Here is a 144,179-nt window from a genome sequence, read left to right as displayed (position 1 = left end):
GCCCCTGAAACATGCAGGCTCTCCCCTATACCTTTCATTACTTTGATCTACTATATACAACGCAAAATTAATATGCAATTACTTTTAGACATAGCATCAAAGACATCAAAATCATATTTAGGTGACGGTAGAAGTAGTACATATCAAAGTTATAATATAGTAAAGTTTAATTACAGAATACTGCCAACAAAAAAACAAAAGAACTTAAAAGTGATGATAGAAATGAAGCTAAGCACTTTCGAGTGACTGTAGAGAGACAACTACGAAGTAATTGAACATAAAATTATGCTCTTAGAAATTGACATTCTCCACGCTCTCCACTATATTCAGAGCACATCCAGTGACCAAAGAATCTTGAGTCTTCTATTTTAGACTGAAACTTTACAAAGTGACTAATTTACAGTATTACGAATTTTCATAGGGTTGAATGCTAATTCTTAATCGAATCCACCATCTCAAAATTATGGGTCAAAAGGACTGCAAAAGTGTAGTATTGAACGATGAAAGATAAGGTATACGGGCATATCTTATCTTTAAGGGCCCCAGATTTAAAAATATGTAGGCCCTTATCCATATGTATAGGGCCTAGGAATATTTTATCCTTGATTACAACTCAACAGCAAAGTTATGTTCAGCAAAGCTATTGCAAAATTAGATGATTCTTTAATTTCTTTATAAATAATATATTAAAAAAATATATAGGGTAAGGGATCATAATTTTGGACAGTCGGCTTATAAGCATCGATCTTCCAAGTTTGAAGTGCGATATTTGCAATACTATTTCACTTTTTTTGTTACTCTCTTTTCAGAAGGGTTGTTTAGAAACTTGGCAAGGGTTTAATGTCTTTGTTTTTACTAAAATTAGTCTTAATACGTTTAAAAATGAATTGAAATGTAGAGGAGAATTTGACTCGAATTTTGGAAAACTTGGTTATTAATTTGGACAACATAGCTGTAAATTTGGACAGCTAATCCGCCTCAACAGGATGCCAATTGTTCTTCATTTCGTGAACCAATCTTACCAAGTCCTCTTCCTGTTCATGTAAGGGAAACGTAGAATGTCACAAGCAGCCCGGAAAGTTTCCTTAATATTCATTAAAGTGAGTCATTAAAGTGCTCATTCCCTGGCCTTTCCGAGAGCCTTTCAAGGCTTTTCTCACTACATCTCGTTCGTAGAGATGATGCTCCCTTATTTCTCCGGACATTTATACAACCTAGTCATCACAAAAGCTAAAACTTCACGAAATTTCGAGAGGAAAACACCTGTCCAAAATAAGGAGTATCACCTCATTGGTGAATCTCTTAGAAAATTGCCCATTTTTTACACGAAAAATCTAATTCACAAGGCAAATCTCACTACAGGTCAAATGTACAAATCACCACTAACGTGAATCAACACAATATTCAATGAATATTCAATAATATCACTCAAAAAAAGCGAAGAAGCATTATTAGTACTTCACCACAGCTAAATAAGACTGAAGTAAACACAAAGTTTTGTCATATTTCTCGTAAGCAATTGCTCACACTGCATTTTTAACAAAGCAATTTCAACTCAAATCATATTCAAAATTTAACGTTTTTAGTGTTAAAATCTTCCAAAAAGAACAAATATTTATATATCTTTCATTATTCATCAAATATTGAAATAAAAATCCATAATTTTAATCAATTTGTTTTTAGTGTCCAATTTTATACTCAAAGTGTCCAAAATAAGAAACTGGAGAAAAATTATGAGCCCTTACCTTATAGATTAAAAAATTTTAAATAACATTAAAAAAAATCAATAAAATAAATCAGGCGCTAAGTATGCTGATTCAAGTTGGATTAAAACGTACACTAAGCAGTAATAATTCTGCAGCTGAATTCAATGTTTTCTGATTATGGTTTTTCGTAATTCAAATAATGAGGCAAGAGAATGCAAATTTTGCTGTAAGAATTTAGCAAATGGTAAGAGAGAAGATACAATGCTCAGGAGTTGTAAAATATTCGAGTCATGTGTTGTTGGATATAATTTTTTCTGACAGAGATTTAGCATTCTTACTTACACAGCAATACGTGATAATATGCAACTGCAGGTTAGACCTCGGTGCTATGTTCATATTCCGTTTATATCTATCTCATGCCCTTTCATTTTCACATTAGGAATAGCACACATTAGAATTTATTTTGCCACTATGATTCGTGAGTATATTACATTCTGCATTTTGCGATGGGTTCTATTTTAGAGTATATAGAGGATTCTAGTAGGATATGGAAAATATTTTGCACAAATGTACGTTAGGGGTTTGTATGGTAAAATTTTGTGTAATTAAATTGGAGCTCGGATTTTCCATAAACACTCACGTGCCACCTCATGAATTATTACCACATGATATTTACTCTTCTACTCCATGCTCATTTTAGCATATTACACTAAAACCAAACCAAAGTCCAGTTTCACCATTTTTTTTTACTTATCCAACAATGCACCTTTCACATTGTACCACACTTGGATAACAATAGTAATTATCACCTTTATTCACTAAGCATCTCTTCGAGAGTGCTTGTTGATGGTTCATCAAATGGGATTTCCGGGTAAATGGATACATTGAATGACATCCTCCAGGATATTTTACTCATGTTACAACAAACCCTCGGCAATTTCATTCTTTTTTTTTAATTGGAAACCCACAACTTATTAGAGTGTACTCATATCATCTCCACACAAATCCACTACTGTCCAAGTACTTAAGTTCTCTCTGTCAGTGGACAAAACACCTCAATTCGTGATAATGTATCACAGGATGGGCACGTGAACGAGAAGTTCACTCGCCGGAGACACGCGTTAAACTGTTCGGTTGATTGTCAAGTGGACCACGTTTGGGAGATTGTTTGATGGAATTTCAGGGCTTAGCTCTAGCGGGAGCTTTTCCCACTTCTCACGACCGCGCAAGCTCCCTACCAGGTCCTTCCCCTTTGTTGTGGAATCTCTCCCCTTAATCTTCCACATATTCATTCTGGTGGAACGAAAGAAAAAAAAAGTATTCCCAACCCTCTAAATTGCCTCATCTATCCACCACAGCATCCACATGGTCCATGCAGTGCATTTAGAAGGCGGAAAAGAATCACCACCCGCACCCCCAACATTTACATCATCATCACATCCATCCACCCACTCCCTCGATGAACTTTCACACAACACGACACGACCCACCCAGATACACTTGTGAACTCTATCAAGTGAAAAGTTGAGATTGTATGAAATAACAATCACTCGGGGAACGGGTGGTGTTTACTATATACATTATTAGGCAGCATGGATAGGGACTAGGAGATGAATTGTTTAAATCACATGGGGGATTGTAAATTTTCTATTGAGCACTTTCCCATGAATTAGGATCACCAATAAGCTACATATCTTAACGATATTTCCATCTACATTCTCAACTCCTTTGGGTTTCTAAAAATACGTTAAGTGATCTTGATATTTCGAAAAAGATATATACAGTGGGACCTCGATAGAGTCAACTAATAGGGGGAACTGGGGCAGTAGTAAACAGGGGTAGTTGTAAACACTGTGATTTTTTTCAATGATTTTAAGACTCCAGAGGATAAAACCCATAAGCATTCATAGATACCATGGGGATGTATGTCCACAGATGAATTGGTCAATATAATCCCAATACTTTAAAAATAAAAATCATTTTTCCTGAAAATGTTGATATTTTGATTATTTTGGTCATTTGGATTTCCACCTGGAAATTAAAAACTGTGTAGAATAATCGAAATGTAGCAATATCAGTTCTTTCCTACATCTTTTAGGATTATATTAATGCATTTACTAGAAAAATTGATATTCTCATTTTTTTTTAAAGAATTAATAATTGGTCAGAAAACAGCATTTGGGGTAGATGTAAACAGGCAATTTCAATTTCACAAAATGAGTAGGTAAAAGAGCGGGAAATTGACCTTCATGCGAAATGTCTAATTCATTGACTACGAAAAAATTGGTGGCGCTGTGTTTAATGGCTCTGTTCAGTAATAACCTTTCGAAGAGACAAAGCCACTCCAAAGCAAGCCAAACCCATTCGAAAATCTACCGGAAGCCTAAAGTGCAAGTTCACGTACTCGCCGCTTTAGCGCTGATTGTTCTGCCATTTCGAATTTCGATATTCTTGACACTTCAATCGTCAACATTGTCAACAACAGTGTGCAAAAATTGCTGCAAAAAGTAAATTTTTCTGTAGTTTTGTGGAATTTCAGGATGGAAGAACGTCTTAATTGCACTTTCATTCAAAGAGATGTCCTTTTCAGGAACTTGCTCATTTTTGTTTAACTCGTCGGTTTAAACGTTCGAACTTCCAACGGTTTTTTAGGTAAGTTCTCTCTGATATACCTTCGAATCGGTAAAGGAAAAACCTCTACCGGAGAGAGCTCTCAAATCGGGACGGTTATTACTGAACGAGAGGAATAAGAAGTCACATGATGTCAAAATATGGGCAAAACCCATTGAAAAATATCTTTAATTTGCATGCTTTTAGTTTTTTTCCTATTTTAATATTCCTTGTAAAAATTGTAGTGATTTTTTGAAAAACAAACAGTCTTTATATATATCTTAGTAATTAAAATAATTGAAAGTGGCGCAAAGTTAATTTCAAGGCTGGAAAAAAGGGTGGTTAAATCCTCCCCAGAAAGTGTTTACTTCTACCCCAGGTATTTTGTGAAAAGAGAAAAATGCACAGTGACACAAATTTTATTTTTATGGAAAACTCAATTGTTTTCCAGCGTCCGCATTACCCGCAATGAATTGCCTTTACCCAAGGGTAAAACATTAGCTAAGAAAGATTTTCCAAAAAGTCACGGTGTCCTTGGAAAATCACCTCAAATTCGCATCTATTGAAAATGGTTACATGTGCCCCAGTCTCCCCTAATTTCCAGTAGTGTTGATTCTATTGGAGTCCGAAAAAAATCAATTAAAATGTAAAATTTTGATAGAAAGGGGTATTAGGGGAAACTGGGGCACCACCAAACACGGGGTAGCGCCAAACACTAATTTTTATTTCTTAACTACTTGGACTATCTCAACCATTTCTTCAGTAGACACGCATACCTATAGTACCTTTAAATTCCTATAGGTCTTGTCCTTAGAAGTCGAATATCTGATTAAAAACTCGCAGTGTTTGGTGCTACCCCGTGTTTGGTGGTGCACCAGTTTCCCCTATTTTATGTTTGTACTAGATCATTGATAAATTTTAAACGATAGTTGAATATTATTTAATTATCCCATAAATCCTACACCCTCTGATCCAAAAAAAGTCGTATTTTTAGGCATAGTTGGAGATTAAAAATGATTTTACAGAATATTTTTATTACTAGTAAATATCTTAATTATAAATTACTCTCCATGTTGTAATATTGAGGTCCACTTACAATGTTAAGGTAAGGAAATGGTGTCTTAAAGACTTCTATTTTCACTTTCTTTTTTGAAGAGCTCCGGGAGAGGAGACTGGGGCAAAACTTGTCAGAACGCATATTTAATTCTTTCACGAGCTTTGGGAAAACTTAAACGTTTTATAATGAGCATATTCTTATAGGAAATTTACTGCTCTACAACATTGCAGAAGACTATTTTCCTCTATCTCGAAAGAAATGTGATTTTCGAATCATTTTCTAAAAGTCGATTCCGTGGAGATTCTCAAAATTGCTGGGGCAAATTTTGTCATTCTTCGGATAATTTGTGACGTTTTACTCTCGCAAACGTTAAAAATATCAAATAGGGGGAGGCTTTGAACTTTCGCACACAAAAATGATGTTCAAGTTCAGTGATTTTTTCTGACTACCATGCAAACCGTATCGATTCTCCAACTATGCCAAAAAGGTCTCTTACTTATAGGGTTCATAATCGCATCTTAGATAATTCCAGGAAATCCTCAGATTTTCCTCTAAAGGAAAATGAAAATTTAATGGCGATTTGTGCGAAAGTTCAATCAGGTTTCCATCTTCGCACATGATTCACATCATCATTGAACACCACATTTTTACCTTCAATTTTGCACCGGACACTAAAAATTGCACATCATTGTTTGAAGGGAACTTTAATCTACTTGATTAAACCGTTAGGAAACCGTTAGGAATAAAACGCTTTAATATCACTTTTCTGGAACTTTTTTAAGAGATGTTTTCATGACACTAAAAACCACTTTTTTGCTTGATTCCATGGGAATTTCATTCTGGAAACGCTAAATCTGGTGAATGCTTTCTTAAAAAGTCCAAATATCACGAAATTCACACTAATCAATAAGTTTTTTAAGCTAACGTTTGAATGCGCATCATTGAAGATTTCTCTGTCCCTACAGCTACAGAAATCGGGATTTAGCACAGAGATTGAGCTTTTGAGGATCAACAGGCCAAAATTCTCGCAAAACAGTCTCTCACGGACAAATTCTTTTCTTTGACGTGAAAAACAACACAAAAGTGAGGTTATGTCAAGGATTCTCAAAAACCAGTTGTAAACTGTGTGAGCTTATTGTAGATGTGATTCAGTTTGTGCAAGCTTGAAAAATATTTTTAAAATTGCTTAAAAATTACTCAACTGCGGTCTATTTGAGGCAAATCACTTCTTGTGTACCAACTTTAAGATTTTTAAGTTTTACTTTTTAGTGGTGGATCAAATCGGTAGATTACAATAGATGTGAATATGAGGGATCGCATCTAAAATGAAGTTTCCTGGAAAATGTGCGAAGAAGCCATGTCTTCGATGTGCGATTGTGATATATAGCCATAGGTAAGATTTATAAATGAATACGGAGGAAATACGAAGTGTTTAAAGGTAGCGTATGTGCGAACGATCAAAGCTTTCCCCTAGACATATTTTTATAGGAAATTTGTTCCTCTACAACTTTGTCGAAGATAATTTTTCTGTGTCTTAACGAGAAATGTGGTTAAATTGAGCTAATCTGTATTGATATTTTCTGTAAGCCAAATATTCCAAAAATAGGGCTCAAAATTTCATTATTTTTTATTTTACATAATCCTTCCTCGAATCCCTTGAAACTTTGTAAGTTTAGGAAGGTTCATCAAGGCTATCTAATAATAAAAATTTCAAGCCTCAGTCTCTTTTATTTTAGAAAATAGTGAAGATTGAAATTTTCGTAAAATCGTGAAATTATGCTTTAAACTTCACAAAAAGAACAATAAAACCAATTTTTCTCATTTTCTTCATGTTCTGTAATATTGGCGCTCAATGGTTAGACATATTGATTTGGAGTCTTCTGCTGACCCCCTAATAAATTAACCTGAGAATTATTAATATGACCGTGATTTCTACCCTCCCTACCCCTCCCTTTCACCGCCAAAATCGCTTTTTCTTGTGATTAGGAAAACACGGGTATACGGTTTTTCTTAGAAGATAATGGGGAATAGTGGTGAATAGTAAATAGGAAAGTGGGATGAAGGTTGTATTAATAATCCTTAAGTTGACTTATGGGGGATGATCCGTAGACTCCAAGTCAATATTTTTAACCATTCAGCAATAAAATCTTAAATATAAAAAAGAAGGAAGTTTTACCCGTTTTTGCTGACCAATTTTAATTATCTGTTGCATATTTGTTTTCGATCCAAATTTTCTTTTAAAATACTAATCCTTTTAATTAAAAATGTTACTTAAAATAAATTTACACGTTTTATTTAGAAGGGCAATTTTTAAGATCGTTTATCATGCACATTTTTTTTTAAACAAGTAAGAGGAAAGTAGCCTGCTTTTGAATGCGGTAGTTTTTGAATATTTCAATGTTTCTCTTATTTTCCAAAGCAAAAATTATTCTATAAACTATAGTCAATACAACAAACTATTTTCTATTAATTACGATTAGCAAAATAGAATTTTTGCTTTGTGAAATAAGAGAAAAAATAATAATAAAATATCTCAAAAAATCTAGCATCCTGTAAGTTTTTCTTTTTGTAATTTGAGTTCATATTGTTTTAGTTTGTGCCATAATATTATTCACTTCCAAATTAATTATGGCTCAAAATTCCTTACATTGGAATCATAGGATTAATCAAAAAAATCTTAAGGTAAGTGAGAAAAGACAAGAGAACTTTTAATCGGTCAAAACGCTTAAAATCATGAAAAGAAAATTATTTTGTTGAAAAATGATTACACGGTTAATATACAAATTTTATCATAATATTACCATATACTTACATAAATTCTTGTGTTAAAAACGTTACATTGACACACCAAAACACTAGCCGTACTCACTATGGCGCTGTTATCTTGTAATATCGTTATCTCGTTATCTCGTTATGTTCTCGTAATGTATTTTATAAATTAAAAATTATAACAAGATAACAGATTACGGAGATTACGAGATAACAACGCCATAGTGAGTACGGCTACTGATTTTAATTTCGAAAAAATCATAATAAGATCATATTAAGTACTAAAAAATGATTAAAATTTGGCTAAATTCAGTGAAAAAATAAAATTCAATAAATTTTCAAATAAATTCCTATGTGGTTAAACCTTGGTTTTTAGCAGCATGCACGTGAGAACAGAAATTCTTTAATGGATCAAAACATAACACAAATATCTTTCATTTTTATCCATCAATACTTTATTAAATATCCTCATACTCTGCACTGTCAAAATTGTCTAACAAATCATCAATATTATCTCTTTTGGTCTGAAAATAAGAATGTGGCTTTCGTCTAAAGACATCAAAGAAATAAAACTACAAATTGTACTCATGTACATTAAGTTTTCAGTCTCTATTTATTTCAAAGTTAAATGTAAATCATTTTGCAAAGTTTTCAATATTAGTTCTAACTTTATGAAAGATTCCATATACTAAAATTCAAATAGAGAGAATGTGTAATGTACACTGAAAAGTTTCACAACTCTCATAGTCTGGTATGTTAAGACAAAAAAGTACCACATCAAATGTTTGTTATACAGTAAATTGCAATTATTTCACTGCCAAAATGTGCAAAATTTTTGGCACGAGAGGTTAATAAGTTTTCAAAATTATACTTACCTTCGTGTTTCAAGCACCTCCGAGGCCATCTCTAAAGAATTTCACCTTTCATATAAGCTTATCTGGACTTTTTTCAGTTCCCACCAGGACGTGTCTCTATTTCTGGTATTTTTAGATATATACCGGCAGGATCAACTCTTATCACATCCTCATCAAAATTTATCTGTGTTCAAGAATTTCTTCATCCCTTTTCCATATTGTCGACTGAAATGTTAGAGACCCATAAAGTTCTCAACATGAAAAGTTGTGTTTTCATAGTATTTTCATGAGCAAGTACAATTGCGAAAATGATAGCTTTTACCGACAGTTGAGGGTTGAATACAGATTGAATTACGATAAATCAGAAGGTCGTTCTCTTAATTAAATTATTATTATTACTAAATAACACAATGCACTTAAAGTATGAATCCACATCTAAGATTAAGGGCCTTGACAGACATAAGGATTAGCCGAGAGACGTCTTAGCGTAATTATATTAGAAATAATGGTTAAACTACATTTCTATCATTTTCCACTAAGTCGTCTCTCGGCTTAGGTCGTAAGTTGTGTCTAGGGCATAAGTTAAGGTTCAGTTTAAGAATTAACTTTAGTTTTATATTAATAAAACCAAACAAAAAGAAGTGACACAGTGTTCCGAGTTTTCAAATTGTGAAAGTGTTCAAAGTGGTTTATTAGCCTAATGAGGTCGAACTCAGAAGAAAACTTACACATTTAGGCATTTCAAAAAAAGGACATTCCATTTTCACATTCAATTAAAAAATTCCGAAAATAGCGTAAAGAAAATTCAACTGATTTACGAGCATTATTATTACCTTAAATTATTACCTTAAACAAATTACTGATTGAAGCAATTCAGACCTATCAGGGATTCTAAGATTTTAATAACATACAGTAGACTTTCCCAAATTCGGGCATTTGGGACCGAAATGTCAACTGAATTAGAGAGAAATTCGGGCAGCAAATTGTTTGAAATGCAACGATTTTTTATTTAACTGCATTCTGATATTGTGTTTACATGCTCATTGCTGTTATAAATTTCATAAAAACCTCTTAATAATGCAAAATCACATCAAAGCTAGGACAAATCATTACAAATTTGAGCATATTTGCTTCATTTGATAATCATAACCGAACTTGAAAAATGTCAACAAACTTTTTCGAATTTAACTGCCGCCCGAAATATAAAGTAGCCCGATCTTAAAAGAGCCGAATTAGCGAGAGTCTACTTTATAATTTTTTTATGACCACGTCACATATAAGATTAATATTAAGATTAATACTTTCTGAACTGCGAGAATAACAAACAAGGATAGCAAGTGTTTTACCTTGCCTTTCTCTCACATTTCTTCACTGCGTGTAAAGTTGGCAGCCATTAAATCGCTCGAAAACTGACCGAATCACAGTTGGCACGCATGAAAAATTGCTCGAATTGCCTGTAATCCCTGTAATACGATTCAGAAAACAATTAATACGAACAGTAATATTTTACTGTTCGTATTACTCCACTAGAGTGCACTCTTTCTAACACATATGATTTTCCATTCGACATTTTGCATATTATACACCTTTCTTTCCATCTTTTCTTATTCATAGCTCTCTCCGATATCTGGCACTTCGATATCCGGATGACAGCTGCCAAACACTCACGGTTGATGAATTTAAAAAAGCAGCTTATCCAGCATGAATTAAAATTCTTACCCAAATGTCATTTTGTCCCCCCGTCAGCCGGCTATTGGAGAGAGTTGTGTATTAATCTCATATGTGACACCCCGGTCATTCTTATTCTCTTCAGCTTAATGTATAAAGCCCAAAATAGACTCAGGGATCAGCTTAGGGATCAGCCCGAAAAATGAGGATTGGTGTCGATACACTCACGGATCAGCCCGTAATTTGGAGGATTAGGCTGATCTTCTAAATTCATTAGATCTAGTGAAATTACGGGAATAGGGCAACATCAGCGCCAATGCTGAAAATAAAAAGCTTCACTTTGGGTTTTTGGGTGCTTTTCGAAATGTCAATTGAGTGAAAAAAAAACATGGAGAGTAATGGTACGCAATATCGCAAAATCTTAAAATGCATTAAAATTGGAGTAAAGAAAAGATTAGAGTGCTCTTTTCTGTACGAAAATCTATTTAAAAGCCTTTCAGCAATCAAATTGTGCACATTCAATAGAAATTTACGCTGAAAACTCTAATCTTTGATCCTAAATCCTCAATGTATGATAGTTTGGGCTGATCCTTTTCCGCCAAATTTTACGAGCTGAGTATTCTCCAGGATCAGCCTGTGTCTATTTTCGGCATAAAGGGCAGACCCTAAAAGATTTGATTTAAAATAAATTAATAACTGATATTAATAAAATATTAATATCAAGACATAAAAGACGAAAATTTCGAGGATTCCAAAAATAAACAGATTTTTTTATTATATTATATATTATATATTACTTTCTCAGTAGATTTCGAGCAATAAAATGGAAAAACGGGTTTGAATCCAAATATGTCATTTTTCTCAGTTCTTTGGGTATCTTTGTCTCTCAATGTAAATGATGTCAAAAATTTGGTATGAATATAACACTAAATCTCCTTGAGTATGGAGGCTAATCCCGTTTAGACACTCATAAAACGCATAAAACGGTAGAGTTGAACCCTTTTCACTTTTTTTTCTGCATACATACTTGTTTGATAGAGGAAAAAGCAGAAAGGTGTTGGAGCCAACTAAAGGATAAAGGGATTTTCCATATTACATTTTATGGAAAACACAATAAATTTCTTCTGAACTCCTCTAAACTATTGGTCCAGACAAAAAAATTGCTCACAATTTTCATTTTGCCATAAAGTGTCTTTTATTTGGACGAGGGTGCTGGGTAGGGAAGCTTTCTGCTGAAAAAAAAAGTGTCTTCAGATGTTACCTTATGAGAAATACTATCGAATCATTAACAATAAAAAACAGAATCTTACTACACAAATAAAATGAGAAAATTGTTGGACAATTTCTCTGAGATTTCTAACCATGATAAAACAAATTAAGAACACTATATGTTGGTTGCACTTGATACTTCAAATAAATTTAAAGTTTTGTGAAGAAACTTCTACTCGCTGGTTGTAAAGTGTAATGCATAAAAAATTAAATCAATAAAGAAAATAAAATATGTTGATATCATAAATCTTGCTGGATTAAGGCCTAAATATGAATCGATGTTATCCTAAGCATGTTCATACTTTATAAGACCATTAACAGAAATCCTCATTAACTCTACTTAATACATAATTATTCTTTAATTATTCACGCAAGTTATTTCAGTACACTGAGAAGAAAATGTAAGAAAATTTACCAATCCTTATACAAAATTTTACTAGTGGTATTGTATAAAAGTAACTGGACAAATGGGATTTTAGATCAGGCAGATAACAATTGTAAAATATAACAGCTCGATTTTATAATTTACTATCATATGGATAAGAAATTTCACTAAACGGATAGTAACTTTTAATATCCGGTTAAGAAATTAATTCTCTTTTATATGTGTTAATTTTGATCATGGGTCGATGGATTGTGTCCTTTTGTGACTGGTATAATTTGGGAAGACATAAATGAACAGTAAAAAGTCAAAAGTGGTAAGCAAAACATTAAATTTGATCAGCAAATAATTCGAAATTATCAGTAAAAGTATTCAATTTTGTCAGTAAATAGTAAAATCTTGTCAGTAAAAAGTAAAATTTGATCAGTAAAAACTTCGAATCGATCAGTAGAAATATTCGAGTTGATCAGTAAAATATTAAAAAGTGATCAGCAATAAATTAAAAATGGTTTCTATTTTTTTTTACTGACCACATTTTATTTTTACTACTTATTATTATTTTCTTATTGAACAATTTTTATTTTTTACTGACACTTTTAATTTTTTACGAACCACTTTTTATATTTTACTGCTCATTTCTAATCTTTTGCTCACCAATTTTTATTTTTTACTGACCAATTTTTATATTTTACTGCTCGCTTTTAATTTTTTGCTGATCACTTTTTATTTTTTACTGACTATTTTTTTACTTTTTACTGCTCATTTTTAATTTTTTGCAGATCACTCTTTAATTTTTTACTGATCATTTCGAATATTTCTACTGATCAGTTTTAATTATTATAAACACTTTTAATTATTATAGTTATATTTTTACCTACCAATTTTTATTTTTTACTGCTGATTTTTAATATTTTGTGCTGGCCACTTTTTATTTTTTACTGTTCATTTTTAATTTTTTTTACTGCTCATTTTTAATTTTTACTGACCACTTTTTATTTTTACTGATCATCTTTTACTTTGTTTGTACTATGTTTCACTTTGAAAATTGTTTTTACTGGAAAGATATTACTTAATCAGAATGAATAAGTAAAGTGTGTATACGATAAATTTTGGCCATCGAAAAAATGGCTCTCACATATTAACCGCAGTACCGTCGTTGCGGATGACTTTACACTCTGCTGTCCGTAAGACTTTCAATAATTCTAGCACTTTTGATAGCCTTCGCCGATCCGGTCTATTATGTCAAAGTATATAGGGATATCTTATGAACCAAGTAACGTACGAGGATCTTCAAAAGGATACTTGTAGTTTCAGTAATAGTCAATGTAATGCAAATATAGGTATTTTGTCAAAAAACAGCTCCGTAAAAAAATTATCTAAATGTGCAATTCCAAAATCGATTTCAGAGTAATAAATTGCCCAAATCTATTCTAAATTTATCTTAAGATAAACTTAACTGAACTTAAGATAAAATGACCGAAATCTACAAGATGGTATGGTCGCCATATTTATTTGACGTTTTCGTCCGCCATTTTGAATAACTGTCAAAACAAAAATCTCATACGATTGAGCTGAAATTTTAGTATGTTCTAGCTGATGTCAAGGCCTTTTCAGAACATATATATATATAATTCGATCTAGGTCACGGGATTGTCTGGATACTGGGGCACCAAGTTTAAAATTTTTACACTTTCGTGAATACAGAACTATGGGGAGCTTGAGCTTCTTTTATCGAATCCATCACAAGCAGCGTTATCGTTAGGCGATGAGATCTTACAAACACTAATCTAATAAAAGAAAAGTAATGTTTTTGTTTATTAGAGCATATTATTTGAGTATATATCTGAAAAACTGTTTTTGCAAAGATGAAAAAATAAAAAACTTAATAAATTCATCACCGTCAAAATCGAAATTCATTGACAGGTCATGGACGCCCGCATGACCATGGCGACAACACGTGATATGCTGTCAAGTGGACGTGACGAAATCTATAAATATAAAGTCCTTTTAAAGTGTTTTCGTCAACTGTTTCCCTCAACTTCCACCTTTTAGTGCGGGTGAAAAGTTTCTGCATATTAAAACGATTTTTAAAAACATAAATTTTTTTTGTGTCACCATAAAGATTTTTACTTTTTATTGCATGCAAAAGTTGTGTCAACTCCAATGAGGTCGATAGGCAAAAAAAAAAACAGAACAAGATGACTTCTTAGAGCATGCTATATAGCATACTATATGTTTTTAAAGATACACCACTTTTAGAGCTGATATATGAGAATTGGAGAAAAAGTTTTTTGCCAAACTCTTGTATTTTGTTCTTGTAGATGAGCGGTCTCCTAGAAAAATGAGCTTTTTAAAGTGACAGTGCTTTAATCTATATACTTTCATGATTTGAATTTGGAAAATGTGATGCTTAGAAAGTGAACCAGGTGTATATCATAAGAGGGTGAATTGAGACATTGAGTTTCAATGTCTGTCTTAAATTTCCTACAACATCTGCTTAGAATGCTTCTTAAGACCAATTGTGAGATCATATGAATCCTCTACAACTGTATTGATTTCATAGCACTTCATTCTGCTCTTACTGGGAGAATTATGCACTTTATACAAATGCTACAAGTGGATAAATTTAGTATTATGTTTAGTACTGGTGACTTTAGAGATTCATATTTTATTGGATTGATTTGTGTAGGAGTTTGAAGCGATGGACTGCAAACGATCTATTTGAACCCCTTACGTCCACGTAACAAACCTTACTACAAATTCAAGTATGTCGCAAAACAAATTTTGTTATGCAGTATCCAGATTTAGGAATAATCGCTAGACGTTGTCGAACAACAACCTGAAACTAACACCAGATTCGCTGTAGCCCCAAATTTGCTAAATGGTCAGTGATGCAATTCTGACGCCGTCACATTGCTATCCCGCCAAAATTTTCCCGATTTTGCGAAATAGAAATATACATCATACACAGAGTCTTCACTCTGTATGAGTGGGCACGGATAAAGAGTGTGGCGCTTTCAGAGGGATGGCATGTGTAGTAGTGCACAAAAAGCGGAATAATTGCTGTTATTTTGAATATCCCGCGAATTTTATCTCGCGAGCTCCTGGAGGTCGTGAGATGGCAAAATAGATGCATTTTAAGTGAAAATTTCACAATTTAGTGCTCAAAATTTTTTGTTAAAATTGGTTCTATTAATTTTATGTAATATATAATTACATAAATTTAATGTCCACGAGGAAAAATTGAAATAATTATCGATGAATACTTTGGGGTTTCTTGGTGTCTCCAGAACCGACAAAGATACTTATGGTCCATCACTTCAACATTCTAAAATATCTTAATGTGAAAATTCTCAAGAAATGGGTAAAAGTATTTGATTAAATGCATGTTATTTCAATAACGAGTAGGATGGTGTTGTCCAGAAACTATTTGTCAAAAAAAATTCAAAGAAGTTTTTCCTAGAACTACATTTTTAAACTAATTAATTTTTTCTATAATTTTCTTCATTTTCTTCATAAATCCCTGAATATCCGTCGAATCTCCGAAAAGGATTGCGCAAGACTACTTGTCTTTTTCACGAAAATATTCTCGAAAAAAGAGCTAAGTTCTCTGAAGATCATAAACACGGAGAACTTAAGGGTAAGGGACCGGTGTAACAATTTATTAACAACAATAATCTGATGGTCGTTGAATGGAACATTTCAGCCCAGAATAAAAAAAAAACATTTCTTCTCAGAGCTTTTTCGGTTCCCTGCGGACCTTCTTCACGGGTCGAAAATGTCAGGTTTCTGGGATTTTGTCTTTTTTGGGGGCCAAAGGGATGTCTTCATTGGGTACATGGGTTCTGAGTCACACACTTCACGAACAATTTTACAGCGATATTTTACTTTTTACAAATAAGATTATTAGTTACTACCCAAGTTAAACAAAATGAAATAAAAATCTTTCTTGGCTACTAATTAAGTTTTGCTTAACTCATTTAGTAACTTATTTGTAAAAAGTAAAATATCGCCGTAAAATTGTTCGTGGAGTGTGTGATTCAGGACCCATGTACCGCATGTACCCAATGAAGACATCCCTTTGGCCCCAAGAAAGCCAAATCCCCAGAAACCTGACATTTTCGACCAATGAAGAAGGTGCGCTGCGCAGAGCACCGAAATCTCTAGGAAGAGAAGATTTATAATCCAAAGACCTAATATTCATATTTTAATAGATTATTTTGTTCATGTTTTACGATGATGTTAACATTACCTCTTCCTTCCCATCCTATGATATTCAGTGGCCCCAGCTCTTTCTTCAAGGAAATATTTTCGCGAAGGACACAAGTTGTCCTATACAGCCTTATTTATAAGCTTGAAGAATACTCAAGGATTTATGAGAAAAATCGAGAAAATTACAAGAAAAATTAAATGAATGAAAATTAGTTTGTTCTAGGGAATTTTTCCTTGAATTCTCCTACAAAAATCATTTCTGGATTCTGGACACCAACGTTCTGTAATGTACAATTATTGAGATAAATACGAGTTTAAACAAGCAAGTTTATTAATTTCTTGAGAATTTTTACCTAAAGATATCTCAGAAATTTGACGTGATATTCCTCCATAAATGTCTTGGGAGAACATGTTCATGAAACACCAAAAGGAAAACAAAAGTACTCATCCACTTGCATCCCCCACAAGAAAGGATTTCATTTTATTGCACTGTGCTTTAGAAAAAAACTTTAGGTAATAACGAAGTTGTTTATTAAATGCCCAAGGCATTAATAAATTCATATGGAAAAATCATTTAAAAAAATTATTTTGTTGCCTTGGACCACACTTGTAACAAAGAAATTAAAATTTGAGTGATTTGATGAAGCCGGCTATGTAACGGAAATGATTTCGAAAATATCCCGCAATTAAAGAGTGAACGAGAGAGTGCGAGCGAGAGCAATGGCATGATTGAGGAATGACAGCCTCATTGAACAAAGCGTTGAATTTCACGGATTTTTCTCCAGTTTTTCGCGAATTTAATGTTTTAGTAAATCAAATTACAATAATTTTCATCTCATAAAGGGTGTTTCTGTGTTTAAATGTGAATAATTTGCTCAAAAGTGCACAAAATATGAGCTGAGGCGGCCTCACACACACAACCACCATTCCGAAAAATCTGGATAAATTTCGTGACGGTCATCGGAATTGGGGGGCAGATGACATTACAAATCGCAATTTTGCAGTTACTATCAATGAAGACATCTCGAAAACAAAACATTTTAATTCTGATTTTTCTAATGTCCTGAAACAGATGAGGGTGCTAAAGATGCTGAAAGGAGTTAGCGAAAAGTTGCCAAGACTGGAGGAGGGTTCCGCGAACGGCCTAATAAAAATGCTACCATCTATGTAAGTAATTCTCAGAATATACCCAAGGGGCATTTGATATCCAAATAATGTATCACTCAAATGCAACCAACCTATTTTCAACCTAATCGAGCTATTTCTTAAAAATATAATGTATGAACGCAATGGATGTATATTATCTGAAAACAATGGGCGTTGAATGCCAGTATGATAACTTGACTAAAAAATGTACAGAAAATATCAGTTATTTTCTATTAATACATATAATACATTTCGTTTGATAAATTCCAGTTAAAATAATGTTATTTTCCCTTAAAATTACGACCAAACATTTTTAGATCTATAAACAAGTCATAATATAATCTATATTTGAGTGAAAATGTATAAAATTAATGTCAAAAATTTCCAAAGTATATTTATCTTACATATTCATGCTGTTATGTTCACATAATTTCGTGAAATTGTATGAACGTCATGTTCCGATATATTTTAGTTACATTTGCTCCGTAAAAGACACAAGTTATATACAACTTGTCTTCTTTTTGTATGACGCTGCCGGATTGTAAAATTCTACTTTGTTTACTAAGAAGAGGTTCATTTCTGAATGAAAAATTGTGATAAAAAATGATGTTTATTATGAATTAAAGTCTTCAAGTGTACCAGCGTGTTCAGTAAAGTCGAGCAAACACATCGAAGAGATCAAATTCGACAAACTAAGAACAATTGATAGAAAATTAGTGAATTAATACTGTATTCGTAAGAGCTAACATTTTCCTGATCTCTGTCGTGAAATTAAATTGCAGAAAGAGTGTCCAGAGTGCAGAAAAGTCCATCAAATGCATAAAATTTCAGTGTTTTGACATTGTTTATTGTGAAGTGATATTATTGATATAAAGAGTCTGTAATGTAAACATATTGTACGACATAATGTAAATATATAATCACAAAAATATGTAAAAACGTGTTTTCTTCTATATTTTTTTATTTATTCAGGTTATAATATCTTGATTTTATTTTATCGGAATAAAATGAAAATTATGGCGTGGAAAATTATAGAAAATTGGCGACACTAAACCCAATTTAATTGAGAAATTGTGCAAAAAATATTTGTGTGTGCCAATATTTGTCCACAATTGTGTTCAAAGTGATGTTCTATCAATACACGCAGTAAAAATCTGACATCCATAAGTTTTTCAGTGATACGATGGAAAAAGCAATAAATTTATTCAATTTTAAATTCTTCAATTTCCTAGCTTTCCCTTTCAGGTCGGGAAGGAAATTTTGTTCATTAATATTGTGTCCCCTAACGCAAAACAATCGTTGCATTAAATCTTCATACGCAATAAAAGTGCACGAGTCACAAGAAATCTGATTGAATCGTTGAGGATAAATAATTATTCATTGGAGGAAAATGTTTAAGCCGTTTAAGCATGGTTTAATGAAAATGGAAAAGAAATGACAATTCTACGATCAGTAGTTCTAAAATTGATATTGTATAGTGATTATATTTTATTTAGTCATAATCGATACATTTTACTGTGCAAGATGACGTGATTATATCTAAAATAAATAATTGTTATATTTTGGATGTAAAAATTCCCCATTCACTCAAATATGGACTTCTTTTATGCGGTTATATAGAAGAAATATGTAAAGTCTTCTCCATCGTTTTCCTATAGATGTCATTAGTGATTCCAAGAACGGTTAACCGGTTTCGAAAAACCGGTTAACCGCCCTATTTTGGAGACGGTTTTAAAACCGGTTTAAAACCGTCTCCTTCCAAAAATTAAAAAAAAAATTCTCTTAAGCTTTAGTTTATTTCTTGAAAATCAAGATATACTGCATAATATTTTCTTGACTTTAGGAGGGAACCTAAAGTGTAATATGAAGGATATGAATAATATGAAGGATAGTAGTAATGGGTTTCCTGTACGTTTCTTCCCTTGAAAACAATTATTTGCTTAAAGGTTATCGGAAATTATTTTACGACTTCTTCACTAGAAAATATATTATCTTTTAAACCTTAGTTAAATATTTACAAAACTAAAAAATCAATTGCATACTGAGAAAAAAATTGTAAACTATTTAGTACAATCTTGTAAAATAATGTTTTATGTGGAAAAGTAACAAGATGTTTACCTCTACCTGCCTTTATAAAGATTTTTATTGAATCTTACTATATTTTAATTTAAATACATATCTTATTAGACCCAATTTATTATAAGAAAAATAAATTGTATGAAAAAATGGTTATTTTTACGGAAATCTACACTGCATTAGCTTTTGCACCGTGCAATATTATTGGAAAAACTTTCAATAATTATCCTGCACTTTGAAATTTTCTGAACTATTTTAAATACAAAATAAAGCAGTAAGATAAATAAGTCCTAAACTCACTGAGAAAAAGAATATATTTATGTGTTAAATATTACATTAAAGTTCAAGTTCTGAAAAATTGCTCAAAATTCCATATTGTGATCCTAAATTTGAAACCGGTTTAAAACCGAGTTACCGGTTTCAGAGCCATTCAAAACCGGTTAACTGTCTATCCTAAAAACCCAGTTATTTGGAATCGCTAGATGTCAGACATTTCTACTCATTTATAGCGATAAATGCTCATTGGGTATCCTGAATTTGCCCCTGCCTGCAGACAAGTTCAACCGTTAGAAAGTAACGATTATTAATCATAGATGATTTACACAAATTTTCAGCCCAATTTGAACCGATCCCACTTTTCCGTGATTGACTATCATTCTATTTATGTTTCGTATGCCTGAATCCTATGGATTTTCAGCAAAGTTATTTTTAAAGTTTATCTAAGGATACATTCAATTTAACATGTATTGAGAATATTCAAATTGTAAGAGACTCTTAACGGTCTCGAAAACATCAACAGAATTCTTCAGAGAGGGATTTCCCTAAAAAGAAAACTCGTAAGAGAAACGACAGAGTTTAAAAGGACATTGTTCCTTACCCAGTCTCTAAATTTTCAGATATCTGGGGGTGGAAAACATCTGCTAGAGAGTAGATAAAGGATGAACTTCTCATAGTCCATCCACATGGGATTTCACGGTTTTTCAAACTAAAGCCATGAGAGGGATGATGATAGCCGAATGGCAAATGGCATAGAAAGAAGCGTGCCTGTTTGTCCAATGCAAGGGATACTTTAGGGGGCACGAGAAATGAATAGAATGGGAAATATACGATTTTCCCCAATAATACGAATTCAATTCAACGTGAATTTGGTATGGGGAGCTCCTATGTAGGATTGAAAGTGAGGAACGACGATAGATGGAGAATTTGTGAAGAGTTGTGCGCCTGATTGGTACACCATGTGAGGCAAATGTGGATGAGGAGATGGATGCGACGAATTTTCCAGGGGGAGAATTGTGGATGATTGTGTGGAAAAGTGAACAGCACGTAGTGGAGCTTCCCTTTTCCCATTGAAATACCCCAGTGAAGAATGCACCAAAAGAGGGGTTGGTTGGGGGAAATAGAAATGTATTCATCAAATCGCTTTTCACGGAAAAGTATTGTATGGAATGCTCTATTCTCTGCTATCAAAATAGTAAAATGGATGATATACTGATGAAAAACTCTTGAGCAAAAACAGAGGCTTGTCACTTTTTGACTTTTAGAATACATTTTTAGAATAATGCAAATACGAAAATGATATACCATAAACTTCGATTTTTATCGTATATCGTAAAATTCAAAATGAATTAAAGAAATCGGATTTTATCTGAAAACACAAAACTTGGATTGTATAAAATCTTAGAGAAAATTTATATCATTCATAAAATTTAATTATTCTACTTAATAATTCATTTTAACTACCGTAGAGACGGGTGACTTTGCACCACCGCTTATCGTGAGCTTTTCTTCAATTCTTGGACATACATACGAATGATCTTTAAACCAACCTCAAGTGCTCTTATGGTCGATGGACACCATTCTTTATGTCCTAAAATTAAAGGGAAGGTTGTGAAAAGCAGCGATGCAAAGTCACCCGCATCTAACGGTAATTATCTTTTTCTATTTTACTTCGTGTTTTTAATTTGCTTAATTGAACAATTCCAAACTTTTTCTGAGGGTTTTGTTTAGAAATGCATTAAAAAATAGGTAAAGCATTTACCTTCTGATTCCTAAATCGCTTTTGACGAAAATTAGGAAAAATGAATAAAATTATTAGAATGTCAATACGTTCGTGAAGCACGAGATATCTAAATATGGCAAACTACAACCAAACTACGATAAAGTTAACAGTAGGTGAGATAAGGACAAGAATTCATGGTGATTCAACCCTTTACATATCAGAGTCAGACCAATAACCCAAAATGTAATTTATTCTGGTTATTTAAAATCGGAAGCTGTCAAAATCCCGAACGCCAAAGTCCGGAACGCCAAAATCTCGAAAGCCAAAATCCCAAAAACCAAAGTCCCGAACGTCAAAATCCCGAAAACCAAAATCCTGAACGCCAAAATCCCGAACGCCAAAATCCCGAACGCCAAAATTCCGAAAGCCAAAATCTCGAAAGCCAAAATCCCAAAAACCAGAGTCCCGAACGTCAAAATCCCGAAAACCAAAATCCCGAATGTCAAAAGCCCGAAAACCAAAATCCCGAACGCCAAAATTCCGAAAGTGCCAAAATCTCGAATATTCAAAATCCTTAAAGGGATGAAATTATATGGAGGATAATGTCTAGAATAATTTTCCAAGACACAGAAAATTTCTCTTTGCCTCCAGCAAGCGCGGGTGCAATCGTGGGAGTAATTATGACATTTTTAAAAACTCAGAATTTTGGCTTTCCGAATTTTGCCCAATTCGGGATTTTGGCTTTCGAGATTTTGACCCATTTAAAATATAATAGGAGAAAGGCTCATAATTTTGTCCAACTTCTTATTTTGGACACTTTGAGGATAAAATTGGACACTAAAAATAAATTGATTAAAATTACGAATTTTTAATCCAATATTTGATGAATAATGAATTTTGTCTAAATGTTTGTTTTTTTTTTGGAAGATTTTAACACTAAATACGTTAAATTTTGAGTATGATTTGAGTTAAAATTGCTTTGTTGAAAATTCAGTGTGAGCAATTGCTTACGAGAAATATGACACAACTTTGAGTTTACTTCAATCTTATTTAGCTGTAGTGCAGTACTAACAATGTTTCTTCGCGTTTTTTGAGTGATTTTATTGAATACTCATTGAATATTGTGTTGATTCACATTAGTGGTGATTTGTACATTTGACTTGAAGTGAGATTTGCCTTGTGAAGTAGATTTTTCGTGTGAAAAATAGGAATTTTTTTAAGAAATTCACCAGTGAGGTGATACTCCTTATTTTGGACAGGTTTTTTCTCACGAAATTTCGTGAAGTTTTAGCTTTTGTGATGACTACACAGAGAATAAAAAGAGGTCGAAAATTGTCAAAAAGAGACAAAAGTTGGTTAACCCACGGAGTTCAATTTATAGTCAACCAATTTGATTACCATTGGTGTGCGATATTGTCTCGTTTTTGTCGACTGGAGACAAAAGAAAACTATTAATTGTCAAAGAGAGACAAACTGAGGTCGGAAATTGTCAAATGGAGACAAAAATTGGTCGTCTTGGGTAGTCCAATCCGCAGTCAATCAACTTGTTGACCATTGGAGTGCGATTTTGTCTCCTTTTGTCAAAAAATTATATCTGTCTCTTTCTGTCAATTGACAAGAGCATTTTCATTTTAGAGAGCGTGAGCGAAAGAAACGTGGGTGTTGTGAATAAACGTTTGTACATTTAAGTTAAAGTGGAAAAATGAGTGTTGCTGGTGAGGAAGATGTGGAGGATGCTGAACTCCAGGAATTGTGTAGAAATTTTGGGGTAGAAGAAGTCTACGAAGGCTTGTTAGGTAATATGTCAAATATAACCTCAAAGTCGCAGGAGCCTTATTGAAAATTTTTATTTTTTTTTCTAATTGAAGCGAAAAAAGTCACTATGGAAATCTTAAAGAATGCAGATTTGATGGATATAGAGGCATTCTTACCCTCTGACGCAACAAGAGTGATTTTCAAATCACATTGGAGGAAGTGGAAGGCAGCCCTTCCGGATTCTCTAAATCCGGAAGAGTGTATGAGGGAGTGCCTTGTACATTGCTAGAATGTGTCCAATCCGGTACAAGTACAAGGTAAATCGAAAACAACATGGTTTTCGATCCATCTGGAGGACATTCTGATGTCTATACCAGGGAGCAATAATATTAAAGAATATTATACTCGGCATGGAAAGTTTGACAAATATAGGAGAGACGAATTGGTTGGTATGATTCTGGACTACATCGACGCACATAATATCCAATATCATTTGAAATAAAAAAAAAATAAAACAGAAACAAAAAGAGAAGCTTTTAATGAAAAAGGTGGCAAAAGGAGAGAAAATCAGCATACTTTTGACAAAAAGTTAGTTAATGTGGGTATTAACCAATTTGTTGACCATTATGGTCTCCATTGATCCAAAAAGGGGCTTGACGCCAAGATTAACCACTTAATTGGCAAAATAGGTAAACCTTTGACAATATGTTGGTTGACTCAGGCACTAACCAACTTGTTGACTATTAATGGTCTCTTTTGGTCAAAAAGGGGCTAGGCGCCAAGGCTATCCAACTTTTTGGCGCATTTCCACTGGGAGTTGTCTCCTTTGGACCACCAAATTACCTCTTTTTATTCTCTGTGTAGGTTGGACAAATGCCTGGAGAAACAAAAGAGCATCATCTCTACGAAAGAGATGTAGTGAGAAAAGCCTTGAAAGGCTCCCGGAAAGGTCAAGAAATACGCTAATCCGCGCGTACTTGAAGTACTGAAGTCAACTCTCTGGAATGAATGATATGGAAAGCTTCCGGGCTTCTTGTAACATTTCACGGTTCCCTTAGATAAACAAGAAGAGGACTTTGTAAGATTGGTTCATGAAATGAAGAACAATGGGCATCCTCTTGAGGCGGATTAGCTGTCCAAATTTACAGCTATGTTGTCCAAATTAATAACCAAGTTGTCCAAAATTCGAGTCAAATTCACCTCTACATATCAATTCATTTTTAAACGTATTGAGACTAATTTTAGTAAAAACAAAGTAAATAAACCCTTTTCAAGTTTCTAAACAATCCTTCTGAAAAGAGAGTAACAAAAAAGTCAAATAGTATTGAAAATATCGCACTTCAAACTTGGAACATCGATGCTTATATGCAGACTGGACAAAATTATGAGCCCTTACCCTATGAGTTACTCAGAGCAATAAAATGGTCTTTAGACAAGGGGTTTAGCTCAAGTCTTGAAGAGATGGATTTTCTTTATGAAAAATTACAGCAAATAAAACATATAGGGGAAAGTACGCTCCCTTCGAACGTTCATGCCTTAATATAATGTGAATTTCTTTGATTTTTCCTAAGAGTTTTCCACGTGATTGTCACATAATTATCAATAATTGATAATAAGCTAACTAATATTTTATAGAAATGTTTAAGTTTCTTAGGAATACTTAAAGAAATTCACATTATTCTAAGGTATGAACATACGAAGGGAGAGTACTTTCCCCTATGGCTAAACTTTAAGTCTGAACCCCGTATAAAAGTCCATCGCCTCGTGTAACTTACTACAAGTTAAAAAAAAATGACTTGTTTTTGGGTCGTCGGTGACCCACTGGTCCTTGAGGGGTTAAAGGGTTAAAGGAAATTCAAATGAAAGTCACCGACTCATTCAATTGCAAATACGTGGAGTAAAAAAGCGCCAGAAGTGGTGGATGAATGAACATCCCTCCCAGTGATAATAACATTGAAGAATTAATGGTGCAAGAAGTGCACAATTGCCGGAACACGTACCATCGGAAAGTGCAGTGTCGTGGTCAAAGCCAGTGTCAGACCGGAATCCCTGATCAAATGGCACTTTTCTCACCCAATCCAACTCTACATTGGATTGTGGCCAAAAAGTGATGACACAGAATTTTACCCTGCAGCTGCTTTTGGCCAAATTTCACTCCATCGCAACATTTATAGCTGAACTTTTTGGTTTGGGGAGAAATTCTGCGGAATTCACCAAAATGATTTAAATCATTTAACAATCGAACTTTTAACCCAAACCTTCTTCCTAAAATAATTCGTCATTCTACTGATCCTTTTGCAAAAGAAGCTAAGCAACTAACAAATAAAATAGCCAAGTGCAAGAGTTTCGTGGAATACTCGAAATTATAAGTTTTTTTTTGCGAAATATACTGAAAAATGTTTACATCACACTTAGCCAAAATATGCACCGGATATGGATGACCAAAATACAGTAGACTCTCTCTCAATTGGGCATTTGGGGCGAAATGTCATCCGGTTTATCGATAGATTTGGGCGTCAAAGCCTTTGTAAATTCTACAAAAAACTAAGAATCACGATAAAATAAGAAGAACTAACTACATCGAATTTGAGCGAATTAGCTTCATAATTAAACGTGAAAATTGTCAACAAAATTTTTCTTCCGACTGAAAAAAAGCCGATTGAGTGAGAGTCTATTGTACCTTTCTATATGCCTTGTTCGGCCTTTCAATTTTAATAACTATAAAACTATAAAATTTCTTTTTCTCTTTTTTTAATGAAACTATAATAGGAACTATAACTCAAATCCTTGCTCAAATTCTATATGGATCAGCATAAAATTTTAGTTTATATCTATCAAACTAAACCCTTAAACTTAACCTTCTGAGACCTTCCTCAAGCTTTAAGTGGTTAAAAAATGTCTAAAACATTTTTAGTAAGTAAAAAAATCAATTTTGGTAAGTAAAATGTTGGAATGGTAAGTAAAATTGTAAGTTTGATAAGTAAAAAGTCAAAATTGGTAAGTAAAAAAGAGAAATTTGGTAAGTAAAAAAATCAAAAATGGTAAGTAAAACACCAAAATTGGTAAGTACAAAAAAACAGAAATTGGCACGTAAAAAAATCAAAAATAACAAGTAAAAAATAAAACTGGTAAGTATAGATATCAAAAATGGTCAGTAAAAAAATCAAAATTAGTAAGTAAAAAAAAACAAAAATGAAACAAATGGTACAAGTAATATTTTATAACTTTCCAAAAAAAATCCCTTTGCCCGGGAAATTTACTTTTGCCCCACAGGGTGAGACTGATAATTTCCCAAAACATAGAAAATTTCCCTTTTCCACAAAGAGCAGAACTTCACACAGAAAATTTCCCTTTGTCCCTAAGGAGAGATTTGGCCCAAAGGACATTGTCCTAACAGTGAAACATTTTAACATTTTTGATTTTTTACTTACCAATTTCGTTTTGTTTTACTTACCATTTTAATTTTTTTTACTTACCATTTTAGATATTTTTAAATACCATTTTAGTTTTTTCTACTTACCAGTTTTGATTTTCTTCCAACCATTTTCAATTTTTTTGCATATCAAATTTGATTTATTTACTTACCATTTTTGATTATTTTACTTACCAACTTTTAATTTTTACTTAAAAAGTTTTTATGTATTACTTACAATCTTAAGTTTTGTTTACCAATTTTGGTGTTTTACTTACCAATTTTGATGTTTTACTTACCAATTTTGATTTTTTATTTACTTACCATTTTGTCAAAATACTGCAGCCTTAAAAATTGGACAACTTGTATCTCCCGTTCTAATTAACATCTTGACTCAAACTTTTATTTGATTTAAGTGTCTTAAGTGTTCTTAGACAACAATGAAAAAAACTGTCACAGGTGGCGCTATAATAACTTAAAAAAATCATTTTTTTTTCAAAATCGTTATTGTGCAATTTAAATATATTTTAAGTTGTAGTCTAAGCTAGGGTGTTTCCAAAGTGATATGAGTTCCCTGTACACTCACAGTCCCGGCATTATGCACTTCGGGATTATCCACCTGACGAGATTATGCACATACAATTATGCAAGTTTGCCTAGAATTGGGAGTCACTTTGTGAAATCATTTTCGAAATACGCCTTAATGTATACTATTGTGTGACATGGAAAATTTGATGATACTGTGCTTATTTTTCAGAATAAAACTTTAATTTATTTTATTAATGTATTCTTTTTTTAATATACTATCAATTTATTGAAGAACTGGGGCTGAAACGGGCTCTTCGCTAATGCATTTCTTTTAAACAGTTGATTCTTTTTGTTCTGACTAGTTTTACTCCGCGCGAAATTTGTTCTACGGCAGATTTATTCGAAAGAAATCTCCTGTAGGTATGCAAATTTTCTCGATGCATGTTTTCGGTCTCGGAAATGTGCATAATCCTGGAACTGAGTGTAGTTTCAATGAACTCGTAGATATGAGGAATCAAAAGTTTCATCAAGCCCTATAGGAGAAAGTATAGTATAGTATAGTAGTATAGTATATTTATTTAATCACAAAATAGGGTTCGTCCCTCTTACAATTGTGATAAAGTGCCCATGCCCATTGTCATAAAGTGCCCATGCTTAATACCATTGGAAGCTTCGTAATGACTAAATTTTCTATGTTTTACAGTGTATATATGTGACTCATCGCAACCATATTTTTATAACTATGGGAAAGTGGCCAAATTTAAAATATATTGCAGAGTCACGTTTATTGAGAAACATAGGAAAAATTTAGTCATTACGAAGCTTTCAATGGTATCAAGCATGGGCACTTTCCCCTAACCTTTAAGAACATTTAAACTTTTTAAAATAGACATCTTTCTAACAAAATAAAAAAATGATTTCCAACACACATAATCTCCTTATCAGAACATCATATTCATATCTAAATTATTTATTCTCCAAATGTGGTTTATTGGACAATATCCATGACAAATAATAGAATTCGAGCAATGATAAAAACTTGAAGAGTAACATGAAATTCTAGAACATATGGAGCAAACACTGAAGTCATCCCATAGCCAAATTGCCTGCAATCCAATCAAGTGAGGAGGGCATTATTTCGTGCAGTACACATTTAGAATGTTGGACACGTATGTTTGTATTCTCTGACAAGGCAGTTATGTAGACTCCCGTCTACCAAGGTATCTCTAGATTCTCCCTTCTGTTAAGCGCATTTAGCAACAAAAAGGACTCGATGTGCGCGGGAAAATACGAAAATTTTGTTTCAAAACATTATGGGGTGCATGTTTGCAATCAGCCGGCGGCAAGTTTCTTGGAAAATCATCCCTTACAACTTCCGAAAAGCGAAAAGTATGTGTGACAGAGCAATTTCAAATGCTCTCGGCCAAATTGGCAATGAGGTAATAGGTACAATACGTTGATTTATGCAGAGATGAATCTCTAGCGGATGTTTTTCCTGAGAATCGAAAACCTTGTCCCTGTTCGAATCTCTGTAGTACTGTATTTATTATTTTCCCACTCACACAATCAATCCCATGTCGATAAAACCAGCTAAACCATCACAGCACTACAATAGAAAATCTAACAAAGAGAAAGCACATTTGAATGCATTTCCCGAAGTGAATTTTCATTTGATGAGGATTGAAATGGTAGAACCTCAGAAAAATAAATAAAAATTATTGAAATAAACTTTATCTCATTAAAACAACTACTATCATAGGGGAAATTTTTTGTTTAAACTATTTTTCCCCGTTTTAGTCATTTATCCGTTTAAATATAAATTTTAAATTATTTAGAAATTTTGAATTCAAAAATTTTCATTTATAAAAAATATAAAGTGAATTAAGGTAGAAAAATTCCCGCACTATTAGTGTAAAGTTAGTTTACAAATATTTTACTTTAGTTACTTTTTTATGAAGTTGAAACGCCTTGCTATAATTTTTTTTAAACATAAGTTTTTTATACGTAATTTATCAAGAAATCGCATTATATATTTCGTCTTTTATATTTTTCGCTTTTAGGATTGCGTCTTTAGAAGCTTTGCCTCTGGATAAACTTACTTGGGTGGCGTTACGTTTGTGATGAAAACCTTGTTTTTCATAAAATCATGGCATTTTTGGAAGACAAAAACAAGAGACTTATACCAACTAAACCTCCGCAATCTACCAGAAATTTGGATTTTTCCCACACAAGTTATCTCGAAGGCCTAAAATTTTGCCCATGGCTTAGTATTATACATATCGCACGATGAGGATTAAAAGGACGTTATTAGGTTGTTGATATTTTGAGATAGAAACCCTAAAACATTAAAATATAATTTTTCGCTTAATATTCTGAAATAATTTCTTTTTAAACAATTTTTAGTTTGAATACTAAAAAAAATTATATAACTTTCGCTTTTAAAATATTTATATATAATATATTGAGATATTGAAATGTCAGTTTTCAAACATATTTTTCAACTTGCACCGCGTTGTTTTCAAATTCTATTATAGTAAAATATTTAACTCTATACGACTTTATAAATCAGACCGTAGAAGAATTTGCATAGAATACTGATAGGAAACTTTAAGATTTTGAGAAAAATCATGTCCTCAATGAGCAATACACCAATATTTATTCTTAGAAAACGTCACCTGTGGTACTAATCAAATAAAGGGGATCTCAGTGGCGCAATAGGCAAAACCGTTGGCTCTTGTACGGGCGAGATCTCGGACTCGACTTTCAAAGTTGTGAGTTCGAGTCCCGCCTGGTGCAAACAACTGAATATCAGAAAAGTACATTTTCACTGCGATAAAACGTAATATAATGCACCGCCTCTGCTTACAAAAAACTCTGGGAGCATGGAAGAAGCATTCACAGCACGGGGAAGGCGCTCTTGGGCGGTCTACACATGGACTTAGCGGATTCTTCCAACACGGGATAGAATAGCAGCAATATTACATGATTACATTGTAACAAGTATTCCGACACGATTAATAAAACTTTGCAACAATTTTAAACTTTTTTTTGTCCCTGGGTTCTCAAGCTATTTTTTCTATTGCTAGGATGAAATAATTTACGAAAATACTTATCATTTTGATTTCATTTGGATTTTGCGCCTGGTATATAGGAAAAAACGTTTTTGCCGTTTTTTGATACTTGGGTGCCTATATCTCCGATTCTGCTGAATTTATTTCTCACTATGGAACTATTTGTTATCCTTTACATGCCCGATAAATCCTCTGAACAGATGAAGTTTGTACAACTGACACAAGGGGCGCTGTAGTCTCATAAATGTCAGAAAACATGGGAAAATCGAACTTTTTAGCAACTTTGATCAAAAATATCTCGGAAACTAGGACTGTCCCTAACAATCTGTTTTATGGGTTTGATAGACAATTTAATCAGCTACATTTTCGTCCATGTACAACTTTTCTCTCAGATTGTTTTTTAACCTAGAAATTGAGGTTCAAAAGAAAATCGAGCACTTAGCCAACTAGAGAAAACCTTCACAATTTCGGGTGTTAATATTTTTTCCTACCGATTAGGCAACATAAGTTCTTATTATAATGTTTAGTGCTTAAATGTCGATAATATGGTGATTTCTATATGTTATCTTGATTACTTAGATGTTGTTTTATTACTTGGAAATTTGTAAAAAAGCTTTAACTTATGTGATATACAAAGTAACACTTACAAGTTCACAAACTAGTAGGGGGAAGCTTTGATGTTTCGCATATACGCTACCATCAAACACTTCGTATTTCTTCCGTATTCCTTTATGAATCTCACATATGGCTATATATTTTAATAGCTACTCTTAAATCCCACCTCTCCTGAAAAAATTGGGTGTCTAATTCTTTTTTCCTAGTTTCAGGAAACAAAAATTAAAAACAGGTGCAAAACTGTAATTTTAATGTGTAATATTTTCTACAATTTTGCACAATTTTTATCACTTTTTTTGGAAAACTACTATCACAGGATGTAGAGGGGTTATTAGGGCTTAAATTTGTATAAAAACCTCTTGGAATGAAGAAGGCCGTTTTTGTGGGTGGAAAAAAATTCGCAAACTTGACCCATATTCATCGATCGGATATTAAGAATTATTATGTATCGCATAGTGAATCTGGCAACACTATAATTTTAATGTTCTAACATAACCTCACTTGTGTGTTGCGGACGTCAAGATGCAACATAACCTTCAAATTTCCACACACATTTTGGGGTTGCCAAAGTGACATTTTCATGGAATTTGAAAATCAAAGAAAGAAAATGGATTCCTCAGTGTATAAAATTATGCCTTTTACAAATCTTCATAAAAGTAATATTAAAAGATATTATTCCTCACATAAACTATTTAATCAGATAGACTAGAGTTCCGTCTAAACAATGATGTGTAACTTTTAATGTCGGGTGCAAAATTTACGGTGAAAATGGGACGTTTTTGAGTGATGTAAATTATATGCGAAAATAGAAACTTGATTGAACTATCGGACAAATCGCCATTAAATTTTCATTTTCTTCTAGAGAAAAATGTGAGGATTTCCCAGGATTTTGTGAGATAGGATTTTGAACCTAGTAAGTAAGAGGTTTTTTTGGCATAGTTGGTGAATTGATACGGTTCGTGTTGTAGTCAGAAAAAATTACTTAACTTGGACATCATTTTTGTATGCGAAACATCAAAGCCTCCCCCTAGTTTTGTTTTTCTTTTAGATTTATTTAAGACTAGTTTTAGATTTATTTCTGAGAAAATTACGTAATTTTGAGGTTAAAGCCGATAATTGTAGGAAAAACTCCCAAAGAATAATAAAAAATTGAATTTTATAAAAGGCTTTAATGCAGAGTTTTCCATGAATAACTAGTATGTAAAAGGCAAAATAGATGCTTATTGATTATAAAACATATTACATCATATCCGTACCTAAGAAAAATTGCTCAAAAGTTGAAAATCAGTGAAAACAAATTCCTGAAAGAACCTTCCCAATTGATAATCTGAAAGTGATGATATTGTTCAATCCCACACAAAATAACGATCCTCATAAAGTACAAAAAACATAGTTTAGTCGACCACTGAAGAAGGTCCACATCCAGGACCGAAAGCTCTGGGAAAGATTGAAGAAGTGTTTTACTTTGTGAAGTGACTTCAAATCCACTGGCCACCACCGGAAAGTCCCATATCAATACACATCACGCCAGTTCTTCATCCAATTATAAAACATATATTTAATTAGAAATATTTAAAATTATGCAATATGCAATTAATATGCCTTTTTTGTAATAAAGTTTTTTAGTAAGACTGAAATCTATAGTTATTAAAGATATATTTTAAGTTATTAATTTGTATTATGTCTAAATCCGCTTTATAACACAGTAAAAATGATTAAACTTCTACATTTGTTAAAAAAGGTTGAAGAAATACTCTGGGTAATCTAAATTTAAAAAGAAAAAGTTAAAATGCGTGAAATAGTAAATATTTTTCTCTAATTGGCTAAGTGCTCGATTTTTGTTTGAACCCCAATTTCGAGGATAAAAAACAATCTGAGAGAGAAGTTGTATATTGACGAAAATGATGCTAATAAAATTCTCTATCAAACCCATAAAACAGATTGTTAAATTGTTAAACAGAATTTTTATTTCTCAACCTTAAGTTTGTTCTCGGGCTAGAGGTCAAACGGTAAGAGTTATCGACTTCCGGTCTTTTTTTATCCCCCCTCCCTCCCATAAGTGGACATGATCTTGGATGATTTTTTTCCTATTTCCCCTTTTCCAGTCTATTCATGTTTTTTAGGTTTATCTCAAAATTGGCCCAATTTTTTTCAATGATTCTCTGATATGTTTGTAGAGGTAGTCCAGGCGAACATTTCGCCCAAACATACCTATGACCGGAAAATTCGCCATTTTGAATTATTGAAGGTCAAACGCCAACCACTTTAGAAGGCCCATTTTTCAACCTATTTGATTAAATTTGGATTTTTTGGAAAGGTATTGAAATTTCAAACCCGGCTGCATCGGTCTTCATCGGTAAATAAATCAGTTTAGTACCTATTTTTTCCAAATGCTTTTGTGATTTATGAATCAATTTGATCTATGCCGTAGACCAGTATGCACCAAAAGATCATGCGAAAAATTAATTCACTAAGAGTTCTATCTGGTGAGTTCTAGCCTTCCGCTAAGCTGGGATGCTTTGCCATCTCTTTCTTTTTCATTTTTCATTGGAATAGCACTATTATGCACTTAAAATTTATTGGGATTTAAATCAGATCCTTCATAAAAGCGAAGCTTTTCGTGTTTTATCGTATTTTTTTCGTATTATTCCAGAATTTTTTTAAAATAAATTATTAGGGGGGAGTGGGAGTAAACTTCTTGAAGTAAACACAGATTCAGAGAGTACATAAAATTCTCTATCTAAATTTATAATTTGTATTATCAATAGATTCTCAATGACACTGAAATCCTAAATGTGCGATATATGCTGTGTGAGTGAATCTCGTCAAAATTGTGAAATTTAGCACATATGAGAGGGATATGAGGGTGGAAATGATATCTTCAATCCATTTATGAGGTGTCAGTGTTCACTTTATGTGGCAGCTTGACTGTATTTTCATTAAGAGATAGACAATCACCAGAGTGGGAAGAAATTGGTGGTAAGTTTAGGTGGAAAACGCCAAAACATGATATCTGAGGCTATTTCTCGAAATAGTGTTCATATCCACCCCAACTTCTCCAATATTATATTGGCCTGATTGCCAGGATAGTTAAGGTTGAAGATTCCTGGGTGTGAGTTGTGTTTGTGATGTATGGCTCTCGGTGGAATTTTCCGAAAGGGGTGGTGAGGGTGTGAAAAGTTTTCCTATAAATTTCCCTCTGCAAAGTTTTTCATAACAAAGAGACGCGAAAGCAAGTTGAATGGTATAGAGCATTGCTTTTTTTTTCTACACAGAATTTAGTCTGAAGGACAATGGATATATGCTTTTTTTATGGTATTTTTTCATTGTGACTCATATCTTGTAAATTTTATGTATTCTCATATATTCTTCAACGATGTATTTTTATCCTATATAAGATTCAAGGTGTACCAATATAGATATGCTCAGAAAATCATTTCCTGAAGCCTCCTACATTGATTGTTTTGTATTCCTCTTCAATGGAAAAATGTGTGATAAATAGCACTGAATATTGCAAAACAAATCCTGTACTTCAGGAATGATAAGATGTATCAAATTAAATTATGGAAATTTATCTGGTGAGTGAAACAAAAGTGATTTATTTAAATTAATCATTTTGAATTTTTCAAACAACATTCCGCTCTTTTTTTTTTGCTCGAACACAATGAGAGAGGAATAGTATAATCCATTTGTTTTTCAACTTGTTGAGATAAAGGTGAAACGGTAAGAGATACCAACTTTCTGTCTCAGATGGACACTCTCTTCTCCGCATAAACGAAGATTTTATAGAACGGTTTTCTTTTCTTTTCCTCATATTTTAAGTGGGATCATTCAGAATCTCAACTTTCTCAGGGGAAAATTTGAATAAATTATTACTCCCCTTTTAACACTTTAAGGACGAGACACTTTTTACGGACCGAAAATCAACAATAAAAATGAAACTGGTAAAAAATAATCAATGATAAGTCTTACATCTAACCTTGGAAAGTCCAACAGAGTCTGATTCGGTGTATTTTTTGCCTCTATGAACGATAGGGACAAAAATAGCCCAAAAATTTAAGTAATTTTTCTGACAATACGAATGAATAATAATTTTCGCTCTTATGAAAAATATTACGTAGGACTGCTGTAGTTTTTATTCACAAAACGGTTTTGCTTGAAAAAATTGGAAGTATAAAAATAAATAAATTCAATGGATTTGAGAATTTAAAAAATCGTCATTTTTAAGCCTAAATATTTACTACATAGCAAGTACCTAGAGACTTCCAAAAAACATTCTATATTCCTTCAAACTTCTACTTTACAAAAATGTAAAAACATTAGAAAAAAATAACTTTAGGTAGTTAGGAAAAATTATTTTCTTTATGGGACACCGGTGTTCCAATCGTCCATAAAGGGTTAATTTTCCAAATTTAAGAACCAATTGTGCAATAATAAAAAGTTTTTAAAATGATCACACATTTTGATCATCAAATCAGTTTGATCAACATGAAAATTCAGTTCAGAATTGAATTTAGACAAATTCCCAATTGTAAGCACTCCTAGGTTGTCTAAAAAGAATCTTAGCTACCATAAGCTTATCAGGGATTATGATGACTGGTTTTGTACTTCCTCTCTTTAACTCGCAATTTTTCTCCTCTACTTTTAAACTTTTCTCAAAATCTTAGGGTTTATCTCTATTTTCCTTTTTTTCCCCTGCGTTGAAGATGAAGCTGGGAAAACGTGCGACAGCTTTTTCACTCAATATGAGTCACAGGGAAAAACGGAAAAGGAATGTTGCTAGGGGAAGGGGCAGAATAAAAATGCTTTACGGCTTGACTCCTTACTCTGAGAAATGTCGCATTTAATCAGAAAAATAATAATCCAAATTGGATGAAATATTTCTCAAGATGATGAAGACATCACTTGAGACACGCATTGTAGACAACAATCCCAAGGGTGAAATTTTATCAGAGAACACCCTGCTTGTTTTGCTTGGTTTAAAACAAACCAAGCAAAAAAAATAAGCTCCTTCAGCCATTAATTCGTGAAACATTCTGACATACACTCCACTTAATAATAGTCGAATTTTAATTCTTATACACCTTATACATATTAATTTTTTTATACTTATACTGGACCCAGATTGTCAAGTCGGATATTTGATTATTAATAATAAATGTTAAGAAAGAAGAATATTAATTAAAAGTGCTATATAATATTGTTATGAATGGGATTTTTTACGACCTTCTGAAAGGGAGGAAGAGACTATAGGCACTGGATCAGCATAGGTGACGAGGCTTAGGTTTCAATGCGAACTAAAGCATGCAAACTTCTCGGGCAGCATCCATTTTCTTTCAGAGCGCAAAGATTTTTCGTGGGGCTAGGGCGGCAGGCTAGGGCTATCTTTCTGCAAGATATCAGGTCACCTACAACCACAAAGATTATAACGATAGGACCACGTCCAGTGCTAACAGAGGTCGCACTAGGATGGAACGTTTTATGGTCACGTATAGAAGGATAAATGTCGAGTAAATCCGATTGCAGTCCTCGACGAACAACTTAGAGAATTTCCTGCTAAGCCTTGATTGTCAGAGACTAAACGAAGCCTAGCATGGGCGTACCCAGCTAGGGGCAGGGGGGGGGGGGGCTAGAAAAACAAAAAAGACCCAAAAATAGAAAAGACAAAAATAAATGAGAAGTAAAAAATTAAATTTGGTCAGCAAAAAATTAAGTTTGCTCAGTAAAAAAAAATACTAATCTTGCCAAAAATTAGCTTAATTTTTCTATTTATCGCGAGTAAAGAATCGCGTCGAGTACATTGTTTTTGTCGGTCAAAATGAATGAAATTGGCTCGACGCGATTATTTACCCCCAAAATTAAAATCACAATCGAATTTTCACGCATTCCGAGTTGCAAGCACCCCGAGTTACACGCATTTCGAGGTCCACAGTAAAGAATTTCAGCTACCATAAGCTTATCTGGGCTTATCACTGGTCATTTTCTATTTTAAATAGTGTGAAGGCAGAAAACCAATGGAAGGAAAAAAGTTCATTGAAATCGTTTAATAAACATTAGAGATAGAGTCTGGTGCATATAGATATAGTAAGGGTCGGGGTATAGTGGATTGGGATAGAGACGGATGGGACCCATCGCTAGAAATATCTTGATCTCAGATATAATATACCTATACTAAAATTTTGTCAAAATCGCTTCAGAAACACCAAAAATGCAGTCCGGTCATGACATTTTTGGTTATAGCTCAGGTAAAGGAACATCGAGGGAGGAGTGCGAACTACCGTTGGAAAAGTCTTGACCTCAGCTACGACACACTAAAATTTAAAGAAAAAGCATCATCTGGTTTTCGAAATATTAGAGATCGATTAATCGAAAATCGATTTTTCGATTAACCGGACCTTCGATTTAAACGGACGAAATTGGGGTGTCACAAGGGTTGTAGTACTCAACGAGAGCTTTCCAAACCACCAAAAGTTTTCGAATTCTATAACTTATCTTTATTTTACGGAACTTTAATTTACAAAAATTTAATAAGGAAAAAGGTCATTTATTCAGTCTGAACCTGAACATTAGAAAAAGAAAATTCTGAGCAAGTACTAGCCAAATTTAATCTTTAAGTGAATTTAATTTATGAATCTCTCGTGGGATGGGGACTTGAACAAGGTGTTGTACATACAATAGAGCCGAGTCTTTCCGTAAGAAAGGCAAATCCCTGCAGTCTCCTCTCGTGTGCAGTAAACCGTTGCTCCCCGGAAGTGATCCCCAAAGGGGCAGGACACCTCCCACGGTGGCGAAGAAATGTCCCGCGACGGGTGAATGCGTTGGGGCCCGTGGACTTGAAGACAAATCCGCAGCTCTGGTAGTCTCTCCGAAGTTGAAGGTTTAACGAGATAAGTGGGAAAGGCCTTTGGATAATATGGCCTTATCTTCACAGCAAGACGGCTTCCGGTACACACACACACACACACATAAATGCATCAATTGCCACCGTCCCCATAAAAATCGATGTCCCAAAGATCTATATTTTATGGAACGTTTATTTTAAAAAACGACCGTTACAATTCCGATAATTATAACCGGACATATCGTCATTCGAAAATTCAATGTTAGAGCCCTTCTAGCTCGGGTCAGGGGGGTCGGGGGACCTTAAGTTCGGTATTGATCGAAATGTCTTACGACAACTATAACATACTCAAATTTGAGATCGATTAATGCTATAGGGACTGAGTTATTAAAAACAAACAAAATTTAGTAGGATATTTTAAAATAGCGGAAGGAAGGGTGGAGGGTGGATCTGACATCACTTCTAACCACCCATAGACATTTAACCTTTGCCGAAAACCGCTTGTCGATATCTCTTTCCGTTCTCTCTCCAGAAGTGGTTGTACTACGGATGGGACGGACGGACGGACGGGACGGACGGGACGTCCACGAAAATCGATTTTTAGCACACATGATTTTCGTTATCTATGAGTGTCAAAACGTGTAAATCCAAAATTTGGGCTCGGTCTGACGAGGTTGGATTTCACCTGTACCACAAAAGCTGAGATTGTAAAGAATCTCAGCTAAAAAGTAGCAAATAATTTTTAAAAATAAATTTTATTTTCAAGCAAAAATATGGGAGACAACGCATTGGTTCGAGAAAAACTGACGATCGTTCCTTACTCATACCTACAAATTGGACATAGGCTAATCTCTGGTGAAAAGGAGGACCAGCTTTTATTTATAGATACTTTTTGTCCCATTTTATTTATTTTTCGTTTTTTTTTTCTTCAAAAGAAAAATTATGTAACCCCCCCTCCCCACACACCAACAAAATTTTAAACAACAAAATTTTAACTGAAATCCTGGGTAGAGGGAAGTCGAGCACCTTTGAAAGTGTGAAGCTTCTGAAATTGGGATTTTTCACCTATTTTAAAATAAAATTGAGCCTTATCGTGATATAATTTAGCTGCACAAACAGATTGAGAAGCTAAATCACATCATGATATGGTTTAGTTCCACAGGAGAAAAATCTCAATTTCAAAGGTGCCCCACTTTCCCCTACGCCCCTGAAGTCCTAGAATTAATTAAATAGAAAGCGCAAACTTGTCGTTACGTTACACGTTCATACGGGAATGAAACTAATGGGTGTTGGCCAGAAAGAACCTGGGAGCTTTTGGTAATGCTACAATACCAATTTCTGTGTGATGAGAATCCACTCACCAAGTTCCAGCGCAATCCAAGAGCTTTACTGATTGTAATAGTTGGGCACATACGGCTTTGAAGATGCAAGATTAATGGAAAACCCGGACTTCCCATTCAGGGTTCAGTGTGGTTCGCAATCTATTAAAAACAATTTTCAAAATTATTCAAATTCTATCCAAAATCCAGTCATAAACCTAAATAAATTTAAGGTAGGGTAAAGTGGTACAAGTTGGACAATGGTATAAATTGGACAATAGTACAAGTTGTACAGGGCTTTTTTTCTTGATAAATTTAATACTTCATTTTTATTTGTATATTTTTAATGCTTTCGTTTTAAACTTTGGTTCCTTGTGCTTAAAAAAATGTAGTACTGTATTTATCAAGGAAAAAGACATGCCCAATTTGTACCTGCGAATTGTCCAACTTGTAACACTATGTCCAACTTGTACCACTTTACTCTAAATTGAGATTGTTTATGAGAGACCTCGAAATGCTAAGTAAATCGGAGTCCAAAGTCGAAATTGAGTAAAACAAGTGATAAGCCCAGATGCTTATGAGGTAGCTGAAATTTTTTGTAGAGGAGCTTTTATTGCCTATAACTACAAAATTGTTCAAAATTTTCTTTGTCAAAATCTAAGTCTTGTCTAAGTCTTGTGTAAGTCTTTCCAAAGTCTTGTAGAAGACTTTGGTGCACACCCCTATAAGGTAGAGCCCTTCCCAATAACTCACCTATGATTAATTTTATGAGCAATTTCTCATATTTTCAATGGGTTCAATAAAAATATGGGTTGAATATTGATGTATTGGAAGTGCAATTTTTTTTTTGAATTTTTCCCAGAATGAAAGTATCCCGAGGATTTTCTCAACATTGAAAGAACCTTTACTATTACCCAACGTGATATTATTTGCTGAAAGGGCCAATGGTTTGGAGTTTTTATGTTGAATGAAATATATCACGTTACAATATATACGTAGTGTTTATTTCGCATGTGTTTAGCATAAAAAACACATTTCTATGCTCTACCACTTCTAACCCATACTATAATTAGTGTGCTGAAAGTGTATTGGATATTTTTAGACTCTGTGCACCTGAGTTTTTCCAGCTCCTTCATCCACATGAAAATTGTGTGAGGGCGTTTTGGTGCAGATCTCATTGGCTAAGGCGATGCAGATTGAATAAATTTTTGCTAAATTTTCTCACTTTACAGAGAACAACCCAGAAAATTAATTTTCTGCTGCAGAACGTCAGATTTTCGAGGCACAAAGGTAGAGACAGAGGGAAAATCTCTGGTGGTCTTTTAACTGGCAAAAATCTTTTATACTAGCTGCGGTGAGAAAAATTAATATTGTACGAATAATACCTGTAAGGTGTATGGGTCGTGTGTATACCTTGGACAGAAGCCAGTAATAGAGAGAGAAAGAAAGAAGGAAATAGGAGCAGAAAGAATCCAAAGGAAAATTGGATGTATGTGAAAGAATTTAAAAATCGCATGAAAAGATTTTCCGGTAATAATTTATCCTCCCCTGTGAAAAGAAGCCCACCTTAATGCTATGATTCTTCCTCGTGATACTTTATTGTTTTAATTTTTAATTGAACCAAGTGCTGAAATTACCATGAAAAGCCACAAGTGCCGTAAGGTAGGATTCCCGAAAGCTTCTTGTTTAGATCTTCTCACACGATGAGAAAAAAAAGATGCTTTACCAAATATAAAAATTCACTATTTTGGGAGCATCTAAACGGGGGGATTTTATTTCGAAATCGCCATTTTGACACAAAAGTCCCCCACTGAGCTTTAGATCGGTGCATTTTTGCCTATCTTTCGGCGCCTAAAATCTCCCTCTTTGAAAGTTCAATTATGTTCGAATATTTTGACATTTCAAGCGATTTCAAATCTTTTTTTTTGTTTTTCAAGAGATATTTTTCTCGTGAACTATTTTCAAAGTTATCAAGAGTCGAAAAGCAGGCGAAATAGGGACACGATATTGATCACTCTTCTGAATGTATCGTTTAATCTTTATTAGAATATGGTCGAGTTGTTAAATAGACAACACATCCTTAAATAGAAATAAAGAAATAGTCGAAATAGTTAAATAGAATAAAGTTGATTTATTGAAAAATAAAAACTTAGGATACTTTCTTAATTTAGCAACAATATTGGCATAAAAACCTTGTGGTAGGACGGTTTTGATATAGTGGATGGGTGCCCCATCTCCTCTTCCTTATAAAGTGTTCGTCACTAGGAATAATTATTAACTTTATCACTCTTTACCAAATTCTTTGATTGTAAATCACTATGTGATTGACGTTCGAAACGTTTTGGAATAAAATAGAAAGTCTTCCAGACTATCTATTTTAGTTAAAGCACACTTGGAGAATTTATAACAGAGGGTGGAGAAAATTTATCTCAGGCATGAACCACTAGGGGAGATTTCCCGAGACTCACCGGTGCATAGCACAGTGAGGTGCATTTCGAAATCCCCCCGTATAGAAGACGCCTTTGTGTGCAATAGAGTTACAAAAAGTCATTGATGTTCGAAGAATTCAAATTCAATTTCGAATTTTCATACTAAATTTTCGAACAAGCTCGCAAAAGAGTTACCTAGTGAATACGGAATGATTAAATAATGGGACGGAAACAATAAACGTCTTCGCTTTGGGTTTACCCTCACAATAAAGTGAAAATCAACATATTTTGACACTTGAGTACTTCCAAATTCGAACAGGATGTACTTCAGCCACCTTGCAAAAGTGTCAAGAAGTAAGAATGTCTCTTTTTTGGCTTTTCAAATAGAACTTCGAATTTCGAACTTCTAATTTCGAACTTCGAATTTTTCAAGATCTACTTGTGAATGATAAGATTGTGATGAAATTATAAAAAATACATTACTGGCAAGCCTATAATATAATAATAATAATAATATTTTATTCACAATAATAGGATAGGGAGAAGATTTTAAGGGTGATTTAATAGGGGAAGGTTTTCAGGCTTCGCACATACTCTGGCTTCGAACACTTCATATGTTTTCCATATTTCTTTAATGAATCTTACCTAATTTTTCAGGAACTGTGTGATTTAAGACTATTAAAATATATTGCTTAGGTCAAGCGCATTAAAATAATATGGGAAGAATATGAAATATTCGATGTTAGAGAGTGTGCGAAACCTGAAAGTCTTCCCCTACTAATGGAGTAAATTACCTTAAAAGTCGAAAATCCAATTTCTAGTTTAACTATTTCACTAGGTTTATCTATGAAAAGAATAATAATTGAATTTAATTGAATTGAATAATCCTAAATAATGCTGACGTTACAATAATGTGAACAATTTAGAGCAAATTTCGTTCTCCATTAAACGATTATCAAAATTATCCTCAGACCAAATCCAATCTAGATGACTTTACTTTCGCAATATAACATCTTATTCAGAAGTTAGAGCATTTTGTAAAACTGGAACATTTTGCCACCACTGTTAATATATTTTGGTTTATTTAGTTCCCATCGATTATACTCCATTCAGTATTATAAACTCAAAACAAAATTGAAGGATTTTGAGATATTCGATTCGTGATTTGTAAGGGAAAAATTCATTCGAAGTAGACTATTACACTAAGGATTTTTGTCAGCAATTCATCTTACAATATAAAGTCAGCGCAAAAGATAGATAAATAATTTTCCGAATCAACCATGAGAATGAAGTACTTTACCGAGGGAGATATTAATAAATCTGCAAGCATCCCAAGTCAAGAAATGGTTGGAGATCACGGAGGAAATCCTTTGGTTGGGTAACAATTTTGGATTTGTGGCTGTGACAACACACACACACAAATATTTATGATCCCCAACCGCCGTCAATTGAAGCATCCCTTTTTCTGACAAGGCTTTATAGCTATACTACCCCCTTCAATCTTTAATTACAATGTGATTTAAATCCAAGACAATAGCTTGGCAAACATGTCAAACAGTCACAAGAGGTACCTTCCACTTCAGCTAGTTGCTATTTTGTGTCCTTTTGCACATACACACACCCCCCGGATAAGAGACTCTGGAAAAACTTTCCTTTTCCATCTATTGTATACCATTGTTCACCACAACAGGGACTTTTGCTGTGGCAAACAATATCCTGGCATTATGTGATACGTCGTGGTTTCTTTCTATATTTCCCATTTCTCAGCCCTTCTTGGGTACTTCGAAAAAGAGTATAAGAAAAAACAATCACAAAAAAAAGAAATCCCGGAAAATCTCTTCCAACGTGGAGGAAATGTGTGATTTTCCGGGAAACATTTATTCTCAGTGAAGTACTTCGGCTATATGTGCATCAACATAGTGTAAAACTTGTGGGTAATTTTCAATTGAATATCCTAGTAATTTTCTAAAATTTATATTTTGTACAAATTGGAGGAAAAAAAACATTTCTATTTAAAAAAAAAAGAAATGGCAAAGCGTGCGTCCCAGCTTTGCGGAATGCTCGATCTCACAAAAGAGAGCTCACCGTGAATTAGTTTTTCGCATAATCTTTTGGTGCGCATTCGTCTACTAAAGATCAAATGGATTCATAAACAACAAAAGCATTTGAAAATTTAAAAAAAATCGGTACTTTACTGACGAAGACTAATTCATCCGGGTACTAAATTATAATACTTTTTCAAAAAATCCAAATTTAACCAAATCGGTTGAAAAATGGGCCCTTCAAAGTGGTTGACGTTTGACCTTCAATAATTCAAAATGACGAATTTTTCGGTCGTAGGTATGTTTGGACGAAATGTTTGACTGGACTACCTCTAAAACATATCCGAAAATCATTGTAAAATCTTGGGCCAATTTTGAGAGGTATTTAGGTGATAGAGGGGATAGGGGAAAATGGGAAAAACGTCTAGACTCTAGAGATATTGTTTTTTTTTTTATTGGGGATCATCGAAGACTGGAAGTCGATATCTCTTACCGTTTAAGCTCCAGAACAGTGACAAATTGAAAAAAAGACGATTTTATAACTGCTCTCTCTGAGTTCGAGTCTGAGTAAAAGACATTGAAATTTTAATTTTGTGACTATTTTATATAATACAACAATAGACAATCTACACGGTAAAAACTTTTGGACACTGACCAAAATATTGGAACAAGTTTTCCTTGGAACAAATTTTTTTGGAATCAATTTGTACCTAGAGAAGATATTTGATTGTTCAAAAAAATTTCTTTACAGTTTTGTTACGAAATATAGTTACAATTTTGTTAGAGTTTTCTTTTGGAACCGTTTTGATACAGTGGAATGTCTACAAATTTGAGTTGATTTCGTTTTATACAAATTTGTTCCAGAAAATTGGAATAGAATTTGTTGCACTCGGCTGTTTTATAACCACTCTCAGGAACAAATTGGTAAATTTTTTTAGAACAATATTATTCCTACACGTGTAACATATTTGTTGCAAAAAATTTAGGTGTCCGTGGACGAGATAATTTTTGGAACGAAATTGTTACTCATATGCGGAATCTTTTTGTTCCCATTGTCGGGAACAAATTCGTGTAAGAGATTTCGTCTTACAGTTAAGGCTTATACTTCAGTCGAGATGGATTTCGGTGGCAAGAGTTCATAAGGAACATCAAATAAGAATCAATTTAAGAGTGTTATATACAGATGCGTGCATGACGAAATCATATGCGAGTACTAGCAGCAGGACAGGAAGGGAATCTCGAATTAAAAAATTGAAACCATGTAGCACGAGAATTGCCATAGATTTGGCGTCCTCCTCGCTTCATTGGTGACGGGTGACTGAGTGTGAGAGGAGGTATACGATTTTCTACTAGAGAAGATATTTTTTGGAACAAATTCGTTACTAATATTAGGTATCTTTTTGTTCCTCCTAGAAGGTACAAATTTGTTCCAAAAATTTTCGGTGTCGGTGGACGAACTACATTTTGGATCAAATTCGTTGCTAATATAGGGTATCTTTTTGAGTCTAATAAAATGAACAAGATTGTGCCAAAAATTACAGTGTCCGTGGACGAGCTAATTCTTGGAACAAATATGTGCCGAATTTTTTTTTACACATGTAATCATGGGGCACATGTAATCATTTTCGATACATGCGAATTTGAGGTGATTTTCCAAGGACACCGTGATTTTTTGGAAAATATTTCTTAGCTCATGTTTTACCCTTGGGTATAGGCAATTCGTCGAGGGTAATGCGGATGCTGGAAAACAATTGAGTTTTCCATAAAAATAAAATTTGTGTCCCTGTGCATTTTTCTCTTTTCACAAAATACCTGGGGTAGAAGTAACCACTTTCTGGGGAGGAAGTAAACACCTTTTTTCCCACCCTTGAAATTAACTTTGCACCACTTTCGATTATTTTAATTAGGGTAGAGTCAGTACTTTTTCGCCAGTAAGCACTTTTTCGCCACCTACAAATAAAATCACTTTTTCGGGGAATTATGAGCTCATGGAACTACGAAATGACTATTACTTCGTAACCTCTAGTCCAACGGATCAGAAAACCATAACTGGTGCTCCACCGACTAGATTATTTGCAAGTTAATTGAAGAAATTGTCGACAAGGTGAACAGTCACCAAAAAAATATGGAGTTCTTAATAAACTTGTCAACGCTCAGACAAATTGTCTTGCAATATTTTATGTTTTTGCAGTACAGTATTTGATATTTTTTCACTGAAAGTCACTTTGTTATTAACTAAGCTTCGCTCTAATATCATTATTTAATAATGTTTTCCAAAAAATAAAGAAATACGGATGTGGTGGAATAGGGCTTACTTTTTTCGATTGTGTAAGTACTTTTCGCCACTCATTTTTCCAAGCATTTTACAAGTGGCGCACCTCGCGGAATTTAGTTGAAACAGACGTAATTGTCAATTGATTTTTGTCGCAAACAAAAAATGTGCAAAAAATCATTCGAAATACTCTAATAATGGTCTAATATAGGTGTTAAATAAGAAAAGTACTGTGCAATGTACTTTTGCGGGTTTTCGAAAGCTGCTATTTCTTAAAAATCAATTAAAAACAAGTGGCGAAAAAGTGCTTACACAGTGGCGGAAAAGTGTTTACAAAGTGGCGAAAAGTACTGAAACATGCATTGTTGCAGGAAATGTATTTTTTCAACTAGATGCCCAAAAATTCCCGGAAAGTCTCCTGGTTCATTAGAGAGACAATGCTTCAAAGCACTTGTACAGAAAATTTCTTTTTATTTCGACAAAAATTGTAAGAATTACAAGGGTACAAAACCTTAAGGTGGCGAAAAGGGCTTACTCTACCCTACTTAAGAGATATATAAAGACTGTATATTTTTCAAAAAATCACGACACTTTTTACAAAGAATAATTAAAATAGCAAAAAAACTGAAAGCATGCATATCAAAGACATTTTTCAATGGATTTTCCCCATATTTTGACATCATGTGACTTTTTATTGAACACAGCGCCACCAATTTTTTTCGTAATCTATGAATTATAGATATTTCGCATGAAGGTCAATTTCCCGCTCTTTTACCTACTCATTTTGTGAAATTGAAATTGCCTGATTACATCTACCCCAAATGCTGTTTTCTGACCAATTATTAATTCTTTTGAAATAATGAGAATCTCAATTTCTCTAGTAAATGCATAAATATAATCCTAAAAGATGTAGGAAAGAACTGGTATTGCTACATTTCGATTATTTTACACAATTTTTAATTTCCAGGTGGAAATCCAAATGATCAAAATAATCGAAATATCAACATTTTCAGGAAAATGATTTTTATTTTTAAAGTATATTAGGATTTTATTGACCAATTTATCTGTGGACATACATCCCCATGGTATCTGTGAATGCTTATGGGTTTTATCCTCTGGAGTCTTAAAATTAATGAAAAAAAATCACAGTGTTTACAACTACCCCAGATTACTACTGCCCCAGTTCCCCCTACGGCGACTTTCCTGGATAGAGGTATTGGTCACGGGCTATTCTTCGACCTCTGTTCTTTTCTCTATTCATCAATGACCTACCATCAGTACTTCTTAACTGTTCCTTCATCACGTTCGTTCCAGTTGCTGAACACTAATCTCTCTAAAATTGAGAATTGGGCTTCATTGAATGGTTTGGTTCTCTACCCTACTAAGTCTCAAGCCCTCATTATTTCCAAGAGAGCTTCAAACTTCTAGCAAAAAATATGGCCGTTATTTTCAACTCAGTTAGTCTTAATCATATCATGCCACCTTTATTTGTCACAAGATCAACTTTTCTCTGTATACCGTACGACGCTACCGGGACCTCAAACCCTTTGACACTAGACTTCTCTTAGCTATGTCACTTCTTTTGCCTTTTTTTCTCTTACTGTGCAGAGCTTTTCTTTTCGGCGTATTGTGACACAATCCTTTCGGTTAGTAATAACCTTTCCGATTTGAGAGCTTTCTCAAATCGGATCGGTATATCAGAGAGAACTTACCTAAAAAACCGTTGGAAGTTCAAACATTTAAACCGACGAGTTACACAAAAACGACCTGTCATCCTGAATTTTCACAAAACTCCATTAAAAAATCACTTTTTCCAGCAAACGTTGGAAAAACAATTAGTGCTAAAGCGGCGAGTACGTGAACTTGCACTTTTGGCTTCTGGTAGATTTTCGAACAGGTTTAGCTTGGGTTTAGAGCGGCTTTGTCTCTTCGAAATGTTATTAGTGTTATTACTAAACGGAACCAATCTGATCTGAACCAATCTGAAAGTGATCATATTTCTTTACACCAGGAATGTGTTTATGGGATGCGATCTCCCATTCTTTCTTAAAATGCAAGCTGCGCTATTCCTGTTGGACCTTGTGGAGTCCGGATGTCCTGCCTACCTGGCGCAATTTTTGACAACGAGGGGCTGGTCCAGGGTTCGGGGCCAAATCGTACCGAGAGCGCATTCTGACATTTTTATCGCAAGTACGCTCTTTGTGGAAGAAGTGAGTATCTTCAACTCACTTTCTCGAGAAGTCCGTGTTTCTCGATTAATTTTGAGAAGGCATTTCCAGACTGTTCAGTATTTAAAGCATGCAGTTTCAAATTCTCTTCACCTTTTTTTAAAATTTTATTTTTTCAGAGAAATCTGTTCCGAATTGCAAGCAAAGCGTTCTGAATTACAAAAAAGGTATTCAAAATAAGCATTTAAATTAATTTATATATTCAAAAGAAAATTGATAGAGCCTGTCCCAAATTATGTGAAGATCCCTGATGAATCTAGAATCCAAACATTTTGAGATTAAGTTCAAGTCTTTGCAATCGCCCTCTAACAATTAAAAGTGCCACATGACTTTAGTTTGGTCAATCAAAAGCAATACCAGTAATAATGTTAGTGTATCCTAAAACTATTATGTGAGAAAATAGAACAAATATAGAGAATTGTTCCTCATCAAAGAGACACAAAGTTGTGAAGAGAAGTTGCAGCATATCACTAATAAGAGAGTGTATGGTATAGAGTCCAAAAGTTGAGCGATGAAACTTACTCTCATACCCTTTAACGTTTCAACTTTCGGACTAAAGGGGGTTTCTATTCACATGGCAAAGGCACGAACTCATGTGATACTGCGCTGTGGTGGTTTCTACTTCTGGTACTTTTGTCAATTTTCTTCATTGCCGGGATGAAGTGTTGATTAGCCACCCTAAACTCAAAGTGCACATATCACTTCCATAACGACTCAATTATGGAAGTCTTGAGAACTTACCTCCTGTGCTATAGCAGGACCCATATTAGTGGTCAGAGATCGATGAATAATTTATAAAATAATACCAATTCCATTTTTTTTCTCTACAAGAAGAACGTGAAAAGGAGTCTTGTAATTAATTTTCCGTTCATTTTGATGAGAAAATGCCAATGGGATAATTTATTTAAAAAAAAAATCTCTTCCTCTTAATGTTTCTCAATCACTTGTCGAATTATAAGAAAATTTAATAGAGGCTGCACTTTTCAAATTGACTGAGACACAGTTTTCACTCTTCCACTTGCATCCTATTCAACGTTAATTAATGTTCTCCTACAGGAAAAGCTTTTTTCTATACTCTTTCGCACAAACAATACCCACACTCTTAATTCCAACAATTTACACCCCCGCCGGCCGCCTGGAAAACTGTGTTCCAAAGAGGCTATTATAGCTGAGTTTATTGAGTTACTTTATGAAGCACAAGAGTTTGGGAAAAAAGTGCATACTTATGCCCATAATGGATTTCTGCTAATTCCAATTTAAGTCCAAAACCTTTTATAAATTATTTACAATAGTTATCACAAAAAAAATATGATTGGTTCATTTTGAGGATATAGAAAATCAATTAAATTGTTTTGCCACTGACTGAGATAGCATTACTGAATGGAACTGAATAAATAAATTTATTTATCGAATGTGCTGATTCCCCATGGAATATTGACCAAAGAAGCGCCTGAAAGTCAATGAAGTGAACTGAATTTATGTACAGGCCTCCGCAATCAACAATCAAATCAGCAATGTTTATCGCATTCCTCCAAGGCATCATATAATAGCACCATGCAATGGCTAAAAGGGGCGATTATTCTATCTTCACCAACACTTCATACTTTGAATGTAAATAGGGGATTATAGGGCAGTTTCATATGAAGTCCCGTACCATAGCATTTTTTTTATCATATCACTGAAGAAGATAACCTAAAACTTCGAAGATGCTAAAGTAATATGGTACATCTAATATTTGATTTATCCATCAGGTGACCTGTAAGAGACCTGAGGATTAGTCGAGAGATGGTTTGGGGGAAGTAATATGGAAGTATAGGGGACGTAATGCTGTTTGAGCCAAATTTGTAAATTAATGCAAATTTTCGATATTACTCGTACGGGTGTAGTCAGCCAGTACAGGCTCAAAGAGTATGACAAGTTCCCGAAGAAATATGTGGTTTGGATGGCAATCTGCTCTTGTGGACGTCGCAGCGAAGAATTTTTCATGACAGGGACGATGAACGCGGATATCTACATTAAAGAGTGCCTCCAAAAACGACTTTTGCCACTGTATCAAAGCCACGACATCCCTCCTCTATTTTGGCCTGATTTGGCATCATGTCATTACGTGAAAGCCACCCTGGAATGGTTTGCCAACAACAGTGTCAAATATGTAGATAAGAAGGTCAACCTGCCCTGCACTCCAGAAGTCCGCCCCATTGAGAAATACCGGGGAATTTTGATAGGAGACTTGAAGAAGAAGGCTAATCCAGCCAAAGATTTGCAGAACTTCGCACGAAGGTGGAAGAAAGTCGTCAGAGATTATGGGGACGACCTTGTCCAGAGCCTTATGAGGGGAGTAAAGAAGATGGTGCGAAGATTTCGCGGAGAAATCGCTTGAGTAAAAACCCATAAAGTGGATTTGAATTACAATGAAATATCCTTTCAAGAAATATAAATAGTATTTTTATATGTACTATAGTTTTTAATGAGAGTCATTTGTCTTCTTAGAATTTAAATCCGGGATACGCTTTAATCTGATGCCTCCAGAGCGTAAAACAGAGACTTGGTCTGTGCACCGGGCATGAATGCCTCAGGGAGAAAATATCTTTAATTCCTCAATCCTTCAATTCCTCCCTACTCTTTCTGCGATAAGAAATATCAACTATCTATCTCTTCTTTGATAAGAGCAAATTCCAGTGTAGCGTGGAAAAAAACGTTCTTGAAAAAAAAAGTGTCTTGAGACGTTGTCTTCCTTTTCTCCTAACTTTTAAGATTTGATTTGTCCATGGGACAGTTTAAACCTTTATCTCCGGCCGGCCGGCCGGGAACGTAAAATAGCCACATATATATTCGTGATCAGGAAGTGCTGAAACACATTTTGGCCAAGTTTGAGGTCGATCGGACGACATGAAATTTTGTTAGGATTATAGTAGGTGAGATTGTTAAGAATCTCACCTAATAAATCAATAAGTATTACCACGAAAACCTGTAATAAATATATCAATTTAAATGGGAGGATAAAAATTCTATTTTCTAAAATATAAATTACTGCCTTTTACACCATTCTTGCTGACTGGCAAGACTAAATGTTTCCTGAGTTGTGTGAAAAAGTGTGTCTCAGAAAAACTTTAAGATTGTAACAAAGCGAACACTAATCGTTTCCTCATCGATTGATGACGCTAACAGAATTGCATCACAGACTAAGAACTAGAGTAATGGGTTCTCCAATATTGCAAATCCTTCGGATTTGCCTTTAAATTATGTGAAAGATGGAAAAGTCAGCTAATGATAGTCTAGTTGGGGAGATTCAGTGTCTTCTATGAGATGAAAAGAATCCTAGAGAAGAGATTATGCGCAATGACTGGACGAATCTCCTCTCTACTTCATGCAGGAAGGATGAAAAGGAGATTTTTGCTGGGAATGCTAAAAGAATTGTTAAGAATGTCCAAAGGGATCGTGGCCTAATTTGATGATGGGTGGATGTGGAAGTCCTTGTGGAGACAGATAATTTGCATCTCGATGCCAGATGATAATTAAGGCGAGAAGTGGAGGCGACTGCAATTAGCATAAACGTGAATGGAATTGAAGAAAATCCACACCCAAGTGAATTAAGAACTTTTCTCAAAATTCAATTCGAACCTTTCCCTCATCACAACACCCTAAAGAGATATTCAAAGATATTTTTCTTTACATTTCTTTTGAAATATCTTAAAACCTCTACTATAAATGGTTGGTGCATTAAAATTGCAGCTTTTGAAAAAACATTTGGATTGACAGATAAAATGGCAGTAAAGATAAATTACGGGAAAATTGCACCATTGATATTTGGTAGTCAATGGTATTCCATTTTCCATAAGAATTATCAAATACCGTCCGAGGCTTTGCGAGCTGCTCGAACTCCCGAGAAAGAGCTCTGCCTTATATTACTTTTCGCAATTTTTTCTGGTGCATAAAAAATTATTGTCGAATTAAGTTTGTCTATAAATCACCACAAAACCATCTTGAAGTTGAAAATTGTTCAAGAAGACGGTTGCAAAAATCATGAACATTTTAATAAATTAATTGACCAAATCTGGTGAAAATTAGGCCTTTCACCTTTAATAATTCAAAATGGCGATTTTTCCGGTGAAAGGTGTCTAAGCACGAAATGTTCAGTTGGACGTCATGAGGTTGGATCCCATTTTTGACGTATTTTAGGGGGTTAGGGAACACATGAAGAGGGAGAGGGAAAAATAAAGAGATTAAGTTCGAGATAATTTGAGAGGGACTTTCCGGTATTCGCAAGTGGAAAAGGTCGCCCTGAAATGAAAACACTTTTTTCGTCTTGCCCAGAGCTTTCGATCCCGATGTGGACCTTCTTCAGTGGTCGACTAAATAATGTTCTCGTAATTACTCTTAGGGATCGTGAAGTTCAAGGGGTAGGGTAAGGGCTCATAATTTTGCCCAGTCTGCTTATAAGCATCCATGTTACAAGTTTGAAGTGCGATATTTTCGATACTAATTGACTTTTTTTGTTACTCTCTTTTTGGTTGTTTAGAAACTTGGCAAGCTATTTATCATCTCATTTTTACTAAAATTAGTTTTAATACGTTTAAAAATGAATTAATATGTAGAGGTGAATTTGACTCTTATTTTGAATAACTTGGTTATTAATTTGGACAACTTGGCTGTAAATTTGGACAGCGGATTATCCGCTCTCAACAGGATGCCCATTGTTCTTCATTTCATAAACCAATCTTACCAAGTCCTCTTCCTGTTCATGTATACAAAAACCGTACAAATAGGGGTATACAAAAACCGTTTGATACCGACTAAACGTCAAAATAAGTTTATTCAGGTAGCGTTTTGACGATTGACGTACATATTTTATTTGACTTTCGTTCTTGAATACCTCTGCCCTAGACAGTACAAACTTGTAGGTAAGGAGGGTTATCCCAGAAAACCGAAAGTAGGGATGTCTTACCGTTTGGCATCTAGATTGAAAAAATATATACAACCAATAGATAACATTTTTTTTAAAAGAAGAGTCGGTGACAGATACTTTACCGATTCATTGCCAATTGAGTTCGGTATAGCTGCGTTGGGAATTTCAAGAACATTCCAAAAAGTCTAAATTTTAAGAAACTGGTTGAGTATTAGGACTTCTAACGGCGTTATCATATTAACGCCATCATATTAATATAATATCAAGCATAAATATTTTTCACATTAAAAAATTAAAGAGAAAATCGCATTAATTTTTCGCATTAATGCTATAAATCAATTTATATCAAATTTTGCGGGCCAAGTCTACCTTTTTATCAACAAATAGATAAAATTTTGAATATAAAATGATTCAAACACACAAATTACACATTTGGACTCTCACCAGCGACAATTAATGTGAATCATATTAAAATTTTAATGTGCAAGTGTGATAACACAGTAAAGTGGTTAAACTTTGTCCTTCAAAAATTCCTTTTTGAAAATTTGATAGGTCATATGGGTCATAGGTGTATATAGACGAAATGTTCGCATGCATTACCTCCAAAGTTCCAAATTGATAGGTTAAATTATTCAGGTATTTTGTGTTGGTTATTGCAATCAAATTTAAATTCTAATTTCTTAAAGTTGTGTTGTATTTCCTGAAACGTCCGAATAATCCAGGACAAATTCTATCTTGCCGTTCTGGCAATTCAAAGTTATTACAATTGCTGTTAGATGGACATAAAGCACATTCTGCTTTAGACAGCGATGGGATATACTGTAAATTATTGTATATCCCTTTAGAAAATCGATAATTTAATGCTGAAGTGCTATTCAATAGGTAATTATGAATGGAAGTGTTTTGTGGAGTAATAATTTTACATATAGAGATATTTCAATAGCCATCTCATTTGTACTCGTTTATTAGGATTAAGAATTTAATCAAATGTATTGCACATATCTTCCATCTAATGTTATGATAAGCATGTCTCAATGAACTCCATTTACAATGAAGGAATTCTCTCCTTATTTATATTTGCTTAATGCTCATTCTTCAGGACTTAAATCTTTGACGATAACTGGAAAATGTGTGTACACCATTTGATGGGATTTCCATCATTCCTGACGCCTATTTGCTGTTTTTCTTTTACAAAATTTCTACAGAGCGACAAGATGTGAGAAAATGTAGAAGTCTTTTTTTGGAGGATGATGAGAAAAAAATTCACTTTGGCAATCTTTTAAACCCACACCTAATGAAACGTGAGGGTTCCGATCTCTGAGACGTGATGGGAAAATCAATTTAACAGAACGCGCTGGCTTTGAGTGCGTGAATGATGAATCTATCACCAAATTTAATCTGGAGCTCGGAGATTCTAAGCAGTTGTGAGAAATTGTTGCTCTTCAGGAATTTTTCAGTTCATTATATAAATGTTTGTAACGCCCGACAGAAAAAAAAGACCACTGTCTCAAGGGACTCGTAAATCCACTGGATCCACTGAGAAAAATTCATTAGGAACATAAAACTTCACCGAAATTCACGCGAAAATCATTATCCATTCATTAGACTAATTAGACAAGTCATTATACAGCAATCTCGAATTTGAACAAAATTTTGCTGATAGTTTGTGAAGAAAAGTCTTAATTGCGCACTTTATCCTCTTCCTTATATAATATCACTCGTAATGCAATTTTTATTGCTTTTACTCTACAGAGAGGGCAATTATGGATAAATCGCTCGATTTTAAGTTAGATAATACCTATAATAGGTGAGATTCTTGAGAATCTCATCTACTACAATACGGTTTTTGGCTCGGCTCGGAAGTCTAACACGGTACGTTGTTAGATAGAGTCATCCACTGATTAAGAATCTATCAGCTTTTGTGGTCCTACTATGAAAAAAAAATGTTTTGTCAAATTAACAAGACAAGTTTGTAAAAGGATGTTCTTCCATACAGAATATGGAAAAGTTTTCTCAAATCGGCGGCTAACTGGATCTTTTTAAAAGTTTGTGAAAAGTGTGTTTTTCCATATAAAATGCAAGAAAAAGTTTTGTCAAATTGGTAAATAACATCCCTCTGACAAAATTTCAACAAAATCCATTTGTTCGATTAACAAAACATTTTTTTTTCAGAGTAGGTGAAATCCAACACAAATTTTGAATTCTTATATTCAAACTAATTTTTCTCAAACACTCCATTGTGCAAGTTATTCATATTTTAGAGGGTTATACCCAATAAGCAAAACTTGACCAGATCGACGAAATTAAATCGAAATCTCTGAGTCTGTCGAGCGTATTTCGACAATATTTTGTCAAATTTTCGAATTGGTCAGAAAATGCTCTTTGGTTAGGTTATGAAGTTTCCAAAAAGTGGCGTGGGTTCGCTGTGGTTACAATAGGACCGGAGATATGAGAGGTCAAAGTTCACGAAATTCAAAAAATCATATCTCCGATTCTATTTGACCGATTTTGATGAGTGAGAGTTTAAGCAAAAGATTTAGCAAAATTCTACAACTTTCTAGAATATTTGAACTTCGTGGGATCAACACCAGGGACGCCACAGTCAAAAAACCAATTTCAATATCACATAATCTTAATTATCTCGACACGTGCTTAACCGGTCTTGTTGATTATTTTGACATAATTGTAGAGGACATTTATATCTACATTTTGTCCATACATCATTTTTTGATCAGACAATGCCATCTGTCCGATTTTGTCGTTAATGTATAATAATAATAACGCTTTGAAACTACTCAGATACCAATTTGATTACTTCTACTCGACCAAGACACTTAAAATAGGCTTTTAAATGGAAAGTGTCACAAAATACAACAATTCTTTGATATAGTTGAAGTTCATCAAATGAACACTTGGGGCGCTCTGGTCGAAAAAACGAATTCAGAAACAAACAACCTCGATTATTTCGGCTTCTGATTAATCGATGAGATCAAGTTCTACAACAAAATTATAGAGAACATTCTGGTTTACATTTCACCCATATATCACTTTTCTGTCACTCCATCCAAATCTTTGGTATTTTGGTTTAAATACAAAATTTGTATAATTTAACGAATTTGATTCAAGATAACTGAATGGCGTCCCCCAACTTCAGCTCTAAATCGAATTTGTATGCATTCCGAGTTAGCTCACGTTAAGAATCTCACCTACATAAGCCGGTTAGGATTATCTGTCCCTTTAAGTTACGGCTTTATAAACGATGGAAGTTACGATACAATCTTACTATGTCTCTTCAGATGTATATCCTTATGTCTTAGCTTTTCAATCATTTTATAGAGATTTTCTTGAGTAAACTTATAGATTATTAGTGTCACTTTTATTATTTTGACTCAAAAGTATCACATTCGGGGCTCATTATCAAGAAAAATAAAGCTAAACTGAAAATTTCGTCTCCTGAAAAGTTGTGAAAAGGAAGTTATGACAAATGCTGATTTAACTGACAAATATATTCGGTTAAAGAGACTTCCATTCCTGACTCCATACCGAATTTCATCATAATCGGTTTAGCCGATATTGAGTAATTCGGTTTCAAAATAGTATTTTTTCGATAGGATAATGGCGTTTTTACAAGGACTCCGAGCGAATATCTTCCTGGGTTTCGGTAGTTTTTCATCCTACACCATTACGTATAAAATGAGCCTAGTCCCATCTGTGGTCGCCACATAGACAAACTCCCATACACTTTTGCCCAATGTCCTTTCATGAAATCAAAATTTCATTCTTTCTCAAAACATTTGCTTTAGTCTATCCCACTCTATCGGTCTCAAAATTGGACTGAACTAAATTTAATTTGATGTTAATAAGAAGAAGAAGAGTGAGAATGAGTAGGACAGACATATACAAAGGTTTTGAGAAAGAAACAGATGTGACGATGTGACTTTTGATTTTATGAAATTTTACCGATCTAAAAGGTACAGAAAAACCATTACAGTGTAAATTTTTAAAAGCATTAACACTTTTTGCTCTTTGAAATCTAATAACTCAAAAACTAATTTTGGTATTCTCGTTTACAATTATGATTTATAAATTGTGTTTTATGTCCATTTTCTAACAGTGTATGATGAAGAACTTAAGTTAAATCCTAAAACCCTTTTTTATTAAAAGTGTTCTATGGGTCAATTTAAATAAGAAAAAAAGAACGTCATAGAGATCCGAAATGCATACATGCATATTTAATGCCCATTGAGCTTTGGTTATAGAATGACTACGTACATACTCTTATGCAAACAATCTTTTAAGGATTTGCTTTTGCTTTGTCCTCCAGAATCCCTGATGTCCAGCTCGTATGAATTGTTATCGTGGGAAGTAGTTTTGAATTGGAAATCTCATGAGATCGATAAAATTGCAAATATATCTTTTCACGGGATGGGTGAATGAATTGCCCCGAACGAGGAATATTTCAATTTTCTTCCTTTAAGCACCAAAACTTGATCACTGGGGAGTTTTGTGGCTGATCAATAATAAAACACAAAAGATTTTTGCAGCACAAAAGCGCACTAGAGTGTATTCTTTTATTTTTTTTTCTTTGTGAGAATTTCGCAACTTTTAGTTCAATTTTATGTACATAAAATCGTTTATCAGAGCAAGTGACATACAAATCACTCAGTCTTCTCCGGAGTGGATATATTTCTGCCTCTACCCAGGCTCGAACTGAGAACCTTTATGTAAACGAGTACTCTACGGTAGAGTCTTTACCATAATTTTTCTTTTTACCTCCTTATTACCTAATTAGAAATTCAAGTTCTTTGAATGTAAAATTTCTCGCTGGCATCAAAACCCTCCATCCTATCAATAGTTCTTTGATCAATTCTGTAACAAAATGAAATGCGGAAAATTATTGATGGTTTAAGTGGAAACGTTGCTATTAACTACACTCTTATCAATGTTCTAACAGAATTTCGCATTCAATTGCATAATATGGATTTTCACTGTCTGAAACACATGTATGTGTATCGAATATGAAATCCCGAGAGGATTTTGCCAATCATTAAAACTACATTATCATCTACAAAAGTCACTTCTGACGAAACTCGGAATGCGGGGCATGTGGGTCAAAGGCATACATCGGAAATGCTTCAGCTAAAGTCTCTCAAATGCCAGTCAATACTCCATCGTTTTCCGTCTTATCGGGTGTCTTCTGAGCGGAAATTTGAGAACAGATGTGGGCTTTGAATCAATTGAGGAGAAATTCTAAGATTGTGTAAATGCCGTATACCACAAATGCCCATTCGGATGCGCACATATTGCATTTTCGGGAAAGAGATTAGTATTGGATATCGCATGAGATGGGGAAGGATAGTGGTATTTGGATGATTGTGGCTTGCGATTCTAATGCATCAGTGACAGATTTCAGTTTGAAATGACACTGACACCGTGAACTAATTCAGAAGACCCATTTATCTACCACTGCAATCGCACATTAATCACACCTTTATACAACTTAAATTGTCCAGAAAATACCACGTGTTGGCGAATCCTTGTCATTTTGCAACTTTACATATCCAAACAAATTTACTACTCAGAAATTTGTTAATTAGGGTAAGTGTGCCAAATTTCGGCATAGTTGCATGCAAGCGACAAAATTTCAAGTTTGAAATGTAATATTTTTTAATAAAAATTGAATATTTTTGTTACTTTTTTATAAGGAATGTTGCTTGGAACCTTGCAGACAATTTGTCCTCTTTATTTTCTCTAAAATCATTCTTAATACATTTTAAAATGAATAAAAATGTAGACATAGCATTGGTGGCCTATTTCGACCACCTTCATTCTCATAGTTCCTTGCCCTTCCAGAATTCTTTAAATATCTTTTTCAGATCATCTTGCTCATCGAAGCGACATTTTTTGTTACTTTTTGCATTGTACAATCTCAAGAGTATCCAAAAACTAAAAATTCAAGGAACAAAAAATATGGCCGAAATTGCAAGCTGGCCGGAATTTGGCACACTTACCCTATATTGCATTCTCACAGAGGACTTACAAAATGCTACTACACAGAAAATTTTTTTTCTAAAAATATTCGTAAATGTTTGTGAATTCCTATGGTGGAGTTACGAAATGCTCATGAATCGTATAACCCACAAACAAGTTCGTAAAAGTTTGTACCTTTTTTACAAACATTGTTCATAACGTGATCACTTGACGAGCACTTTTTGTACTTTTACAAACATTTGTTCGCAAATGTTCGTAAACACACAAATCATGTTCGTGAAATTTTGTCATTTGTTCGTAAATGTTTGTTTTCCTCTCGAACATTTTAGGAACATTTACGAACAAATGACAAAATTTTACGAACATTTTTTGTGTGTTTACGAACATTTACGAACAAATGTTTGTAAAAGTACAAAAAATGTTCGTTAAATGATCATGTTACAAACAATGTTTGTAAAAAAAGTACAAACTTTTACGAACTTATTTGTGGATTATACGATTCACGAGAATTTTGTAACTCCCCCATAAGAATTCACAAACATTTACAAACCTTTTTGCAAAATATTTTTTTGTGTAGTGTCTTTAATTAGTTGTCTTATTTAACGTGGCAAAAAGTGCAGGCAAGGTTTACTCTGCCCTATACATTTCCAAATCGCAAATTGATGAAATTTTGTACTTCCTCCGTTCTGAAAAAAACAGTCGTACGTCTGGGGAAAAACTAGGGATTAAAGAATGAATTAAGAGAATGTTTTTGTCATTGGTAAATATCCTATGTATGAACTGTTCTCCATGTTCAGAGATAATATGGGAATCCTGCCACGTTGGTAAGTTGAGGAATCGATGTGTTGAAGTTGTCCTTTTTACGTGTCTTTTTTTTTCAAATAGTTCCGGTAGATAGTTAATTAATAAAAATTGACCTGCAATTAACATTACAGGCTAGAAATTGTTCTAAATTTTTAGTATGACCAAGGAGAAATCAACAGTCATTCATTACCGATATGACATTTTTTATTTAGTTGCAGCTCTTCCGGTGTTCGCAAGAGAATTCGTTTCTTTTCAAAAAGAGAGACTTCGAATTTTTACCAAAGCTTTCGACCCTTGGTGTGGGTCTTCCTCAATGAGTCAATTAAAGTAATAAAGTCGTTTTGCAATTTGAAAATTCGTCTTGCGTCCGCTAACTATTACACTTCGCCACTTTAATATTTATTTAGGACTTTTCACTGAATTTAATAAAAATGTTTCAATATTGGCGTCCTCTACGTTGTACGGTCTTTGTTCAAGTTGAATTTTTTTATTAAATTCAGTGAAAAGTCCCAAATAAATGTTAAAGTGGCAAAGTGTAATAATTAACAGACGAAAGACGAATTTTCAAATTGTAAAACGACTTCAACTGACCAACTGAGGAGGAAGACCCACACCAAGGGTCGAAAGCTTTGGTAAAAATTCGAAATCTTTCTTTTTAAAAAGAAACGAATTCTCTGGCGAACACCGAAAGAGCTGCAACTATGCAAAATTCGTCAGATACATATTGAATACATTTTTAATTGCTCAAATTTTGTAGAATGAGCAATAAGAAGAACATCTTCATATTCTATGTATTCGGATATCTGGAGGGGAATTCTGCAACGCTCTGGCAATGCCATATGACAAATTGGGTTCGAATCTTAGGAGAGTTTTTTTCGAAAATGCAATTCTGCAGCCGTGACATTGTCATTTCAGCTCATGTGTCATTGTCAGAAGTTACATATTTGAGATTTTTGGCAATTCAAATGACAATGAATTTTGTTAAATAAATCAACTAAAACGTACTGTATTTTCATTAAATCATCAAGTAAAGGGATTTCATTAAAAAAATCAATGAATTGCATTTTCGAATTCATATGATATAACAAAAAAGCTCGAATGGTATTGTCGGGTTTCGAACTCACGCGTGATAATGCCACGAAAATTACAGAATTCCCCTCCTGGATGCTAAATGATTAGAAATAGAGACTTGGAACTTTCGGGGGACCCCCACCCATAAGTCGACCTTGGGACAATTAATATGCTCCTCATTCATTTTCCCAAACCATATTTCTTTTGGGGATTACTCGTAAACGTGTTGTGCGATTTTTTCAGTTTTGGATATGTTTTAGAGGTTGCCTAGAGCAATATTCGACTGTAAATTACTGTACAAACATTGCTAATAACGGTTTTTCAAGATCATAGTTTAGAATGGCTCCAGAGGCCGAATTTATCAACCGAATGTAACATGTTTCGGCTCTTTGGAAAGGTCTTGGAATTCCTGACAAGACTGAATTGGTTCCAATCGATTATGAACCGGTTAATTTTTAAGCCAGAAGATTTTAAGTATGGCTCAATGAAAACATAACTTTGTGAAATGCTAAAATTTATGGCATGAGACTTTTCTCCATAAATTAGGATCTTTGAAGATCTTTGATAAATGGGATATTTGAAGAATTTTATTAATTACGGATAAATGAAGCGAAACTATTTTAGGGTATAGAACTTCATTTATTTCAAACAGATTTCTTTTGTCATGTGTAAGATAGAAGAGATAGGGTAGAGTAACCACTTATCGCCATGTTTAGGAAAAAGAGGAATAAAGTTTATTATAACTTTTGAACACTTATTACAAGACAACTCAAATTTGATACAAAACTACTTGGATGTATTGGCTCTAGATACATGAAAACAATAGTCCTAGAATTTAACGCTGGACTACTTAAAAACTGACTTTTATTAACAATGCAAAAATAACCAATTTGTCGCCAATTTTCACCACTTTTCGCCAGTTTTGTAACCTCTTCTCGCCACCCACTTGAAAAGATCCAAACTCAATTATTTTAGGTAATGTTTTAAAAACAATACATTCAGCATTTCTTTTTCCTCATGATCACCTAAATATTGCTCACTTTAAACGATTTTTCTTCACTTTTATTTGAGAAATCATATTATAGATCTATTGCAGAAAGTAAACGATGCAGATTTGACAACTGAGAATCTACAAAGTGAAGTCAGCGTCGCCTATTGAAAAGCAATGACGACAGGTGGTAAATCAATTTCAGAATATAACCACTTTTCGCCATGCCTCATTTTTATATAAAAATAATATAAAATGAAATATTTATTAACTGATTACAAATTTTATCTATTTTACAATTGTAATTAAATATTCAATAGACAAATTATTTATCCAAAAAGCTATTTTTTGTTTGATGAAAATTTGATGACACTTTTAGTATATTTGGTAAGAAATATTGGATTCAATGCACTTGCTTAAAATATTACTCTAAAAATTGCTTAAAATCGTAAATACAAAACGAATAATTATTATTTTTCGACTCTATACGTAGCAGCAGTAAAAATACAAAGAAGTTTGCTGCTCATTTATTTCACAAATCGCGAAAAATAGCGATTTCAATATAAGTGGTGAAAAGTGGGGCACTGGCGAGAAGTGGTGATTCCATCCTAAGTCTCAAAGCAAAGTTCGTGGTGCCCTCGAAGTTCTATGTGAATTTTTGTTTAGTCTAGTTTTGTAAAATGTAACTCTAAGTTAAAAGTCCTTTATACAATTTCTGGTTTGCATTAACTCCCTTTTCCGCTATTTAAAAACTCATTAAACTTGTCACCTGACTCTCAAGTTTTTGACAAAGTTCCTCTCCAACTTTCAAGCACCATTAATCATGGTCAAAAGTATAAACAAATTCCACATTTTTTATTCATTTTTCGGGTTAGTAGACAAAAATATTTGTGTTACTCCTTGAGGCTCAAACAAAGAAAAATCTTCCGTCCCTTTGGAAATGCCTATTCTTCAGAATTACTCAAGGAATTACCTTCTTTTTGCACCCTTTATTTCCTCACCTTTTGGCTCGGGGCTATGCCAAGGAAAAAAAGGAACTTGATTTACTTCGTCGACGTGCCAATGGACACAGAATGTGTTGATGGAGAGAGAAAGCAACAAGCTCTTTTACTCTTCCTGAGAGAAAAGTTACATCGTAAAAAGTTAAGTGATCAAAATGAAAATGCGATGTGAGTGTGACCAATTTCAAGATACATTCGTCCACATTTCCCAACAACACAAACCAGTTGGAAGAATGAAGTTTTGGGGTGAGAAAAGAGATTTCTTTTAGAGAAATTTTCGATAGCATTGTCGATTTATATGAGCCCAAGGAGTTTTTTGCAGAGATATCATGGAAATTTTTCCAATTTTTCACAATAAATTGCTCAACCTTAACACAAACAACAAAGCAGGGAAAAAATGTGCTGATATTTGATTTCCCTGAGGAAAATCTTAAGTTTTCAGATCACATTCACTACCATAGCAGTACCAATTAATTATTTTGGATGACTACATAGAGATTTCTTAATTATAGTGTTTTTTTTCTATGGATGGCATTATTTTCATTTCTTTGCCGAATCACCCAAATTCTTGTCGTAATCGTTGCTTGAATATACCAATGAAATTCGATACGATTTGAAAAAAAATTAGGAACAAGAAATTTTTCACTTGGACAATTCCCACAATAAATTATCTTTAAGCATGATCATTAAACACTAACCTTGAATCTGGCTAACATTCTACATTTATCACCTGATGATTTCTGAAAGAGAAAGAAAAAAATTATAGGTTTTCCTTAAATAAAATATAATCAAAAAAGGGGTGGCAAAGCATCCCAGGCTTTGCGAAATGCTCGAACTCGTGGCTTAGATGTTATACCGCAAAAGTACTTTCACTTAATTTACCGTTTACCGGTTCTCAACCGATTCGAACCGATTCATAAATCTCTCAAAAGATCCCCCAAAATAGTTTTAAAATAGGTCTTGAAGGCTTGGAGACCGAGCCGAAAGCTCTGGAGATAGTTGATGTTTTTCCCTGAGTGATTGTCTCTTCCCAACGACTTCCGGATTTCCCTATTGTTAATCACATATCTTTCTTTCTCAAGCGTTTTGCATATATTTGCCTCACTCTTTCGTAGTCTTCTTCTTCTTCTTTTAAACGCCACAATAAATTAAATTTACTTTAATCGAGTTTTAAGTGCAAAAAATGGACTATGTAAATTTTTTGAGAGAGAAAGATATGTGAATTTTCATTTCATGAAATTCTCCTGATCTAAAAGATGTACCAGAGGTATAAAATATTCGTTATCAGGTAGCTGCGAGAAACATTTTGCCAAAGTTAGAGCCCGATTAGACAAAATTAAATTTTATGATGTGTCTAGTATAAAGATCATTACTTATTTCATCTAATAGAGGAAATGGAAAGTAAATTTTGAGATTAATTTAAACACTGCAAATTACACGTCAACTCATTGAAAAAAAAACTCCTTCAAATAGCATCCAGAATAGAAAACATGCCATAGAAAAATCCCACCACAACAGGACACTGAAGAAGAATAATGATGGCATTGTTGGAATTCACTGCGGAAATAATTCATTTTTCATTAAGCACCCACACTCGATGATTTTTCTCGGCATGTAAAACAGTCCAAGAGGAACAATACACCATCAAAATAGTAAAAAAAAATCGTTGAAATTCTACATAAAGATTTTTTTGGTGGCTGAAATGCAGTATGATAAAAATTCCAAACTCTCACTATGCATTCAATCAAGGATTATTGAGCAATTTTTCTAACTGGCAATTTAAGTAACGTCAAGGAGAGAAATCACTTTGGCATCGCAGAAGAGATTAAGAGTAATTCTTCATCATTTACATTAATTTTTTTTGCCGAGATGGTTCCTCTTCCTCCTCATCCCCCTTAGTATTAGTTTTGTGAAAATGATGGTAAACGTTTTACCATATTGAGGAGAATGGCCTTGTTCAATATACTTGCACAATATAGGATATTGCGCCTTTGAATTAAAAAAATATTAAAAAATTATTATTATGTTTATTGTGGAAAAATCCTGTAGGGGAAAGTGCGGTACCTCCGGACGACTTAAGCATTAGCGGACGATTTTAGCTGAGATTCTTTGCAATCTCAGCTTTTGTGGTCACAGGTGATATCGGACCCAAACTTTGGATTTACACGGTTTGACACTCTTAGATCACGAATTTCATAGGCGCTAAAAATCGATTTTCGTGGACGTCCCGTCGTCCCTCCGTCGTATAAGCACTTCTGTAGAGAGAACGGACAGAGATATCGACAAGCGGTTATCGGCAAAAGTAAAATGTCAATGGGTGGCTAGAAGTAGATGATGTCAGATCAATCCCCCACTTCCCCTTCCGCCATTTTGCAACACTTCCAAATATAGTTTTCTAAATAGCTCAGCCCCTATGGCATCGATCGACCTCAAATTTTAGTATGTTATAACAGGACATTTCGATTAAAAAAGAATTAAGTTCCCTCGACACCCTGACCCGAGCTATAAGTGGTCAAAAATAGAATTTTCAAATGGCCATATCTCCGGTTCTAATTATTAGAATTTAAAAAAAATTGGCGTTTTACAAATAATAGAGAACCGGTGACCGTCGGAGGATGGGATAGTTTAGAAAAAGACGATTATTCCCAAAGCTTGGAGTTCGAGCCGAAAGCTTTGGGAATAATTGTTTAAATCTAGAAATAATCGTCAAATCTAGAACTTTCTTGCTTTGTCAATCGGTCTAGGGGGTCTAGGGTTTCACAGGGCATGAGATTTGTGGGCTCTGTACTTTGAATTACTAATATATTTTTTAATTGTAGCTTTTGGAGGTTCTTGCTTTTTTTGATATGGATTTCTTTGTGAAATTTCACAATTAAGAAAAATATCAATAAAATTCAAAGTGCAGAGCCCCAAAATCTTATGCCCTGTGAAACCCTAGACCTATTGACTAAGCAAGAAAATTCTAGATTTAACCACTGAGGAAGGCTTGGAGTCCGAGCCGAAAGCTTTGGGGAAAATCGTCCTTTTCTAAGCTATCCCATCCCCCAACGTTCACCGATTCTCTATTATTTAATTATTAATTGTTTAATTTAATTTTTTTCTTTAAATTTATTAAAAGGGTGTTTTAGAAAGCTCTCGTGGAGTACTACAACTTTTTTGACAACCCAATTTCATCCGATTTAATCGAAGATTCGATTAATCGAAAAATCGCTTTTTGAAATTTCGATTTTGAATATTTCGAAAACTAGACGATTCTTTTTCTTTAAATTTTAGTATGTTGCAGCTAAGTTCGAGACCTTTCCAATGTTATGTCGCACTCCTCCCTCGATGTTCTCTGATCCGAGCGACAATTAAAAATGCCATGACCTGACTGCATTTTCGGTGTTTTTGAATCGATTTCGATAAAATTTTATTATATTGTATCTTAAATCGAGACCTTTCCAATGGTGGGTCCCATCCGTCCCTACACCAACTCACTGTACCCCGACTCTTAGGGCCTTGAAGACTTAAGGATTAGCCGAAAGACGGCTTAGCGTAATTATATTCTAAATAATGATTAAACCACATTTCTATCATTTTCAAGCCATCTCTCGGCTTAAGGCCTAAGTGTGTCAAGGACCTTACTATATCCAAATGGACCGGACTCTATCTCTAATGTTTATTAACCGATTTCAATGAACTTTTTTTTTCTTTTGTTGGCCTTTCCCACTCAGACTATTTAAAATAGAAAATGACCAATGATAAGCGCAAATAAGCTTATGGTGGTGCTTGCAAACTTGGAATATGTGAAAATTCGGTTGTGAGTTGAATTTTAGGGGTAAAGATTCTCGTCTGGCCAATTTCATCCATTTTGACCGACAAAAACAATTTACTCGTCGTGGTTCTTTATGGATCTGGCCGATCTGGCACACATTTTACATCAGGAAAATTTTAAGAACTAAAAATTCACTTCGCTTTCTTCCTCAAAAGATTTCCATAGGTCTATCCCACTCTCTTGGACTCGAAATTGGGCTAAACTAAATTTAATTTAGTGTGATGTAAAAAGAAGGAGAAGAAGAGTGCGAAAGTAGGATAGACTTATGCAAACAATTTGAGAAGAGGGTGTGAATTTTGATTACATGAAATTTTCTTGATCTAAAAGGTGTATATAATAATAATGGTGGCACAACGTTCCATAGAGGAACTTAGGCCTTCTCGCAAGGGGAGTTCGGGATATTCATTATTATTTTTGTTATTTTTTCATATACAGGGATGAGGTTGTGAGTCCCATGCCCGTGGAATCAAGTGCAGTGAAGCTCACTGGATGCAATTCGAACACCTTTAACGCCAGAAAAATTCCTGGTGATCTAAAAAGAATTCAAACCCGGGACACTTGCATCATAGAGCGAGTGCTCTACCACTTGACCCATTAACCCTTTAACGACGAGACACTTTTTACGGACTGAAAATCAACAATAAAAATTAAACTGAGAAAAATAACACTGTGCAACAAAATGAAACTTTTTTTCTTGGGTGGAAAATGATGAGTAGTTTCTTGTTCCTTGGTATGTCGTGAACATTTCTCCCAAAGAAACTTGTGGTCCATCACCTCAAGTTTCTGAGATGTCTTAGATGTTTCTGAATTTTACATATGTTAACGTACACGATAAAATAATATACCCCTATTTTTTTTCGCCCAAAAAAAATTCCTGGCCGGAGAAACATGGCGTCAAAGATGGCGTCTCGCGCTTCATTCGTTAATTGAGATTTTTGGCAAATATTTTAAAATGCTCTATCTCGCGAACGGGTTGAGATTTCTTCTTACTCTTTTTTTTATTTGAAAGATAATTTTATACTCTTTAAAACGATATACTAGTTTTCTTATTATCTGCTTAAGTTTTTTTTGTAACCGTCTTTTAAATTTTTTTTGAAAAAATTTAAAAATTAATTTTTATCAAAAACCCCATTCTCAAAAATTTTCATTTTTTTACTGTTGATCAGTAACATTGAGTACTACATTCCCTGAAAAGGCGAGCTTCCACTTTTGCGCTTATTTTTTAAAAAAAATATTCAAATTTTTACAACATTTTCAAAAAAGAAAAAATACCAATTAAACTCAAAATTTTGAGTTCAACTTTTCAGGGAATACAGTACTCCTCATCCACAATACTTATAGACAGTTGAAAAATCAAAATTTTTCGATTTTACGTTTTTGAAAAAAATTTTTTTTTTTTTGATTTTCAAATAAAAATGCCTTTTATTAACAAATTTACAACTTTAAGATACATTTAACACACGTGTTAAAATGTTGAATTTTTTTAACCTAGAATTAAAAATTTTTTTTTTAATTTTTCAAAAAAATCCAAAAATTTTCAAAAAATTTTTTTTGAGAAACTTAAAGAAAACAAAAAACCATAATTAGTACATTTATTAAATATGATTTAAAGCTTTATTTTTGTCAATAAAAGGCATTTTAATTTGAAAATTTAAAAAAAAAATAATTTTTTCAAAAACGGGAAATCGAAAATTTTTGATTTTTTAACTGTTTATAAGTGTTGAGGAGTACTGTATTCCCTGAAAAGTTGAACTCAAAATTTTGAGTTTAACTCGTATTTTCCCTTTTTTGAAAATGTAAAAATTTGAATATTTTTTTTAAAAAATAAGCGCAAAAGTGGAAGCTCGCCTTTTCAGGGAATGTAGTACTCAATGTTACTGATCAACAGTAAAAAAATGAAAATTTTTGAGAATGGGGTTTTTGAGAAAAATTAATTTTTAATTTTTTTCAAAAAAATTTAAAAGACGGTTACAAAAAAAACTTGAGCAGATAATACGAAAACTAGTATATTGTTTTAAAGAGTATAAAATTATCTTTCAAATAAAAAAAAGAATAAGATCAAATCTTAATCCGTTCGCGAGATAGAGCATTTTGAAATATTTGCCAAAAATCTCAATTAACGAATGAAGCGCGAGACGCCATCTTTGACGCCATGTGTCTCCGGCCAGGAATTTTTTTTGGGCGAAAAAAAAATAGGGGTATATTATTTTATCGTGTACTTTAACATATGTAAAATTCAAAAAAATCTAAGACCATGAACCCGCGGTTTGCGATTTTCTCGGTCGTCTTGAGATGGATCGGCCCGGTAAGTAAAAGTAAAATAAAATAATGAATTTTTGAGAGAAACTTCTGTGGTTCATAAGTCATTCAAATACGTAATTTCTGGATAACGGTATATTTTACGACCCTATGATATTCAGGAGACTATTTTTGTAAAGGATTCAAGTCGTCCCACGAATCCTTTTCATGGATTTGGAGGATATTTAGGAGTTTATGAAGCAAATCTAAAAAATGAAGGGATAGGGATATGAGATGTTCCAGGAAAAATGTCCTTGAATCCTCCTCTACACATCCTTGAGTTATCCTTGGATACCAACATCCTAGGATGTACAACTTTTTTCAAATATTTCGAAAAATTTCTTAAAGATTTTTTTCTTAAGATATCGCAGAAACTTGAGGTGATGGACCACAAGTTTCTTCGGTAGAAATGTTCAGGACATACCAAGGAACAAGAAACTACTCATTATTTTCCATCCCATCTTTGGCTGTTGCACAGTGTAATCAATGATAAATCTTATATCTAGCTTTGGAAATTCCAACAAAATCTGATTCGGTGTATTTTGTGCTTCTGTGAACGATACACTGAGTGAGAGAAATCCGAAAAAGTTAAAATAACATTCCGGAAATGTTTATTTTACCCTGCAGTATTGATCCGAAATCGGTGTAAATATTACCCTTTTCAGGTGTATTAGGGGTTAAAGTTACCCTTTTTCATGTGAATTTTATCCTTAAAAAGGTGTAAAATTAACATTAAAAAATGTTGATATATTTTTACACCTAAAAAGTGTTAAAGTTATGAAGAAAAAAAAGTTAAACGCACCCCCGTTTTTTTTCAGTGTAGCGACAAAAATAGCCCAAAAATTTAAGTATTTTTTCTGGCAATACCAATGAATATTATTTTTCGCTTTAGGGCAGAATTACATTGACAGTAAAATGCTCACCGTCACCGTCAAAGCCCCCACCGTATTTCGTTAATTTACGCATTTTCATTGTAATTTTTACGCAAATTCTCAATTACCGTGTTACATTATCTCATACTCGGTGGCACTAGGTGAAAATAGTATAAGAAAATTGAATAAATAAAGCGAAAATGCGATAAACGGTGAGCAAAAACACTGTACGAAAAACTGTAGCAAAAAAATCCTACAGTTTTTTTTTGCTTACCGTTTGTCGCATTTTCGCTTTAGGGCAGAATCACATTGACAGTGACATTGCTCACCGTCACCGTCAAAGCCCTCACCGTATTTCGTTGATTTACGCATTTTTCTTGCAATTCTTACGCAAATTTTCCATTATGATATTACCTTGTCTCATACTCGGTGGCACTAGGTGAAAATAGTATAAGAAAATTGAATAAATAAAGCGAAAATGCGATAAACAATAAGCAAAAAAAAAACTGTAGGATTTTTTTGCTACAGTTTTTCGTACAGTTTTTTTGCTCACCGTTTATCGAATTTTCGTTTTTTTTTCTTCAATTTTCTTCTATTATTTTCACCTAGTGCCACCGAGTATGAGATAATGTAACACGGTAATGGAAAATTTGCGTAAAAATTGCAATGAAAATGCGTAAATCAACGAAATACGGTGAGGGCTTTGACGGTGACGGTGAGCATTTTACTGTCAATGTGATTCTGCCCTTATTTATTCAATTTTCTTAAACTATTTTCACGTAGTGCCACCGGGTATGAGACAAGGTAATATCGTAATGGAAAATTTGCGTAAGAATTGCAATGAGAATGCGTAAATCAACGAAATACGGTGAGGGCTTTGACGGTGACGGTGAGCATTTTACTGTCAATGTGATTCTGCCCTTAATCAAAAATATTACGTATGAGTATTGTAGTTTTTATTGTCAAAAGGTTTTTGCTTAAAAAAAATTAGAAGTATAAAAAATAAATAAAATCAATTATGAATTTGAGAATTTAACAATTCGCCATTTTTGAGCTTAAACATTTACTACATATCAAATAGCTAGACACTTGCAAAAATATTCTAGATTCCTTCAACGTTCTACTTTACAATTATGTACAGACATAAGAAAAAAATAACTTTAGGTAGTCAGGAAAAATTATTTTCTTAGTGGGACACCAGTGTTCCAATCGTCCTTAAAGGGTTAAGTGCCACATAAAAGGTGTGCCAGAGCTATTACAGTAGAGTCTCGCTATAGTCCATATTTGGTTTGAAATTTGACACTTGGGTCGCACTATAGTCCATGTCATTTTTTAAAATTATCAACGATTTTTAGTATTGAAATTGCTCGACGGCTTCCACTTTCTTTGCGTTTGTGGTACTTGGCCTTGCTCTCTTCATTTCATTGTGGATCACAATTATCACAACTACTTAATAAAGTTTCCCAAAAATATTAAAATAATTATGCATGTCGCATACTAAAAAACATAACCTAACTTAAAATCAGTGTTTTGAAATCAACGGTCGATAAATTGTGGACTATAGAGCGATGGCCTATAGCGAGACTCTACTGTACTTCCAAAATTCAATTCACAATCGAATTTTCACGCATTCCGAGTTGCAAGCACCCCGAGTTGCACGCATTTCAAGGTTACCTGTAAAGAATCTCAGCTACCATAAGACCGGCTTCTTCTACTTTTTACTTTACTCAGACCTAAGATTTAGCCCAGTTCCCGATGATCTCGAAATTCAAAATAGCAACCAATTTTATTGCTTTTTCCAAATTTAATGGCTCACTAGCTTATATTTGTCCAATCTTAAGTGATAATTTTCCAAAAAATCGTGATTGATAAGAAATTAGAGAAATTAAGCTGTCTGGTTAAGGCTTAGGTCTGAAGCCCGTTTAAGCTTATCTGGGCTTATCACTGGTTTTTCTTGCTATGTTCCTAATGTATTTGGCCCATATAGCTGTTTTCAAGAAAAAATTATTTGTTCGAAACTTTCAACTAAAGTTAAATATTCAACTGATAGTTTAATTTTCAAGTGTAAGTTAAATTTTACAGCAATAATCGTTTGAAATTTCAACTTTTTCTTCTAATATTACTACGATTATTGGTTTAATATCGGGAATTCAATTAGAAAAATTCATCTTGTTTTTACTGTGTAGGCATTCAAATTCAAAACCATTTTCGAGAAGTGCGAAAAGTTCTGTAGTTCATTGAGCATTGCACAGATAGCGCTAATTAAACCTTCCAAATGTCGAATTTCAAATTTAACGGTTTTATAAAAAGCTCTCTAGAAAGAAAATGGAATTTTCATGCGAAAAACCAGAAATTAACTTGAATAGTCATTTGAAATCTTATTTGAGGCACCATACATTGTTGAAAGTTGTCGTAATTACTCATACGCTTTCTGCACCGATTTTACAAAAAAAAATCAAATTCAACGCTAGGTTGGGAAATTCATTTTAGGAAAGTTACATTTTCTCCATGAAAATGTGAATTTTCTGCAATCCAGGTGATATTTAAAGACTTAGGGTAAGTGTGCCAAATTCCGGCCACCTTTTTTGTTCCTCGAATTTCCATGAACTTTTAGATTTTACGTACTCTACAGATTATACAATGCAAAAGAATAACAAAAAATGTAACTTCGACAAACGAGATGACGTGAAAAAGACATTTGAAGAATTCCCGAAGGGCAAGGAAGAGAATGAAGGTGGCCGAAATAGGGCACCAAAGCTATGTTTACATTTTTATTCATTTTAAAATGTTTTAAGAATGATTTTAGAGTAAAAAAAAGACGGTAAACTCTTTACAAGGTTCCAAGCAATACTCTTTCAGAAGAAAGAATAAAATAATCAAATTGTATTTAAAATATTACATTTCAAACTTAAGACTTTGACACTTGCATGCAACTATGCCGAACAAGCGTCCGGCAAGTTGGCCTTTTTATATGGAGCTATTTGAAGCCAATTCCTAAATTGATCTCGGACTCTGCTCACAGTGCTCCGAGGAAAAAATTTATTTAAACAAAAATTTAGTATATTTATCCCTCCATACGGAAAGGTGTCTTATAATACGGAAAAACTTCTCACTTTTTAAATATTTAGCATAACTATCACGAGTGAAGAAAAATTCCCATACGCATTTGTATGTGAAAGTAAGAAATTGGCTTCAACTTTGAAGGCCACTCGTTGGGGACTAGATGCCGAAATTTGGCACACTTACCCTATATTATTATTTCTAATGTCACTCAAAATGATGATGATCTGGAAATGAAGATCATGATATTATTTCTGTTTATTAGAAATTTGTTTAAAAACAAGAAAAAAGTCCCAGACAAATAATTTGTAAAGCGAATTTTTATTTTCAAAAGAAAAAAAACTACAAATTCGAGACAAAAATACTTAAAAAATACGGTAAAAAACTCTCCGAGAGAGCCTCGTAAGAGAGATTAATGCTGGACGAAATAAAATGATGAGAAAAATGCCACTAATTTGAACTATAGCGTTCCGTTGAAGCTGCCACTTAAAATAAACGATTTTTTTTCTGCGGAATCCGCACTTTGCACAATATCTCTAGAAAATATCTCTGTTCCTCCAAATTCTCCGGAAGCTCAGTAGATCCAATTAACAGGAACAAATTGATGTGAATGAGCCAATTCATCGAGTGCCTCAATAACTTTACGGAACGTAATATCGAAATCCTCATTGATAATCGTGAGATCGAGATATTTCTCATACTTCCTCTGCAGCAAAGCGCTCTCCTCCACCGCCTGGATAAGATCATCATCCTGCCAAACCCCAAAGAAATCATTAACCATGGAAATTCATCCAAGAAAAATCTCATAAAAATTATTTTGGAAAAAGAAAATCCAGCGAGCAGTTTAAATAAACATCAAACAACTGGATGCAAATTATCTCACCTCGTAGAGAGATGCCAAGGATTCCAAAGTCCGGGCTCTTCTTGAACTGTAGCGAATGGAGCTCTGTCTATCGAACTATTTTTTTTTTGGGCAGAAACGGGAAGTAAAAAAATGCACAGAACATGCGAAATAAAACATCAAAAACACAAAAAAAATGGAACAAGGCAGGAAGTTGAAGCTGACAAATGTCTTACCGCGAGATTTCTGGTGGATCCTCCGGTGGCTCTTCTTTCGGCATAAATCTGCTTGAGCTGCTCCATTCCAGGGGCTGCGATGAACACAACAAATGGCATGAACTCCTGACTATTGTGCAGGAGCTTTAGGGCACTCGGAGCACAATCCAGAACGCACATTTTATCTGGAAAGAAGAAAATTTGCAAGTTGGAGATAATATTTAAAATATAAAAATAGACAATTGAAGATAAAAAAAAGGACAGATAATCCTAACCGGCTTATGTAGATGAGATTCTTAATGTGAGCTAACTCGGAATGCATGCAAATTCGATTTAGAGCTGAAATTGTGAGTCGCCATTCAGTTATCTTGAATCAAATTCATGAAATTATACAAATTTTGTATTTAAACCAAAATATCAAGGATTTGGATGAACTGACAGAAAAGTGATATATGGGTGAAATGTAGACCAGAATGTTCTCTATAATTTTGCCGTAGAACATGATCTAATCGATTAATCAGAAGCCGAGATAATCGACGTTGTTTGTTTCTGAACTCGTTTTTTCGACCAAAGCGCCCCAAGTGTTCATTTAGTGAACTTTAACTACACAGTAAAAAATCGTGTAAAAAAAATAACGTGTAATTTCCAAATTACCACTAAAAAAATTGTAAATTTTAATTTTTACCACTATTACAATGGTAAATTTTGTGTAAAAAATAATTTGTGTAAAAATTTTCAGCGTGTAATTCAAAAATGTAATTTTACCATTATTCAAGTGGAACTGTGTCACTAAAAAAGTGGTAAAAATTCCACTGCGTGTAAAATTTAGTGCGTGTAATCGAAAACGTGTAAATTCGCCATTACAGTTTGACAGCTGCAGGAAGCATCCACCTCGGTGAGTATTTTCTTTAGTTTTTGTGTTTTATAGCCCCAAATTTTAAGAGAAAAGTCCAAATTCCTAAAGAAAAGAATGAAATACGCCTACTAAGTGTTTATTTTCAAGGTTTTATACGAGTAATTGTAAAAAAAGCAGTGGTGAAAATTCAGTGGTGTCGCACTTTGAATTCTTTTCTTTTTGCTCGTATTTTCGCTAAGTTTTCTGCCCCAAGAAGCATTTTTCTGTCGATAGTGATCCCCATATTAATCCCTCTTGTAATCACCAAGCTTTCAGAGAAATCACGGAAATCACGATGAAATATTGTGCATTTATTTCGGAGGAATCTGAAAAAATTTTCCGAGTGTCATTCTCGATATAGTTCTTTGGTGTTCTGCCCCAATTGGGGTCTTCCGTTGTTCTTAGGGGCATCTGAGATCCATATTACAGACATCCCCAAATGTTCCAGTGAAATATTGAAGTGTTGTGCTGCCAAAATCTGCAGATTTTCACAATTAAACTTCTTTGAATCCTGCTACGTTCTTCCCGGAACAGCCAATTTATCTCAGTGCTTTGCCCCGTGGGGCCTATACGTATTTTTATTAGATTCCCTGAGTGATCCCAAGAAGTGCCAATGGAATCTCAAAGCGCACTATTTGCCTATTTTTGAGGTTTATTGAGGTTCCTATGTAATTGAGGTTATGTTGTTCCGGAAACAGACAATTTCTCAGTGACTTCCGCGGCTTCCACGTCAATCCCTGTTTATACAATTTAGTTTGTTTTATAATTACAGAGAAAGATGGATCACAGGGATGTACAACAAGACAAGACAAAGGTCTGGAGACTGACGAAACAGCAGGAAGATAGAATGCAGCAAACAATAATGGAGATGGAGGAGGAATAACTGGTGGAGCAGTGAAGGAAGCCAGCAGCTCCATAAGGTTAGTTTAGTTTCTTTTTTTTTTTTAAATTTTTGTCTCCATCTCTTCATGATCGCGTAAATATTGTTCCCGGAATTAAAAATTTCCATTTCAATCTCTCATATTTGAAAATGTCTATTTTTTATTTACAGAGTTGTCCCCAAAGTCACATCTTCATCAGAGAAAAGCATCCCAAGTACTCGAGATATCATCAGTTGAAAATTAATGAAGCTGAAGGGAATGGAAAAACGGAGAAGCGTGAGCATGAGAGGGAATAAAATATTTTAAAAGGAATTATTTTGTAAAAAATTACAAGGAAATAAAATTACACGTTTGAAATTACAAGTTTTTGTATTTTACACGCACCACTTTACACAGAATTCCAGATTACATTCTGCATATTACACACAAAAAAATACACGCAAGAGATTACACGCGGGAAATTACACGTTTCAAAAATTACACGTTTGTCAAAATTACCATTAAAATAGTGATGCAAAAAATTACCCACAATTTTAGTTGTAATATTTTTTTACTGTGTACACAATAAAAAATCGTGTAAAAAAAGTGTAATTTCCAAATTTCCACTAAAAAAATGGAAATTTTGATTTTTACCAATATTAAAATGGTAAATTTTGTGTAAAAAAAAATTCGTGTAAAAATTTTCCGTGTGTAATTTAAAAATGCAATTTTTACCATTATTTAAGTGTAACAGTGTCACTAAAAAAGTGGAAAATATTACACAGCGTGTAATAATTTCAAACATTGAATGATAAGGGTCCCGGTCAAAATCCCGAAAGCCAAAATCCCGAAAGCCAAAATCCCGAACGCCAAAATCCCGAAAGCCAAAATCCCGAATTCTTAAAAGTATCATAGCTACTCCCACGATTGCACTCGCGCTTGAAGGAGGCAAAGGGAAATCTTCTGTGCCTTGGGAAATTATTCTAAACATTTTCCTCCATATAATTTCATCCCTTTCAGGATTTTAAAAATTCGGGATTTTGGCTTTCGGGATTTTGGCTTTCGGTATTTTGGCCTTTTCGGGATTTTGGCTTTCGGGATTTTGGCTTTCGGGATTTTGGCTGCCACCGAATGATAATGTGTAAAAACATCCGCCATTTTCTTTTTTGGAAGCAGAGAGCAGTAGGGGAATTCTGTAATTTTCGTGGCATTCTCACGCGTAAGTTCGAAACCTGACAATGCCATTCCAGCTTTTTTTGTCATATCATATGAGTTCGAAAATGCAATTCATTGAATTTTTAATGAAATCGCTTTAGTCGATGAATTTATGAAAATACAGTACGTCTTAGTTGATTTGTTTAACTAAATTCATTGTCATTTGAATTGCTAGAAATCTCAAATATGTGACTTCTGAAAATGCCACGTGAGCTGAAATGGCAATGTTACGGCTACAGAATCGCATATTCGAAAAGGCTCTCCTAAGATTCGAACCCAATTTGTCATATGGCATTGCCAGAATGTTACAGAATTCCCCTACAGGGAGCATGTTAGAAATAGGTGAGTACAATTTTTGATTTTTTTTCTCTTTTTCGGAGTTAAAGTTATAAATATTTGGCAAATATCTCGAGATACTATTAATATGTCTTCAAGTAATACTGAATTTCAAGAAATATATGATGTGGAAAACCGATAAAGATCAAAAATGATAATTGACATAACCTAATTTTGCTTCAAGTTTCTTTTGGCAATTCTCTTCAGTTTCTTTGTCTTTAGGGCATTTCCTGTACTTTGAAGGCCTCTATACCAATCCCTGTAGTCCTCCTCTATAAGATTTTGTAAGATCTCCGAATAATTTTGTAAAAAAAAACTGTTTGAAAAGTCAGTCTGCTCACTCGCGTGTATTCAATTCTCATGATGATATTTCTTGATTTACTTGCCCATGGGGCGCTCCTCGAGAGGCAAAATTCCAAGCAAAATTCCGTGGAAATTCCAGTGGAAAACTTGCGTTCAAATTGCAAAATTCGCCGGAATATGACGCTAAAATTCCACTGAGTTTTCCATGGAATTTGGAGCCGGAAATTCCATTGGAATCTAACTCTCCATGGAATTTCAAATATGAACCACTGGAATTCCAGCGTTGAATTCCGCGGTGTTCCGCGGAAGATTTAGATGGAAACTCACGCTTGAAACGTCCGCGTGATAAGCTGGAAAAATCATATGGAAATTTCCACTATCTTTCCATTGGGTTTTATATGGTTTTTGTCCACTTTTCTTCTCGAATGTCAAACAAATAAAATGGTGTTGTGACAACGTGGATAATTTGTTTCCAAACCTTCCGCAAACATTTTTAGTGATTCATGCAGCAATTATAAATATAGTGAAGTGATTACATTATAGGCCGCCAGCCTAAAATAATACTGTTTTTATGTCATTTAATATATATTTTAGGAAAAATTATTTTCTTTATACATTTTTTTTATTGCTCAAAGTGTTAATTCGTTATTGCTGGTTTAGTAAAACATATTATAATCCTCGCAATCTTTGCTATTTCTTTAATATTCGGAAGTAAAATCACGAGGTGCATTTGACAGCTTCATTTTTTCTCTATTTTATTTTGGTGGAAAAATCCACATAAATTCCACAAGCATTTCCATGGATGTATTCTATATAAAAAATCCAGCATAAATCCATTAAATTTTCCTTGGAACGTATTATGGAAAATTCCTATGGAATTTTTTAAGGAAAAATAGTGGAAAATTCCGAGGAATTTTTCGCTTGTTTTTCTTATTCCGCTTTCTTTTGCTATGGGGAAGGTTATTGGTGTCAAAAAGCAAATGGCAGGCATCGGCGCGATAACCTCACATTTGACCTCTAGATTTTTGGGGACGAGAGTACCCATAAAGTTTGAACAATTTTTTTTTGAAAATTTAAGAAAGAATTGTTTTTCGAATTTATGTAATCTGTAATTGTTAGTTATCATACTTATTGGCTCCGAGAGGTTTTTCCTTATTCGGGTCTAGAAATATGAAAAAAGTCACAATATGTGCAAGGAAGCAGAAAATCTTAACTCAGGAGTTAATTGTGATCCTGCAAAAAATATCCTAGATTTGGACATCCTTATAGTGGTGTAAAATTAAAAAGGTGTAAAATTAACATTAAAAAATGTTGATATATTTAAACTAAAAAGGTGTAAAATTAACATTAAAAAATGTTGATATATTTTTACACCTAAAAAGTGTTAAAGTTATGAGGAGAAAAAGTTAATCGCACCCCCTTTTTTCTCAGTGTAGAAATGGATCGAAAAAGAATATTTCTGCATTTGAAGAAAAAAACTACTCACTTTGCTTGATGACATCCCTAATGGAGTCCAAATGTGTTCCATAGAGGTTTCCATTGTGCTCTCCATGCTCCAGGAAGTTATTATTGCGCACTTCTTCCTCAAAAGCCTCCCTATCGATGAACCAGTATCCCTTGCCATTTTCCTCCAGGACACGAGGAGGCCGAGTTGTATCTGAAAATGTCCGAAAAGTAAAATTTCAGAATCTCCTGACCAACTTCCAAAAGAAAAACTTACGTGGCGTAATTGTGCCAAATTTTGTGGGATCGCTGTTGATGAGGCGATTTTTGAGAGTTCTCCTGCCGACTCCCTGAACACCAACCAAAACCAGAGTCCTTCGTTGGAATGGTGGCATTTTGGTGACTTCCTCGTAGAAAATGAGATCGGCCTTGTCAAAATCCGTATTGGATTTGCTCTTGTACATTGTTTTGCGCTTCTTCTTGGAGATTCTCGTGCCACAAATGCTGATCTTATGCACATAATCAGCTTCTGGATGAACATAGGCCTTGCGTCTCTCTTCGAGTTCCTGCGACGGCACCAGGCCAATTGGACCATCTGTTCCTACATGTTTAGCCTGCCACCAATTGGGATCTTTCACATTGATAATCTGCAGGACATCGCCATGATGGAATTGCAAACCAATGTCCTGGCACGGCAGCAGAGTATCCTGCGTAGGATCGTAGTCAAAGAGTGCCCTCATGTAGCACTGCAAAGTACACAAATTGCAAGAAAAAGGGACATTTCTCAGATTAAATCGTCCCTGTTTAAAATTCATTTGGGCAAAATCTCAATTAGACACTACATCAATTTTTTTTTGCTTTCTTTGACCAACATTGACGCCCTGAAAGCGCGTGATTTTGTGCGAAGAGATAGAGAAATTGCATTTTTTTTTTCTTGGAATAGGAATACCATACCGACAAGTCCACTTCCACTGTGTGATTGTGAGGTGAAAATTAGTGATTAACAAAAAAAAATAAAAGAGAAAAGCACAAAACAATTACCAAAAATATAAAAAAAAGACTGTGATAGGGCTTAGAGGCAACTTAAAGCTCGACCGAAACCAAAAAAAACATAAGCCAGTGATAAGCCTAGATCAGCTTACAGAGGTGCGATTCCTTCGTTGCAAATTTGGATTGTGGCAAACTCGAACGATATTTATACATAAATAATGTAAATTTCGTTCAATAATTCTTAAACTGTATGTAACTTATTATCGTTATTAATGAGGAAAATTAGATGAGAAATCCATGAAAGTGTTGAAAAGAAATGCATGAAAACCTCTAAGTCGATTTTCTCGGAAACTATAAGAGATACAGGCCTCAAACTTTACGTCCGTTTAGAGCCTCTGTCAGCGACGCGCGCGAATCCGCGAAAATATTCATTGTCCACGAATATCCGCGGAAAAATTCACGGTCCGCGAAAAACGCGCCACGCGAAAACCTGCGAAATAATTCGCTCCCTGCAAAAATCCGCGAAAAAATACGCGCCCCGCGGAAATCCGTGAAAAAAATCACGACTTGAGAAAATCCTCGAAAAAAATCGTGACCTGCGAAAAAGTATGCGCTCCGCGAAAATCCATGAAAAAATTCATGACCCGCGAAAATCCGCGAAAAAAATTGCACACGCGAAAAAATTGCGACTCGCGAAAATCCGTGAAAAAAATCACGACCCGCGAAAATCCGCAAAAAATATGCGCAGCAAGAAAATCCTCGAAAAAATATGCACTCCTCGAAAATCAGTGAAAAAAATCACAACCTGCGAAAATCTTCGAAAAAATTCGTGACCCGCGAAAATCCGTGAAAAAATCGCAACCCCCGAAAATCCGCGAAAAAATACGCGCCCTGCGGAAATCCAAAAAAATATTCACGACCTGCGAAAATCTGTGGAAAAAATATGCACCCCGTGAAAATCCGTGAAAAAATCCACGACCTGCGAAAATCCGCGAAAAAATATGCGTCCCTCGAAAATCCCTGAAAAAATTCACGACCCGCGAAAATCCGCGAAAAAATACGCGCCCTGCGGAAATCCATGAAAAAAATCACGACTTGCGAAAATGCATGGAAAAATTTGTGACCCGCGAAAATCCGCAAAATACCCGCCCCGCGAGAATCCGTGGAAAAAATATGCGCCCTGCGAAAATCCGTGAAAAAAATACGCGCCCCGCGAAAATCCACGAAAAAATTCGCGACCTGCGAAAATCCTCGAAAAAATTCACGACCTGCGAAAATCCGCGAAAAAATAAGCGCCCCGCGAAAATATGTGAAAAAATTCGCGATCTGCGAAAATCCTCGAAAATATTCGCGACCTGCAAAAATCCGTGAAAAAATTCGCGACTTGCGAAAATTCGTAAAAAAATACGCGCCCCACGAAAATCTATGAAAAAAATTCACGACCTGCGAAAATCCGTAAAAAAATACGCGCCCCGCGAAAATCCGTGAAAAAATACGCGCCCCGCGAAAATCTATGAAAAAATTCGCGACTTGCGAAAATCCGTAAAAAAATTCGCGACTTGCGAAAATCCACGCAGAAAATCGAGCCCTGTGAAAATCCGCGAAATATTCACGCTCCGCGAAAATCCGCGAAAAAAATCGCGTGCCACGAAAATCCGCGAAAAACTTCGCGTCTCGTCTCACGAAGATCCACGGAAAAATTCGGGAATTGTGTATGTCACTTTACAAATCTTCGAATATACAGAGAGAGCAATATTTATATAGGAAAGGCCTGTTCGACGCCGCTTCTCCAGCTCTTTTCCCGCCTGACGCTATTAGCAAATTTTCTTAAAATTGAAATATTTTAAATGCAATATCTCGAGAACTAGTCGACCAATGTCGCTCATTTTTTTTTAATTAGTCTGAATTTTCTGGGTTACAACATAAACATAAAATTGTCAAGATCGCTTAGCTAGATTTCGAGATAAACTACAAAACGTGATTTTTAACCGATTTAGAACCGGTTTTTCAAAAAACTAATATCACAGAAATCGTCGTACGCGCGAGTAGATATATTAAAAAAAATTATGAAGATATCTCTTTCCAAACCAGAGATATTGCGCACTACGGACAGCCGGACGGCAGCCGGACCCGAAATCGCCGGCTTATGATTTTCGGCATCAGGGATGTTCAAAACATATACCCTGTGAATTTCAGCTCGATCTGAGCACTTTGAGAAAATCCGAGGATTACAATAAGTGTGATTAGAAGGAATCACACCTAATTCAGTGATATTTATATAAGCCAGTGAAACTGGGATTCTCATCGAAATTATAAAAATCCATTACATTGAGAAAAAAGAGGGTGCGATTAACATTTTTTCCTTGTAACTTTAACACTTTTTATGTGTAAAAATATATCAACATTTTTTAATGTTAATTTTACACCTTTTGAGGGTAAAATCAAAATGAAAAAAGGATAATTTTAACACATAATACACCTAAAAGGGTAATATTTACACCGATTTTGGATCAATAATGCAGGGTAAAATTAACATTTCCGGAATATTATTTTAACTTTTTCGGATTTCTCTCACTCAGTAGGAAAAAAAAACACTGAGAGAGAAATCCGAAAGTTAAAATAACATTACGGAAATGTTAATTTTACCCTGCATTATTGATCCTAAATCGGTGTACATATTACCCTTTTTAGGTGTATTGGGGGTTAAAGTTACCCCTTTTCATGTTAATTTCACCCTTAAAAAGGTGTAAAATTAACATTAAAAAATGTTGATATATTTTTACACCTAAAAAGTGTTAAAGTTACGAGGAAAAAAAGTTTGTCGCACCCTCTTTTTTTTCTCAGTGAAGAAATTTTCTAGCTGTTAAAAATGAATCTTAGCTAATTATTCGCTAAAAAAAGTGTTCTTGCAGACATGAAGGAGAATCCCAGATGAAATTTTTAATTAAAAAAATACCACTCACACGCCAGAAAATCACAAAATCAAACACATTGTTAGAAAGCACAATAAAAGGAAAAAAAAACAAAACGAGAAAAAAAGAAACACAACTTACCGTCATCTTTTTCCCGGGCTCTAAATTCCTCCCACTCTTTACCTGGCCACCAGACATGGTCAGTCTGGCAGATTTCATCTCCTCTTCGAGATTCGGCCCAATCTTCAGTGTCACTGATTCTTTGGCCACGGATATCTGTGCCTGGAGTTCCTCCGGCGTGCTCACTGGCACCCCATTCACCTCCAGGATCACATCGCCCGGATTCAGCAGTCCCTGGCGATCAATCATGCCTCCAGCAATAATTCTGGCCACCATCAATTGTTTGTGCTCATCGAGTTCCACCGTCAATCCCAGCGGTTCACTGGGATTCCTCCGGAGACACACCATCTTTATCGTCTCCACTGGCATATCGTTGTTTAGCAGATCAACTTCTGGCACTTTTTCCCTCACCGGCTGCACTTCCTGCCTCTCCCTGTACTCCTCGAGATTTCGCCCAACACGATCGTGCGTATCACACACGGCCTTTACGTGAGGATTTCGAATGATCTTTAGCAACTCACGCGCCTCAGGCTTCCACGATCTAGCACAGAGCTGACCAACTTCCGCTAGGATATCACTCACACCCAGCAATTCAGGCTCAATCACTTCAACGGGCTCCTCGTCGAAGTTCTTCTGGATCTATTAAGGAAAGTTTATTTTCAACTTAATGATCACACGATCGATTAAAGCTTTAAATGTAAGCGACTTGAGATCTTTCTGGAGTGTTTTCTTGTGATGGAAAAATTAAGTAAAATGCCCAACGCACAATAACTTTTGTTTGTAATATGTTTTCGAAATTTTCTATGAGAGAGAGAGAGAGAGATAACTAGATCTAGATCTCACTCACTCTCATTGAAATGTCAAAAAATTGATTACAAAACATAAGCTATTGTGCGCTGAGCATAATGATCAAGGCTCAATAACTTTTATTTGTAAACATGTTTTCAAGACTTCCTATGAGAAAGAGCGAGATGATTAGATCTACATTTCATTCACTCTCATTGAAATTTCAAAAATATATTTTGAAAACATGTTTACAAACAAAAATTATTGTGCGTTGGCAAAATTCAGTAAGGTTAAAAGCAGGGGCCTCTCGACATTTCATTTTTCCATACGTTTTTGCATAGAGGCACTGAAGCCTATTGGCAAGTTTTTTCCTAAAGAGAATTGACTTATCACACTGATATATTTCGAAATCGTGCATTAAAAGCTATCTAAAAATACATATTTCATAATGTTCGCCGAAATAATACAAGAACTACGAGCAAATTTGTTTAAGTCGCGGTGCAATGTCTGCAAAATTTTTACAAGGAAAAGTGAAAAACAGCTTCACTTTTTATTAGGCTTAATGGGCCCCTGGTTAAAAGTGTTCCTCTTGCTCTGTTACCAAGTCTTTCTATCAAATCGAAATTGAATATAGGGGAGACCGGGGAGTTTGGGACACTTTTTCATGTTTTGACTTTGAGACACTATTCCAAAAAATCACGATAGTGTATTACAATTTTATGCGGTCTATAGGATACCTATGGGTATTGACTTTATAAAAAGTACTCGATAGAACTTGGAAAACAACTGAGTTTTTAGGGAGAAGATAAAACAATTAACTTGACGCTTTGTCCCAAACTTCCCCGATATGGGGCAGTATGGGACGCAAAAGAGGATGGTTGGGACGCGTTTTTTCTCGCATAATTTGCATTATTGGAGCGCGTTAATTAATTTTAAGTACTATATTAAAAACATTTCTAATCAAAATAAAAATGTTAAATATTTTTTTTTCATACTTAGAAAATATCAATTTAATTTGTACAGTAGGGGAAAGTGCCCATGCTTGATACGATCCAAGCTTAATAAAAACTATTTATTGTCTATGTTAATCAATAGTTATGACTCATAGCAATATATTTTAATAGCTGATCTTAAGCCTCACATTTCTTAAAAAAATTAGGATCCTAGCTCTTTTTTCCTAGTTTCAGGAAGCAAAAATCAAAAATAGGTCCAAAACTGTAATTTCGATACATGATATTTCATAAGTTTTTTCTTAACTGATGTCGGTGTTCAGGAAAACTGCTATCATAAGCACATAGAGGGTTCATCAGTATTAATATTTATGTTAAAATATTTTTTCTTGGTGGACACTGTTTTTGTGGTTGGTGACAAATTCATAAATTCTACCTGTGTCCATCCTATATTTTAAGAAGGGTCCATGAATGATAATTTGATTGTGGCAACTCTATCATTAGATGTGATTCTTTCATAATTACACCTATTGAAATCCTTCAATTTTATCGATAATTGACATAACCTTCAACCCTGTTGCCTGAATTTTAAGGTTGCAGAATGACATTTTCATGAACTCAAAGTAAAAAAAAGGGTTTTCGCTAGTGCCCTAATGTCATAAAAACATGGCTTAGAAAAAATTACATAAAAGTGATTTTCAAACTAATAACCAGTCGTACAAACGATTTAAGCAGATGGATTAGAGTTCCGTCTAAATATTGATGTGCAATTTTTTGCATCCGGTGAAATTTTTGCAGTGAAATGGGCCTCCGAATTGTCGAATCAATTATATTATACAGGAAGGCCCCGGACCCAACTTGTATAAAAATCGCCACTGAATTTCTATTTTCTTCTTGAGGAAAACTTAAGGATTTCCAGGAACTATTTGAGGTTGGATTATGAACCTAATAAGTGAGACATTTTTTGTCATAGTGGAAGAATCGCTTCGGTTTGTGTGTTAATCAGAAAAAAATCATAAACCTTGGACATCATTTTACAGTATCAAGCATGGGCACTTTCCCCTAGAGTCATTTATTGTCGATCAGTTATTTAAAGTATTTTCATATTATTTTACATCTACCTTTCTTTGTTTTCTTATTCTAAGTATTGCAATTATGATCATCAAATTCTTCACACGAGTAGATTTTCTTGCAACAGTAAGTTTTGAACTCACTGACGGATTCCTGTTTGATTTTATGACAACTGTATAGTACACAGTTTTTCCTTATTTCTCTGAATAAGCTCTCACCTTGTCTTTTCTGGAGAACTTGTGAGAATTTTAGAGGATATTGCTCGAGAAATTTTTGAGAAAATAGCTTTTAACGGGATTGAGCAAAAGTCGAATATCCTTTGGAGAATAAATTATTGATTCCCAAGACATTGATGATTTAATTGTCCCTGTAAACAACTGCTCAACTGCTCAACTGCTAAAGTTTTCACAAGATAAAGATTTCCAGTGGAAATTGGGAATTACTCTCCATTTTGACAATAAACAATTGCATGCCACCTACAATCTTGTCGAAAATCAACGTCCTATTCTTCCCCTTTCAGGTGTCCCAAACATCCCCGCGGGTAGTTTTGATATTTAAAACCTTTAAGTAAAAATTAAAAGTGTATAATCTCTGAAACTTTTATAAGAATATGTTCCCAGATTATACTGCTAGCTAATGAGATAAAAAAGTTTTGATTATCGCTGATATAAAATACAAAGAGGAAAACTGAGACGTCAAAATATACAATTTTTATCAATTTTTAAGAAAGTGTTCATAGAATTAAAACAATAAAACTGAGGATATCCATTCTTTTAGTCAAGATACATCTTAATATTCCCTACGTTTGCGTAGTGGTTAAATCCCATTTATTTCAAAAATTGATGAAAAAATCGCCTTGTCCCACACTACCCCTGTCCCAAACCTTCCCGGTCTCCCCTACTCCTTGACACTCTCTACCTTCCCTGTGAATATTACACGGAAAAGTTAATTATTCTCTAAGTTATAGGGGTTTCAAATCTTGAAAAACTTTAAAAAAAAATGTAAAACTTCGGCTTAAAATCGCTCTCCTGCATTGTCTGCATTGTCAAAGCGATCGCAGCGCCATAAAGGATACAATAAAGAAAACTGAGTCTTTACGGGACTATTTAGTTCCAAAGACAATGCTCTCCTGTTAAGTTGGCCATTTGCGAGTTATTCGTTTTATATTCTGAACTGTCGATATGTTCTAATTTTAAAAAGTTTATAAACCGGTCAATTTGACCGATCTTGGTAGGTTGTGCTAAAGAATTTTGATTTCATGGAATTTTCCTGATTCAAAAGGTGTACTGGAGCCATTAAAATTACAGAAAAAAATGAATTTCAGAAAACTCTAACGTTGAAATGAATTTACCAGTCTAAAAGATCATTCAAAATTTTTATGATTTCTTAAATCTTCTAGAAATAATGCTCAAAAACAAGCTTTGGCAGCAAATACGCCAATATATCTGAGAGTTCCAGTAGAATATTTTGGATAAAGAATTTCCTTGTCCATCAAAATGTTTGAAAAACAATTAACATCATTAAACACATTCAAAAAAAATCTTTAAATAAAGAACGATAAATTGAAAATGTGTCAATGATGATCTTGAGATATTTATTTTTGCAGAGGATCTGTCTACGATCTTCACAGACGCCTCTTTGTAAACTCTGATGCGATCTCTGTGATCTCATTCTGAAAATGATCTTGCGCACCACATGTAAATATTAAAAGAAATGCAATTGATATTTCCCTTAAAAGAAAAGTAATAAAAGTGGTGTTCAACAAATATTTTCAATAGAATTTTTCCTCAGATTCAAAATCCACTCTCGAAAGTCACACAAACAATTTCGGAAACCCATAAATTCGTCTGTTTTTAATGTTTTTCACATTCTTCCATTCTGTGGTTATTTCCCAAATAAACTTTCGCCCAGAGAGAGAAAGAGCAATTCAATTGTCAATGAACGATTTCGGACAATGATTCAATTTTTGCCTCTGACCCCCAACACTTTGTGTTTGCCTTTAATTAGTGATTCACTCAATTTGCTCTCTTTTATTGCAACATCACACAACTCTGGATTTAATTCCACCGTCAATTGAAGCTTCTTCGCCTATTTTTTTCCGTCCCGGCCCACAGCAACAGTTGCCGCAAAAATTATAGTATCACTATTGACAAATAATAAATTTCTACAAACCAAGCAAGAACTAAGAAGTTGTGATTTACAAATGGTTTAAAAAAAAATAGAAATTATTTGAATTTTTTATCTTTTGGGACTTCTCATCAACACCACGACCCATTTAGTATTATTTTATTTGTTGAAAATTTTGAAAAAAAAACTTTATAGATAAACTATTAAGATCCTAAAAACATTTTCCATTTAAATTTTTTAACAATTTCCCGGCATTTTCTCCAAAAGTCTTCTTGATCTCTTTAACATGTTTTGAGCTTACGAAATCTGCAAGGTTCAACAAGATTAGGTTTTAATTAGACTTTAAACTTGAAAAAAAAAATTTTTTTCTTAATGGGAATTTTCACCAAGAAAAGCTCATTATTTACACTGAGCAAAAAGAGGGTGCGATTAACATTTTTTCCTCATAAATTTAACACTTTTTGGGTGTAAAAATATATCAACATTTTTAAATGTTAATTTTACACCTTATTAAGGGTGAAATTAACATAAAAAAGGGTACCTTTTACCCCTAATACACCTAAAAAGGGTAATATTTACATCGATTTCGGATCAATACTGCAAGGTAAAATTAACATTTCCGGAATGTTATTTTAACTTTTTCGGATTTCTCTCAGTGTAGAAATGTAGAGTCTTTGGTGTAAATCCTCTTTACAAATAACTTGAATTTGTAATAATAGGTACCCGTCTAACCAGTTAAGCGTGGATTATACCCTGAATTAACCCCTATCTTTCATACCTTACTTTTAAGAAGCTCCCATACAAAATTACCCCTTAGAAAATATACGTGAAGGACACTGTTTTGCGCTCCTAGAGGTGAGCATTGGAACGACGAAAAATTACAGTAGGTGTCAAAAGTTTTTTGCCTCACGTATGTTCGGGAAACCGGTGCAAAAAACGATAGAAAAAATAACTTTAATTTTTTTCTTTTCGCAAATTAGTTGCCTGTAATCCGTGGATCTTATAACAACAATACAACAATATTTATTGCATCACAACAATAAGGTCATCCCTCTTACAGTTGTGAGAAAAAGAAAAAGTAGAAACGATTTCAAAAAGAAAGAAATTAAAAAGAAATTACAAAAAAATGACAAGAAACTGTGAAAAGAAGAAAAAAATAGAAAAAAAGAAAGAAATCGTATTTATGTATTTTGGAAAAGTATTTAATTTTATTTCATATAAAAAATAATTGTTTTCCAAAAGTTTTTCATTTTTCATGCGCCAAAAGTTTGTTGCCTCATTTGAAAAGTTACTCAAAATGGTCAAAAACATGCAACTAACTGAAAATTAACCTGCTATATTTTGAATTTATGTCATTTGAGAGGCAAATAGAGTGCTCGTTTTTCGTTTGAACCTCAATATCGAGGTTAAAAAATAATCTGAGAGACAAGTTGTACATGGACGAAAATGTAGCTGATTAAATTCTCTATCAAACCCACAAAACAGATTGTTAGGGACAGTCCTAGTTTTCGAGATATTTTTGATCAAAGTTGCTAAAAAGTTCGATTTTTCCATGTTTTCTGACATTTATGAGACTACAGCGCCCCTGGTGTCAGTTGTACGAACTTCATCTGTTCAGAGGATTTATCGGGCATGTAAAGGAGACCAAATTATTCCATAGTGAGAAATAAATCGGTTCAGCAGAATCGGAGATATAGGCACCCAAGTATCAAAAAACGGAAAAAACGGTTTTGCCTAGATTCCAGGCGCAAAATCCAAATGAAATCAAAATGATAAGTATTTTCGTAAATCATTTGACCCTAGCAATAGAAAAAATACCATGAGAACCCAGGGACAAAATCATCGTTGCACAGTGTAATCAAAATCGGATTAAAATAGAATTTAGGCAGTCGATTTTTGAAAGTAAAGTCTTAAGTCTTTTTAATCTAAGAACATTTCTTATCAGATTATTATTCTTAAGTAAAAATGCATAAAAAAAAATAAAATCTACTCAAATGTATGTCAACGCTTTTGGTACCTTTATCTAATTTTATTAATGTTTAGCGAAACGTTTGATAGATAAGTTGTTCATTGTGTTGATTAAAAAGTTTAAACAAAATTCCTAACTTTCCTAACCTATAAAAATATAATTAGATCGAGATTTTATCGATTCGATAAAATTAAATCGAAATTTAGGAGTCTCTAACATATTCTGACAACTTTTCAAGCAAAATGGAACAATTGGATTTAAAGGAAGTTGTTTTGCATTACAAAAAGTTTTTATCAATATTTAGTGTTTTGAAGCAAATAATTTACCTTAATAAAAACTGTCAAAATTCAATCAATAATGTCATAAATTTTGCATTCTGCATACAGAGGTCATATATTACATCAAACTACTTAATGTTGATGAACATTTTTGCAATGTGTGAGGCCAAAATGATGCCCAGTGCACAATAACTTTTGTTTTTAAAACATGTTTTTGGCATTTCAGTAAGAGTGAGTAAGATCTAGATCTAGCTATCTCGCTCACACTTATGGAAAATTCTGAAAACATGTTTACAAACTAAAGTTATTGCGCGCTGGAAATAATACGTCAGTTATCAACAAATTACCACTAACCTAAACTAAATATCTTTAAAAAAGGATTTTTTTTACTTTTAGAACTCATTTACATGAATCTAAACTACGTAAAGGCCTATAATATTCTGTTTTACTAAAAAAAATTATATTTTTTCACTTAATACAACTGTCTCATTGTCTTTAGTATCATTTTATAAAAGGCACAATGATATAAAAGCACTCTCTTCAGTATAAGAAATCCCTAAAAAAAAAAAACGCTCAAGGTGACCTATAATTCTTGCGGCTACTGTATACAGCATTGTGTATGTGAATTATTGTCTCTGGCACTTTCTTTCGTGTGTTTTTTTTTATGTCCAGTTTAAATGCATATTGGATGGCTCTTAATTCCATTGACCCAGAGAATTGTATGTTGTGGCATTTAATCGATATTTACACCCTCCCAACTATAAACAATTCTTCGCACCGACCTGGCGTTGTCGTGGAAATAGTGACTAAACAAAGGACTGTGCCTTTATTTTGATTCAGAGAAACGCGCACTTGTTAGGCATTTTCACACTAATCACCTCTAGGAATTTCTAAATATTTAATTTATTTTGCAAATTCGCAAACCTCACGATCACTCAGAGGATCACTTTCATGGTAATTTCAGTAAAAGCAATATTTGGGCGTTGCCATTTATTCCACGGGAGTGAGATTGTCTCTGGAATTGTCGTATGAGATCACACAAAATTCCCACCCGAAGATCGCGAACGACTTTTTGGGCAGGTGATCGTGCCTCACGATCATCAAATCTCCAACACAACCACTCTCACGGTTTCTCCTTCACTTCTCACAAACACCGTTTTATTGGGAGAAACTGTGACGTGTTACGTGATTCTTTTTCATTCTACCTGGCCATCACAGCCATACAAATCCTCAAGAATCAAACCCACCTAAGTGATCGTCGTCAAAAGATGATCATTTCCTTGACAAATATCCACAAGATCACTCCAAAAATCACTGAAAGGATGTACAAAACCTTGGAAAATGGTTTAACAATTGTGGGAAAATTACACGGATTTTCTGTTGAGAGAGGTGGAAAAAGGTGTAGCCAAGGTGTGTTCGCACTTGCCGATGCTCACAACAATACTGAATATTTTTCTCTTTTCTTCTCCAGCAAAAAGTTTATTCGAATATAAACACATACAGTGACTAATTTTGAATGTGTATTCATTCAATTTTCCCCCCATTTACTCTCATTATAGCCAAGTTAAATGCTGAAGCTAATATTTTTCTTCCATATCGTATACTTCTTGATGTGAGTGTCTTACAAAACAGACAACAGTTTTTAAAGCACCTCAAGAGTGCCATATTGTGACCTGAGGCAAAACCTTATGAGACTCTTTGGGCAAGGAAGATTCTTGTTCGATTTGTTTTTATTTCTTTTTTGCAAAAGGATGAAAGAGCTTCCTGTATGATCATACTGGAAACTTATTGGGATATATTTGTTATATGAAAATTTCGAGCATGATTTAAATATCAACAGATAAATATAATCAGAAAATTGCTGAATATACTAGTAATACAGTAGAGCCTCGCTATAGTCCATATTTGGTTCCAGATTTGACACATGGGTCGCACTATAGTCCATGCTCCATGTTATTTTTTAAAATTGTCAACGACTTTTAGTAAGATCGAGATCAAGAAAATTTCAAGATTTTGGAATTCTTAAATCAAGATCAAGATGTCAAATTTGTCAAATGTCTTGGAATCTTGAAATCCAAGACACAAACCGTGTGGATATCAAGTTTTGCAATTCTGAAACCAATATTTCCAAAATTTCAAGACGTAAAATTTCTTGTTTTCTTGAAAAATTCTAAGAACCTCTCGGAGGTGCTTGGAATTTTCAAGTTACTAACAATTGGAAGAGTTTCATATGGAAGTTACTCTTGATTATGAATATTTCTATAAGAGATGGTACAAAACCGACAAAAACAGAATTACTCAGAAAAATACTGTGTTTAGTCTTGTAATTTAATCGAAATGGTACATTATTTCTAGATGTTCGCATCGAAGTAAAACACCCTTAGAATACCTGCAAAAGTATCACATCTTCCATAAGCAATTCAGAGTTTATCATACGTCACAAGTCTTGTTTGCACTTAATTTACTCTCGATTATGGCCTCTCATAATTATTCAATACCACTTATATAATTAATTTTCCTAATTTATGTGATGAAATTTTAACAAATTCAGCACAGAAATGAAGATATTTGGCAGAAGTGACGTTTCGTTAAGTGTAAAAAATCTTGAAATTTTGGTTTTAGCTAAGACAATAAGTTCCATAAATACAGTAGAGCCCCGCTATAGGCCATCGCTCTATAGTCCATAATTCATCGACCGTTGATTTCAAAACACTGATTTTAAGTTAGGTTATGTTTCTTAGTACGCGACATGCAATGTTGTCATAATTATTTTAATATTTTTGGCAAACTTTATTGAATAGTTGTGTCTAAAGTGTAAATTCGTTATCGCTGATTCAATAAAACATATTAAAATCCTCGTGAAATTTACTATTTTGTTTTAAATAGAGAAATGAAATTATGAGATGGAGGTGATAGCTTCATTTCGCTCCTTGGAAATTACAAGGAATCAACTTACTTTTTTGCGATTTTGAGATTCTAATGCACTTAGAAAGACAATTTAATAAATTTTCAGATGATATGTCATTAAATTTCGTTATTAGAAAAGTTTTTCAAAATTTTATTCTTTTTGATTACTTGCATAATTTTGTTTGAAGTAAAGGGGCACAAAATATATTCATCGTTCAAATTTTTGTGAAACAGGGGACTAACTCAAGCAAGTTGATCCCTTGTGATTCTAATTTCAGCAACATTTGCTCATCATTTAGAACGACAAGGAAATAACTCATTAAAAAAAAAATAATTTGAAAGGTAACAATATGAAAGTTTCGATGTTTATATTAGTGCTCATACAAATAGAAACGAAATTAAATTGTTTTTGTTCAGTCATTAAATTGAGATACTTATTTACACAAAGTTGAATCTCTCATGCAGTCTCCTGAAAAATGGCCGAAAATTAGTTTGCCCCTTGTAATTTCCAAGGAGCGATTTATTCTCCATTTTCTTTAGTGGAAACATCCATATTCAATCCACGTAAATTTCCTGGGAAATATTCCACACAAAAAATCCACTATAAACCCATGGGAATTTCCTTGGAAATATACTATGGAGAATTTCTGTGGAATTTACCAAGGAAAAATACTGAAAAATTCCGTGGAATTTTTCTCTTGTGATTCCTTATTCCGCTTTCTTTTGCTATGGGGTTGCTATGGTGATCTATCAGACACTCAGTTCCCCATAGCAAAATTCTGCGGAAATTCCAGTGGAAAACTAACGTCCAAATTGCAAAAATCCGCGGAATTTGACGCAAAAATTCCACTAAGTTTTCCATGGAGTCGGAAATTCCATTGGAATCATAGCTTTTCCTGGGAATTTCAAATACGATCCACTGGAATTCCAGCATTGAATTCCGCGGTGTTCCGCGGAAGATTTATATGGAAACTCACACGTGAAACGTCCGCGGGATAAGCTGGAAAAATCATATGGAAATTTCCACTATCTTTCCATAGGGTTTTATATGGTTTTTTCCACTTTTCTTCTCGAATGTCAAACAAATAAAATAGTGTTGTGACAACGTGAATAATTTATTTCCAAACCTTCCGCAAACATTTTTAGTGATGATTCATGTGGCAATTATAATATAATTAATTATGCGACACTGCGTTTCGTGTACATAATAGTAAAGTGATTACATTAAATAAGTCGCCAATCTAAAATAAAACTGTTTTTATATCATATATAATATCTATTTAATGAAAAAATATTTTTTTTTATAAAATAGTTTTTTATTATCTGAAGTGGTAATTCGTTATCGCTGGTTCAGTAAAACTTATTAAAATCCCCGTGATCTTTGCTTTTTTTTAAGATTCGGAAGTAAAATCACGAGGTGCATGTGACAGCTTCATTTTTTCTCCAATTTATTTAGGTGGAAAAATCCACATAAATTCCACGAACATTCCATGGATATCTTCCACAGAAAAAATCCAGCATAAATCCATCAAATTTTCCTTGGAACCTATTATGAAAAATTTTCATGGATTTTTTCAAGGAAAAATACTGGAAAATTCCGAGGAATTTTTCGCTTGTTATTCCTATTCCGCTTTCTTTTGCTATGGGGTTGTTCTTCTTTTGGGTTGAAAATATTGCTACCATATCGTACATTTGCGTATGTCTAGCTCGCAAGAATTATAGCGTTAGGGAGAAAAACAAATGCGGAATTTTAGCATTTACTTCCATGCAGCCTTGGTCAGAAAGATATTTGAAAAATATACTTATTCAATGGAAATTTTGTTTCCTACGTATCATATTGATATTAGAGGGTTTCTTCATGCAGGTTCACGTGGAAAAATTCCACGGATTTTTTTAAGTGAAACTTTGCGGCCGATCGGTTATAGGGTTCTTTCTAAATTTCATCATCGTCTTAAAACACAGTTTCCTTTAGAAATATGCAAAAAATCGTATAACAAAGTAGCCCCACCTTCCCCTATTAACCCTTTAACGACGAGACAGTTTTCGCGGACCGAAAATCAGCAATAAAAATTAAACCAATGAACAAAATCAGTAAAAGTTCTTATATCTAGCCTTCGAAAAGCCAACAGAGTCTGATTTGGTGTGTTTTTTGTCTCTATGAACGATAGGGACAAAGATAGCCCAAAAATTAAGTAATTTTTCTCACGATACCAATGAGTGATAATTTTCAATCTAATGAAAAATATTATGTTTGAGTATTGTAGTTTCTTTTCCCAAAACGGTTTTGCTTTAAAAAAACGGAAGTATTAAAAATATTTAAAATTAATTTTTTATTATGGGCGGTCGCAACTCAATGTAAAAATCGTACATATAGTCTTAAGAAAGGTTCGTTGGATCCAAAAGGTAGGAAATAAACTGAAATCTAATCTAAAAAAAAATCTAATTTTCATTATGAGAATTTAAAAATTCGTCATTTTTAGCTCAAGAATTTACTATACAGGAAATAGCTGGAGACTTCAAAAAAATATCCTAGATTCCTTCAACCTTTTATTTTGCAATTATGTACAGACATAAGGAGAAAATAACTTTAGGTAGTCAGGAAAAATTATTTTCTTAATGGGACACCGGTGTCCCAATCGTCCTTAAAGGGTTAAGAGCTTCACAGAGCCAACTGCAATGGGCATTCGATGCTCATTGGGCTTTAATGTTGTCCTGCTCCCGAATATATCAAAGAATTAATGTATTAGTTAGTTTATCAATCACATTTTTGTGCTAAAAGCAGTATTACAGTTCTGTCTCTTTATATGCACACTCTCTATATGCACAGCTTTTGTGTCGGTTGCGTTCAAAATCAATTTGTTTACATTTTGACAAAGTAGTAAAGAATATTATTTTCTTGGTAACTAATTTTTCTCGTTTTTAATTATCTTAATTTTATTTTTTATGTCTCATATTATAGTTAAAATAACACGGGGAATTCTAGAACAATAAAAAAATAATAATGTTTTAAAAGAAAGAAAAAAACCGTTGGGAATTTCAAAAAAAGTTGTGCATATTCGGAGAGAGAACTGTCAAAAAAAGTACCCAAACTGTGCATATAGCGAGACAGCACTGTATAATTTTATAATTTTATATTACAATGGGCGGAGCCTAAATAAATTTAGGGGCGGATGCTATTGAAGTATTATCTAAATCTAAACTGACATTATCAATTGAATTATCTAAATAAAAATTCCAAGAGGTGAAACGAATGCAATAAGCAGACCCGTTTGGAAGTTAGGGAGCCCAATTAGAGATTCTGTACATGTTTCTGGCCCCAAAAAGGCGTTAAACTCTGTGTCAACAAACAGATCGCTTGAGCGACTTTTGGAGCATCGCACTCTCAAAATGGGCTTTCTTTGGGCTTTTCTTGGGTACTCACTTTAATGAGTTGGGTCACAGCGGTTGAATTGAGGAGCCCGGTGAGGAAGAGGAGATCCGTATCATTGGAAGCACCCTCGAGATGTTCATGGCAGTTCTCGAAGGCCTCTGCATTGACGTCGAGAACGAGCAAAATTAATAGGATTAGCTACGATGCTTTCTTAGAAGTTTATTTTAGTTGGCGGGGTGTCAACAAAAATAAATCTTAAACGGGACGCCGGAAAATTATCTTCCGGATTTGGGGGAAAAACTATTTTTAACCACTCACCATTGTCCATTGGTCTTCCAAGATTGTCAACTTGATTGAGACTCGCCAGGAGTTCTCTCTTGTCCTGGCGCTCCCCCTTGCTCAGTCGAACCATTTTGTGGTGTTTCTGAAAGAGGAATTGTGGGAATTTGGGTTAATTTTCCGGGAAAGTGCAAGCAGAGAAAAGGGAAAGTTCGGTTTTTTTTTGACTGAAGTTTTACCTCCAGTTTGATGGTGAATTTCGGCGGGAAATTACTAAGAGATGAGTTAAACAAGTACGTTGGGTGTTAGAGAACAAATGAGACTGAAAAACTGGGTGGAAAATTGAGGAAAATGGGGTGATTTTCTCTTATTTACCTGCGATCCACCCTCGCGAGTCTTCCTCACGCACTCACACACACACAAAAACTGACAGCATTGATTCAGGATTTATCCACTAGAGGCGCTATTGTTGCATTATTCAAAAATGCTGTGAATTCATATTTAACGGACTGAAAGGCATGGTTTTCTTCGATTTTCTTCCCCTTCCAAAGGTGCTCTTCCCCTTCCGATGCGCCATCTTCATTTTTTTCACTGCAGTTTCGCTGGGAAGCTCGGAAGCTTTTTCGATACCGCCGCGTTTTCTCATTTTCTCGTGTTTTCCCGCGAAATTTTCTAACTTTTTTCAGTGAAATTCGTGAGTGGGGATTCTTGGGCATCTCAGTGATGTAGGGGTTTAGTGTTTTCCACGGAAGAAGTGGTGCTGTGAAAGAAACAAAGTGTTTCACTAGAAAAGAGTGAAGTGTTTCTGTGCAAAAATTGCAAATTTTCCCGGGAAATTCTGCAGTTAATAGGTTTGTGGGGAGCTCAAGGAAAAGCCTAGTAAATCTGTGATTAAAAAAAGCAATCGCGAGTGCCGCTATTTGTTTCCGAATAAAAAAAGCAAGCGCCTTTGCGCTTTGCGGCGGCTTTCCCGGGAATGAAGAGTGAAAGTAAGGTTAGCGAAACTTGGCGCGAAGGAAATTACAAGAGATCCTCCACACCTCCCTTTCCCAGTTAGGCCAATTATAGGCTTCCGGATCAGTATTCTGTGGTCTCCGGAAGCCAAGTGTCTTAAAGGCGAGAGGGGGCTCATTAAATAGTTGTATAAAGTGTATAAAAGTGTATTACACCGAGAGCTGTTGGTGGGATGGGTGGGAAGTTTTCAGCATATCCAGCGAGGATTTCCAGAAGGCCTGGTTAGTCCAAAGATATTGTACTTATCCCTGAAAAATTATTGTGTTCTCTTGGACAATTCCATTGATAATTTTAGATCGATTTTTCGGAAACTTAATGCTCTTTTTCTTTCTTTTAGACTCCTGGTGGCAGTGGCAGGTGATCAACCAGGCCCTAGGTAAGTGAGAAAAATCTTACTTGACCTTCCATATCCGTGGGAAAGTAATTTTATATAAAGAAAATGCTTGAGAGATTGCAAGGGGTTACTCAAATTTAGAATACCGACGCATTTTTCTTCCTTCGAATCTATTAGAATCCAAGGAATCACTCATAAGATTCTAATAGAATCAATAATCATTGGAATCAAATGGAATCACAGAATCATTCTTACTCAATATTCCGCGACAGATAACGATAAGTCAGATTTCTACACAGATTAGGCAGATTTCTATGGATTTTTTTTTTAATTTTCCAAAGAAGATTGGGGATTTTCAACTAATACAAAACAATCATAGAATATGTCTCATTCGAAAAGAAATACGATTTTTTCCCGTGGAGGATACAAGGTAAAACACCCAGTCAGCAAATGTGTTTAACCCTTTAAGGACGATTGGAACACCGGTATCCCATAAAGAAAATAATTTTTCCTAACTTACCTAAAATTATTTTTTCTTATGTCTGTACATAATTGTAAAGTGGAAGATTGAAGGAATCTAGAATATTTTTTGCAAGTCTCTAGCTATTTGCTATGTAGTAAATATTTAAGCTCAAAAATGGCGAATTTTTAAATTATCAAATTCATAATTGATTTCATTTATTTTTTATACTTCTAATTTTTTTTAAGCAAAACGCTTTTGGCAATAAAAAGTACAATACTCATACGTAATATTTTTCAATAAAGCGAAAAATATTATTCATTGGTATTGTCAGAAAAATTACTTAAATTTTTGGGCTATTTTTGTCCCTATTGTTCATAGAAGCACAAAATACACCGAATCAGACTCTGTTGGACTTTCCAAGGTTAGATGTAAGACTTATCATTGATTATGTTTCTCAGTTTAATTTTTATTGTTGATTTTCAGTCCGTAAAAAATGTCTCGTCGTTGGTTAAGGGAAGAGGGACCCCTCGTATACCAAGAACAAAATTGTGAATTGTAATGCGCATTTTGTCGTATGTTCGATATTTTATATAGATTGAGTTGCCCAATATTTAGGATTGATAAGAGGCTCTATTTAGAGTCAAGAATATAGCCAGGATTTTACCAAGAGGGGAGCCAAATTGGACAACTATCCCCAAAAGAAATCGTTTTTTGAAATTTGTAAAAATAAGCTTAATTATTATGACTGAGCTTAATTAAAAATCAATAAAAGGAAAAGGGAATCCCCTTACGATCTGTTTTTGAGGAAATCAATGTTGTCGGATTTAGACAAAGGGTACAAAAGCGTTTTCATGGATCTGAAGTATCTTTACGCTCCAGGAAATTGCATTTTAAGCTTGAGAATTCCAAAACGATGTTCTTAGAGACCAACAAAGCTCTTTATATAGGTACTTGAAAATCAGAACCAATCTTATTTTAATCCGATTTTGATGATTTTAAGTGGTTCAGATAGCACGTAGTCAGATTTAATTGATTTCCAAAAATAAATAACGATGGCTCAGAATATAAAACGAATAAGTCGCAAATGATCAACTTTTACAGTAGAATAATTTTAAGCTGAGATTGTACATGCTTAATATAGGATTTTTAAGATTTAGAATTCCTATAACTTTACGAATAATTGAATTTCTGGTATTATATTCACAGGGAAGGTAGAGGGTATGGGTATCAAGGAGTACCCGAAAAACAGAAAAAAAATATTTTTTCAAAAAATCGAATTATTCGACTTATAATACTGACCATTCTGACAAGTCGATATCACAGTAGACTCTCAAATTCGCTGTAGTTCTTCCTATTTTATCGTGATTCTTTATAATTGAGCGCTTTTTATGGAATTTACAAAGGCTTTGGCCATCGATAAACCAGATGATATTTCGTTCCAAATGCCCAATTGAGAGAGAGTCTACTATAGCTTTTGTTTTTTAAGGAAACGGATTAAAAGAATCTTTCGTTTCTTTTTAACTTTCATAAGAAGATTTCGACAAGTTTTCTGTTAAAAGTTCACATTAAATTAATTTTCAAGCCGTTTTTTGATGATATCAACTTATTTTCAAAGACAAAAACACTTCACAAAAAATTTGAGTGGCAATTCTGATCTATTCTGATCTAAATCTGTTCCATAGCGAGAATGTAGATCTTCTTATGGTTCAAAAATTACCTTGATCGTATTTAGCAACATCTCAAATTCGATAAATTCGAAGATATCGTGGATAAACAGAAACACAGATTACCGAATTGAATTATTAAGAGAATCACACATTTGGAATCATTAGAATCAAATTGGAATCCCATGGAATAAACGGAATATGAACACAAATTTTCGATTTTAGAGATTGGGAATGTTAGTAAATATTCCTGATATTTAAATGATAATTTTAGGCTTCATTTAAGTTCTTTATAGCAAAATTTTTAAACATTTTCCTAATATGAATTTTTTTTTCTGATGAAGCTGAAAGATGTCCTTAAAAACAAATTAATTTAAATATCCATAAAAAAACACTCATTGAAGTGCCAAATGCTTTTCAAAATTTTAGGTAGAGAGTTATACGTTACAACAAAATATTTTGTATAGATTTTGAAATTATGTGGCTCTGTTTTTAGTTTTATTCCGTTTTCTAGAAAAAAAACTACTTCAAAATTTAGCAAACTTCCTCGGAAGTTTAAAATTGAAAGTTCAAAAAGTACCACTTCGAAGCTTTAATAATGCCCAGAGCACAATAACTTTTGCTTACTAAACATGTTTTTGACATTTCAATGAGAGTGAGTGAGATCTAGATCTAGTCACTTCATTTACTCCTATAGAAAATTTTGAAAACATGTTTACAAACAAAAGTTATTGTGCTATGGGCATAAAGCGTGTGCATGCTGAAACTTCCCCATTGAATAATAAAAGATAATTTTATTGGGATTTTTCCGGGATTTTATTTTTTTTAGACCAATTGCTTCTTGCCGAATTCTCGCACCTTCTTCTTAATTCCCTTCATTAACACTTATTAGGTGAGATTCTTAACAATCTCACCTACTATAATCCTAACAAAATTTCATGTCCTCCGATCGCGCTCAAACTTGGCCAAAATGTGTTTCGCCACTTCCTGATCACGAATATATGGGGGGCTAAGTTACGTTCCCGGCCGGCCGGCCGGCCGGCCGGCCGTCCGGCCGCTCTTTGGAGCTTAATAGCTCCTAAACTAAAAAAGATATCGACTTGCGGTTTTCGGCAAAGGTTAAATATCGTATGAAAATTGCAACATGGTGCATTGACCCCCCACCCCCCACCCCTCCTTCCGCCATTTTGAAGACCCCCCTTTTTTTGTTTTCTCAATAGCTCCGGCCCTATGGCATCGAGCGGGCTCAAATTTTAGTATGTTATAGCTGGGCCTTAGAGCTTTCCATCAATACCAAACTTAAGGTCCCCCGACCCCCCTGACCCGAGCTATAAGGGTCCAAAAATATTTTCTTAAAATGGCCATAACTCCGGTTCTAATTGTCAGAATTTAAAAAATGAGGGCTTTTTGGAAAGCTCTCGTGAAATGCCACTTCCTCTTCTAACATCGCAAGTTCATAAAACCACCGCTAGGGGCGCTATTATTAAAAAGAAAATTTTTAAATCTTAAAAGTTAAATAACTCAAAAATTCCTTATGCAATCGGGCTGAAATTTTAGTATGTTGTAGCCGTTGATTATACCTATCAAACAAAAAAAACCTTAAGTCGATCCATAACCCCTGACCCGAGCTATAAGGGGTCAAAGTTCGAACATTGACCGGCCTCTATCTCCGGTTCTAATTAACATATCGACATAAATTTTACCTTTTTGGTTTCGTCTCGATGAGCACTTTCAGATGGAAGTTCAAAAAGTCACTACAGGTGGCGCTGTGATAGCGTCAAAATTCATCGAAATTCAAAGTCACTTTTCTCAAAAACGGCATTGTGCAAGTTAATGAAATTTTAGTATGTTGTAGTCCAGTCTAGGACGTTTCCAAAATGGTGCGTATGTGCGCTGTGGTTTCAATAGAACCGGAGATATGAGGGGTCAAAGTTCACAAAATTTAAAAAATCATATCTCCGGTTCTATGTGACCGATTTTGATGAATGAGGGCTTAAACGAAAGATCTCACCAAATACTACAACTTTCTAGAATATTTGAACTTCGTGGGACCAACACCAGGGGCGCCACAGTCAAAAAACGAATTTCAATATCACATAACCTCAATTATCTCGACTGTCGCTGAACCGATTTTGATGATTACTTCGACATAATTGTAGAGGACATTTGTCTCTACATTTCGTCCATACATCATTTTCCGCTCAGACTACGCTATCACTCCGATTTTGCCGTTTAAGTGTGAAAAAATTGATTTTTCCAATGATAACGCTTTGAAATCACTCAGATGCCAATTTGACTGCCTCTACTCCACCAAGACACTTAAAATAGGGTTTTAAATGGAAAGTCCCACAGAATACAACAATTCTTTGATATAGTTGAAGTTCAACAAATGACTACTTGGGGCACTCTGGATGAAAAAACGAGTTAAGAAACAAAAAACCTCGCTTCTCTTGGCTTCTGAGTAATCGATGAGTTCAAGTTCTACGGGAAAATTATAGAGAACATTCTGGTCTACATTTCACCCATATAACACTTTTCTGTCAGTTCATCCAAATCCTTGATATTTTGGTTTAAATACAAAATTTGTATAATTTCACGAATTTTATTCAAGATAACTGAATGGAGTCTCCCAACTTCAGCTCTAAATCGAATTTGCATGCACTCCGAGTTAGCTCACGTTAAGAATCTCACCTACATAAGCCGGTTAGGATTATCTGTCCCTTTTTTATGATGTATGTAGAATATATCATTTCGCCTGAATGCCTTATTGAATGCGTGCAGAATTTATAAAATTATAAATTACAGTAGACTCTCGCAAATTCGGCTCTTTTAAGATCGGGCTACTTTTTAATTCGGGCAGCGGTTACATTTTAAAAAAGTTTGTTGTCATTTTTCAAGTTTGATTATGATTATCAAATGAATCAAATGTGCTCAAATTTTGCATGGTTTGTCTTAGTTTTGATGTGATTTTGCATTATTGAGGGATTTTCATCCAATTTACGATATATATCAGTGTGTAAAGTCAATATCTGTCTACTGTATTTACGTTATAGGTTATAATAAAAATTTTATAACCCTATAATTTTTTTAATAAATATTAAATATTAATGTAAATATATTGCAAAAACAAAAAACTGCACTCGGAAGGACCAAGTGGCAATTGCTGCCATATTGTCCTAGTTTAAAACCATTTCCAGACGTTTTAACTTTGACAGATGATTCAACGCATTAAGTTCATATTTTTTCTGAAGAGAATTACATAAATTTGCTCCTTGACTCTTCTAGAATGTTACTGTTTAGTAAAAATTCTTTAAATATAATTTGAAAACTTTTTAAATACAAGAAAAATACGCGAGTGTAAAATGGTTCTATTGGAAACATATTAATCCAAATGGAGACAAGGGAAATTTTCTAATTGGAGACAAACAGTGTAAGTGAAACCGCGACGAAAGGCTTCCAAAAACCTTGTTGAGTTGCTCTTGAGTGCAGGATTTGTTCTTATTCCTGGTCTTTTCGCCTTTCCCATCTAAAACAATTAGAAAATCTCTCCAAAAAAATCATATTTCCGGTGTTTCCCATTGAAGCATTTGCATACACTTCAGAAAAACACTTTTTGTTCACGAAATAGGTAATTATTTCATTTGAAAACTTCACGTACCTTTAACAATAAAGATTAACACTTAATTTAAGTGAAATTAGCCAGAAATATGACATAAATGCTAAACAAAACGAATAAACAACAACGAATAAAAAACATGGCCGATCGATGAAAAATTCAATGGTGAAATGGTACACTTTTAATTTTTCTGAGAAATTAACAAATTAAAATTTGTGAATATGAATGGATTTTCGCTTTATTTGGAGCAAAATTAACTAAATAATGAAATTGTGATATAGAAAATATATAAATATAATAATTTAGTACTGTATTTATCATGAAAACAGTGACGTTTCCATTTGGAGTAGGGAAAAATTTCCATTTAGAGCAGGTTTTGAATTAGCTTAGTTTACCCTAAGTATCTCGGGTTGCACGGACCCCGAGTTGAACGCGCTCTGGGGCTGCCTGTAAAGAATCTCAGCTACCATAAACTTGGCTTATTTTTAAGTGCAGTCTTCAGCAAAAGAAGAAGAAGTAGAATAAAACTCACAAGAATATCGTTTGTATACTTTTATTGTGTTCGCATTGACTGAATACTCAAAGAATGTAGCATCTTATTTAAGAATATAATAACATGGAACAGGAATGATAAACACAGGGGGAATCCCTAAAAAGAAGTGTTTCCTGCGCAAAAAAAACTTATTACAGTGACTAATTTCTTTGTCATTTAAATAATTCTTTGTCTCTTTTCATCCATCTGCCTTAAGTAGTTGGATGTCGTGTCAATTAAATATTAGCAGCAGTTTCTTTTTTTTTCATCAACAGCCAAACATTATTTTCAATTATTCTCTTTTGTTTTTAAAGTACAATTTTACACAAAAGCGAAAGGAAAGAAATGTTCGATCATTTTACAATTGTTTTTTTTGTGTAATATTCCATTATGATTAAACATTTAATTTTTTTTTGTAAGAATTTCTCGCACATTATTTATGAGAATATTTTCTTGCATAATCAATCTTTTCCCAGCATCTCATTAATCCCTCAAACTAAATAATAGTCAACAAACATAAGTTAATTTAACTTGGAGACTCGATAGTCATTTAATATACAATTTGTGGGCCGTTTTCTTAATTTTTTTTTGATAAATTCAGCTATTAAATATTTCCTAACGCACCCAAAATAATAAAAAAAAATCAACATTATAACATAATTGTCCACAAGAGTGATCTCCCTCTTTTTCTCCTAAATCTCAGATAATACTTCGATATTATTGTGTGTTCACTAAACTAAATTCAACAGGAATTTAATAATGTTTACAATGTCAATTCTTGCAATTTTTTGTCTCACTAATTTTTTTTATGTATAATATTACTATTTGTCTGTAAATATATTGTTATTATTTGTGGGTCATCAGCATCCTCTTACCATCTTCTCCCGTTGATATAAGATTTTTAAGCGCAATTTATACATTTCCTGCAAGAAAAAAATATAGAAAATATATTACATTTTTACACTGTTTTGAAAAAAAAAAAAAAAAAAATTTGAGGAAATTAATGCCTAATGCCCAACGCACAATAACTTTTGTTTGTAAACAGGTTTTCGAAACTTCCTATGAGAGTGAGCGAGATGACTAGATCTAGATCTCACTCACTCTCACTGAAATGTCAAAAAATTGTTTACAAAATAAGTTATTATGCGCTAAGCATAATGACCAACGCACAATAAATTTTGTTTAGTAAACATGTTTTTGACATTTCAATGAGAGTGAGTGAGATCTAGATCTAGTCATCTCGCTCACTCACTCTCACGGGAAATCTTGAAAAGATGTTTACAAAATTTTTTATGAGAGTAAGCGAGATAACTAGAGCTATGTTTCATTCACTCTCATGGAAAAGGCAAAAACATGTTTACAAAACAAAAGTTATTGTGCGCTAGGCATAATGCGCAGTGCACAATAACACTGTGCAACAAATTCACAACTTTTTTTTTTGCTAACGGAGATCTCACATGGTACGTTTGATAGAGTCAAGTCCCCTGATTAAGAATCTGACCTTGGTTTTGTTCAGGGCGGAGCATTCTCATACATTTTCCGTCAAAAGTATGGTACATTTTTTCTTAAGTGATTTTTTAGTTTTAGTATAAAACCCAATGCAATCATTTTAAAACTTTTACCAAATGAAAGAGTATCTAATGTTATGTTATTGGCTCAAAATTTATAATGATTGCATGAGGATAACAGCTCCAAAAACCTATATGAAAAAAAACGTAAAATTCGCAATTTTTTGAATTTTTCTGACAAATTTTCTATTTGTAACACTGGTTAACATTTTAAATTCAATAAAAATATATTTTCTGTACATGTGCCTACCATTTCGTGTTATATTTATTTTTGTGTGATCTAAGACTTAAAAATCATAAAGAATTTAAGAAAAATATACCATTTCTGAACTAAAATGCTCCATCCGTTAGTTAATCATCCTAGGTTTTGCTCCATCACGTGACAATGTCTTTTTTATTAATACTTTTATATATTTTTTGCTTTGCCTTACATTATCCTTTATATCTCAGGTTCTAGTGAACAGAACTTAAAAAGTGTCGGTCCGTTAGAAAGCTCATTAGCTGTGCTTCAATATTGATAATTACAAAAAAACTTTGTAAAACCACTCCTTCAAGGTGTAAAATTGGATTTTCTCTAAGAATTACCAAAAAATGGTCTTAAAGTGAGGTTTTAAAAATTTGTATAAAACAAACTAAACAAAATATTAAATATCCATTGACTTCAGACAATAGGCACTACTTAGGACTACAATTTTGTTCATCTGTGTAGACACCCTAACGGCAATTAATGGGAACCCTTTAAAATTTTAAAGTGAAAGTGTGATACCAGAGTAATACAATGTTTATTCCGCGTTATTATTTTCAAGTATTAAATTACCATGTCGATATTTTTTATTGAACGCGTGGGTTTGATGTTACAATCGAACCCACAACCTCTGCATCACAAAGCTAGCGCTTTGCCCATTTACGTACTGAGGTCCCTAAAAATAAAACAGAAATAAATAAAAAAAAAATCTTTATCAACTAAAAAAAAATATTTTCTTTTTAATATCAATTTTTAAAGCGCTTTTTTTACAATTTTTATCTTCTCTTTTTATTTACAAACACAGCGAAACACAATTTTTTTGACACAAAAATGAAAAAAAGAGACAAAATCAAAAGCACAAATAAAGCAACGACGATGCTAATTAAATAAAAATAAAGATCTCACCTAACCTTAAAATTCATAAAAATATAAATATATTATTTTTAATTCAATAATTAAGGTAAATGTCCTAATTCAAAACCATTTCCAGACGCTTTAACTTTGACAGAAGATTCAACACATTAAGTACATATTTTTCCTGAAGAGAATTACATAAATTTGCTCCTTGACTCTTCTAGAATGTTACTGTTTAGTGAAAATTCTTTAAATATAATTTGAAAACTTATTAAATACAAGAAAAATACGCGAGTGTAAAATGCTGCTATTGGATACATATTAATCCAAATGGAGACAAGGGAAAGTTTCTAATTGGAGACAAACAGTGTATAAGTGAAATCGCGACGAAAGGCTTCCAAAACCTTGTTGAGTTGCTCTTGTGTGCAGAATTTGTTCTTATTCTTGGTCTTTTCTCTTTTTCCATCTAAAACAATAAGAAAATCTCTCCAAAAAATCATATTTCCGGTGTTTCCTATTGAAGCAGTTGCAGACACTTCCGAAAAACCCTTTTTGTTCACGAAATAGGTAATTATTTCATTTGAAAACTTCACGTACCGTTAACAATAAAGATTAGCACTTAATTTAACTAAAATTAGCCAGAAATATGACATAAATGTTAAACAAAACGAATAAACAACAGTCACTTTATTGTGTTTTTCATTGGAAAGCATGTTCGATCGATAAAAAAATCAATGGTGAAAAGGTACTTTTAATTTTCTGAGATATTTATAAATTAAAATATGTGAATATGAATGGATTTTCGCTTTATTTGGAGCAATATTAACTAAATAATGAAACTGAGGTATAAAAAATATATAAATAAATATTTAATACTGTATTTATCATGGAAAAAAAATTATGTTTCCACTTGGAGTAGCGAAAAGTTTCCATTTCGAGCAGGTTTTGAATTAGCTTAATTTACCCTAATTAGAGAATGAAAAAAAGTATTCCTGATAGGACGCAAAAGGAATATCGCAATTAATTATTTTCATCTTATTATTTATAATTTTTATATTATTATTTCTATTAGATGATAGAATGCTATTTTAAATTGTTTTATTAAAAAAGAATCCCAAAATTTGGACATAAAAAACAGGAAATTAAATTTCTAGGATACAACACCGCAGTTTGAAAATGAAATGATGATCAAAGTAAATTTTATTGTGCCAAAAACTGCGTAAGCGGCTTTTAAGTTTCATTTTAGTATTTAAATAGTCAAAAATGAGGTTCCATTAGACATATTTTAATTATCCAGAACCCGAAAAAGAACCTTGAATGGCAAACAACTCTCAAAAACAAACTAACTTTGTCAAACGAACACCAGAGAGGGCGACTGGAACCATTAGGCTTTAATAAGACGATAAAACTCATCACTTTTATCTAACTAAGGAAAAAGACTGAAATTTTGATTATTATTATAGATTCGGAAAGTCATCAAACAGAACGTGGCTTAACTCATAATATTATTATTTTTTTTTTAATAAGAAAAAGCCAATAAACGATTTATACAACGACACATTATAAATAATTTCTCACTAACCCACATCGGCGGCAGTGAAGCAGCGTGCTAGCCAAAGAAATCTATCAGGAGGGTCTCGGATTCGAGTCTAGCTTTGTGCCATTTCTTCTTTTTTATCGCATTTTTTCTTTTCATCACTGTAATCGTATTTTTTCCTCAATTTAGTATTGTTTATTTGATATTAGAATGAAAAGTTTATTAGGAGCGCTTATATTAATATTATGCTTCTGAACTTGCACTCTATCGTTTTTTGTTTTCTTTTTTGATTATAATGCCCAACGCACAATAACTTTTGTTTAGTAAACATGTTTTCAAATTTTCCCATGAGAGTGAGTGAGATGTAGATCTAGTCATCTCGCTCACTCTCATGGGAAAATTTAAAAACATGTTTATAAACAAAATTTATTGTGTGCCGGGCATAAATTATTTAAGTGAAATAAATTTATTATTGTTAAAACAATAAAATGAAGTTATTATTGTTTTGCTATAAAATATGGATTGGATTTTGATAATCTAATATAGAGCAGGATTGCACCATATACTGATATACTACTATAAACTCTTTTTGCTCTGAACAACTGAAATGCAAGTTCTGCAAAGCTGTCTAAATTTTTAGAATATTTAGAGAGTTTGTCAGACTGACGTTAGAAAATTCTTTTGGGTTCTGTTTGAAGGTAAAACAATATTTTGTAAACACATAACCTCAAATGTCGCGAATCGTTCGATTGATTTTAAGAACCTAAAACACAAATGGAAAATTTTGCAAAGCTATAATACATTTTAGAAGATTTAGAGTCCATTGTGATTAATGCTTAGGGCTCCTTCTTTGTCGAAAAAATATCATTTTCAAAATACATAACCTTAAAAAATTGATTAACCAATTTTTTCAGTTTGTTAAGTATCTAAAACTTCATTTTATGCACAAAGCAGGGGAGTTTGGGGCAAAAAGTCACAAAACGGATAATTTTTTTTTATTAGATACCCGAGCGTCCTAAAAATTTCTAATTAGCGCAGTTTTATAGAAAATTTACCACTCTACAACTTTCAGAAAGTCATTTCCCTCTATTTTGTAAGGAAATATATTTATCGAGCCGTTTTCTAGAAGGTAATTTTGTGACCATTCTCAAAAATGCTGGGGTAAATATTTAGTATTAGGCATGGGGTAAAAAAACACCTAAAAGACATATTTTCATAGGAAACTTATTCCTTTGCACCTTTGTAGAACTGCGTTTTTTTTTTAATCAGGACGAGAAAAGCGCTTTTCAATTTATTTGGCAAAGACTGCTTTTAGAAAGAAAATTCTATTCAACTGTTCTGAGAAGGCGAAAATGGCGAATTGGGCGAGATGAATTTGACGAAATCTGCCGGAGAGTTGTCGAGTAAATGTCATTTAAGTGCAGAAAGTAAAAAAAAAAGAAACAAAAAATAATAAAAGGAAGTGTTTTGTGTTCTTTTTAAACTAAATATTTTAGTTTCAGTTGTTTTCTGTTGAGATTCATGCCCAACGCACAATAACTTTGTTTTCGAAACTTTCTATGAGAGTGAGCGAGATTACTAGATCTAGATCTCACTCTCTCTCGCAGGAAGATCCGAAAACATGTTTACAAACAAAAGTTATTGTGCGTTGGGAATTACGCATTCTGTCGATTTGCGTTTTTATATCATGAAAATTTACTTTTCCGTTAATTGCAGCGACACTTGAAGAATTTCAGGCATTGATCTCACTCAGTGACTCGTCCGAGGACAATTAGGGTAAGTGTGCCAAATTTCGGCATAGTTGCATGCAAGCGTCAAAGTCTCAAGTTTGAAATGTAATATGTTTAATAGAAATTGATTTTTTTTCATTCCTTCTACTTTAGGAATGTTGCTTAGAACCTTGTAGACAGTTTATCGTATTTATTTACTTTAAAATTATTCCTAATACATTTTAAAATGAATAAAAATGTAGACATAGCTTTGGTGCCCTATTTCGGCCACCTTCATTCTCATTGTTCCTTGCCCTTTGGGAATTTTTCCAATATCTTTTTCGCGTCATCTCGTTTGTCGAAGCTACATTTTTTGTTATTCTTTTGCATTGTATAATCTCTAGAGTACATAAAAACTAAAAATTCATGGAAATTCGAGTAACAAAAAATGTGGCCGGAATTGCAAGCTGGCCGGAATTTGGCACACTTACCCTAATTTCCAATGAAAACCGACAAACCATTTGTCGGCTAATAACCTTTCGTGTGAGCCAAGACACAACCCTTTTTTTGGGTGGATTTCGGCTAACTTCAGCTACGTTTATGTTTGGGCTCATTGAAAAGGTCGTGGAATTTCCTATAAAACTGAATCGGTCCAATCGGTTCCGAACTGGTAGTGAACCGGTTCATAGCCGCTAACTTTTAAAACAATTTCGAAGGATCTTTTGAATGATTTATGGATCGGGTCAAATCGGTTGAGAACCGGTAAATGGTAAATGATGCGAAAGTACTTTTGAGGTATATCATCTAAGTCACGAATTCGAGCAGTTTGCAAAGCCTCGGACGTTTTGCCACACCTTTTACAGAAACACTTGTCAACATTTACACAATTATGTTCAAATATTCCATTTTGATTGAAATGATTGCCAAAATTGTCACAATTTTCGTCAAAATATTTTATTTTGACGAAGAGGCTTGCCAAAATTGTAGTGATTTAGGTCAAAATACTACTCTGAAAAAAATAGTTGGCAAAAATTTGCATTTGGATGCAAAAATTGATTGATTTTAGAGGTCAACTTTGCATTAATCGACAAATTTGCAATTGTTTGCAAATATTTTCAATTTGGGTGTATTTTTGCAAAATATTGCCATCCTTGTGCAAATTTTTGCAAATTTTTGCCTACAATTGAATTGTATAGCAACGCCCTCTAAAGTCCGTTTTGAAGTCAGTATGTGATTTTCCACGATCTCGTTGTGTATCATCTGCATATTAATTCGATAAAAGTTTATATTTGGGGTTTCCTTTGTGTTAAAAAAGTATATGGAAAAGATAGAAAGGAGTGAACTTCAAGCACTTTGCTTGGAGTTTGGTGTTCCCGAGCTGTTTCAAGAATTTGTAGGTAAGATGAAGTTTTTTCTTCAATTATAACCTCACTTTGCGGATGAGTTCTCTAAAATTTTCTGGGCTCAAAATACATATTTCTTTTCTATTCTGCAGAAAAGCACGTCACTGTGGCTCGGTTGAAGGAAGCTGATGAAAAAGACATCGAAGTCCTTCTTTCTTCTCATGGTAGCCGGATAACTTTTAAGCGAAAGTGGAGAGAGTGGAAAGACATTGTGGGTTCCTCAACACCAAGCGCTGCAAAAACCGCCCCACGAAAAACGTGGTTCTCTTTTCATTTAGATGATATTGTGCAATATCCAGAATGGGATAGGGTACAAAAGTACTATTCTCATAATGGATGTCTTGATGATAGACACAGGGATATCCTGATTTCCATTATAATTCAGTATGGAAACGATCACAACATTTTGCTTTCCTGCAAAATAATGAAGACTATTTCCGAAGGAATTGAAGAGCACTTCCCTACTGAAGAAAAAGTAAGATTTCAAAATTATTTCAGGTTGATATTCATTAATGTATTTTTTAGGGGCATTATTTCCAGCCAAAAAATAATATGAGAAAATCTTACGGTGGACGATTGTACAACAAATACGCTAACGTGAAGCGTGCTCAGAAGAGGATGAAGCGTACTCATGATGATGATCACAGCGCAGAAGTTGTAGAAGGTTCAAACTCAGCAGAAAACAACCAAGATCTTCCAAACATGAAAGAATGGTTGAAGACAATGGTATCTGAAGAAATGTCTGTGAATGTCAGGGAGATTTGGAAACTAACTTTTTCCCTCCGGAAAGAAGATTTATTCAACGGAACAACCGACGATATCTTGCAGAAATGGCCTCTGTATGGCCATGAGAATGGAAAATCTTTAGTAATATTAAGAGTTTTCATTTTTTTTCTTCAAATTAATTTATTTTAATTTTTGTATAGATTGCTGCGGATTTTAATGAATTATTTCCTGGAGTGGAATCTCTTGAGAACAAATGGGAAATGTTTTTCGAGAAAATTGGTCCCATTTTAAAGCAATTCATTAAAGACCACGCTTCAAAGAATAATTTGCAAGAAATTCTTGATTATGGTGCAGATGAAGGTAAGTAAAATTTGGGAGTGGAATTAATAAAATTTTGGAAATGCTAAGATTTATATATTTTTTTCTTTATAGATACCAAGCAGAGAACCTTTCTTTTGTTGTTGCACGCGGTTTTGAAGCCCAATGTTGTGTTTCAAAAAAAAGCGCGAATGAAAATTAAAAGATCAAAGTCAACTATCGCGGATTCTCAAATGGCCATGCTAATAGATCTCGTTGATGGCACTGAGAATCCAGAAAATTACATGAAGATGCGACAAAAGGAGTTGGATGACACTAACAGAAAGTTTCACCCAATAATTTTCCATCAGCAATCATCGTATCGTGTCTATTGCATCAAGAATGTAAGTTTTGAAGTTGCAACGCTTTTGGAAGCTGTGGATCTCACGTTTAAGGCGTATCATGTTTTACATAACGGTCAATACGCGTTGGAATGTGAAAATGTATGGTATTTCATACGTATTTTCTTCTATAATTTTGAAGTTGAGACAGATAGTGACAAATTTTCTGGACGTATCAATGATTTCCTTCGAGTAGTAAAAGATAACATCAAAATAAATTAAAATGTTGTGTTCTAAATGTAAAAACCCCCTTCCATTTGGGGATGTTGAAAGCTATGTCCAACATTTAAGACATTTTCATGGACAGAAAGTATTAATTTGTGGTCAGGACAACTGTACACAAAGATTCCAATCCATCTGGTCTTTTAAAAAACATATAAAAATTCATTGTAAGAGCACTCTAGACGAATCTGAAGAACAAGGATTAATAACGCAAAATAATGAAGGCATCGAAATGAGATTGGATAATCTTAATACCGAACCCTTATTAAATATTGAAGAGTTGTCAACTGAATTCAAGAACAAAATGACAGTGAAATTGTTAACATTGCATTCTAAAAGTAATTTTTCTCGTGAAGATGTAATATTTGTAAAAGAAATGATAACAGATACAACTAAATTTTGTGGAAGTTTACTGTCTCAACAGTTTAAAAATGATATACCTTTACCAAAAATGTTTGATTTTAAGACTGTACTTAATATGTTAGACCAGCCATTCCTAGGGCAAGACACAGAACACGAATTTATTGAACATTTGAAAAATCTCAATGTGTATCAAGATATTGAAGAATTTTCTATCAATGAAGAAGACGTAGCTCATATACTGCCACTTAAATTTATATTGAAAAAGTTCCTAGAGTTGCCGAATGTTTTGCAAAGTATTTATGATCACTTGATAAAATCAATGAATACTACAAGTCATATCGTCAATTTCACGAATGCTAAGACTTATATGACAAACTATTCACCAGATAAAATTGTTCTTCCTTTCATTATCTATAGTGATGATTTTGAAATTAATAATCCATGTGGTCCTCATGCTACCACCCACTCTATAAAAGGAGTTTACATGAAGTTCATAAATTTGCCAGAATCAATCAGCTCAAAATTGGATTACATATTCCCTGTAATGTTTGGCCTTCAGAAATCAGTAAACAAAAACATAAATTCCTTTTTCAAGCCTCTAGTTGATCTTATAAATTCCTTGTACTCTGAAGGTTTGGATATTTCAATCAACAGGGACACTACAAGAGTGTATTTTTCATTAGCTCTGATTATTGGTGATAATTCAGAGCTTAATAAAATGCTCCGCTTCGTTTCATCCTTTGTAAGTAATTACTATTGTCGCTTTTGTAAGCGAAAAAAGTGCGATATGCAACATGATACAATTGAGCATGAGGACTATTTGCGTAATGGAAATAATTATGATCAAGATCTCACAACCGCTGATCCCAAAGAAACAGGCATCATTGAATCCAGTGTATTTAATTCTGTGCATGGTTTTCATGTCACAGAAAATTTTAGTGCAGATATTATGCACGATTTATTTGAAGGGGTCGTGCATTATGTTTTATCAAAAGCACTTTATCAATTTATTTTCGTAGCTAAGTTTTTCAATCTTCGTACACTTAACTTAAGGAAAAAAATGTTCACGTATTCGAAAAAAGACTCCAAGTCAACAACATTAATAACACAAGCTCATTTGACAAAAAATAAATTTCGTATGACAGCCGCGGAATCTAGAACTTTCATTAATGTAATAACATTTCTAATAGGGGATTTAGTTCCTAAAACTAATTCAACCTGGAAACTGATTGTCGTTCTCCAAAAGATTGTTCAAATTGTTTTAAGTTATCAAGTGACTCAACAAGATATTGAAGTTTTGGGTAATTTCATTCAAATGTTAAATTTTATGTATCAAGAAATCTTCAATGATAGTTTGAAGCCAAAGTTCCACTTCTTAAATCATTATGAGAGAATAATTACACAAAGCGGGCCGCTTCGACACCTATCATGCTTCAGATTCGAAGCAAAGCATTCTAGTTTTAAAGATTACTCTAAAATGGTTTCTGGCAGAAGAAACATATCGATGTCTTTAGCCATAAAGGCTAATTTGAAGAATGCACATTTGCTTCTCTGCCATGAAGAATGGCCAAAATATGAGGATAAAATCAGACCATGTGAGTTTAAAAATGTAATTGCACCCAATGATATAAAGAAAAAAATGTACTTTGCAAAACTCAGGCAAATGACTAATTTCCAAATTTTCGCTAGAACTTACGTATACCAAACTTGTGAATTCTTTAATGAAATTATGAGTACAAATGATATTATTTATCATTCAATGAACTTTTATGAGATTCAGTATTTCTTAATTAATAATGGTGTGACTTATATAATTTGCAAGAAGTTATTATGTGAAGAAGATAAGCATTTCAATGCATACAAAATTCGCAGAAGATTTAATACAGAAAACTGTTTTGCAATGAATGACCTATGTGATTTTACATGTACAAAACGAATTTATACTAGCCAAAGTAAGCAGAAATATATAAGTTTGCAGTGAAAATTTTATTGTTTTAATATTTGTCTAAGAACATCGAAGAGGAACAAAGAAGAAAAAACGCAAAAAATGCAAAAAAGTGCAAGAAAGTGAAAATACCCCAAAAGAAAATTTTTGCACCCTTTTGCATCCTTTTGCTAAAAAAAGTTAATCAAATTCGATTTGACCAAAAAAGAGATCAAAATCAACCAATTTTTGCAAAAAAGTTGGTTGGAAAATGGGTTACTCTCTTTCTCGGTTAATTACATGGAGTGGTGACCAACTTTTGACATCCTTTTGCAAACTATTTTTCTCAGAGTACATTTTGACGAAAATACTTGTCAGAATTGACACCTTTTGCCTAAATATACACAATTTTGATGGAAATGCTCGTCGATTAACTTTAAAATCATCCATTTTGTCAGAATGATTGTCAAAAATTTAAATGATTACGTCAAAAAACTCTATTTTGACAAAAATGCTTTCCAAAATTGACACATTCTGTATCAAAATACTCCATTTTGAAAGAAATGCTTGCCAAAATTGACACGATTTTCGTCAAAATACTTCATTTTGACGAAAATACTTGTCAGAATTGACAACTTTTGCCTAAAAATACTCAATTTTGATGGAATTACTCGTCGAGATTTACAGAATTTACGTTAAAACCATTTTGACAGAATGCTTGTCAAAAATGAAATGATCTCGTTAAAAAACTATTTTGACAAAAATTGATGATTCAGGCCAAAATACTACATTTTGACGAAAATACTTGTCAGAATTGACAACTTTTATCTTAAAATACTCAATTTTGACGGAAATGCTCGTCGAGATTTACACGATTTACGTTAAAATTATTCATTTTGATAGAATGCTTGTCAAAAATGAAATGATCTCGTAAAAATACCCTTTTTTGAGAAAAAAACTTTCTAAAATTGACCTGTTCAATTTCAAAATACTCCATTTTGACAGGAATGTTTGCCAAAATTGACACGATTTTCGTCAAAATACTTCATTTTGACGAAAATACTTGTCAGAATTGACAACTTTTGCCTAAAAATACTCAATTTTGATGGAATTACTCGTCGAGATTTACAGAATTTACGTTAAAACCATTTTGACAGAATGCTTGTCAAAAATGAAATGATCTCGTTAAAAAACTATTTTGACAAAAATTCTTTCCAAAATTGACACTTTCAATATCAAAATACTTCCATTTTGAAAGAAATGTTTGCCAAAATTGACACGATTTTCGTCAAAATACTAGATTTTGACGAAGATGCTTGCCAAAATTGTATTGATTTAGGCCAAAATACTGCATTTTGTCAGAATTGACACCTTTTTCATAAAAATACTCAATTTTAACGGAAACGCTCATCGAGATTTATATGATTTACGTTAAAATTATCCATTTTGACAAAATGCTTGTCAAAAGTGAAATGTTCTTGTCAAAATACTGTATTTTGCCTAAAAATACTCAATTTTGATGGAAATGCTCGTCGAGATTTACACGATTTACGTTAAAATTATCCATTTTGACAGAATGCTTGCCAAAAATGAAATGATCTCGTCAAAATACCCTATTTTGACGAAAATGCTTTCCAAAATTGACACATTCAATATCAAAATACTCCATTTTGGCAGAAATATTCGTCAATATTTTGCAATTTACGTCAAAATACTCCATTTTGACGGAAAATCATTTAAAATTTGCAGAGACCTTTAACTCTTTCGTCTCCTTTGGGACTCTGGGTACCCATGGAAAAAAGAATTTTTTTAGACTATTTAGAATAGATAAAATTCCGATTCTTCTGGATAATTACAAACTATAAGGATGTCCAAATCTAGGATATTTTTTGCAGGATCCTAATTAACTCCTGAGCTAAGATATTCTTGGTCAAAAATCGTGAATTTTCGATTTTCTGCTTCCTTGCAGATATTGTGACTTTTTTGATATTTCTAGACCCGAATAAGGAAAAACCTCTCGGGGCCAATAAGAATGATAACTAACAATTACAGATTACATAAATTCGAAAAACAATTTTTTCATAAATTTTCAAAAAACTTGTTCAAAGTTGATGGGTACTCTCGTCCCCAAAAATCTAGAGGTCAAATGTAAGGTTATCCCGCCAATGTCCGCCATTTGCTTTTTGACACCAACCTTGTAAGAAAATTCAAGCGGGAGCGAAATTTTTGTCAATATGGCCGATAATTTTGACATTTGGCAGCGAAGGAGATTGCTTTCGGGGAAGTTTTTCCTATTCTTCCAGATTTTGGTGAATTCTGATTGTCCAGGAAGTGTTTTTTTTGGCTCTTGAGAAAGCTTAATGTGTCTGCAATAACATCCTGTTGAGAGAAATGTGTGTTAAAGTGTTATTCTGTGAAATATTTTGAGGAATCTGTTGGCAAGCAGGAGCTGGGTGTCCTTTTTTAGCACTTCCTGGACATCACAGAAGATACTGGTCAATAATTCTTCTTGTTTCAGTGATCAATATTGTAAAGGAGTCATTTGACACGCAAAAATAATTCACAACATTGATATTATTGGCTTTTGGAAAATTGAAGTTTGTCCAAGTTTGTATCGTTTGCTTTCTTTAGGGGACGAGAGTTCCCATGAGTTTTCCAATTTCCCAGAGGCGGAGAAAATTCTTTCTCTATAAAAGTATCATATTTGACCACTAAGACTTACAATAAAGTGAGTTTTACTGAAATTCGTTCGCTGGATATGTTGTGGTCCGGAAAGAGTTAAGGAAATATAAATAAAAAAATGCAAAAATGGAAAATGCCCCTTCATTGAGCTGCCCTATCACCAGTTTTGACTTTTAGAGATATTTTTGCAAAATCAAAGACATTAGCACTAGAAAAAGTATTTTTTTCTGACCTGACGTAACAAATGGTCCGACGTAGTTACTGGGAAAGAGTCCTTGAATCCCATTCAATTCTCCGCGCCACCATTCAGGCTCATCTCTGCCCACAACACTGATAATGTCATCCTTCTCAAATGACAGCTCGTCGTCATTTTGCGCCTTGTACGGATATAAAGCTATAACTTTATCTGAAATGAAAGAACCAATCCAATTCAATTTCTCCTTCTTTACACACAAAATCCTTGTGTCCTGGCGAAATATTTACCCAGAATTGTCTCTGTCAGTTCGATTTTACTGGCAGAAACTGGCGTATTGCGTCCACTGTTGCGTCCACCCTGAAGGATCTTGACATAGGTGGCTGGGAACCAACCAATTTGTCGACGACGTCCTTTAGCCTGCAATTCACCCTCCCACCATCCCGTGTCAGTCTTCTTCCGGATCATTATCAGTTGCCCACGCTGCAGGGACAACTGTTCAGGAGTCGTAGACTCGTATGGTGCGATCACTTGGGCTATTTCGTGCTTCTTGCTACGGAAACTCTATACCAGGAAGTAGTATTAGGGATTTATTTCTATTTTTCTTTTTCTTTAGAATTAACTTCTGACTTACAGGAGTTGCTGAAGCTGATTGAGGAATAGAATAGTCAACAGATTCACTTTTGGGTCTTGTATTGATCTGTGAAACTTCCGAATCAACATCTGCTTGTAATTTAGCTTCACTCTCTGCATTTTCCTGCCTCGCCGTAACCACGGAATTATTCTACGAGGGCCCAAAATTCCATTGTGATTAGTCAATCGTTTTTTTTTTTTTTTTTTGGAAAAATAAATGAGCGGTGAAAAGTTGAAAGTTGTCACCAAAAAATTAAATTTGATGATCAGTCAGAATATTCAATTTTGTCAGCAAAAATTAAATTTGGTCAGTAAGAACTTCGAATTTATCAGTAGAAATATTTGAGTTGATCAGTGAAAAAATGATAAGCAAAAAATTAAAAAGGAGCAGTACAAAATAAAAAGTGGTCAATAAGAAATAAAAATTGGTCAGTAAAAAAAATAGAAAATGGTCAGAAAAATATTAAGCCTACTCTGATAAAAATCGCTCGTAAAAATCTCGTAGAATTTTGTAATAGGGGAAGTGTGCCAAATTTCGGCCAGCTTCTAATTTCGGCCACTTTGAGTGTAATTTCGGCCATGCAAATAAATTAATTAAAATTATGTATGTAATCTTCGAATAGTCAATAAATTCATTTTGCTTTTAAATATTTATTCATTTTTGGATGTATTAACACAAAAACCGTTCAATTTTAGGTATAATTTGGATTTAAATTGCGTTGTAAAAAACTCAGTTGCGTTGTAAAAACTCAATTGATTAGTTTTCATTAAAGGTTGTTTCAATTTTTTACTGACCCCCTTTTTTTGTTTTTGCAGACCACTTTTTATTTTTTTACTGCTTTTTTCTGACCAATTTTTAATTTTTTTTACCACATTTTATATTTTACTGCTTACTTTTAATTTTTTGCTGATCACTTTTTATATTTTATTGGCCATTTTTTACTTTTTACTGCTTATTTTTTATTCTTTACTGATCACTTTAATTTTTTTTACTGATCATCTCAAATATTTCTACTTCTCGTTTTTAATTTTTTTATTGACCAATTTATTTTTTACGGACCACTTTTTATTTTTTACTGACCGCTTTTAATAAAATACTGCTTTTTAAATTTTTTACTGCCCTTTTTTAACTTTTTACTGACCATTTTTTTTATTTTTAACTGATCATTTCGAATTTTTTGCTGACCAAATTTGACTTTTTACTCCTCATTTATTGAATGCCAATTTCTTTTCGATAAAAATTGTAAAAGGAAAAACTTACCACGTCGCTGTGGAAATCGCCGTTTTTGCTGGCTACTCCAGCATCTCCAGGCGGCGCCGGTTCCACATAATTGCAGGGAAAGATGCCCGTTCTCCCTCTGAGATTTCCCGTCCACCATTCTCCTTCCTTCTTCGTGACCAGGATCACGTCGCCAGCATTGAAAGTGAGATCATCTGGCTCCGCTGAGTCGTACGGATAAGTGGCAATGTAGTAGTCTGAGGAATCAGCTGTGCCTGCGCTGTTGTTCGTATCGATGTAGGTTGTTGCCTCAATGGACTGAGTTCTGGCAGCATATGAGTCCGTTGGGGCTACTTCAGCAACAGCTGCCACTTCCTCAACAGCTTCTTCAAGTTTCTCCACATACGACTCAGGGAACCAGCCCGTTTTACCATTAATCTCACCAGCAAGCCATCCCGGTTCAGCTTTTTGGTCAAATGGCACCTAAACACAAAGAAAATGATGAACTTTCAAGCACTTCGCAATTACAAAAAAAATCACTAACCATGATGATATCTCCTGGTTCGAAGGATATCTCATCAGCATTTCTGCCCACAAAGGCATAAAGGGCGCGATATTGGGCATATCCGGGAATTGAAGGCACAACGCCGCTCTTGGCATTTGTGCTGTCGATGGTGGCGGGAGCAGCTCCCCATGAAGTATCCTCATCGCCCCAGGATGCATTTGCTGCCTCATTGCGTCGGTTATTCTTCAGTTCAATCACCTGACTCCTCTGAACATCGTACTCCCCGTAGAGAGTCTCACAGTTGTCAATGAGTTCCGTCAGCTGTTGCTTTATCTCACTCAATTGCTCCTTATTCGAGTCAATATCACTCCTCTTTCCAGCTATCTTCTCAGCAGTATCCTGCACTTTGTCGCGCAGTTGCTGCAATTGGATCTGCAGAGACAGAGTTACACAAATGTCACAATTTTGAGGAATTTCTTAGTAGGCTCTTGAAGACAATCAATATATTGCAACCGTGAGAAAATTTTATCTACTCCGATCGGGCTCAAACGTTGCCAAAGTGTTTCTAGCAACCCTCAAATATCTCACGCAATTTTAGATTCTTCTGTCATTTTCTACATCGAGTACAGTTTTATTGAAAAAAAAGAGATGGCAAAGCGTCCCAGCTTTGCGAAATGCTCGAACTCGTGACTTATACAGACTTCAGAATCGCGATTTTGTGGAAAAATTTAGCTTAGGATTGGATTATTAAAGGAAAGTGACCTTTAGGATTCTGAAAAAGCAATAAAATTTCTTGCTTTTTATGATTTTGGGAACTTCGGGAAGTGGGTTAAACCTCTCGAATCCGAAGAGAGCTTTAGATGCTATGTATACTTCAAATGTATTTTCGCATTATTCACCATTTACCAGTTCTCAACCGATTTGAACCGATTCATAAATCACCCAAAAGATCCTTCAAAATTGTTTTAAATCCGGATTACGAAGCGGACATCTGTCATATTGTCCACCAATCACCCGGATTACGAAGCGGGCACTGTAAATTAAAGTTCATTACCGGTTCAGAACCGATTGGTACCGGTTCAGTTTTATAGCAAATTTCAAGACCTTTCCAACAAGCCCAAAACATAATCACATGCGCTCTCTGGGGTCTTTTTAACATTTGACCTTGAAAAACCATTATTAGGAATGATTCAACGGTATTTTCGCACATGGTCAAATGTCCGCCTGGGTACTCCCTAAAACATAACCGAAAATGAAAAAAATCGCACGACTCGTTTCAAAGTTCACGAAATTCAAAAAATCATATCTCCGGTTCTATTTGACCGATTTTGACGAGTGCGCAAATTAAAGGTCTCGCAAAGCACTATAGATTTCTAGAACATTTGAACTTTGTACGACCAGCACTAGAGGCGCCACAGTCGAAAAACCAATTTCAATATCACATAACCTCAATTATCTCGACTGTCACTGAACCGATTTCGATGATTACTTCGACATAATTGTAGAGGACACTTGTGTCTACATTTCATCCATACATTATTTTCCGCTCAGACAACGCTATCTGTCCGATTTTGTCGTTTAACACTTGGAAGGACCCTAGTGGCAGCCGCTGCCAATTTAGTTTTCAATTTTATTTTTTATAGTGAAGAATATATCATTTCGCCTGGAGGCCTGATTGAATGCGTGCAGAATTTATCTGGCTATTTTTTCGTAATAAAATTTTTGATAAAAATTAAATATTAATGTAAATATATTGCAAAAACAAAAAACTGCACTTGGAAGGACCAAGTGGCAGTTGCTGCCATATGCATTTTGTATGAGAGTTTGATGTTCGGCAGATGTAATTTTCTAAAAGAAAGTGTTAAATTCGAAGTGTTAAATCTGAAAAAATGGACTTTTCCCATAATAACGCTTTGAAACCACTCAGATGCCAATTTGACTGCTTCTACTCGACCAAGACACTTAAAATTTGGTTTTAAATGGAAAGTCTCACAAAATACAACAATTCTTTGATATAGTTGAAGTTCAACAAATGAACAATTTGGGGCGCTCTGGGTGAAAAAAAAACGAGTTGAGAAAGAAACAACCTCGCTTATCTCGGCTTCTGATTAATTGATTTTTTTCGGCAAAATTATAGAGATCATTCTGGTCTACATTTCACCCATATATCACTTTTCTGTCACTCCATCCAAATCTTTGATATTTTGGTTTAAATACAAAATTTGTATAATTTCACGAATTGGATTCAAGATAATTGACTGACGTCACCCAACTTCACCTCTAAATCGAATTTGCATGCATTCCGAGTTAAGAATCTCACCATCAATAAGCTGATCTAGGCTTATCACTAGCTTTCGTCACATGGACAAAATGCCCGCTGTGGCCAAAAAACGTCTTCCGTGTGCTAATCTGGGCGCTTCGCTATGTGGATCGTTTATGACTAATCCACTTAAAATAATATTTTTATTTTTATTTCCGTAATATAGTCACTACAGTAACGTAATATAACTATTCAAGTTTGAGAAAAAGCAAAAATAATATTTTTGTCCATTAAATAAGTGAATGTAATCGACTATTTTCAATCTTGTGCCAGCTGGGTTCTTTACTAAAAATTTTCTAGCAGTGATATTTTCGCTAATGACAGCTCGTTGATTGAAAACGTTTATTGCTTTTTCCTTGTGAAAAAAGTATTTTAAATCCAAAGGTTTAATTAAAAGTGAATTAGCGAAAAGGCGACCCATTTAGTGCATTCTGACTTATTTCAGTATTATCATAATTTTATAAATTTTCTTTAATATTTTTGATAATTTTTTATATTATGTTTCTGAATGAAACAGTGAATAATTCTATGGATTTAGAAGAAGTAAAAAAGAATTTCATCAGTCCAAAAACAAGCGTTTACACTGAGAGAAATCCGAAAAAGTTAAAATAACATTCCGGAAATGTTCATTATATCCTGCAGTATTAATCCGAAATCGGTGTAAATATTACCCTTTTTAGGTGTATTAGGGGTTAAAGTTACCCTTTTTCATGTTAATTTTACCCTTAAAAAGGTGTAAAATTAACATTAAAAATGTTGATATATTTCTATAGCTTAAAAGTGTTAAAGTTATGAGGAAAAAAAGTTAATCGCAGCCTCTTTTTTCTCAGTGTAAGTAGCACTTTTCGGAAAATGATCCAGTTACTCCACCTTACTATATATATTTTGATTTCAATAAAAAGTTTGCAATTTTTAGTTCCAAATCGAATTTGCAAGCAATCCGAGTTTGATCACATTAAGAATCTCACTAGCTAGACATATCACTAGTTTTTATCTCGAATTGTCTTTCGCGTACCCTTAATTCAAAACATAAATTACATCATTCCGAAGCTTTTTGCATTAGGTTAAAATAATAATCTCATCCGTCATGAGCTGCGGCGGTATTACTGCTGATTTTGCATTGTTAAAAAATGTAAAATGAGCTGTTTTGTAAAATTTGCAATGGAATTTCCACTTACTTGCTTATTGTTGAACATTTGCTCTTGATCGGCGGGATTGGCCTTGTTCTTTGCATCGAGTTTCGCCTTCTCCTGACTCAGCTGCACCAACTTTGCATTCTGCTCCTTTATCTTATTCTTCAAATTCGTCATTTCAGTATTTGATGTATCACGAGTAGTTCGCATTCGATCAATGACGGCCTTCACATTGGTCACACTGCTTCGTGTCTCGCAGATCTTCTGAGAGAGTTCCTTGATCTGTGTGTCATGAATAAATGCCCCGGAAAAGAAAAAATTTACCATCCGGGACTTTGTTTTTTTTGTTCTTCTGTCTCCACTTACCTTCTCATTGAGAGTACTGAGTTCAATGCTGGAATTTTGATTCTGTCCCTTCAGTCGCAGTAAATTGTCCTGCTCACGCTGTCTCTGTTGCTCCATCTCCTGAATCTTTTGCTTTTCCCACTCCAACTGACGCTGTCTCTCCATTTCCCTGGGGCAAAAAAAAAACGATTTTGTGTAATTTTTTCCGGAAGATCAACACTGAGAGAAATCCGAAAAAGATAAAATAACATTCCGGAAATGTTAATTTTACCCTGCAGTATTTATCCAAAATCGGTGTAAATATTACCCTTTTTAGGTATATTGGGGTTAAAGTTACCCTTTTTCATGTTGATTTTACCCTTCAAAGGGTGTAAAATTAACTTTAAAAAATGTTGATATATTTTTACACCTAAAAAGTGTTAAAGTTACGAGGAAAAAAAGTTAATCGCACCCTCTTTTTGTACTCAGTGTAAAAAGGGTAATATTTACACAGATTTCGGATCAATACTGCACACTGAGAGAAATCCGAAAAAGTTAAAATAACATTCCGGAAATGTTCATTTTACCCTGTAATATTGATCCGGAATTGGTGTAAATATTACGCATTTTAGATGTATTAGGATTAAAGTTACCCTTTTTCATGTTAATTTTACACCTTTCAAGGGTAAAATCAACATGGAAGAAGGGTAACTTTAACCCACAATATACCTAAAAAGGGTAATATTTACACCGTTTTCGGATCAATACTGCAGGGTAAAATTAACATTTCCGGAATGTTATTTTAGCTTTTTCGGATTTCTTTTAGTGTGCAGTATTGATCCGAAATCTGTGTAAATATTATGCCTTTTACCCCTAATACACCTAAAAGGCATAATATTTACACAGATTTCGGATCAATACTGCCCACTGAGAGAAATCCGAAAAAGTCAAAATAACATTCCGGAAATGTTTATTTTACCCTGCAGTATTGATCCGAAAACGGTGTAAATATTATGCCTTTTAGGTGTATTAGGGGTTAAAGTTACCCTTTTTCATGTTAATTTTACCCTTAAAAAGGTGTAAAATTACCTTTAAAAAATGTTGATATATTTTTACACCTAAAAAGTGTTAGTTACCAGGAAAAAAAGTTAATCGCACCCCCGTTTTTCTCTCAGTGAAGGAAATGAGGATTTAGGGCTTACTTTCTGGCTGCTTCCTTTTGTTCCTGCTGCCTTTTGCGATTCTCCTCCATTTCCATCTCAATCTCCTTCTGCCGCTGCAGCTGTCTCTCCAGTTCCTGCTGACGCCTCAGTTCTGCTTCAATCCTCAGTTTCTCCCTCTTTTCCGCTTCCTCGCGTTCCTTACGTTCCCGTTCCTCCTGCTCCTTTCGCTGGATATCCATCAGGGCCTTTCGACGTCTCTCCAATTCAGCTTGTCCTTTCTCGTAGTTCTCCTTGCGCTTGTCCTCAAATGATGTCTGCGGAAGACCCGCCATCGGATCCGCATCCCCAATTAAGCCCTGCGACGATACACTTCCGTGTCTGGAAGATGTCGTCGATCCAGGCCGAGAAACCTTCCGGAAACTCGGTGGAATCAATTCAGGTGGCAGTTCTTTAGGAATTGCCTGACCATGCAATGCCATGTCACAGAGATGCATTGCCAGGACAAATTCCTCACATCCCAACTTCCCGTCACTGTCCATATCTGACAGAGTCCAAATCTGTGCCAGAATCTCATGTGGCAGTCTTGACTGGAGCATGATATTCCTGGCTTGGGTACCAGTCAAGTATCCACATCTAGTGCGATCGTGTTGATTGAAAACCTGCGTGAAGTTACGCCTTACCGTGTCCCTGACGGCCCAATCACCAGTTCCAGGACTGCAACAAGTCCATGAATTATTTACGCATCGATTTTTTCTTGAAAGACTCACACAAACAAAATTTTCCGCGACCCAGGACATTCATTTTTCCTTATACATTTCTTCCCTTTTTCCGAGGGCCAAGGGATTTATTTTCTCAAAATTTTTCCACAAAGAAATATTATGACAAAAATTTCGGTCAAATAGTGAAGAAAAGAGGAAAAGTTTGTAAGAAGTATCCTTGACATTTACTCAAGGCTCCTCCTCATATGCAGCAAGAGAGAAAATTTGACAAGAGATTTGGAAACAATCAAAAGGATTTTCTGGCATAATTGGGTCAGAAATCAAGGTTGATTGAATCACTTAAAAATATTATCGATAAACAGAAAAGTTCTATTACTCAACACTTTCTTAATTTAATGCCAATAACAATTGTTTTTAGCAAGTTCCATGCGCAATAATTACATAAACATCTACGAGAAATACTTTCTTCAGTTAAGATGAAAATGTAATAAACAATTAGACTCTCAGTGAGAGAAAATAAAATTTCTCACAAGGCTCTTTTGTTGAGTTATATCGAGTCAATATGCTAGAAATGATTTTAAATGTGTCGTTTGATACTTTAACTTTAACTGCTAAAGATTCATGACGGAATTTCATAAAAACAAATTATTGAAGGTTATGATAGACATAACCTATAAAACATATCACGAAAAGCTTTGGGTTGCAAAAGCTCTTAAAAATCTTAAAATTTCTTTTAAATTCGAAGTGCCATTTCACCAATTTAGTTTAATGATTATTTTTTTTTATTTTTTATGGTTATTTTTGAATGTATTTTAGTCCTAGAAATCCTAGAAACGAAAGTATTTTAGTCTCAGAATATTTTAGAGGTTAAATTTGGTTAAATTTTTCATCCATCGGTTAAGTAAATTTCCGTTGTTGCGTAGCTTTTGATTCCAATCTCCGGGAACAAATTAGTCAAATTAGCAATAAAAATTAATTTAAACACAGTGACTTTAAGAATATATCCTTTCTAAAATTCCCGCAATTTTTTTTTTGTGGTTATGACCAATATAACCTCACTTTCCGAAAGGAGAATGGTCAAAACTATATGGGCGCTGGTCCCCGAAAATCGCCACAAACGAGAGTAGGCGCATTTTGAAGGTAATGCTATAAGATTAAAAGATTGCCGGGACGACGACAGCCGGACGGACAGACGGACAAACAACGTGACATTTCTCAGAAATCGCCTAAAACGTGAAGATTTATTGAAAAAAGTGGTTTCCGGGGAAGGGGGGTTGGAATGTGGAAATTTTGGGGGGTAAAAAAATTAGCGGTTCCAAGCAAGGAAAGAACCTCCAGGCGTATTTAAGGCTTTAATCGGAACTAAATCGGTTCTCCTGGACAGTCCCCGGGGACTGACTGATCCTTCTACCATGAGGCTCAAATTGAGTATCGAAAGAATACGCGAATACCTCAACCACAATGTAAGTGAAAACTACACAGTAAAAGCCCAGATAAGCTTATGGTAACTGAGATTCTTTACAGGTGACCTCGAAATGCGTGCAACTCGGGGTGCTTGCAACTCGAAATGCGTGAAAATTCGATTGTGAGTTGAATTTTGTGGGTAAAGAATCGCGCCGAGCCAATTTCATCCATTTCGACTGCCGAGAACAGTTTACTCGACGCGATCTTTACCCCCAAAATTCAATTCACAATCTAATTTTCGCGCATTCCGAGTTGCACGCATTTCGAGATCACCTGTAAAGAATCTTAGCTACCATAAGCTTATCTGGGCTTATCACTGGTCATTTTCTATTTTAAATAGTCTGAGTATGGAAGGGCAACCTGAGAAAAAAAAGTTCATTGAAATCGGTTAATAAACATAAGTGATAGAGTCCGGTCCATATGGGTATAAGGGTCGGGGTACAGTGGGTTAAGGTAGAGACGGCTGGGACCCATTATTTGAAAGATATTGCTCTCAGATACAGTATATGGTAAAATTTCATCGAAATTCCTTCATAAACACAAAAAATGCAGTCCGGGCAAGACATTTTTGGTTATAGCTCGGGTCAGGAAACATCGAGGGAGGAGTGCGACCCACCGTTGGAAAGGTCTCGACCTCCGCTACAACATACTAAAATTTAAAGAAAAAGCATCTTCTAGTTTTCGAAATATGTGAGATCGATTAATCGAAAATCGATTTTTCGATTAATCGATCCTTCGATTTAATCGGATGAAATTGGAGTGTCATAAAAGTTGTAGTACTCCACGAGAGCTTTCCAACATACCGAAGTTTTTCCAAATACGATGAATAGAAGCGGAGATATGACCATTTGAAAATTGAATTTTTGACCCCATCTAGCTCGGGTCAGGGGGGTCGGAGTACCTTAATTTGGGTACTAATCGAAAGCTCTTTGGCCCAGCTGTAACATACTAAAATTTGAGAACGATCCATACCATTGGGGCTGAGTTATTGAAAAACAAAATTTGGGGGTGTTCCAAAAAGGTGGAGGGGGGGTTGTGAGGGTGGATCTGACATCACCTACTGAAGAATGATCAAATCCGGTCCCGGAATCGCCACGAACGGAATCTATGTCAATGGATAGATATTGGCATAGGTTGAAACTTTTCTTCTGTGACCAATGTTCTAAACGTAGATGCTGATTTTAGAATAAAAAATTACCGGGATCCAGGACGATAGACGCTGGGAGTCCTTGTAAAATAGCCGTTATGCTTCCGATAAATCGCTGTTTTGACAACGAATTACGCAAGAACTGTTAAAGTGATCTTGATGAAATTCGGTATAGGGTCAGTGTATTACTTAAACTTTTTATCCATGATTACCACCGCCTCCCCCCACCCCTCTTTCCAGTAGCCACCATACAAAATGAGAGCATTTGACTTTATAACTCCTTAAGTAATACACTGGCCCTATACCGAATTTCATCAAGATCGCTTTAGTTTTTCTTGTGTAATTCGCTGTCAAAACGGCGATTTTTCAAAAGGATAAATTCCTTTTTACAAGGACTCCCAGCGTTTATCATCCTGAGTCCCGGCCAAGGATGATTAACTAACGTATGGAGCATTTTAATTCACAAATGGTCAGCTCTAGAGGCCAAACGGTTAGAGATAGCGACTTGGGATCTTCGGGGGACCCCCCCCCCTAAGTCGACCCAAGAATCGTTAATATGCCCCTCATTTTCTCCACCAAAACCATGTTTTTTGGGATTGCTTAAAAACGCGTCGTACGATTTTTTTTTTCATTTTTGGGTATGTTTTAGAGATTACCCAGGCGGACATTTCGTCCTTAGACGAAAATACCGTTGAATCATTCCTAATAACGGTTTTTCAAGGTCAAAGAATAAAAAGACACTAGGGATCGCATTTATAAAGCGAATGGGATCATGTTTGGGCTCGTTGGAAAGGTCTTGAATTTTCCGACAAAACTGAACCGATTCCAATCAGTTTTGAAACGGTAATGAACCGGTTCGCAGCCGATAACTAATTTTTATACGAAATTCAATACTGAGGTGTGTTTTGGGAAATATTCTGAGTTATATATAAATCGGTTCAAATCAGTTGTGAACCGGTAATGAACCGGTTATTTAGTGATAAGTAATTTTTGTCCGAAAATCAATTTTATTACTCTTAAAATAATTTTAAGAAGGGTTCTTTTGATTAATTAATAAATCAATTTCAATAAGCTGAGTACCGGTAATTGGTAAATGATGAGAAACTACTTTTGATGTTATGGCATTTAAGTCACGAGTTCGAGCATTTCGCAAAGCCTGGGACACTTTTCCATCCCTTTTTTTAATTGAACTTTTGGAATCTGTTAAAAATTATTATAAATGATTTATTTTGGAATATAAATCAAATTAAATTTGTCGGAATGCAATATGACAAATATGGTGATGCACAATAAAATAAAATCAATAATATGATAATAATAAATTTAATTATTTTCTCCGCTTCCTTGCTATTCTCATTAGGCTGCGGAATTATTTGTGAACCAATTCAATTCAGTAAAAAATAAAACAGTAGGAAATTTTGGTATTTTAATAATATTATTAAACACGTAATAGAAAGTTCCTGATTTATTTTTTCAGTTCTCTTTTGAAAGACTCTTCTTTTATTTCTCAAGATATTTTTATGACGTTGGTTATAAATAAGAAAATATACTGAAAATTCGAATGGGAAAAGATTAAAATTCTCCAATAATATTGCATGATTCAGAATATGTCAAAAGCACATGGTAAAATTTACAAAATTATTCCATTTCAATCAGGTCCAATAAGGAAACCAGAAGGTGTCTCCTTAATGGTATTCCTATTGGTCAAAAATTTACCTTTTCAATTTTTTTCTCAACAATTGAAGTTAAAGGAAGAAAGTTTGCAAGGTATAAATATTTAATCAAGTAATGTTTCCTTAGAGAAACTTTTTAGTAGGATTATGAAAAATTCAAGGATCTGTCCCAAGTACACACATTCGCTCAAAAAGAATTTTGTGGGAGGTTACAAGAGAAGCAAGATACTTACGGAGAGTCAATGGAGGGCACCCGATCGCTGACTGACATGGACCTGGGCTTGATGCCATTGTGAGCCAATGGGGATCCGGTTGCCAGAGGCGTTGGAGTCTCTGACACCGAGTTGTACTTTGGCACGGGATCAACCTGTGCCATGGGGGCCACTGAGACGGGTGCTGGGATGGGCTGGGGAGCTACTGGAGCCACTGGTGGGGTGTACATGAGAGGGGCGCTCGTGGGAGCAGCCTGGGGGAGATTCGGAATAATAGCCGGTGCTACGACGGCCGATGGGACATTTTGGGGCGGTAGGATTGGCTGTTGGGGTGTCACGATGGACTTGAGGGGATCCAGAGGACTGAGACTACCAGCTCCAGTGGGTGTCATTGTGGGGGTACCGCCAGCGGAAAGGAGGGTGGTGAGAAGGATGGGTGGGAGTGCTTTTGGTATCTCATGACCCCGAAGTGTCATATTAATGAGCTTGCAGGCAATGCTGAACTCATTGATGTTCATCATGCCATCGGAATCTGTGTCTGCCATTGACCAGATCCTCGACAGCGTAATGGGTGGTAGCTGTGACTGGAGGAAGAAGACCTTAGCTTGGGCTCCCGTGATGATGCCATTGACGGGATTCAGGGCAGCAAATTGATCACGATAGCGGATTTTCTCACGGGGCGTAACCGCCCAAGGATCACTCATTTTTTATCCAACCTCAAAAAAAATCACCCACACTAAAAACACTCCAAAAACCCAACTGATTTTGTCACTGAATATCCCAGGAACTGCTTCCTAAGATTCCCCAGAGATACCTTGCCCGAGCACCTGGCTTTCCGTAGTGGTGAAAAGTCCGGGAAAAGTGCTACAATGAACGTAGGATGCAAGGTGGGGAATGCACTTGTTCAATCAGACTGAACACACGGATTTCTCTGGCTTTTTCCACACAAAAACACTTGGGCAGCATCCAGAGGATCACAACGCCATGCTGATCACACAGATTCCGCCCCAGAATTCAGTGGAAAAACACTTTTTCACAACCACACACACGAGAATGGCGAAAAATTCCTCGAGCAATGTCAATTTTCCAAAATCAATAACCGAGTCACGATCATGCACGAGACTGACCGAAGTGCTCACCGAAGTCGATGCCGAGTGGAATTAAATACATCACACGTGAGGTAGTTTTAATGAATTTTCTACGTTAAATTCTATGTGGAATTTATTAAAATTCCGTCGCTTGAATTAACAATTGTTGTACCTAACATTTTAGCAATTTTTCTTTTCCATTCTCATTTTGTATTAAGAAAATTAAAAACAAGAAAAATTAGTTACCAAGAAAATAATTTTTCTTTATTACTTTGTCAAAATGTAAACAAATTGATTTTGAATGCAACTGACACAAAAGCTGTGCATATAGAGAGTTTGCATATAGAGAGACAGCACTGTAGTAATTTTACAATTTACAACCAAAATGTTTGTGACATTACACAACTTTTCCCATACACAACCTTATTTCTCACACAATTTTTTACTGTGTACCGAATTCTGTCGAGCTGTCCATAACTGAGAAACACTGATTTTTCTCATAATTTTCACTGATTACTCCCCACCTCAAAGTTTATTTACAAAAGAAAAACAGTTCCGAGCGCTATTGTTCAAACTTCATTTTTTTTTATACAGTAGACTCTTCGATATCCAGCACTTCGATATCCGGGTGACAGCTGCCAAACACTGGCGGTTGATATATTCAAAATTATTTTCACTAAACATGAAGTTTGTCCAGAGTGAATTAAAGTATTATTAACATTGTATCGAAGTTTTTAATACATAATTGTGATAAAAAATGAAACATAAGCACACCACGAAGAAAATTCTCTTTTTCTTTGTCAGACAGAAAATAAATTCACACTGCACAAAATAGAAAAACCGTTGATCATTCAAAAAACCTAAATGTCATTTGTCCCCCAGTCAGCCGGATATCGAAGAGTCTACTGTAGTAAGACGATTCCGAATCTTCCGAAATTTGTTCCCGACAAGAAAATACTTCGTAGTTTATCCGCATATGACACTCATCTCAGTCTTACTCATAACATTTATAGCACGGAAAAATAAAAGTTCAACACTCACTGTCGAGCTTTTTTCTGAAGAAGGCTTCCATATAGTTTCCTCCTGGCAGCACGTGAAACAGTGTTTGATGGGAAAAAATATTTGACCAGCCTAAACATTTTGGTCATCTATTTAAGCCTTTAACTTTAAGCACAAAAAGCAGTATTTAAAATCAAAAGTTTTTATGCAGGTTCTTAGCACTTTCATGAGAATATTATGCTTTTTCTGACTCCAGTTAGTATAAAAAACCGAATTGTACTAAATTGAATTAGATTACAGGGATCGCACTCATTTTCAATTTTTAAATTGTTTTTGAGTGGAACAGAATTTATTTTATTTATGTCATTTTTGACCTCTTTTACCACGTCCATGTATCCATCACCATCTCAGCGATGATTCGGTTGATTTTAACTTTTAAGCCCAAGTTTTGATTTTACTATATTTATTTATTATTTCATTATTATTATTATCGTTGGAAGAATCTGCTGATTGTAGATCGCTCAGGAACACCTTTTCCATAATGAATGCTTCTTCAGTGCTCCTGAAGTTTTTTTGGGCAGAGTTGGTAATGCTTTTCAGTAGATTACACAGAGATACCAGTATTTTTCCGCAAATATATAGATTTTAATACATTTTATTTCAAAAATTTATTGTGGATCAACGAATTAAGATAAAAAATTCAAACTAAAAGGAAATGAAAGAATATTAAATTCACAAATTCACTCACTTTTAGTCATAGTAATTGGCGTATAAAATATTATAATATAATTATAATATAATCAATATTATATTATTAAAAAACACAGAAAAATGCACAATTTTGGGTGCATTTTTTCAAAAATTCTTTAGAAAATATACATTATTTTTATCGTAGGTTCTTAATATGTTTTTCAAGAGTTGTAGAGGATGAAATTTTGCGCCATTTTAACTTTATGTGACTACCAATGGATAATTCGAACCGGAGATATAAATTTTTGAATTTTAGAAAACAGCAAAAAACTAACAATGCATTTAAAAAAAAATCTAGGCGTGACCCGGCCAAACGGATTTCAGATTTGAGACCCTTAAGTGACCTTCTAACAAGTTTCGACACTCTCGTAAAATATACCCACAAAAACCTAAATTTTGTCCCACAGTGTTATTATTTTCCTTTTTTTAATTTTTATTGCGGACTTTAAATTTTTACTGACTATGTTTTTTACTGGTAGAAATTTATGTTGTACTGACTAAATATAACATTAAATATTTCAATAAATAAAACCGCCAAATTTCTCGTTACCCAACAGGAGTTCATGTCTTGTTGTGGAGTCAGCCGGGATGCTATTGTCAATCAAAATGATGACGTCACACGGCCGAGTTGTTCGACTCTTATAACATTGAGAATGATTAACTTTCCGGTATAATATTCACAGAGAAGGTAGAGGGTGTCAAGGGTTACCCGAAAGGCGAAAAAAACGAATTTTGCAAGAAATCGAGTTGTTCGTTTCTTATCAATATATCTTACAAGTCGATATTTGCCTTATTGCAAGTACAGTAGAGTCTCGCTATAGTCCATATTTGATTTCAGATTTGACACTTGGATCGTACTAATAGTCCATGTCATTTTTTAAAATTATCAACGACTTTTAGTATTGAAATTGCTCGACGGCTTCCACTTTCTTCGCGATTGTGGTACTTGTTCTCGCTCTCTTCATTATAAATCACAATTATCACAAACTCAATAAAGTTTGCCAAAAATATTAAAATAATTATGACAACATTGCATGTCGCGTACTTAAAAAAACATAACCTAACTTAAAATCAGTGTTTTGAAATCAACGGTCGATAAATTGTGGACAATAGAGCAATGGCCTATAGCGGGGCTCTACTGAATTATAATTTTTTCGAACACCAGTTAATATAAAAAAAAACCAATTGTACTGAATTGAATTGGGTTATAGGGATCGCACTCATATTCAATTTTCAAATTATTTTTGAATGGAACAGAATTTATTTTTATCTCAGTTGATCTCTTTTACTACGTCCATGTAACCAATACCGTCTCAGCAATGATTCGGTTAATTTTCAACTTCCAAACTCGAACTTCCAAAAGAAACTACAGTGCCCGCTTTGTAATCCGGATGATTGGGAGACAATATGACAGATGTCCGCGATGTCCGCTTCGTAATATGGATGGATTTTTTGAATTTGTTCAACGTCTTGCAAATATAATACACACGGCTCTTCGTTATCCGGCACTTCGTTATTCGGGTGACAGCTGCCAAACACTGGCGGTTTATGTATTCAAAATTATTTTTACTTAACATGAAGTTTCTAAAGTGTGAATTTAAATATTATTATCACTGTATCGAAGTTTTTATACATAATTTTGATAAAAATGAAAGATAAGCACACCATGAAGAAAATTCTCTTGTTCTTTGTCAGACAGAAAATAAATTCAAAATAAATTCAAAAAACCTAAATGCCATTTTGTCCTCCAGTCAGCCGGATAACGAAGAGCCGTGTGTACAAGTTTTTTTTTGTAGAATTAGAATAAAATTTTTAAAAACATTAAAAACATATAATTAGAGAATTCTATGCTATTATACTTCTTATATTAAATAAAAACATCACAGGACAATTCATTTTCATTGCTGAACACACATGCATACATGACCTCAAAATAATTTTAAATGCAACCGTCGAGAACTCGTCCGGATTACGCCGATCCGGATTAGAAAGCGAGCACTGTATTACTTTCTTGTTCTCACATTTGCCTTACGCCTTACAGCAAGTAATAAAATAATTCTTGTAAAAATACATTAGGATGACTCATGTATTTTATTATGGCGTAAATTACTCCTGAAAAAAATCGTGTAATTTAAAAGCACTGCTTTTTTGACACTTTTTACGCGGACCAATCACAACAGACCAACACATTCGGTGTGTCAATTTGAAACGCAAACTCCCCGTGAAAAATCTCTTGGTTCTTTGTGGTGGATTTTCTCAGTGAATTTGTACAAAAATATCAGTGAAAACATGCTGAGCAGGAAGAGAATCTTCTGAAGGATTTGTCTGAGTAATAATCTTGGCCAAATGTTGGAAACTTGGTCACAATCAAGCTGATTTCCTGACATAACCTACAACGGTATCAACTACTGGTAAATACTCTTCCACTGCCCCTTCCAAGGAGAGCCACTCAATCTTCCTGAATCTCATGCAAGTCATTTTGGGAATCTTTGTAGATTCTGCCACTTAGACTAGGAAGTATTTATTGTGAGAGCTGAGAGAGAGAGAGAGAGTGTTGAGAGAAATGAAGACTTCCACGTTAGTTGTTTTATCAATCAATCTGATATGCTTTATCGGCCTGGCTGTGGCCGGAAGGGATTTCTACTCCATTCTCGAGGTCAAGAGATCCGCTTCCACCAATGAAATCAAGAAAGCATACAGGAAACTTGCAGCTAAGCTGCATCCGGACAAGAATAAAGATGATCCCAATGCTTCGGAAAAGTTTCAAGATCTTGGAGCTGCCTATGAGGTTTTGTCAGATCCAGAAAAGAGAAAAACCTATGACAGATGTGGAGAGGAGTGTCTGAAGAAGGATGGCATGATGGACGGTTCAGATCCTTTTTCCAGTTTCTTTGGGGACTTTGGTTTCCATTTTGGGGGAAATGAAGGGCATCAGGATATACCAAGAGGGGCAAATATTGTGGTTGAGCTCTCTGTGACACTCGAGGAACTCTATACGGGTAATTTTGTCGAGATCACACGGTACAAGCCCGTTCTGAAGCCAGCCAGTGGCACGAGACAGTGCAATTGCCGACAGGAAATGGTAACTCGAAGTCTCGGGCCAGGACGTTTCCAGATGATGCAGCAGACGGTCTGCGATGAGTGTCCGAATGTTAAGCTCGTCAACGAAGAGAAGACTCTGGAAGTGGAAGTGGAGGCTGGAATGAAGGATGGACAGGAGACGAAATTCATTGCTGAGGGAGAGCCTCATCTGGACGGTGAGCCAGGAGATCTTATCATTCGCGTGACGACAGCTCCACATGAGAAATTTGAACGTAGAGGAGATGATCTCTACACAAATGTCACAATAAGTCTTCAGGTAAGTTCCTCCAATTGATTTTCTCTGTTTCTGAGCCACAGAAACTTTGCAAGTTCAAGGGAGATTTTCTACTCAATGTGAATGACTAAATTTCCAATTTTGTGCCAAGGGAAAGTTTTGGAATTCAGAGATTTTCACTCTATTTGGTAAACTTTTCAGTTGATTGAGAAGTAATGTCTTCATTTTCTGTCCTGACACTTGGGAAACTTTGCAATTTTTTAAGTTTCTAGAGATGGAAAATTTAGATGAAGATTTTATGGGATTTCCTGAAGTTTCGGTTGACGTCTAAAATTTGTCTAAAACATCTCTGTTTTAGCTTTTAGAAGTAATTTTGGCAAATAATGAAAAGGAATTTTTGCAAAATAATGTGAATAGGGTAAAATGAGGTATTTTGGAACCATTTAATTTACAATTTGGAACATTTGCGATTTTCCTACACTATTTCAGATCAGCAAAGAGGAAACCAAAACACGATTAAGAAGAAAAGGAACAGATTTTCTTCGCACTAGAAGCAATTTTTGCCAAAAATTGCCTTTTTTTAAAAATTCTGACGTCTCTGCCTGAAAGGATAGAGAAAATTTTCTTTAAAAAGGCATAAAGAGGCAATAAAACAGAGAGAAAATCTCACAATTCCAAATTGTAAATGGTTCCAAAATGCCTCATTTTGCCCTACTTTGCGAATATTTTAGGAGTATAGTGAATATTTTGAAAATGTCTTACGAATACACCGCGAAAAATTCAATTAGGCTCAGTTCGCATAACGACTGTGTAGTGGAAATAAGTATAATTCTACCCAATTGTCGATTCCTTCATTGCAAATTTGCGAAAAAATTCACGCTCCGCGAAAAATTCGAGAAAAAATACGCATTCCGTGAAAATCCGCGAAAAAATTGCGCCCCGCGTAAAGCCTCGAAAAAATATATGCCCCGCGAAAATCCGCAAAAAAATACACGACCCGCGAGAATCCGCGAAAAAATTCGCGACCCGTGAAAATCCGCAAAGAAAGTCGCGTCTCGTGAAGATCCGCTTAAAAAAATCGCGGATCGCGAATTGTATATGTCACCTTACAAGTTTTCGAACATAGGCTCACTATTTAGAGAGAGTAGAGAGAGAGAGAGAGAGGGAGAGAGAGAGAAAATGGGAGAATGGGAGAGTGCTATATATGTATATGGGAAAAGCTTGTCCGACGCCGCTTCTCCCTTTCAAAAATTTTCAAAATCGCATGCTTAGATTTCGAGATAAACTACAAAACGTGATTTTTAACCGGTTTTTCGAAAAAACTAATAGCACAGAAATCGTCGCACGCGCGCGTAGATATATTTAAAAAAAAATTTATGAAGATATCTCTTTCCAAACCAGAGATATTGCGTACTACGGACGGCCGGACCCGACATTAGCGGCTTGTAATTTTCGGCATCAGGGATGTTCAAAACATATACCCTGTGAATTTCAGCTCGATCTGAGCACTTTGAGAAAATCCGAGGATTACAATAGGTGTGATTAGAAAGAATCACAACTAAAAGAAGTCTCGAAAAAAATCATACATAGACCATAACGTCCTCTCATGCCAACATAAAAAAAATCTACATTTTGATTTTTAATTCTAAGTATTAGGTGAGATTCTTAACAATCTCACCTACGATAATCCTACCAAAATTTCATGTCCTCAGATCGGGCCCAAACTTTGCCAAAATGTGTTTCAGCACTTCCTGATCACGAATATATGGGTGGCTAAGTTACTTTCCCGGCCGTCCGGCCGGCCGCTCTTTGGAGCTTAATAGCTCTCAAACTAAGAAAGATATCGACTTGCGGTTTTCGGCAAAGTTTATATATCGGGTGAAAATTGCAACTTGGTGCATTGACCCCCCACCCCCCACCCCTCCTTCCGCCATTTTGAAGACCCCCCTTTTTTTGTTTTCTTAATGGCTCCGCCCCTATGGCATCGAGCGGGCTCAAATTTTAGTCTGTTATAGCTAGGTCTTACTGTGTTATCACACTTGCTCATTAAAATTTTAATATGATTCACATTAATTGTTGCTGGTGAGTGTACAAATGTGTAATTTGTGTGTTTGAATCATTTTATATTCAAAATTTGATCTATTTGTTGATAAAAAGGTAGACTTAGCCCGCAAAATTTGATATAAATTGATTTATAGCATTAATGCGAAAAATGAATGCGATTTTCTCTTTAATTTTTTAATGTGAAAAATATTTATGCTTTAGGTAAATTTAAACTCATTTTTGCAGGACAAGTCTACTTTTTTATCAATAAATAGAAAAACCCCAAATATTAAGTGACTCAAAGACACAAATAACATATTTGGACGCTCACAAGCGACAATTAATATGATTCACATTAAAATTTTAATGTGCTAGTGTGATAACGCCGTTAGAGCTTTCGATCAACACCAAACTTAAGGTTCCCTGACCCCTCTGACCCAAGCTATAAGGGTCCAAAAAAAATTCTTGAAATGGCCATAAATCCGGTTCTAATTGTCAGAATTTAAGAAGTGAGGGCTTTTTGGAAAGCTCTCATGAAATTCCACTTCCTCTTCAAACATAACAAGTTCATAAAACCACCGCTAGGGGCGCTATTTTTAAAAAGAAGACTTTTCAATTTTCTAAGTTAAATAATTTAAAAATTCCTTTGTGCATCGGGCTGAAATTTTAGTATGTTGTAGCCTTTGATTATATCTATCAAACAAAAAAATACATAAGTCGATCCATAACCCCTGACCCGAGCTATAAGGGGTCAAAGTTCGAATATTGACCGGCCTCTATCTCCGGTTCTTTCCCTTTGTGGTTTCGTCTCGATGAGCACTTTCAGATGGAAGTTCAAAAAGTCACCACAGGTGGCGCTGCGATAGCGTCAAAATTCATCGAAATTCAAACTCATGTTTCTCAAAAATTCCTTTGTGCAAGTTAATGAAATTTTAGAGTGTAGTAGTTTAGTCTGTGAACACTTGGGGCGCTCTGGGTGAAAAAACGAGTTGAGAAACAAAAAACCGCGCTTATCTTGGCTTCTGAGTAATCGATGAGATCATGTTCTATGGCAAAATTATAGAGAACATTCTGGTCTACATTTCACCCATATATCACTTTTCTGCCAGTCCATCCAAATCCTTGATATTTTGATTTACATACAAAATTTGTATAATTTCACGAATTTGATTCAAGATAACTGAATGGCGTCCCCCAACTTCAGCTCTAAATCGAATTTGCATACATTCCGAGTTAGCTCACGTTAAGAATCTCACCTACATAAGTCGGTTAGGATTATCTGTCCTTTTATGTATAAATATAGTTCAAGTTTGCCACAAACCAAATTTGCAATGAAGGAATCGCACCTCTATAAGCTGATCTAGGCTTATCACTGGCTTTATTTTTTGTTCCACATGAAGCATATGCTGCATCCCCTCTTTTCAAGACAATTCTGTAATTCTCGGTAATTTTTAATAAATATTTTCGATTTAAATTATTATTAATTTTGTTTTTTTTTAGAAATTTTGCGTCATAAAAAAATATTTTTAATTTTAAACTTAAGATAATGACCAATGATAAGCCCAGAGAACCATTATCGTAGCGATCGTATAGCTAGGAGAGACTGGGGCAAAAAGTAACAAAACGGATATTTTTTTTACAAGCTACCCTAGCGCCCCACAAATTTGTAATTAGTGCAGTTTTATAGGAAATTTACTGCTCTACAACTTTGTGAAAGTCATTTTCCTCTATTTTGTAAGAAAATATATTTATCGAGCTGTTTTCTAAAAGATAATTTTGTGACCATTCACTGAGAAGAATAACAGGGGTGCGATTAACATTTTTTCCTTATAACTTTAACACTTTTTAGGTATAAAAATATATCAACATTTTTTAATGTTAATTTTACACCTTTTTAAGGGTAAAATTAACATGAAAGAGGGTAACTTTAACCCCCAATACACATAAAAAGGGTAATATTTACACCGATTTCAGAGCAATACTGCAGGATAAAATAAACATTTCCGGAATGTTGTTTTAACTTTTTCAAATTTCTCTCAAGTGTTCTCAAAAATGCTGGGGCAAATAGTACCAGGTATGGGATATTATCATATTTTGATTTGCTTCATTACGGGCTTTCATAAATTTAAAATAATAGCTAGGTGACATATATTCATAGGAAATTTATTCCTCTACACCTTTTTAAAACACAGTTTTCTCTATCTGAACGAGAAAAGTGCTTTTCAACCTATTTTAGAAAAAAAAAACACACACAAGAGACTGCTAATCGTTTGACCAATGCAAACAAAACGCGGCGAGACATGGTAATGACGTTTCTTTTCACCGTGGGACATCAGAAATTGCTTGGGTTTTTGTTACTTTTTGCTCCATAGCTTTTGTTACTTTTTACCCTAAGTGGCCATTTTTAATAAAAGGATTTCTGGAGAAAAGAATCTTTGTAAAATTCTAAAATAGATAGTGATTTCATATTCAAAGAATCCAAATAATTTAGGAAATATTTACCAGTGCATCAATTTTGGAAAGTAAGTAGGTAATAATTGTTATCTCTTCTGCAAGGAAAACATTTCAAAAACAGGGCGAAAACTTTCAATATTTTTTATTTTCTGAATTCCTTGTTCGAATTCTACGAAACTTACGACTTTAAAGAAGGTCTATGGAGGCCATTTATGGAAAAAAATTAAGCCGCTATCTCTTTTATCTTGGAAGATATTGAATTTTAAAATTTTCAATTTACCCCAGTCTCCCCTATAGTTCTTTAAAGACATATTTATTTATTTTTAATTATTATTGATCTATTTTAATGCACTTTCTTTTACATTCGGATTAATATATTAGGAAAGACTCAGTTCATTGTATTCTTAAAACACTCCAAACACACTAATTTGTGGTCAAAATTATTGAAGAAAAAATTGATAAAATTACAAAGTTATGGCTGAATTCCAACGTGTAACTATATCTACTAAAAATTTTTATATATCCCTTAACCCAAGAATAATCTCAAAAATGCTTATCGCAATTTTATTTGGCTATTGTTTTTGGGGCACTGGAATGTTCCTTCATTATTATTGCCCACACAAACCATTGAGCAGTAAAATTTTGGATGAATGAGACTTTTTTTTCTCTGGCTCATAGTTAAATTATTTGGGAAATAATATGAAGAATTTTTTGGTTTTTCTTGGAAAAGTCAAACCAAAAGAATTCCCATGGAAAATTTCTCAATCAGTTAACTCTTTAGTCTTTTTGCAATTATTGCAGAGCAAATTTTGATGAATATCTTCCGGGGAGTACTTTTGAGTGTTCGTCCTATTAACTTGCTCAAGAAGGCGCCAAATTTGCCCCTTTTGCAAAATTGACTCTCATTCTAATTTACTCCCGCTGTTAGTTCTTTTGTGGATTTGCCAGAAGTGGGAGAAAGAGTGTAATTAAAAGTCCTCAATTAGGCACAAATAATTAATGGAATCATTCCCTTTCGTGATTCATTTCGTCTCCTTCCGGAAATTCCTTTGGCAGGGCGAAGGGAGGGCAAAGAGGGCAAAGAGAGAATTTTCGATGGAAGTTTTGTAACTCAAAATGACAGGCAAAGTTTCTGTGTCAATTAGGGAAGTTGGGACTTTTGGGATATATCTCTTGGGTGGATTTTAGGATGCACTGACGGGCTTTGAAATGGAGATTGAACATTTGGATGGGCACAAGGTGTCAGTGTCCAGGGAAAAAGTCACCTGGCCGGGAGCTAGGATCCGGAAGAAGGGAGAAGGAATGCCAAATTATGAGAATAACAACCTCCATGGAACATTGTACATCACTTTTGATGTGGAATTTCCAAAGCAAGACTTTATGGAGGAAGAAAAGGAAGGTGAGTTGAATTAATTCATTTTCCAACTGTCCATCAAGTTCTAATCACTTGCTATTCTCTCTCTTTCTCTTGCCAGAGATTCGCAAGATCCTCAAACAGGCGTCCATCAATCGAGTGTACAATGGCCTGAGGGTTTAAAAAATTAAAAGGTATAGTACAGTGAATTTGTGAGCACGTGAGTCTGTGTTTTATTTGTAAATAATTCAGTGAAAAATAGAAGAGGCAATTACAAAAAAAAAAGGAGAAAATACAGTAGACTCTCGCAAATTCGGCTCTTTTAAGATCGGGCTACTTTTTAATTCGGGCAGCGGTTACATTTGAAAAAAGTTTGTTGTCATTTTTCAAGTTTGATTATGATTATCAAATGAATCAAATAGGCTCAAGTTTGGCATGATTTGTCTTAGTTTTGATGTGATTTTGCATTATTGAGGGATTTTCATGCAATTTACGATATATATCAGTGTGTAAACTCAATATCTATATGCACATGTCGCCCGAATTTCTGTCTAATTCGGCTGACATTTCGGTCCTATATGCCCGAATTTGAGAGAGTCTACTGTAAAACAATTCATGTGGATTTTTTTGTTATTTTATTTAATAAAGATTTTTTTTAAAAGTGTGCAAAAGTTAAGATGAATGAAATAATTGATGGGTCAGAAATACCTGACGTGAAGTGTTGATTTCAGATTGGTGGAACATCAATCTAACATCATCAAGAGTTTGTAGACATGTTTGTTATCGGAATCGTGGAAATTTAGGGCGCCGTCATTGATAAAATATTGCTCTGTGACGAAAGTTTTCTAACACAAGAATCTATCACATACTCTTGAGTTTTTGTTTAGCATTTACCATTCATTGATTACTGCTAAAATAAGTAAATAAAAAAAGAAATACTTCTTTTGACCCTTTCTACATTCTAAATAACACGAGAACTTTAAA

The 144,179-nt window shown here is 34.2% G+C and overlaps 3 protein-coding genes across 14 annotated transcripts; 1 reads left to right on the top strand and 2 right to left on the bottom strand.

Annotated features, from left to right (window-relative positions):
* Positions 1-73,367: 73,367 nt before the first annotated feature.
* Positions 73,368-97,389, bottom strand: LOC129808250 (protein PALS2). 11 transcript variants are annotated; one of them, XM_055858075.1, is made up of 9 exons: positions 97,308-97,389; positions 96,972-97,077; positions 96,705-96,811; positions 83,217-83,834; positions 79,451-79,919; positions 79,217-79,387; positions 74,143-74,306; positions 73,949-74,023; positions 73,368-73,816 (listed from the first exon to the last, which is right to left on the bottom strand). In XM_055858075.1, exons 2-9 carry the CDS (start codon positions 97,063-97,065, stop codon positions 73,640-73,642), a joined length of 1,875 nt encoding a protein of 624 aa, XP_055714050.1. In that variant the 5' UTR covers positions 97,066-97,077; positions 97,308-97,389; the 3' UTR covers positions 73,368-73,639. The 11 variants fall into 11 exon arrangements, with proteins under 11 accessions (XP_055714050.1, XP_055714052.1, XP_055714051.1 ...); XM_055858077.1 differs by having other exon boundaries at positions 83,259-83,834; XM_055858076.1 differs by having other exon boundaries at positions 97,172-97,348.
* A 7,171-nt stretch (positions 97,390-104,560) lies between these two features.
* LOC129808248 (intersectin-1) lies at positions 104,561-132,318 on the bottom strand. 2 transcript variants are annotated; one of them, XM_055858071.1, is made up of 10 exons: positions 131,213-132,318; positions 126,016-126,690; positions 124,856-125,003; positions 124,535-124,771; positions 121,076-121,468; positions 120,574-121,014; positions 119,314-119,463; positions 118,970-119,243; positions 118,719-118,892; positions 104,561-105,478 (listed from the first exon to the last, which is right to left on the bottom strand). In XM_055858071.1, exons 1-10 carry the CDS (start codon positions 131,893-131,895, stop codon positions 105,468-105,470), a joined length of 3,186 nt encoding a protein of 1,061 aa, XP_055714046.1. In that variant the 5' UTR covers positions 131,896-132,318; the 3' UTR covers positions 104,561-105,467. The 2 variants fall into 2 exon arrangements, with proteins under 2 accessions (XP_055714046.1, XP_055714045.1); XM_055858070.1 differs by lacking the exon at positions 104,561-105,478 and adding an exon at positions 106,868-107,043 and having other exon boundaries at positions 131,213-132,295.
* Positions 132,319-136,182: 3,864 nt separating this feature from the next.
* On the top strand, positions 136,183-143,871 carry LOC129808252 (dnaJ homolog shv). The gene is made up of 4 exons (XM_055858087.1): positions 136,183-136,439; positions 136,524-137,386; positions 143,030-143,240; positions 143,317-143,871. Exons 2-4 carry the CDS (start codon positions 136,592-136,594, stop codon positions 143,376-143,378), a joined length of 1,068 nt encoding a protein of 355 aa, XP_055714062.1. The 5' UTR covers positions 136,183-136,439; positions 136,524-136,591; the 3' UTR covers positions 143,379-143,871.
* Positions 143,872-144,179: the final 308 nt, after the last annotated feature.

The sequence above is a fragment of the Phlebotomus papatasi genome, chromosome 3 (genome assembly GCF_024763615.1).
Source record: "Phlebotomus papatasi isolate M1 chromosome 3, Ppap_2.1, whole genome shotgun sequence".
Classification (NCBI taxonomy): domain Eukaryota; kingdom Metazoa; phylum Arthropoda; class Insecta; order Diptera; family Psychodidae; genus Phlebotomus; species Phlebotomus papatasi.
This window is presented reverse-complemented; position numbering and strand designations above follow the sequence as displayed.

What these genes read in the sequence shown, in the direction of transcription:
- LOC129808250 (XM_055858075.1), bottom strand. Translation starts at nt 97,065, where the DNA reads ATGGTTCGACTGAGCAAGGGGGAGCGCCAGGACAAGAGAGAACTCCTG. An exon ending in CTGTGACCCAACTCATTAAA is followed by an intron (nt 83,835 to 96,704) that starts GTGAGTACCCAA and finishes TTTCCTTAATAG; the next exon opens with ATCCAGAAGAACTTCGACGA. An exon ending in ATTTGGCACAATTACGCCAC is followed by an intron (nt 79,388 to 79,450) that starts GTAAGTTTTTCT and finishes GGACATTTTCAG; the next exon opens with ATACAACTCGGCCTCCTCGT.
- LOC129808248 (XM_055858070.1), bottom strand. Translation starts at nt 131,895, where the DNA reads ATGAGTGATCCTTGGGCGGTTACGCCCCGTGAGAAAATCCGCTATCGT. An exon ending in AATCAGCTTCAGCAACTCCT is followed by an intron (nt 119,244 to 119,313) that starts GTAAGTCAGAAG and finishes TTCCTGGTATAG; the next exon opens with AGTTTCCGTAGCAAGAAGCA. An exon ending in CGGACCATTTGTTACGTCAG is followed by an intron (nt 107,044 to 118,718) that starts GTCAGAAAAAAA and finishes TTTTATTTTTAG; the next exon opens with GGACCTCAGTACGTAAATGG.
- LOC129808252 (XM_055858087.1), top strand. Translation starts at nt 136,592, where the DNA reads ATGAAGACTTCCACGTTAGTTGTTTTATCAATCAATCTGATATGCTTT. An exon ending in ATGTCACAATAAGTCTTCAG is followed by an intron (nt 137,387 to 143,029) that starts GTAAGTTCCTCC and finishes GGTGGATTTTAG; the next exon opens with GATGCACTGACGGGCTTTGA. An exon ending in TATGGAGGAAGAAAAGGAAG is followed by an intron (nt 143,241 to 143,316) that starts GTGAGTTGAATT and finishes TTCTCTTGCCAG; the next exon opens with AGATTCGCAAGATCCTCAAA.